The sequence below is a fragment of the Urocitellus parryii genome, chromosome 3, assembly GCF_045843805.1.
Source record: "Urocitellus parryii isolate mUroPar1 chromosome 3, mUroPar1.hap1, whole genome shotgun sequence".
Lineage (NCBI taxonomy): Eukaryota > Metazoa > Chordata > Mammalia > Rodentia > Sciuridae > Urocitellus > Urocitellus parryii.
In genome coordinates, this window is record NC_135533.1 from 40,371,968 (window position 1) to 40,516,146 (window position 144,179).

General features: G+C 36.1%; 1 protein-coding gene across 1 annotated transcript; it reads left to right on the top strand.

The window, feature by feature from the left end:
* Positions 1 to 13,560: 13,560 nt before the first annotated feature.
* On the top strand, positions 13,561 to 98,355 carry Mdfic (MyoD family inhibitor domain containing). Its single transcript, XM_026408895.2, has 5 exons — positions 13,561 to 13,672; positions 13,956 to 14,151; positions 32,387 to 32,506; positions 67,323 to 67,589; positions 94,582 to 98,355. The coding sequence occupies exons 2-5, from the start codon at positions 14,058 to 14,060 to the stop codon at positions 94,827 to 94,829; spliced, it is 729 nt and encodes a 242-aa protein (XP_026264680.2). The 5' UTR covers positions 13,561 to 13,672; positions 13,956 to 14,057; the 3' UTR covers positions 94,830 to 98,355.
* The last annotated feature ends 45,824 nt before the right edge of the window (positions 98,356 to 144,179 follow it).

A 144,179-nucleotide genomic window follows, 5' to 3' on the forward strand; every position in this document is an offset into this window, starting at 1 on the left:
GGGGTGGGGTGGGGGACCTGAATTCAGGGGCACTCAACCACGGAGCCACATCCCAGCCCTATTTTGTATTTTACTTAGAGACAGGATCTCACTGAGTTGCTAAGTTCCTCCATAAATTGCTGAGGCTGGCTTTGAACTCAAGCTCCTTCTGCCTCAGCCTCCCGAACTGCTGGGATTATAAGCATTTACCACCATGCATGGCTACATTTATTTATTTTTACATTAAAATCTTTCTAAATTTTAAATCCACTTGAAATTGTTGATGCCAATGATTTAAAATAAGTGTAAATTTATTATATTCTAGATAATTTGTTATATCAGAATTATTTTATTAAATAAATTATTTTCTTGTTAAATTAAAATACATATGTCATATGTGTCTATCCGGCTATATTAATACTATGAATAATATTAAATACTAAATAACAACATTTTTAATATTTTTATTAAATAATGAACTTGGTCCATTATTCAGCTTTTCTTTGCTGTGACCAAAATACCTGACAAGAATAATTTTAAGGAAAAAAAAATTATTTAGGGCTCGTAGTTTCTGAGGTTCAATCATGGTTAACAACTCCATTTCTCTGGGCCTGAGATGAGGCAGAACATCATGGTGGAAGGATGTGGTAGAGGAAAACTGCTCAGCTGGAAAGAGGGAGACAGGGACAGATATAGTCTAAGACAACACTCCGAGTGACCTCCTTCCTCTAGTCATGCTCCACCTGCCTACAGTTATTACCCGACAGTCTATTCAACTATCCATGGATTGATCCATTGATGTGGTCAGAGCATTAGCAATTGCCTAAAAGTCCTACCTCTGAACTTTGTTATACTGGGAACCATGTTTCCAACAATGAGTTTTCTGGGGGACATTTCAGATCCTAACCAAAACAGCTGTCTTTAGTATTAGCTATAGTAATATTTGCTCTTGATTTTTATTTAAAAGCCTATTGCATTACAGTTCAGTTTTATAGGTAATGACTGTCATTTTTTATCAAATGTTTTCTTGGCATTATTTGAGATAACAATGTAACATTTCTTTTTAAATTATTTGACATATTTCATTAAGTTGATAGATTTCTAACTAGGAATCAACTTTGCTTTGTTATAATAAATCCCATTTTATTATGGATTATTATTCTTTGCAACATGATAGATTCTATTTGGTAGTACTTTATTTTAAACTTTAATGAAGAATCATAAGTAAGATTTATCTGTAATGTTGTATGTTTATGATGCTTATCAGGTTTAGGAGTTAATGCTCTTTTAGCTCTTATAAAATGAACAGGAGCCTGTTTCATTCTTTATTTTAACCTATAATAGTATATTTGGTATTTAACTGTTCTTTGAAGGTTTGATGAATTCAGTGATGAACCCACCAGTCCTAGTGCCTTTTTTTGGTGCTAGATCTCGAATACCTTTGAAGTTTCTTCGAAGGTAACAGATATGATCAGTTTTCCATTCTAGTGCTAATTTTGGTAGTTTATATTTTGCTGTAAAATTTATGCATTTCCTCCAAATTTCAAAGCTAGAGAAAATTTATGCATTGAATTGTTTATCCTAGTGTCTTATAACTCTTTTAATATCTCCTATAAAGCTCATTTTGACCTCTTTCTAACTCTTATTCCTTAATCAAAACATAAAATATATAGAATTTATTTATTTTTGCCAAAAAATGGAATACTAATTTTAAAATATTAATATATTAATAACTGGAGAAATATAACATCATTGTTGATTAAAAGACTTGATATTGTTGAGATGGCAATTTTCTTATTGACATAAGATTGAATACAATCCATTTCAAAATTCCTGCAAGTCATCTTTAAGAATTAGACAAGGTTAATCTAAAATTTATATTTAAAAAAAGCAGAAGATTTAAAATAGCCAAATCAATGTTTAAGAAAAAAACACAGTGGAGGACTTGTACTATATGATTTTAAAACTTAAAACTAGAGTTACAATGTGGTATCCTTGTAATGTCAGGAAAAGAAATTGATGGAACAAGATAGAGAGTCCAGAAATAGATCCACAGATTTATGGTTATTTGAATTTTGACAATACTGACAAATTAATTGAATGTGGAAAGGAAAGTTTTTTCCATAAGTTATGTTGGAACAAGTAGATGTCCATTTGACAAAAGTGAGTTGAGACTCCTTCCTATCTCAGTGCATGCACAGAAGTAACCATCTGAGACAGATCAGAAACCTAAAATTTAGAAAGATAAAACTTCTCAAAGAAAACACAGGCTATCTTTATAACCCCAAGTTACGCAAAGATTTCTTGGAGAAGGTACAAAAAGCACAAACCATAACATTTACAAAAAGATAAACTGGACATTATCAAAACTGAATGTTTCAGCTCTTTGGAAAAACTTCATTAAAAATATGAATAGACACACCACTGTTTGGGAAAAAATAGTTGCTACACAAATATCTATTAAGGGCTTGAGTGATTATGTGTATGGGTGTATAATATTTTACACATAATGTAATCATCCATACTAATGACAATAAAAATTCAAGCAAATCAATATAAAAATCAGCAAAGTACACAGAATGGTCAAAAAAAAAACACTTGAAAAAATGCACAACCTCATCACTTACCAAAGAAATTCAAATTAATAGCATAATAATTTATGGCTTTTACCTACTCCAATTGCTAAGACAAAAATTGCTGACAAAATGATATGCTACCAAGGAGGACAAGCAAGTGTAATGCTCCCACATTTCTAATGGGATTGTAAAATGCTATCACTTTGAAAAACTCCATAGCAGTTTTTCATTTAGTTATCCATACCCATACCCCACAATCCAGGTCCTAGATATACCCCCCAATCCAGGTCCTAGGAAAATAGAACATATAATACATAGATGTGTACTCAAATGTATAGCATAGATTTATTTATTACAGATTAAAAACTTCAAATAACCTAATGACCATCAGCAGGTAAATGGATAAACAAATGGTGGTATATCCCCTTAAATGCAATAATAATTAGTAACAAAAAAGAAACTACTAATACATGCAACATCATGAAATTATATAACATTTGTAATGTTAAACTAAACAGAAAAATATGTAGAGTTTTTAAGTGCATTCATAGACATTCTATATTAAGGCAAACTAATGTGTTTTGATTAGTTGAAATTAGTTGGGGAGAGGCAAATAGGAGCAATATAGAAAAAGGCAGGAAGAAACTTCATGGGACGAAGGAAATTTTTGATAGCATAATTTGGGTGATAGTTGTAAAGATATATACAATTGTATGCTTTTTTCATTTTGTTACTTTTTTCATCATATCAATTTAAAATATCAGATTATTTGATGCTTTATGGAGAAAAAGGAATAAACTTATTTACTCATAAATATGTTGACAAAATTCAGATTAAGAGACAAGGCACATATTTACTCTTAGGTTGAAAGACAACTTCTGTGTTTATTTGGGTTAAGAAGTAAAATAATTAAGATCTTCTGCTTCTGAAACATCATCACAAGTGCTGGGCATGAAGCAAGGACCAAGGCTTGATTCTCAATGCTTCAGAAGGGCATTCTGTTGTCCTCTGTTCATTTAGAAAGAGAAAAGTATGTGGCTAAGTGATTGCATTAATCATTGATTATTGCACTAAAATTACCCCAAAACTGAATGGATTAAAACAACACTCACTCATTATCCCCAAATTTCTGTAAATCTAGAATCTAGGCAAGATGTTCCTATATTTTGTCTCTCTCACAGGCTGAAATTATGGTGTCAGGTGAGCTGTTAGTCCCATTCAAAAGCTCAGCTTAAAAAGGATCTGCTTCCAGGCTCCTGTGTGTAGGCTTTGGCAGGAAAGGAGAAGACAAGGGAGTGAATGAGAGAAGAGAGACAACAAGATGAAAGTGTTGGGCTTTTGTAACCTAGCCAAAGAAGAGATTTTCCTTTACTTTTTGTTTTTATTCATTAGAAGCCAATTACTAAGTTGAAGAGAAAGGACTGACTAGACAGGAGGTGAGGATCACTGTTGTGGTTTGGATATGAGGTATCCCTCCAAATCTCCTGTGTTAAGGCAGGAATGTTCAGAGGTAGTGATTGCATAGTGAAAGAGGAAACATAATCACTCCATCCTAGTATCAATGACTGAGTGGTAACTGTAGAAAGGTGGGGAGTGCCTGGAGGAGGTGGGTCACTGGGGGCTTACCCTGGAACAGTACATTTTTCCTGTCACTCTCTCTCTCTCCTTCCTGACCCTGCCTTGAAAGGAGCAGCTTCCCTCTGCCATGCCCATGCCCTTCTCCCATGATGGACTGCTTTCACCTTGGGCCCAGAGCAATGGAGTTGGCCTATCTATGGATTGAGACCTTTGAATCGGTGAGCCCCCAATAAATTTTTCCTCTTCTAAGTTATTCCTTTTGGGTATTTACCCCAAATATGTTTTTTTGTCACTGCACCAAAAAAAAAAAAAAAAAAAAAAAGCTGACCAAAATGATCACTGAAGTTCTTCTTAGAATTCTACCTGCATACAAACACTTCCAGGTTAGAAGATACTAAGTGTGAGGCACTATTTTAAGATAAATTATATTTTCCTGGCTTCAACATGTATAAAATGTTTTTACCTTCAAATAAAGTTGAAAAGTTTACATGGTGCTATAGAGGAATGTAACAAAGAAAAACAACCTCAGAATTTTATTTGTAGTATATAATATAAACTTTGACTGATAGTAGAATGAAATGATCTTCCTTAGTTATAAATTATTAAATTTGCATTGCAAAGTATAAAGCTGGGTATTGAGTATATCATCTACATAAAGTTTTTTTTAAATTTTTTTTCTTAGTTTTCCAAATTACTTTTGGAAATGTAAATTTGTGCATTATGTATTTTAATAGTTTATAAAAATAGCCATAAATAAGTTGATATGTCAATGAAAGAATTCATCATGAATCACTAAACATAACCACTTAACTTTAGAGTTTATTTTTCAAATAAGTTTAAAAAACTTATCCTATATACTACTATTATTAAGCAGTTTTTAAAATCTTGGGGGAAAAGTTTTAAAGTATTTCTAATATGAGAATAAACTATATTTGCTTTATTCAATATTTTGAAATTATTATTGGGTTTATAGAGAACACACTAAACTGTGTGCATATAGATTATTAGTCAAACTCATTTAGTCAAACTCATTCATAATTCTGGAAGCAAGATTTTCATAAGCAGAGGATATCACTTTTTGAGAAATCTCTGTGCACCACAAGAATGATATATTAAACTCATGAAAGATCAAAAAATGAATTTCCTCTATTTTATCCCTTTGGAAATATAAAATGTTTATTTGTCTGTTATCCTGAATCCATCAGGAGGATCTATGGGAGAATCCACTCCATGCCTCTCCTGGTTTCCGATGGTTGCCAGATTCCTTGGCTTAAGGCCATTTAATTCCAGTCTCTGTATCTATCTTTACAGCAACTTCTCTTACTTCTCTATATGTCTGTTATATGGCACTTGCCTCTGAAATAAGGGCTACCTGGATCATACAGGTCGACCTCTACAACTCCGAATATTCAACATAATTACCACTGGAAAGCCTTTAACCAAATAAAGTAACATTGACAGGTTCTGGGGATTAGGAAATGCACATACTCTTTAAGAGGACACCATCAGCTTAGTCTGTATAAGCTTGGGTAAGGAAAATTTCTTGCCTTGGTAGGGATTGGCTATTGTATTGGAAGTGTTCTGGTGTTGCTGATCTTAAAGAAAGACAAAGTTGGTAGTCACCTCTGTGTGATTTTAGGAATCTGTGTAAGATACCTACCCCTACCCCCCCCCCAATATAACCTCACAATATGTTTAATTCTTCTATAATTTTGCTGCATTGACTGGTAATTTATCAATACAAATTCAAGAAAGTTATGGTTATTTAATGTGGCAATAAGTAGGCCTTTTCATGTCTTCTTGTGGGCTTGGATATATTTGGGGGGCAACAGGTATATAAGGGCAGAATTATTGCTTCTAGAAGACTATGAGTTATTCATATCTTTGTGTTTAAAATGTGAAGTCAAATTTGTTTCTTTCAAAACGTGGCACAAATTTTCACAAAGTCTAAAATTAGAAGCTGGGGTCGAAAGTGAAGAGGATGTGAGATTCCAAAGGCTTAGGGGACACAGAGTAGGAGAGAGGAGAACAACAGGAGGTGAGAGAAAATTTAAGACACCTTTGCCTTTTCCCCAGAGTTGATTAAAGATCTCCTGACTGGGTGAACAATATGGTTTAGTTACAATCCTACATTTTTCACCTAGTATCTGTTTCTTAATACAAAATTTGGAGAAATATAGGCGGTGGTTAAAATATCAGTTAAAATCTTCTAATGTACCTGAGAATCTAAATGAATTTAGATTCATAAAAACAAAAGAATCCTCATCCTCTCTGTCATTTAAAGATTTTATTAAGATCACCATGCTAAGATTATTTCCAGTTGCGGTTTCAGCAGATCAGACATCACTTTCAAAGGCTTCTTGTAGTTACTACTTTCCCGCAATCCTTATTCTTATGACATACTTAGGATTGCTTTCTATATCTGAAGCAAAAAGTCTGCTTATTGTCTGCCATATCTGTTATTTCCATTTTCATTTCTGTCTTTAGCCAGGCTGTCCTTATCTGACATGTGCCACTGAACCCTCTCACATCTCCTTTAAAACACAAGCAGGAAAATGCAGTGACAGCAGGGAGCCACCCTGAAGGCTAGTGCTCCAGGCCAGAGAAGTCAGCCTGCTGAAAGGGACACTAAGGAGTGGGAGGACCAGTGAAGCTAATTCAGCAACAGGAGATTTGGTGCATGATCTTTTTTTTAGTCACACACACACACACACACACACACACACACACACACACAATAGAAAATCTTTGAACCCCTTAAATATAATATCAGGTGTGTCCTTGCTCCACCATTACTTAGAAATGATGGATTCATTTACATGTATGCTAGAGATAACTGGAGCAAGGAGCCCGCATGTCAAGAATCTTAGGCTCTCAGTACCGGCTCTGTAATTAATTCACTAAGGAAACTTGGCCCAGTCATTTAACTTTTCGGGGCTTTGTCATTTCTGTACCTTTGTAGGTGTTCTCTTTTCTATCTGGAATTCCCTGACATCTTTGACAGGCCAACTTTTACTCATCACTCACACTCAACTTGGTTATCATTTTTCTGGAACATCCACTGACTCCCCCACCCACGGCTGAGCAGTTAGGTGTCACTTCCTTTGTGCTCCCATAGGACCATCACAATAGAGTGTTCTTAGACTCTGTTGCCTTCCCCTGCCCCCTGCCTTGCAGACTAGGAGCTCCAGAAAACTAAAACAGCGTTTCCTCTATTTTTGAAACTTTAGCACCTGCCATGTGGTTTGCTATACAGGACACACTTATTCACACTTATTCAAATGCACTTTGTTTCTCTGTATTTCTTTATATGTCTAAAGAAGGAGATGGGTAAGATTGGAAATATTCAAACTTTTCAAACTTAAAAAGTAGAAGAACCAGAACCAGGATTTTTTTTTTATTTGTTGTCGTTGTTTTGGTTGAAAACCTAAGATAAAAAGAAGATAGTACTGTATTTAAAGGTGGGATTCCAGAAAACTGTACATTTGACATCCCCTCATAGAATAAAGTTCTAGAAAGTGGAACAACCAATTAAAAACTAGTCCAAAAATCAGGATTCCTGATTTCCCTCCCAGCTACACAATTCTTATTCTATGAAATTTATTTTTTTAAATAGCAGCATTTTTTCTTTTTTTTTAATTTGAAAACTGTTGATGGAATTTTTTCTAAAATGTAAAAATATTGACCTGGTTCCCTGAAAAACAGAATATAACACATAACTAGCTCTTTCCTTAACGACTCAAGCCCTCATTAGGAACGCTGACTATTTCACTGAGCTAAATCCACAAAGGCGTTGTTATAACATGTTTATTTTCCTGTATCTTCCTTGTCTGTCAGCTGTCATTTCTCTGGCTGTCATTTTTACTGACCTAATAGCTCCCTCAGCTAATTTCTTCTCCCCAAAGCTCTGCGCCCTAAATTTTCTTCTTCTAATATACTGTAATCTAAAACAATGAAAATAAAATTTGTTTAGTGATGTGTATTCACAAAAGGACAAATAGGATTAGAGAAAGTCTCTGTGGCTTTTGTGTTGGAACTTTGTGAAGATCATGAAAGTTACTGGAGATATTTAGACAATTGTGATTATTTTCTGGTTTCTAGGTCCTTGATTTGGGAATTGCTACAGTCATGCTTCTATATAAATGAGGAAGTATATTCTCTAGAAAAACCACTCTTGCTATAATCTGAGAATTGCTGTATGAATATACCTTAAATAGTTTAAAACATTTAAATCATTTATTTTTAACAAATCAATTGATAAAATATTGGTGTATAAGCCCCAAATCCATGTTTCTATATACTCAAGTACTCTTATACTAGTATGTCATACATCCTAGAATACATACTCAGAAATGAACTTCAAAATGACAGAATAAAAACAAATATAAATGCTCATTCTATTCTAAAATTTTCTGCCTCTGGGCATAGTGACACATGCTTGTAATCCCAGCTACTCAGGAGGCTGAGGCAGGAGGATCATAAATTTGAGACCAACTGGGACAACTTAGAAAGATCCTTTCTGTAAATGAAATTAACAAAAGGGCTAGGGATGGAGTTCAGCAGTAGAATACTTTCGAAGCATGTATGAAGCCCTGGATTTAATCCCCAGCATCAGAATAAACAAACAAACAAACAAATAAATAAAAATAAAGAAAAATTTAAATTTGGTCCACATCTCCCCTCCCTCCACCGAGGACTACACAATTATATACCCTACTTGTGGACTTCTGGTTTAGATATCTGTGTAAATAAGTTAACTTTGACTGTAGCTCTGCAGATAAGTCTCTGTTCAAGTAAAAACCAATTTAGCCACTTTTCAAGACATCAAATCAAATTTCTGTACCACCAGAACCTAATGTGTAGCCTGGCATGTAGTAAGTGCACAGTAAGTGTTCAATGGGTATTAATGCATGAATGATAAAAGACTAAGTGGTCCATAAGGATGCTTTACAAATGGTTTGATTAGTTCTTTATTTTATTGCCTTGCTCATGTCAGACCTCTTTCACTGTGTGTCCATCTATTGTTATCATTAATGTGTACATCACTAGTCAGGACTGATTATAAGGCACACTGGGATTTCAAAGGCAGGGGTTTGTTTGATCCAAAACTGGGGCATTTAGCTCCATGGGAAGACTGGTCTCCATGGAAGGTTTATACCCATCCAGGGTAATATAGTATGAGACATGGCAAATCTGGCTTACTGAACACCCTCTGGGGCATCTGGGATAATAGGCAGGCATGAGCAGTAGTCATACCTAAGTAACCGTGTTTCTCCAAGGCAGGTATATAACAGTATCGTGATACTGGGAAGGGTATGGAGAAAGGTAGGAGCCAGTAAGGTCATTATTGGAATTTAGGGGCAGAGCTGTGCCTTAGGTCCTTTGCTTTTTACTCTGCACATTTGCCTTGGGCACTCATAGCATTCAAGCTAGTAAATTACCACCAATACACCTGTATTCCAGACACATATCCTGCTGCAGACTGGACAGTTCCAACGAGTTGTCTTGCAGTACTGCATCATTTGCAGGACTCCCCCCAGATCTACTTCTCTCGAATGGTTCCATCTCTGTAGGTGATGCCACCACTGTCCACCTAAATGTGGAAGCCTGGAAGAGCCCTGATTCCTCTACCTCTTCATCTCTCACCCTTGACTATTTGGTTCAGTTCCCACTGCCAGACTCACTCTTAGTGTCCTTATTGAATGTCCTAGTTCCAATCTCAGAGCATCCAAATAATTTAAAACATTTGAGCAGCTTTTATGACATTATCCACTATTACATGTATAATACATTCCCTTGTATTGGTTGAATGTTTGTGTTCTCTGTGTTCCCTGTCTTATGTTGAATTCTAATCATCAAAATGACAGAACTAGAAAATGGGGGTTTGAAGAAGTGATTAGGTCCTCCTATAGCTGAGAACACAGAGAGGAAAAGCAAGTTCTCTTGTATTTCTTATATGGACACTAATCTTATGACCTAATTACCTCCAGAAGTCCCCACCAATACATCATGCTGGGATTAAAGTTTCAACATACAAATTTTAGGTGAACATAAATGTTCACTAAGTGACATCCAGTGAACAAACCAGATGTGGGCACTATAGTTCTCATTAGGAACCAAGTTAAGTGATCAGTTAGAATGAGCAAATGAAGCAAGGGATGGGGACAGAGACAGTCTGGGGAACTCTCAGGTGTCCAAGAGTAACACTTGGTATAACAGATACCAAGTTCACGAATACCTAGATTTTCCCCAGAAAGACCTGAGTTTACCTAGAGAAGCAGGATAGCCTTGAAATTAGACAAACTTGAACTTTTCTTCTAGCACTGCAATTCTAGCAATTTGCTTATAGGGTTGATGGAAGAATTAATTAATACAGTTTGTGTAAAGTACATGGCAAGTATTATGGTTTGGATATGAGGCATCCTTGAAAAGCTCATATGTGAGAAAATTCAAGAAAGTTTGGAGGAGAAATGATTGAGTTATAGCCTTAGCCTAAACATTGAGTTGGTTCTTGATGGGATTAACTAAAGTGATAGAGTGTGGTTGGAGGAGGTGGGAATTGGGATCTGGCTTTGGATATATATTTGTATCTGGAGAGTGGAGTTTCTCTCTCTGATTCTTGATCACCATAATGTGAACTGCTTCCCTCTGCCACACACTCCACCATGATATTCAGCCTCATTTCAAGCCCTAGGGAATGGAGCTAGCCAGATGAAACTGTGAGCCCTCAAATAAACTCCTTTTCTATTACTGTTGTTCTGGTCAGATCCTATAGACACAGCAGTAAAAAAAGCTGACTAAAACAGCCAGAATACCTGGTATTTTGATATGGACCTTGTGATAGAGTCATTATGCCATACTTATCCTTACCCATCAAAATGCTCCTGCTGTGTTTTTGTGATAATAGGTAATATTTTGAATATTATTTTTGTTTTTAATTAATATATAATTGTACATATTGTATACAGCATAATATTGCAGTTTGTGTATACAGTGTATATAATCAGATTGCATTTCCATCACTTCAATCATTTATCATTACATTGTGTTGGAAACATTCAAAATCCTCTACACTAGCTCTTTTAAATATATAATTCTTGTTGTCAACCGTAGTTACTCACTGTGATAGAATATTAGAAGTTATTTTTCCTTTCCAGCTGTTCCTCTGTATCTCTCAACCATTCTCTCTTCATCCCTTCTTCCATCTACCCTTTCCAGCATCTGGTAAGCACTGTTGTACTCTCTTCTTTAAAAACAGTAGTTGAGATGTATGTGTGTGTGAGTGTGTGTGTGAGTGTGTGTTTATTTATTTATTTGCTCTTGTGGTACTGAGGATAATATTCAGGATCTTGCACATGCTAGGCAAGTGCTTTGCCCTGGAGCTACATCCTCAGCCCAACAATTAATATTTTTTAAAAGTATTTCCCACATAATCTGACATTCTTCCAAATCCTATGAAATTACCATATTTGAGCAAGTTAGTAAATCTCTCTATGAGAGTTTCTCTTATTATTTTATGAGACAACCAAAACATAGAGAGATTTACTAAACTTGCTCAAAGTCACACAAGAGCAAGATATAGCATTCGACCATCTTGGTGATTCTACAACACAGCTACTCATTTGTTCCTAAAATTTTTATTTTTATTTTGTTTCTTCCCCACTGATTAAATTTAGTTGAAGGAGTATTTGCTGAACTACCCAGCACATGGGCAGCATTAAGCATAATATGAAATTAAATCAACCAAATATTCACCACTGACTATGACTTTCTAGAACCCACTTCTGATATCCCTCAACTGTAGCATGTTTGTGAGACAATCAAGAAAGTCGGGCAAGGAGATATAAAAGAATAAAACAGAATTTTTTGGAGCAGCTGCTTTGTAGCCAATTCCTTTGAGTACAGAGTGTGTTGCAGTAGACAGAGAGTCTTCCCATACATTTCTCAATACTAACACAGCCTTCGTCCAAATTGATCTGCTTCCAACAGATTCCAAATAGTCCAGGCCTTTACAAGTTTTTAGGAGAGTAAAGGTACTTTATGACACCATATCTGAAACCTCCAAATTAAAAAAAAAAATAAAAGAGGGAGGGGATTGTAAATTATAGATCATTTACCAAAATGTCTTTTGGAGAACATAGTCCTAAAGAATCTTCAAAGGCCAGTGTTTTCAGGACAATTGAAAATAAATTTAAGTGTACTGACTCTTTAAAGATAAGGGATGGCTCTTTTCAATCAATTGGAATAAAATCTACTTTTTGAAGAAATAAAATTCCTGGGATACTTCTATTCATGGTACTTATAGAAAGAAGGTGAATCCAATGTACATTTTCTTCAATTTTGATAACATTACTGATTCCTCTCTAGTCTTAGGGTCAAAAAAGAATTGAGTTCTTTTGGTGGAGGTTTTGTCAACTAAATTTTGCATTTCTCTCATGACGACATAAAGAGCAAAAGTTATCTGAATATATTATTCAAATACTTTATTTCTACAAATTAACCTTACACCTGTTATTATTGGCTCATCAGGTTGAGCTACATTCGGAAAGTTGATCAGGTTTTTACTCCCAACCACAAGTTTTATCTCACCACAGACAGTCAGTGGTCCAGAGAGGAATGCATTCTGCAACAGGTCAGACTGGGGATCTGTGCCAGCTTGTCCTCAAGGGTGTCTACCTTGCTTGCCTAGATGTCTGCACTGGACTCATACAACCGCAACCGGTTTTACCTGATCCTGGATCCTGTTTGACCGAAATGAATAAATGAAAAATAAGGCTGAGATTAAACGCTCAGCTGGAGCCAAGCTTTCAAATTCACGTGTTCCCTGTCCCACCAGGAAAGTTAGATATGTGGGTTCCCCCCACCCTGCCGTTTTCCCTAGTCCATTTTAAAGGTTTCAACTTCCCGTGGGGGCACTCCTTTAGATTGTGGTCTGGGGTCAGGATTGGAACAAAGAGTTGGATGACATTCCTGGTAGGGTAGAGGGGACGACTGGTCAGCCAGAAAACTGCTCATTCCCTCCTTTTTTTTTTTCCCCAGCCCGGGTGGGCGCAGCGCTGGAGTGAGGAGCACGCGCCAGCCCTGTCCGGCTTTGGCCTCCTGACCCAGACAGCTCCCAGCGCGAGGGAGCGCGCGGCAGAGCCCAGGGCCCGCTGCCAAGAGTTCGAGTCCTCCCCGATCCGGATGTGATGAAAAGGAGCAACAGAGGGAGAAGTGTTGGAGAGGAGTGTAGGAGTGGTGGAAGGCGGGAAAGAGAGACAGAGGGGGGCAAAAGTCCTCGTCGGAGAGGAGCTGGCCAGAGTGAGCTGGCTGGAAAGAGGGGGCGGAGTGCGCGGAGTCAGAGCCGCCGCCGCTGCCGCAGTTGCCGCCACTGCGACGTCTGGGCTGAGCCCTAGGGAGGCGGGAGGGACGCGCAGGGGCGGCCGCCGCCGTCGTCAGGCCACCAGGGCGAGATGCGGCCGCTGCCAGAGCCTCGCTAACTTTCCGGGGCGGAAGAGGAGGCGGAGGAAGGGGCTTTGAGCGACTAGGGGGATGCAGAGGTAGGTGGCCGAGGTAGGTGGTGGCCCCCGGCCGGGACCAGGAGGGGTCTGACCTCCTCCTCCAGCTTCTCCTCAGCCGGATCTCTCTTCCTACAGCCCCCTCCCAACACCCCCGGGCTCGGCCGCTGTCAACTGTACTCTGAGCAGTTTTCCTCGCAGGTTTCCTATCAAAACTTCCCCGGGGAGGAGTTTGAGGGAGGGAAGCGGAGGGGGAGGGAATGTCCCGCAGGCGGAGTGTGCTCTTCTCTAAAAAACATTTTTTTTTTTTTTCTTTTTCCGCCAGAAGCAGTCGGTTCCCTGCACTCGACACCTAGCAGGCCTTCCTCCGTGCGCCCCGCGGGGCGGCGAGCTAGGCGGCGGCGCGGCGGGCTTGGTGCAGCGGCCCATGTCCAGCGCGGGCGAAGCCCTGGCTCCCGGGCCCGCGGGGCCGCAGCGCGCGGCCGAGGCGGGCGGCGGCCGGCTGGGCTCCCCCGCCCAGGGTGAGTGCGCGCTCGCAACTTGTGAGCTTCTTTTTCATTGTTGCGTTTTCAAGTGGGGTCCCCGGTGTACTGATAGGGAGGGTGGTTTGGTGCTCTGAGGACCCATTCCCATCTCATAGTTGTGAACTTTTGCACAGTTCACGTTACTCAAGCGAGTTCGCCCAGGATTCTTGCCCTAGATCAACAACCGGATAGGAGGGCGGGATGGGCTGGTCCCTCCACTCCCCCTTCCTTTGGTTGCGGAGAAACAGGATGACAGGATGGCTTCTTCCTTAAGCATGTGCATTGCTGGGCCTAAGACTCAGAGGTGTGGGCTGGGAAGCACTTCTCTAGGTGTGCCCAGTCCTGGTGTCCTCAGATTCAGGATGGCCTCCAGCTCCCGAACATGTGTGCGCTCTCCTTTTCATCTGTTCCTTGTGGGTACTCTGCCATCCGGTTGATAATCCAGGTTTCTGTGACCAATTACTTTGGAATGACTCCTGCGTATGTTTTCAATAATTGTTTTGCTTTGAAATAAACAAGTATTTTAAAAGAAACGTTTTCCAAGAATGAATTAGATCCTTTGTGTTCTTCCAAAGAGAAAATACTACTGTTTCTTGGGAACTTCCATAACAAGCTTTTAACAAAGTTAGACAACATCTTTCTTCTCTTGGAGGTAGTATCCTTAATGTTTTCATTGGGTCTTACATTTTTCATACATTTTTCTCTAAGGACCATTTTAATGTAAAGGATTCTGAGACTGATAAACACTAAATAATTTTCCAGGACTCTAAAATATACCAAACAGTCTTGACTTTAAGCATATCTGATAGCAACCCCCTACCCCCATAATAATGTAATGAGTTTCTTGGTTTTTTGTTTTTTCTTTATTTAAACTACCAAAAAATGGAAAAGAAGAAGTTAATGTTCAAGCCACAGTAGATAAAAGCAGGAAACATCCATGGTTAAATCAAAATGTTCTGGCATCCAGGGCTGTTAAATTGAATTACATTTATCATTTGCTTTGAAAGAGTGACTCGTTTTTTTCTAAACAGAAAAAATAAAAATGATTAGCTGCAGAAAAGCAGAGAACTTGAATGATAAACATATGTTTTCCCAGAAGCAACCCATGTTCTACACATTGTATTGTCAACACAATCATTTTCCTGTCATTAGGCATGCCCTCAGTAGTCATATCTACTCATTGATGGGCTGTTTATGCTCCCACTTGAGCTGTTAATCACTATTGTTAAACAATGCTTATGTCAAAAATCAACATCAAACACCCAAGGAAAACAATTTGATTTGGAAATAGTTAATATGTGTGATATTCAACTTTATTAGTATGCATTTTTAAAATCAGCTGGAAGAATCTGCAATAGTACTTAATGCACCTGTGTTATGCAAAGCTGCCTGGTGTCATGTGATCTGACTTTAAGAAGCAGGGCATCTAAAAGGGCCTGAAGTAGAACCTTTGCTGTATGTAACACACAGGCTCTCAGACTGGAAACTAGTAATGTATATATCAGAAAATTACCTTAGCTTCAAGAGGAACATTGTCATACACTGCTTTTTTTTTCTTTTAATTCATTTAATTATGAAAACTTTAAAAAATAGAGATCTATTTAATTATAGATGTAAGGTTGATTTTTTTAAAAGAAAATCTTCAGTATCTACTAAACTATTGTATTTTGAACAGGTAGGTTTCTGTAAGGTGTATTTAAAAAACTTTATTTTGGAGTGAGTAGGTCAGTGAGAAAAATGTTTTAAGAAAGTTAACAGAAAATGCCATTTAATGAAGAAGGAAGTGAACTAAGTCTTCCCATGAAAAATTAAGCAAATTTGCAAGTATGAACTTAAACATAGATGGTTTTTACATATCTAGTATCTTTGCAAAGAGATATCCATACTGTATCCCAAGGCATAGGACCTTAAAATTGGAAGTAATTTAGAGATCCACAAGTCTGTACTCCCCAACAAATAAAGCATTCCATTCTATATCCTTTCAGGTGGTGCTGAGAATCCTACAGTATAGTTCCTTCTACTTTTTAGATTTAGGAATTAGAAAAGGTGTCCTTATTGAGAGCACAGTTCTGCTTCTTAAAATGTTCTGCATTTTTGTTGTGATTCTGAGCGATTTGCTATTGCTTTGAAAGCATTAGAGAGCATGGAAATCTCTCCTGTGTATTTCAAAGATTGTTATAGAGCAAGGGCATGAGCTCACATGCTCCAGGCTGTAAGAAGGAACCAGGACAGGTGTCAGACAATAAGAAGCAATGGGATTTCAGAGAACTGGAGAGCTCATGGGCCAGGCGGCCACACTCTTTACCTTTAACCAATCATTGCCATGTGAGTTAATAACTTCTGATATTTCAGGAGATACTGGAAGTTGGATTTTTATGTGTTATTTCTCCATTTCTAAAACTTGCAAGTTTTAGAAATCACTAAGTCTATTTTTTTGTGCAGTTCAAACAAAACAACTACACCTGCAGGGTATGTGACCTGTCAGGAGTGATTTGTTACCTATATTACTGAAATTAGAAAGTAAACAGGTAAACAGGACATTTAAAATGATTTTCCTATTTTTGATTAAGTTTTCTTTTGGTTTGTTTGTTTTATTTTGTTTTGTACAAGGAGTTGAACCCAGACATGCGTAACCACTGAACCACATACCCAGCCCTTTTATATTTTGAGACAAGTTCTCACTGAGTTGCTTAGGGCTTCTCTAAGAATCTGAGGCTGGTTTTGAACTTGTGATCCTCATGTCTCAGCCTGCAGAGCTGCTGGGATTATAGGTGTTTGCCTTATGACTAACTTTTAAAATATTGGGCTGTCTTCTTATGTGAAGATTCAGTACAAATTCCTTGAGAGGTGAAGAACAATTTGGACCACATTGCATTCTGAGACAGAATGAGTCTTACATATGGTTCCTCCAATTGTCATTTTTGTTTTCTTTTTTGAGAAGCACTTTAAAAGTCATTGTGTTATCAAACAACATTGAAAGTCTAAGCTTTTGAGCTTTGGTGTAGTAGTTACTAGAATTTGTATAATTGAAAGAGACTTGTAATTAATTGCTTCATTCATGCATTTGTGACTTATAAACTAGAGGGATCTTGAGAAATAATTTAGTAGAAGGTGTTCATTTTTTAGGTGAGGGAAAGGGCATCCAAAGTATTTAAGTGACTTGACCAAGGTTCCATACACAGAAGTAAGAGATCAGGTAGAAGCACACACTGTAAAATATATGTCATTGTGATGAATGTGGTTGAAGTAGAGAATCAATACAACTTTTTCATCTGGGGTAGATGCATCACAGTTAATAGGCTTTGGATATTGTGAATCACTTGAGCCTGTTTCTGTCCCCACCCCCACCACATTGCATTTGCCAAGATGTAGACTGTTGGACTCTTGAGTGCTGGAATATACTTTAATGTGATAATGTGTGATTTAATGCACTCTTCTCTCTTGGGAGAGTCCTCTGAGACTATTAGGCGGACTTTTCATAGCAGGATGCAAAATGCCAGTGAAGTTAATTAAAAATAATCTAAAATAGAAGCTAGGGAGAGAATCTTCAAGTTGAAATTACATAAGAAGAGCTTTGACTTAGAAGCTTAGCTGAGTTGTCAGGAGTTTATAGTGGCTAATCAGATTTCCTTTTTGGGAAGCCTGTTTATTTCAATTTATATAAAATATGCTTATGCACATCAGTATTCTTCTACTTTTGTCATATTGTTTTATCCTTCTAAGGATGACATTTCCCAAAATGTGTTATCTTTGGACAGTTTCTATCCCTGGTCCTCAGCTGGGGATGATTTTGCCCTCCAGGAGACATTTGCCTCTCTCTGGAGACACCTCTGGTGGTCCTGATGCAGTGGAGTGTGTGTTCCTAGTAAGAAGGGACCAGTAATGCTGCTCAGCATCCTTCAGTGCACAGGTTAGGACAACCCCACACCCAAGAATGATCTGGCTCCAAATGTCATCAGTGAACAGTGTTCAGCTGGAGAAATCCTAACCCTAACCCTCTCTCCCTCTCTTTCTCTGTTTACTGACATCTTTTACTTTACACTGGCCTTACAAAATCAGATTCTCAGGGTGTGGGACCAAAGAATCTGCATTTAAACAAGCTCCAGGAGTTCTCTAATTAATTCTAGCTGAGAATTGTTAATTTGGAGGCACTTGTAAAAAGACATGTTGTATTGATGGATTTTATGAACAGGATAATCCTTTTATGTTAATTTTTGGAGGGGAAAGTCTTCAAAAAGCTCTAAAATAATTTCCTTTCAGCTTCCAAAATTTAAATCATATCACTCCAAGTGAACTCTCTGCTGATTCTCTTCAAATTTTTATCACATATACCAGTTCATACACAAAGTACTTCAGAGAATTCATCCTGTAAAAGCTGATTTGTTTTCAAAACAATATGTATTAAAATAAAATATATTTTGAACATGGTAAGAGAAGTACAAAGTAAAAGTTAAAAAGTATGAGATAGTAAGTAAATGGGATTTTAATACTTTCTTTCACGACTTCAGTAGATATTCTTGTCCCGATATCCTACACTTTGGAGATCCCAGCTTGTGATGGTCCTGAATGAGTTGTGTTCATTTGCAATTTAGACTTTTGGAACCTGGATTATGCTTTCTCATAGAAACAGTGATAAATTATATTTAGCTCCATAATAAATCTCAAAAGATTGCTGGAATTATATTTTATTAAATTTTTATGTCTATAATGGTAAATCCCAGAGAAATTAGTATTGCAACTCTGACAGCCACGTATAAATAACCAAGAACAAAATTAAAGTGAATAGAAGCTGGTTTAAAACACTTTTTTTGAATATGAATGATTATGAAAGGATGGGCTTAATTAGAAAAATAGAAGGTGACTTGTCTGGATTTGGAAGAGGATTCAGGAGCATTTTCAAGCACCTTACAACTTTTTTGTTTGTAAAGGAACTAATGTTCATTTTATAACTTTAGTTCTAGAAGTGCAAGGCTTATCAGAATGGCAAATTCATTTTCTATTCCTGAAGAAAAAGAATCACATGAAGAAGAGAAGAATGTAACTTGGGAAAAACTAATAAGAGGAAGGAGGGAGGTGGGAAGGGAGATAGGAAGGAAGGAATTAAATTTAAGAGAACATTTGGAGAGGTTGAGCTGTTTGAGGTGATGACTGTGCAGAAATGTTCTAAGGGATAACATGGTGAGACCTGAGCTTGTGGCTGGCGTGTGTAGAAACAGGTACTATAATAGAGGCACAAAGAATGTGTGAGGATAGAACTTTGGAGAGAGAAAGCACCATTAGAGGGGGATTTGGAAAAGCCTCAAGAAGAAGTTTTAATTCTAACTAGGCTGATTGTAGGACTCAGTGTTGTGGAGATGGATGGTAGAAAGCAAGACATGAAATGTTGGGTACTGCACCAAGAACATTTTATGGTCCATATGGAGGAACAGAGAATGAGTGCAAAGATAGGGGAAAGTCAGTTTCAGGAATCTTGGTTCCCTGCTGAGGAAATGGTATTTTTTATGTATAAAGGAACATTTTTCTTGTTGGCAGTGGTGAGCCATTGAAGGTTCTTGAGAAGGGGGAAGTATCAGACCTGATAACGTGGTTTTAGGAAAATAAACCTGGTGACACTTGGAAAAGGGAGCAAGGGTAGAAATGGCAATCTTCGAGAAGTCCATTACAGTGGGCTGCCAAAAAAGTAGCAGACCTAGGGCAGCCTCAGTCAAAGAGGAACCGAGGAAATAGATTTAGGAACAACAACAGAAGCAGAATAGAGCTCTAGCTAGTGTCAAGAGCCTTCTTGGGCATCAATTTTTACTTGATCATCTTTGAATCTCCTGAGATTCACATTGCTCACATTTTGATGAACTGAATTGATATGATTGGGTAAAATATTTAATATGGGAGATGGGGGAAAGCTAGAAACTTAAGGTAATACATAGGTTTGCTTTGTAGCCTGAGTAGAAACATCAGGAGCTGTTGAGTACTTTTTTTTTTTTTTTTTTTGGTATTGGGGATTGAATCCAGGGGTGCTCAATCACTGACCCATATCTCCAACCCTTTTTTTTTTTTTTTTTTTTGTATTTTATTTAGAGACAGGGTCTTTCTGAGTTGCTTAGGTCCTCACTAAGTTTCTGAGGCTGGCTTTGAACTTTCAGTCCTTTTCCCTCAGCCTCCCAAGCTTCTGGGATTATAGGTATGCACCACTGCACCCCACTTGAGTCTTTTGACTAGGCTGATTCCAGGGAACTCATCCTTAATCATGAGGGCCAATAGGCAGCTGGAAATGAGAATTTGTAACTAGGACAGTGGTGGGGGTTAGTCTCCGAGGCCAAGAATTTACCATCAGGTTGCTGATGAGTGGGCACAAGAGTGAGGGAAAGGACTGAAGACTGATGTTTAGAAATGGCTGTGCTCTAGGGAGGAATAGTGAAAATAACAACAACAACCAAACTACAAAAAGAGTTCCTAATGATTCCTCACAGAAGTGTTGGACATTTGGTGGTTATGGAATATAATAAAAGTTGTTGTCATTAAAGAGAAACAGATGTAAGGAAGGCTTCTGTTGAGTGGATGGAGTGAACACTCCCTCCACATGAATGGGAGGAAAGCCAGGGGATCTAGAAGTAGACCAAAGGTGGCAGGGAGAGGGATGGAAGGATGGTACTGTGGGTTTTTGTAACTGAAAGAGTAAAATTCTTGAAGGAATTCTTTACCAGTCTTTGGAAAGAGAGCAATTTATCCTTTTGAGATGGTGCTGGGAGAGAGTGATTGGTGATAATCTAGAAGAAATCTGATCTAAAAAAGAGAAGGAGACTACCGAAGGCCTCTATCTTCTCAGTGAAGTAGATGGTAACATTTGCTGAAAGCAAGGGAGGTTAGGATGAGTGGAGAGATTGGAGATAGGTGGAGAAGATTTGGAAGAGTGAAGAATTTAAGAGGGAGTCAATTGGGGGCAAACAAGGCTGCTTAGTAACACTCGGGGGCTTACCTAAGAATGAATGGCATGAATTCCAGTGGATATGGGTTATCATGGTTGATTGCCTTTCTCAGAAACAGCACATGGGAGCTTGGGAACAGAAGCAGAGAGAATGGATTTTGAAATTAGCACAGGGTTGGATGATGGCAGGGTGGAAACAATGTGAGGACAAGGGACAAATATCATACATGTGTGGGAAGACTCTGTACTAACTGACCTTGTTTTCCAGGCGGGGTAGAGGAGCCAGAGTGCCCAGGGATGCAAATGGCAAGCTAAGATTTATGGTCAGGGGAGATTATGCTTGTTTTGTCAGTCTATGGACAAAAATTTAATATATATGATCCAGTGACCTTTACAGGGCTGCTAGGGAAGGCATGGAATTTTTGGGTGTGTAAGGGCTTTTCCTGTTACTTTGAACCCTATTTCCTGGTTCTTGTTGAGGTAATTTCATGGAAAGAAAGCCAAATAACAGAATGCAGTTATTTTACTAGTATTATATTTTTATAGTCATAAAAGATTGGGTGAAAATAAGGAAACATAAATTGACCCAATCTAATGTTATGCCATTTGCAAATGGAAGATTACTTAGAACAATAACAAACAACAGAGGAAAATTCAATCAAATTGTTTTTCTGAGATAATGTAAGTATTCCCCTGTGATAAAGGCAGAAGATAAATCAACTGATTTCTGTTTCTACTTCTAAAAGATTTTATTCAGTTTTTATTAAGAGCACACTGATTCTGGACTGTCTAGATTCTAGATTTTGGATAGTGTAATGTTGGTGATTCATTGGAGCAAATCGAAGATGGTGTAGCCTTTTTCTCTCAGTGCTGTATATGAGTCAGTGTTTCAGATGTCTCTCTCTCTTCTCCCTCTCTGTCTTGCCAGTAACACTTTCCTGAAGTTACTTAAACTCTTAATAACTTCTTTTCTCATTAGCATGCATGTCCTGAATGAGGAAAGCTTTTGAACCTTAAGTTTTTGAAACTGAGTTATGAGTTCCATTGTGTAGGCTCATTCTGATCACTTTGGGTTCCCTGAGTAGGAACTATGAAAAGAGTGTAACATGAATTCAGTTTTGTTTGTGGTTTCTACTCCCAGTCTACTTCTGTTTTCAGATTCACACCCACATGATCTGAAGTAAGATGATTCATATACATGTGCCTTTCTGCCTGTTTTTTTAAAGGAGTCCAAGGAATAAAGTCTGAAATTGATGTTTATGGTAACACAAATGTTTTCCAGTTAAGACATTTGAAAGGGAAAACCCTGTCTATAAATATATTTTGTGTTTACTATGTACATCTACTATGTCCAGGGTCCTGTGAAGATTAAGAATGTATAATGCATTGTTGTGCACTGAAGGAATTTGTAAACAAGTTGAGAGAGGATTAAATATGAATGTCTAGCAAATTAAATTGCAATCCCTTATTTAAATATCAATTCAAGATTACAACAAGAACATATGACAAATTAGTTGATGTCCAGTTGCCAACAAACTGCTGATATCATTCTGGAGCTAATACACTTAGAGGTTGGGAGAGAATCTCAGAATGTGAAGGAGTCAGTTTTTGCTGGGCTTGAGCATCTAGTGAACTCAGCTGAAAAATACTCAGACTGTAGTTTTTTTTTTTTTTTTTTTTTTTTTTAATTGTGCAGAGTTGAGCACTAAAAATAACGCAACATGTGGTTGAGTACGTGACAGGCACTCAAGGCTAAGTGGCAGAGTATGAAGGAACCAGCCCCCTCTCTTTCCTATCTTTTCTCAAATGCACACCCCTGCTCTTTTTTCATGATGGATGCCCTTCTGATCTCTGGGGTCTCTATGAACATAGACCTACTTTGTTCTTATTTCTTTCATCACCCAAGCAACATGCAGGATTTTGGAAGGGCTTTACTGTTTGTCTTTGAAATAGAAGGTGAAATTATCAAGCACAGGAGTTTACAATATAAAATATGTACTATGTGAAAATAACCATCAATGTGCAAATGAGTGTAATTCTTGATCTAAGGAGCAATATATTCAGTCTTTCTGATGTGAAAGTAATTCTGATTGGAGAGGAAAGAAATTGAGACATTGGCAGGGACATGGGGATAAAAGTACAGATTTGGGAGAAATTTGGAAGGTGTATGTAGTAGGATCTAGTACTTGATTAATGTTGCAACAGGAATTAAGGGGGAAATACAGTTAATGCTGATTCTGTAACTATCATGAACTGAGATGCAAGCCATAGTCGGAGGAACAGGCAGGGAGAAAAGCATAGTGACAAATTGTGGGGAGTGTTGAATTTCAGTGGCTAAAGTTGGTACCTCCACATAGGATATATCTATCCAGGATAGTGGATCTACACGTTCTCATGCTGGAGGAACTGAAATGTGGAGTTAATGAGATTGCAAAGACCCTATCACAAAAAGATAGCTTTCTAGTGGGCTTAAAGGAGAATCCAGAGAATGCTAGCAGAGTCAAAGCCAGGGAGGACAAGGTCAAAAAGATTAAGGCTGGGCTTCTGAATGAAATGAGAAGCTTCTGGATTGGGCATCTATGAGAATTAAGAAGGGACTTAAAACCAAATCCATATCTATCATTCTCAAGTCTAAGAAATCAATTTTAATACAATACTAGTTTACTCATTATTATCTTATTTATGCCTTTACCTCTTGGAAACCATCCTCTCCGACCTCTCTTATTTATTTACTTCAAGTTCAATCTCCATAGCTTTGAAATTCCTTTACGGATTAAAGCAGCCCCTTTGATTTGCTTTTGATTTTCACTGGCCATCATTCTTGTAATAAAACCAAATAAGGATGGTTTCTGTGCTTAACCAGAAAGCCAGAGAGAGAAAGTGTTCCTGATCAGATAACTCTTTGAGAGTTAACAGAAATGCTTTTTAAACAGCAGCACTTATAAGAATGACTCCATGAAAGACTAAAGATGGGTGTTTCCTCATGTTTAAAAGGGGAAGATGGTAGAATGAGGCACATAGACTGCTAATTAAGGGAGCTGCATAGACTTGTTTTCTGGAATTCAGCCACCAGTTATACAAACTCTATTGTGATAACTTTCTAGAAAAGATCAGGAAGACTCTCCTGCCTTTAAGAGTGAATAAAATGTAAAACATCTGAAAAACCATTCAACTGAGGTTGTTTAACTCAAGAAGGTAGAAGAACACAGCGCTGTCGCATGAAGTGAGGGTGAGCCCTTGCTTTTTTGATTTGTTTACTTTGTTTGGTTTTTTCCAAAGGCAAAATATGATGAATCAGTGAAAAGGACAGGGAAGTGGATTTTAGCCAAATGTGAGGAAGGTCTCTGAATAATTAAAGTGGAGTAAGCTATTTCTTCTGAGGCTATTTCCCTACCCCTAACGTGAGTCTGCTGCTCTTTGGGCTGCTGGGTGCTAAATTCATGTCATCAGGTTATTCCAGGGACCACGGAGAGCATAACTCCAGATTCCAGAAGCCTATGAATGTTTGGCTCTAGCATGAGCATACTTATTGGCTGAGTAAACATAATTGAACCTGGATTTAAGGAGGTAGGAGTTTCTGTGTCTGTGGGTCAGTCATCCTGAAAAGATATTCTTAGCATCAGGGACTTAGTTTCAACTTAAAAAGTACTAGGGATTAAGATGACTGAGATAATGTGTTCTGGTCCCCTGAATCATGTTATCTAACTTCCCTTCCATTTTTTTCTTTCTTTCTTTCTTTCTTTTTTTTTTTTAAGTGGAAGTTGCAGAATTTCTACTCCTCCCCTCACTTATATAGAGCCCTGATTTATTCTGATATATTTTCAACAATTGTAACATTTTGTACCTATTCTTGTACATTTATATTCTATTGTATGTTCTGATTATTTTGTAATTGTTTTATACTTTCCTTGTGTATATGCTTTCCTCTTCCTCAAATCCATAAACTGATAAAGTCAATGTCTCTTCCCCTCCACATTCTTTTGAATCACACCCTAAGCTTCTAAATTGATAAGAAGCCCTTTGAAGGAATACATTTTAAGTCTTGCTCAGAACTCTAACCACTTTTCAAAATACTGGTAGCAATGAATTTATTAAATTAAGTTGATTGAAGCATTTAACCATTCAACAAACATTTATAATATATCTGTAATTGCATAATAACTTTTTTGTGTTTACAAAATTATGGAATGTTCTGGCCACGCTCAATCATTTGTTAAAAATGCTTTAGTCATTGAGATTTTAATCCATTTTAGAACATTAGACAAAATAGGTTAGTTTTGCTTTGTTCCTTAAAGGTCATGGGACTCAAGGGTTTTTTTTTTTTTTTTTTTTGGATCAGTAAAGAAGTGAAATTCCAAAGCCTAAGGGTCTTCCTGAAAACTGCCTTATCTTTGGTTTTTTAAAGGTTACATTTGGGAAGCGTTTTAGAATTTCCACATTTTTGAGCCTCTGGGAAAATCCAAACTCAGTTTTTTACTTTTCTGAGAGATTGTAGTCTCAGATTACTTGAGATTCCATAAACTAGAATGCACATAGATTGTAATAATGCTGGTGTTTGGATGGAAGAGTAAAAATAAAATTGTTCAAAGCAAATTTGTTTATAGAGAAAGTATAGAGTTTTGAACAGTAGCAATATATGTATTTTGCAGATTATAAATGATCTGTCATAGATTATTATCAAATATTTAATTGAAGAGTATGAGACCCAACAAGCAGAAATCCCCAAATTTATGCAGAAATAGAGTTACTTCTATTCCTTTCTGTAAAATAGATTTATACTGATTAAGTTTTATGAGGCTTTATAATGATTTCTGCCAACTACCCTCATTTATATACTCTTTTACTAAGTAAGCAAATAAAATATGGATAACAAGTAGAAAATGTATTTGATGATTGGTTTGTGAGCTTATACACACCTTTGCCTAGTTCAGTAGAATATTTGAGGTGGCTTATGTGAGTACATTTAAAGAAAAGATTAAAACAGAATAATGGAAAATGTGGGTATCCTAGGAGATCTAAGCTTGGGAAAAAAAATCAGAAGGTAGAGATATAGATTCAATTTTGTTTATAAATTTGAGTTAAAAAGAAAGCAATATTTTTATATCTAGACTTACATTGTCTACCAGGAAAATAAAATAGCACACATTCTCAGAGAAAACAGAACATTTTCTTGTTCAGTCTGAAAAGAGATCATTTGCAATGGTTTTTCATATAGAGATTACTAAATGGATACTTCCCTCAACAGCCTCCCTGTGATTTGTTTTTAGCAGGTTTTTAAAATATGCTGTATGTCATAATACTTAATGTAATAATAGTAGCCACTGTGAATGAGTCCTTGCTCATTCTGCTTTCTAGGGTTAGGGTCATTTCTACATCGACCTTACGAGGTAAATACTGTTGTAATTCCCATTTTAAAATGAAAGATTAACTTGCCCAGAATTCATATCCTTAGTGGTGGCCCAAGCACCTTGATTTCAGACCCTGTGCAGAGAAGGACTTAGGGGTAGCATTTCTGCCTCAGAGACTCTAATGAGAACTTATTTTATTCATCTGGAAGAATTCACATATTTGAGCTTTTAAATTGCAATATTGTCCCTATTTCTTGGAAAACTATGTCATGTTCAGAACTTACCTGTTTTAAAGTTCAATCAAACACTTACATGTAATAACTTTGACAAGTGCATTTTATCCTGAAGCAACCATTCCTAGGTTCTTCCATTACTTTTATTTGTTAAAAGCGTTCAGCTATTGAGATAATGTATTTGCTTTACTATAAATTGATAGAAAAAATATCCATCTTCAATAGTTGAGCAGTTGTCGTATAGAAAAGGTTAAATTTACCATTTGTACCTACAAAAGACAGAACTAGTACCAGTTATAGATTAGCCAAAGGCAGATTTATGTGCAAAATAAAGAATAACTTACTCATGCACTGAACTGACCAAGAATAGAATGTGTTCCTTTGTGAGGTGCCATTCCTTAAAATGTTGGAGAAGGGCTGAGTGTTGTATTCAGGTTTTCTCTGCTGGGTGGGATACGAAATTTACTGAGCTACAGATCCTTTCCATCTCAGTATTTTATCATCTTATTTCCAACCAGATATCTGACTGGGACTTACTCTGTTTTCTCATCAATAAAATTGAGCTAATGCTTTTATCCTCATTACATCATTAATGGTTCTGAAGATCAAATAAATCTATATATTCAAGTCCTTGGAAAACTTCTAAGACAGTATTGTAATTGTAAAAATTATTTCTTTTCTTTCAATGAAAGAATTTATGTGACAACTACATACCAACTGTGTGGCTCTTCTGTGGTATATAAACACACATACACATATGTATGTTATATTACATAAATTATTTTTTATTATACATATTACAAACTATATATATTTATATTACATAAATTATTATCCAGTTTATTTAAGGCTCTTAAAGATTTTTCTTTCTTGTTAATCACCATTCAATTACTTGATTCCCCAATTATTTAAGTGATACTACCAAAGTTTTAAATTTGGATAATGCCAGCTAGGTAAAATATTAGAGAACTTTAAATTAAGTGAAAATTCTGTTTACTTGAATCTTTTCATTCTTCCTCAGCAAGAGTAATCAAGATTGGAGAGGACTGATACTTACCATTTGTATTCTTTAGAAAAATAGCAAAAAGTAGCTATTGATTTTGTAAGATAGAGAGTAATTTCTGACTAGGATATATCGTATTTAAATTGATCATTTAGAACCTTTATATTTTTCTTTTTTTTTTTTTTTTTTTTTGCCTAATTCATGATTGTCACTTTCTTTGAGAATTAACTCAAATCCGATGCCTTACAAAGGCTTTGCTATGATTTGCTCTCCTCCATTCTAAACACACTTCAGTGTGCAGAGGAGATTTGGGCTCTATTGTTCAGCCTTGTGCAGAGTCTGACTTATAGAATTTGAGGGTCAGAAAGGCCTCTGCAACCATGCTGCTCAACCTTCATTTCCCAATGAAGAGGATGAAGGCAGCAAGGCCCAGTCAGTGTCTGCACAGCTGGTGGGCCTTTGAGCCAGAATTATGACCCTGGGAAGTTTCCATTAGCTTTTGTTTTGTAGCTGCTTGATTGTTTCATGTGTGAGTGTTTGGTCTCCCAAGCTGGAAGATGAGTTGTCAGGACCCAGCTTTTTTCCTCATCCAAACATCTTTCCCCATTTCTGTTTCCAGACTAGGCACACTGGAATGTCCACGTGTGAGGCTTTTGGAGGCAGGTTCCAGTGCTGCGTGACAACCTTTGCTCAGTACCATTTTTAAAGTGTCTTCAATTTTTATCTTAATATGTAAAACATACTTCTTTTCATCCCATCTATTAGCGGAACTGATTAGTATTATAAATAATTCAGGTTTTGTATTCTCATGGTTGTCCTGACATGGAGACAGAACTAAATAGCTCTATATTAATTAGATGATTAGATAAAATTTCATTTTCTGATTACTTGGAATCCTGTGACAAGGTGATGAGTAGCAAGATATGTATCTGAGTATTTAGTATGCTCTTCTAAGTTTTTTTTTTTCCCCTAAATAGTTGTATAGTGTAAGAGAAGAGCTTGCTTAGAACAGTGTCCTTCAAACCTGGCCATATGCCATGACAACATTACCCTTCCAGCAGCCTACCACCTGAACTGGGACCTGGGAGATTGGGGGAGACTGGGGCCTGTGCATCTTCGTGTGCTTAAAGAGTGCTACAGGTGGTTCTGGCTCAGAGCCAAAGTAAAGAACCCTTGGTTAGAAGAAGAGCATTGTTGAGATGATGAAGGTTGCTTTTAAAGAGAAAATTGCTATATTGGGTTGGAGTACCTGTCAGATGCATACAGAAAAAGCTACAAATGGTACAAAAGGTACATGGCTGAAATCGCCTTCCTGCCCACAGAGTAGTTGAATTGCAACTACAGATCTCCAGAATGGAATTGATTCGACTAAGACTGTGCCCTCTGTTTCTGGATTCAGAAACGACACAGCAAACCTACATTGTTACAAGAAATCTGTTGTTAGAAACTAACATTTTATCATCATAATGAATAATGGCTTACCCACCCAGTTAAAAATTATACTAAAGTTGGTTCTGTGTTTGAATATCATGGTTCATCTTATACCTGTTCACCAATTAAATCCTGTTCTCTAGTGCATTTCTTCAATGACTTATGTAAATACCCACCACATAGGGGCTGCCATATGGGTATTACATGAAAATGAATAAAATATTTTAAAATATTGATAAATAATATGCATACATGAGAAACTCATAGAACAGCCAAGTGCTCACAATGGTTCAGTTTATACAAATAGAGAATTGGCAAAGGTCAATTTAAGCATTTTACTGGGAACCCTTTCTGAGCTTTGCTTTGGGCTGGGTGCTGTGGATCACAGCAAAAAACAGAGACTAATTTTTGTGCCAAGACATTTAGTTTTCAAAGGAGGCAATGTTGGATAGACAGATCATTATGATGTAATAGTAGTTGCATATAATTTATTACTCTTGAATATCATGAGAAAGAGAATGATAGCTTTTCTTTTCCTTTTTGAAGCGTGTCCTTTCCTCGAAAAGACACTGGGGATCATCTAATTCTAGAATTACTCAGATAAGGAAACTTAAAAAAAAAGTGTGATAAAAATAAATATTTAGAATGGGAAGAATTTTGTTTCCCCTGTAGTAGGAGGTTTCATAATTGTAAATTCATGTATATATGGACCACATGACATTTTCATTTATTCAGTGGCAAGTCGAGAGGGTCTGTGTTCAGCACTCGAATATTGGACACGATTCAAATATGAGTCAAGTGTGTCTAGAGGCTCTATTCATACCTATTTTCTTTTAGTCAGCAATGCTTCATAATGCCTTGGTTTCATGAATTAATTTTAATGGAATTAAACTTGAACAGCTCAAAATTATATAATTAATTTCATTCAGCTTCAATTAAAGTTACTAATTGAATCAAGCCTACTAGCATGACACCTGGCGGCAGTCGGCTACATGACAGTAGCAGGGAGCATATGAGACTCTGCTGACGAGCTAGTTCATGTGTGCTACTGAGTTTGTATAAAAATCTCTTTTATTGATAATCTCAGAAAGGCCTTGAGTTGACTGTAGCAGTGGAAGATTTCTGGTGTTGTTTAAAAGAGTAAAGATTTTAATTGAAACTAACACATCTCATGAAGATTACATTTTCCCTATGATAATGCTAAGTAAATGTTACGTAAATCTAGAACATATTGGTTTAGCATGCTTTTAATTTATATGAATATGGTTTCACTTTCTAAAAATACTTAGTATTGAAGACCCTATTTTTTTTTTTTTTTTACAGAGATCTCAGACTCTGGATTTAGTCCTAAGTTCATGTCCATCTATTTTCATGTGTTGAAATGTGTTTCATGGCAGAACTTTTCAATTGTTGTGAAATCCCCGTGGTACATGAGAAATTTTTGCATGTGCAGAATTTTTTTCCTTCCACTGGAAATGTTAACACGGTTGACTAACAACTTCTGTTTGAATCTCTTTCCTTTCTTTGCTTCCATGGCTTGACATCATCCTGTTTCTCTAACTTCTTCCTAACTGCACAGTCTGTTCTTGGTACTCTTCTAATAGAGTCACTCTTTTGGTGAGGTTAATTTGAAAAGGTTAATTTGAAAGGCTTCAGCAATCTAGTTTAGGAAGATGATTGCTTTTAAACTATGCCTTTTGTTGTTCTTTTGTTTTTCTGGCTTGCAAATTCAAATACCCAGTGATGAATTCATCTGCTAGATTGTAACCTCCTTGCAGGTCGGGGCTAGGTCTCATAATTCATTGTATTCCCTTCACCTAACACAATGCCTAAATATCTGCTATGTATTGCATATATGTGCATGTGCACGCACACACACACACACACACTTATAAATGAATAAATCATTTCTAATCTCCAGGTTTCCCCAATCAAATCCATACTAAGAATCTGAGCATATCAAACTCCATCTTTGGTATCTATGCAAACTTCCAGTTACTTTCTCATATATATCCTTATTTCCATCTTGTCATTCTATTAATTACATGCTCCCTAACTTCTCTATGAACTTTGCTAAGTTTCCCTTACTCTTTTCTCCCTCTGATGTATCCATTCTCCAGGGATTCTTAAGGACACAGTGCACTGGAATCATCCGAGTGAAGTCCATTCTCCTTTAATTGAAAAAGAATTATTGGTCGTGGGGCCCACAGATCTGCTTGAAAAAATAAAAGCTTTCTAAGTTAATTAAAGTGCAGCTGGTATTGAGAACCACTGGTGTGCACAGATTTGTTCATCTTTCTAATATGTGGCTTTGTTAGAAATTTAACTGGTTACTTAGGCTTTATTTATCTTGTTTTTGAATTAAATACAGATATCTCATCTTGGCCTTTAAATATCTATGTTTCTAATCAAAACTTTGTAGTCTTACCTCCTAACACGTTCCCGAAAGCACCTCATAGTCCACAGAGACAAAATCTTTCTCCAAGTGTCTGCTTTTAGAGTTTGCCTATGCTGTTCTTCCACCTTTATCCCATCTGGACTTTATGAAACCCTTCTAATTTTTTAAAGACCATCCAACATGCACCCTTTTCTATAACATCTTTATTGATCTCTGAATTCAGATGAGTTTTTTTTTTTCTTTTGAAATTCTTTGAGTTATCTGAACCTTTTCACATTTTACCTTGTGTTATAGGTTGCAGTTTCTTTTGACATAAGTTCCTCACAAGACTTTACATTTCCTTACATATTGGCTTTTCCTTGAGAGTTTCTGAACTGCATATGAACCTCCCATCCCCAATACCCTTCTTCTCTGAGGATGCCTTATACATGACTTTTCCCCCTACGTTTTCTACAGGAGGAACGGTGTGCCTCTGTACTCCTCAGTCACTTCTCATTCAACTGTAGGCTAACTTTCATCTCCACCATTTATTGGAGTCTCTTCTCCTTTGATGCTTTCCCCACTGCATCTTACCTGTGTGGACTCACTTTCATCTTTGATCTAACTTCCACATTTTTCTATCATGGCAGGTCACTTGCTATGTTAAAATGATTTGTTTTTTATAAATTTAATAGATTATTCTTTGCTATAACATCTCTATTATCTGTGAACAGATAGTAGGTGCTCAATAAATGTTAGTGAATCAGTAACATGCAGTAGCCAATAGAGGTCTATATCTTTTACTTTTTTAAAATTATGACAGACTTGGAGACATTAATAAAAATCTGTAAACTAAGAAATTAGAGAAAAACATGTAATGTTCAATGATAACAAATGTATATTCTTTTTTTTATTCAGAAAAATGTAATAAAGACAATATTGAAAAAGATGTAACTCAAGCTACCAATGGCTTCACACATGGAGAGACGCGAGACCAGACCATTTGGGGGACTCCTTCAGGTGGTGAACTTATCAGAAGTAAGTATTCTATGGAGAAAGTTTGAGTTTGGGATATGTCTATGATAATATGGTCTCCGTTAAATGTCCCGTATAATTCTGCTATGAATCTGTACGTCAGCAAGCAGAGTTTATCAGTTAGTATTTTAAATTGCAGAGCTAAAAAAGAGATATAAATAATGCTGTCGTTTTCCATTTTTTCTTTAGAAAGGAAGAATTGACTTGTAAATACTGGATTCAGAGGTTTAGTGAAAACTTTATTCCTTCTGGAGTAATTTCCACACACTGAAAATCAGACAACCCTAAGTAAATGTGGACTGTGAGACTAAAAAAAGAAAGATGGCGTTGAAGGACAAGTCGTATCTTGATAATGCCATGACAGTCCCTATTTCTGGCCAAATGATTCAAATTTTTTTGTTTTTGTTTTTGTTTTTTTGGTACTGGGGATTGAACTCAAGGGCACTTGACCACTGAGCCCCATCCCCAGCCCTATTTTGTATTTTATTTAGAGACAGGGTCGCATTGGTATAATTTTGTTGTACTCTGGGAATGCCCTGAAATGCCATCGCTTTTTGGGTGCTGTTTAGAATGCTGATTCTGTAAGAAGTTCTGTGTCCCATCTTTGGAGCTTATGTTCTGGTCACTGAGTTCTCCCAGGTGGGATGCAGATGAAGTTGCCATGAAATGAGTGATTCTATGTAGCTGACACGTAGGTGTAAAGATCAACACTGTGCCACACTTGGAAGTGCATAGGAGTAAATCTTTTGAAATTCTTATTCATTTCTCTGTCTCAGTTTTTCAAGGTGTACAGGAGAATTCATTTCAGGGAATCAAGTACTGTTTTATTTTATGTAAATTATCTGTTTATCCAACTTCATAATATAGAGATTCTCGTGCTGCCCTTTGCCTTTACTTTGAAACTTGGGACATTTCTTTCTTCTCTAGAATGGTTAATGCCTGGCCATGACTGGCAAACAGAATAAAGCAGAAACAACAAATAAGCAAACAAACAAAAAACCCAGGGAGACCAACTTTACAGAAAACAAACAGTAACACTAAAAATGTCAAAGAAGGGAATTTCCACTTTTCGAACAAAAGCTCTAAAAATGAGTGTATTGGAGTTTAATTTTAGAACCGTTTTGGTTTTTATACACTTTTGTTTGGAGGAGAGAGTAGGAAGGAAGGAAATGAGACTCAGAAATCAGTGAAGAACATGATTTATATAGCTTTTTGCAAAGAATCAAATAAACATTATTTCAAACAAACATTTATTCCCAAACATACTTTGTTCCCCTTTTATCTAAATATTAACTGTACTGTTGTGAAACCTTACTTTTTGGGAGGTATTGCCATATATTATTTGTGATTTTCTAGTAACCAGAGTTGGAATTAGAAGAGGTATGAGAGACAATTTTAACTCCACTTGTTGGGAAACATGATTTTTTTTTTAATCTCTCTTTCTTTCTCTCTTTTTTTGATAGTAACAGATGACAGAATTTTAAGTTTGTGTTTCATTTAATTGATTTGTTTCCCTTAATCTCCTTTCTTAGGAAAGGCCCACAATAGGAAAATGTGACTAAGATCTCTTAGGACAAAAATAAAATACAAATAGTGTTGCATAAGGATATGGAGAATTGTGTTAATGTGTTAAATTTGTTTGTGCTTTTTGGTGAAGCTCATTTTAGTCACAGAATTCAAACCATTAAAGAGAATGGATTTGGGGCTAGGATGAAACTTGGTGGTAGAATGCTTGCCTGGGATGCAGGAGGCCCTGGGTTGGATCCCCAGCACTGCAAAAACAAACAAACAAATGAGAAGAGAATGGATTTGAAATGCATTACTCTGTTGTCTATACTGATTTAAGTGGACACTGATCAAAAATACTGCAGGAAATAGTTTATTGAGATAATGATGCAATTAGTGCCTTGGGATACTGGAGCATTTGGGAACAAATATTTAGTTTCCCACTAATATGCACTGAAAGAATGTAGAGATAGGGAGATTTATCACCCCCTCTGAGAGGGCTGCTGGGAAAACTGACAGATGAATGGATATACAAAAGATAATGACCAAAGACAGTAATGCCACTTCAGCTGGAAACATGAGCTGGCAAGCATTTCCAAATATTTGTGGGTGACATCTGACTCTGAATTTGGATTACAGATTTCAAAAACTCTCATTTCTGTTATTTCCCCAGTTACACTTTTTCTAGAAAAAGGCTATTTTGCTGCATCTACAGGAAAAAAAAAAGATATCTGGATTTGCAGAGTGGAATATTTTATATCATCTTTAAACCTTACTCTATTCTGGACAGCATTTCAAAGTTTAGTATTATGATAGTGCTTGCTATTCCAACTCCATGACACTGAAGTCTAAGTAGCTGCCTGACTTTCCCTCTATGGCCTTCCCCACAGAGTCCCTGGCCATCTCTGTCTAACTTAATGTCTGCCTTCATTTACCTTGAGGTTAGGGGAGATGTGTGTTTTCTTCTTGCTTCAGCTTCTAGCACATTTTTGAGGCCCAGTAAATCTTTTGTAATAACAATAGGCCCTGGAAAAGGAGACTCTGGCTCAGAGCTCCATGGGGGAGGAGGAGAACATCTGTGGTGAGTTAGGACAGGCTGGCTCCTGTTCCAGGAGTCCTGTGTGGCTCCCTGAGCACCATGGAGGAGGCGGACAGCTGGCTCTCACGGAATTGATGTTAGTGTTCCCACTGTAGTGAGAGGTTGGTTAGATGGAGGGATCATCAGAAAAATGAGGTCGGCTGGGGTGTGGGAACATTTTCAAATGCACAAGCTACTCTTTTTGCCAAGCTTCCATGGGACAGCTCAGCTGCTAAGCAAGAAGCAAAGGAGAGTCACTGTTGAATATGACTGCTTTTTCTTTATCTCTTCTGAAGAGTGGTTACCAAGGCTTGGCAGCTTACATCTCTGTTGGCCTGGATGCCTGCTGCCTTCTTGGTTGGACATTTAAGGTGTAATTTATAGGGGAATGTTCACTGTCAGTGTGCTGAGGCTGTTTTTACTTTGCTGAGAATAACTGAGCTCTGGAAAGTCAAGGGAGTGGCTACTTTGGAAATTGCATTCTAATTAAAGGGTGTATTCTCAGGCTTCATAAAGGAGATCCAAGCTGAGAATAATTTCCAAATTATTCTGTGAACTTTAACCTTGACCTCTGTAGACCACCTGCTAGCAGCTCATGGTTGGCTCACATTCCACACAAAAGTTTGCACTTTGACTTCCCTGGTCCTTCTAGAAAATATTGCAAGTGGCAGACCTGGGGTACAGTGGTCTTTTAGGGTTTGGAATTCAAGTTGGTTGCCCCTAAGTTGCTAACTTATTAGAGACAATCCTTTCTGGAAGTAATAAATAAAAGAGAAGAAATCCATATGGAATCAAACGTTTCGAATAAATAGGCCACACACAATATGGTGAGGGAATGTGCCTTGTGATTCTCTTTCTTATGAAATTCAAATTAAAACAGGACAATTCCAGCCACTTAAGTTTGTTAAATTAAAAAAAAATCAAATTAGTTAAGAATTAAAAACACAATGGAGGTTTTTGGGAGGAAATTGTATAATTGAAAAATTTCTTTTATGATTTTTCATTCTTTTACAGTTTGAAAGGCTTTCATATTGTGAGAAAATATTTTGGTATGTAATTTAATTTTTGGAATGGAGCTTAAATTTTGAAGTTTAAAAAAACTTCTTTGTATGAGAGAACTAGCTAAGGTTTTGGCATTTCCTTTCAGATTAGTATATTAGTATATATGATACTTTATATCATATGAAGTTATATCCTGTTTTAACAAACACTCTTCCTCTGCCTTGGTAAAATAAACGTTTCAATGAAGTGACACCTCTAATTAATATTAATTTTTCTCTTTAACCCAGAATATGCATAAACTGATAACAGGCAATAGACAACTTTTTATGTCTAATTAGACTAGAAAAGGAACTGAAGTAACATTTTGATCTCAGTCTTTAGGGGTAGGAAGGACTATGTGTGTGCAGGCATGTGTACCCGCACACATCTGTGCACCCGCACTCACCTGTGCACCCTCACACACCTGTGCACATACTCCAGCATATGTAATATTTTGCTTTAATTTAGGTCAAATTCTACATCCTAATTATTTCCTATAAAGAGCTTACACTTTTCTTTGTTCCTCTTTATAAAGTGCCTCAGGTCTCTATCTCAGATTTTTTCTAGGTCTTTCTGAAAATTCTTATTACTTAACTTTATCCTTGGACATTGCTTTTACATAAATGTCTCCTAATTCTAAATGTCATTACTTAACTCCAGAAATTTTCCTTAGCTTCTCTTCTGAAATAAATTTTCCATTAAACTTATTTTGTTCAGCTAATTCTCTCCTTTGTGATTTTACAGAATTCCCATGATCTGAAGTAAAGTTAGAATGCTCTACTTAAATGGTAATCCCCATTCTGTTTAACCCATTTATTCATTTTGAAGAGTTTTTAGCTCTCATAATAGTAAGCACTTAATTGGCAGTGGAATGCCAGCCGTTCCCTGGTTCACACGTGCCCACTCTCATGGAGCTGCCGTATCCTGTTTTTTCACTCATCCTGCCACTTGAAACCCTCCTCTTGGCATCCTCTGAATTTCCTCTCCACATCAACAGACTCTGCTATTAGGAACTCCATTATCTCTTTTCCCAGCCTTTGCCAACTCACCGCTGATCACCCTTTACTGAATACTTGGGGGAAGGCGCCCTTTATGTAAAACTCGGAGAAGAAAGCAGATACTCAGGTGTATGATTATATACTTAGAGCATTTCTTGCTTAGATGTTGCAGAAAAAACAGTGAGAGAGGTTCAGCTTTAAATTTCTCTCACGGCTTTCTTGTTTGAATGCACATTTCAACAAGCATTTTCTTTAAAATTTACTTTATATAAAAAGGACCATAGGCGGAGTGCATGGGCGCATGCTTGTAATCCCAGCGCCTTGGGAGGCTGAGGCAGGAGGATTGTGAGTTTAAAGCCAGCTGCTGCAATTTAGCAAGGCCTTGTTCAAAATAAAAAGTGAAAAGAGCTGAGGAAGTGGCTCAGTGGTTAAGCATCCTTGGGCTCAATTTCTCCCCCCATCTCAAAAAAAAAAAAAAAAGCCATAAACAAGCTCACAGGTAAGTACTGCCCAACAAAGACTGGTAGATGTGAGTTTCTCAGGAAATCTGGGATATTTTTCTTCTAAGTTTTCATGCTCATTGCTTTTGGGGACAGTTGCAGGAATAAAGCATTCTGACTTTTGCCTTGCTAGTGTCTTTTCCTCCTCTATTTGGCTTTCAGATAAAATCCTTCTTTTCAAGATGCTGACCATATGCTATAGTTCATATACTTTGATTATTGCTCTAAAAGAAGAATATTTAACTGTCAATTATTCCAAAATCAAAATAATGGCTTGATTTCAGTTTGGTGGGTAATCAGTGGTCATTGTTAATGGACTACTGTATTTGTCTCTTGGTCAATGGCACACATTAGGCTGTGTTCAGGAGCAGATATGAAGTTTCCTGATGGGATTCTTCCTCAGGATGCATCAATCCGTGTTCACCTGTGTTCTGCCCAAGAACCTGGGAGAACCACTCTCCATCTTTTATTTTGAGCATCCTAAGGTCAGGGGTTGGGTGGCTAATGGAAACCAATTTTCAATTTTAGATCACTTTTGTGGTTGGGTAATTTACCCAACTTCCATGAGCTCTAATTTCTAATTTTTATTGATTTTTAAATTTTATCATTTATTTATATACCAAGGATTGAACCCAGTGACGCTTAATCACATCCCACCATCCTTTTTTTATATTTTATTGTGAGATAGTGTCTTGCTAATTTGTTTAGGACCTCATTAAGTTGGTCAGGTTGGCTTTGAACTCAGGACTCTCCGGCCTCATCCTCCCAAAGTGATGGGATTATTAGGTATGCGCCACCATGCCTGGCCTAGTTTTTCATTTTTAAAATAGAGATGTTAGCACTAATTACCCTATGGTGTCATTTTGAGGATTTTATAAGAAAATGTGTATGGCATGCTTAAGTCACACATAGCTAAATCAGTAAATACTCAATGAGTTTGTTGGTTTGCATTAATATTATCCTTCAGCTCAGGAATCAATGTTAAGACTTCATTTTTCTTAGTCATCATGGTTTCATTAGACTGCATGCCCAGAAGGGCAGGCATATGTAGATGGTTTTGCTGAGATCCTTAGTATTTATGTCCACATAAATTGAGCCCACATGTGTTGGGCTCAAGATGGTTATGAATTTCAATGGGTTGTGAAGTGACAAGAAGTAGATAAACCATTTTTTTTCAGAAAGTGAAAAGAGAGATTACTTAGAACTTATAGAAATTGATGTTTCTACATATACCTCTTTGTCTCTCCTACTTTTTTCTAGATTGTTATAACACCTGGATAAGTGATTAGAATTGTTTTTCATGAAGATTGAGAGTACGTTTAAAGTGCTTTGTATATCATATGCAATATATTTGTTGTTATTGTTGTTATTATTATTACTATTAATATTATTCTATTACTTGACTCTTATCACATACCATTACATTTGATCTTTAATCTGTATCCTGCTTTTTTTTTTTCCTTACATGATTTTCAATTTCTTCCTGATATTACTAAACTCCCTTAATCTTCACTGGGAGAGAATAGATGTTGCTGATGCCCAGGTGGTAGATGAGGAGGATTCATTGAGGGCCCTTAACTTTTTTTCTCATTTGCCAGTTCTTCAAGTTTCAGAGAGGAGCAGAATCCTGGGAACTAGCTTAGAAATTATTTAAAAAATGCTAACCACTGAAGAAATAAATAATATTCAGTGATCAAGACCACAGATGCTGTGGTCTAGATAATTTTAGTTCTCAGACCTCAGACTTCCTGGATCTGAACACTCTGTGAGCTTATACATAAATTATTTTTGTATGTTTTTATATTGAATTTCTGAGATGAGAATCAAAACAAAATTTTGAAAAACTGACTGAAATGTCAATTTCATTGAGATTGAATGCTTATAATTTACTGATACTGTTGGTGAAACATTGTTAAATAATACAGCTGAGTTCTCTGCATTCAAAGTTTGCATTCTTGTTGGAGAGACAGGAATTTATCTTGAAATTAGAATGTGTGTCATGAGGGCTCCAGGGGAAGGGCAGGTTGTGTGCTCCCAGGGGAGAAGCACAAATTTTCACATAGAGAGGGGGTAAGAGAGAACTTTCTAGAGGAAATGATATCTATGATGACCTGAAGGAGGTCAGCCACTGAAGCAGGTTGTGGGAGAAGATGAGGTCAGAGTGTTCCAAAACCTTGCAGATCTAGAGGTAGGAGAGGACATTGCCAGGCTAAGGAAAGCTGAAGTTTTGCTTAAGTTGGTTTATAACATGTGAGATGAGGTGTGGAGAGAGATGAGAGGACAAGAATTTGTTAAATGGTTAAATGAAGATGGAGGATATTGAAGGAGTAAGGACCTACTTGGGTTTATGTTTTAATTTGGGTATATTTTAGGAGGATTACTTTTGCAGTTTGGAAAATACTGTGGCAGACTGTTTTGTTGTGTTAATCTAGCTGAGAAGGGAAGGTGGTTTGGACTGGGGTGATGGCAGGTAAGACTGAAAGAAGGTGGGTTTATCTTTTTATGGAGTGGAATCATAAGACAGGTAGGTGGGAGAATGACAGGGGCTGGGAATGCAGCCAGGGATTTTAGTTTGGACAAATGACAGACTTGATGAAAGGATAATGGGGCATAAGATTTAGGGACTTTGTTCAAAGAAGGCTTTAAATGATAGGCTATAGATAGAAGGGAAAGAAGTAAAGACAAATAATACAAAGGGGTTAATAGTCCTTGAAGGTTTTTAGTGTTTAAGAAAAAAAAAAAAACTGGAATAGATGTTGGAACTGAATAGGAAATGTGGAAAGAGAAGGTGAAATATGATAATGGAAAATATGAATTTTAGATTTCTGAGGTGGAATAATCTGTGGTGGGGTCAAGGCCTGAAGTGTGGTCATGAGTTTGGGTGACTGAATTAGTTACTCCCAAACCAACAGTGCTGTGTTTGGAAGAGACTTTGGAGATTTTTGTACAAGTTGTCCTATTAAACAGGTGGGAAAGCAGAGATCCAGGTGTTTGTTCTAATCAACATTCCAGTAAGTGGCAAAACAGGGGTTTTATCTATTTTGGACATTTCTCCTGAGTCCCTCTTTGAACCTAAATGTTTTAGGTTGTTGCAGCCAGTTGATTTCTCAGGTTCTTTACAGTTTTTTTTTTCCTAAAGTCTGTTTTTAATTTGATATTTTCATACCTGAAGTCCCTGAAATTGAGAGAAAAATAATACAAGTTATTAGGAGCTGATGGTCTTCAATATAGTAGAACTCTAAGTGATCTTTTTCATCCAGTAAATATATAAACATAGGATTGGAAAAGATACACCAGTGTGTGTGTGTGTGTGTGTGTGTGTGTGTGTGTGTGTGTGTGTCTCAACTACATGTGTGTGTTTAGTTTTTGCTTACTGCTAGAGTTACATCCATCTCTTTCCAGTGGCTTCCTTCAGGGAGTTATATGAAATTGAATGTGGACATGTGGGTTAAGAGGATTTCCACTTAATAGTCTATGTATTCTCTTCTTCATTGCTGATTTCATTCTCAATGAATTATTTTATTATATTAACAGCAATAACATTTTAAAAAGAAAATTATCCCCTATAGCTAAATATTAGGGTGAAGGTCCCACCTTCCAAAGCTGCTTTAGAACCCCATCACCTGTAGGACATGCATCAATTTACAGGTAGGCCAGGAGATTTGGCTTCCTTCAGGTTCTTCAAAAGGAAGGACCAGCTGTAATATTTGGGAGGTGGAGAGCAGTGCAAAAAGAGAACATAGGATCTCTTATTAAAAAATTATTGTGAATTTCAGTAGAACAGTGGCAGGGTATTAAACCCAATGTTGGGCCCTCCTAAGTCCTGGACTTTTCTGAGACTATACAGGTCACAAGTCAATGAAGATGGGTCTGGCTGGAGGCCTTAAAAAAGTGACAAACATGAAATTATACCGTATACTAATTTTGTATTTTTTCACAGCAAGTTCCTGAAATTCAGGTTGAAGGAATTTTTCTGGGCTTGCACAAATCAGTTGATCTGTTAGTCATAAGCATGAGAAATTATATGGCTGTAAGGAGCAACTGCCTTGAGCAAGCTGTGTAAGGAGTGGTCTCAGCCTTTCAGCCACAGCCTGGAGAAGGGCTGCTTCCAGCTTTATCCATGACTCAGTGTAGAGGGTGAGGGGTGTATCAGAATAATGGGGATTGGTGGAAGTCCCTCTCTATCCCTCTCAGGGATAGCTAGGAGTCCATACTGCAATTTGTCCCATGTTTCTTTTAGCTAGTTCTCTATCAAAAGCTGGATTCTTCCCAGGTTCCTTGGGTTCTACAACAAGATACACAAAAGCCAAGGGAAAGCTCTTTTAAAACACTCAGATGATGGTGTCAGAGGGTGAAATTACATTAAGTGAAACATGGAGAGAGTGGGTGGGGAAATTTGTTCTGCTTTGGAACATTATGTAATTAAATACATTTTCCATGGTTCTTAAGAACTTGTGAGAACTTGGATTGAAAACATTTAAGAAAAGAAAAAAAGATTCCCACCATCTCAAATTGTCATGAATAATTGATTCATGCCAGTGTGATCATAAGACCATACATCTTATATCTGTGGCTGCCCATCATAACTTGTCTTCATGAAAAAGATATGAATGTATCATTTATGTGGAGGCCTGTCTTTGTAGATTATTTTCACAGCATTCCTTCAGAATTACAAAGGTGCTGTCATGAGCACAAAGGTGAGTGACAGCAAACACACCCAACTAATTGTGTGATTAGGAGCAATTATCTTTTTTCTACCATTCCTTGTGAGGTAGGCTCTTGTATTTGCTCTTATGTCCTCCCATAACCAGCTAATTTTTAAAAGTCTTATCAGACAAATAATTCTGTAAACAAATATTTACTGTAAGAATTATCAAATTAAACTCATATTCTTACATATTTAGGTTTTGAATATTTCAGCAAAATTAAGGTGCCTGATTTTTGGTTTGGCTCTGCATTTTTTAAAGAAACAGAACAAAGTCTCTCTCTCTGTTTTACTTAAATGTATAGAATTTACCTTTCAATTCTTAAATAATAAAATCAATTTCTTTTTTAATTACCATTTTTAAAATTTATTCTAATTAGTTATTCAAGTAGAATGCACTTTGACACATCATACATAAATGAAGTATAAATTCTCATTTTTCTGATTGTACATGATGTAGAATCACAACCATCATGCAGTTATATATGCACATAGAGTATTAATGTCCAATTCATTCTACTACCCTACAAAATCCACTTTAAGTCACCAAATTTCAAGGATGATGCCCTACTGAAATAAAAATGTATAATCATAAACATCTCCTTTTAAAAAGGGTTTGAATAATACTGACTTTTGCTGTGAAGTCCGAATTGGGCTAACTCAAGCAGATTGAACAATTTAAGGCTCTAAAACCTTTATATTTCTATGTATTTAATTTGAGTCTTGTTGTCTAACTGGTCCTTGAACAGTTCAAGTAAAGGATTTCCATGTTACGCACTGAAATTCAAGTGGCAGAAGCTTAGTATATCATTAAGTGCCAGATAACTATGGCTATCCATATCTTCTGCTCTGTGTCTGGCTCAGCCTGTGTGATCCTCAACTATTATCTTATTTGACCTTCTAGGCCATTATTTTCTCGTATTTGAAAGATCTAGAGCTGCTTCTAATTTCTTTGAAATAATGTCAGCTTTTGACTTCTTTAACTTGATAAACCTTATCTATTTCTCTTTAGCATACTTACAAATATGAACATACATGGACTTCATTATCACCAAAATCTGGTCCATCTAACATTTTGAAATCAGAAATTCATTATTTCCCCATTTCTCCCTACTCTTTACCTTAAAATTAATTATGCTTACCTGCGATTTCTTTTCTTCTGTAGTATCTCATCTCCTCTTTTACTTTACCTGATTGTTTCTTGGGCAGCTGGAACTTGCAAATGATCTCTTATTATCCCCTTCAATTCCATGACCCTGTGGCATGTTTGCCAGCCTTATGCTGACACAATCAGTATTCTTACATCAGGTTTTAAGGATTGTGGATCATAGAAGATGTGTGTAATGTCATGGAATGTCTCATATTGAATGCATGTACCATAATTTCAATTCATGTGTATTTGATTGTCAATTTCTAGTTGATTTCCATTTTTGATCTGTTCTTGCTGTTTGATTTTCTATATTTTCTGTTCTGTCATGACTCAGATAATATCCTAGTTCAGCACTGGCACATTTTAGGTTTTAGCTAAACACCAGCTCTTATATTCAAACCAGCTCTTATATTTCTGGTCTACTGAGTGATGCCTTAACCCAATCTTGGTTTGTGTCCTGAAAGGGTTAAATAATTCCTACTAACAAGTTCTTTTGGTATTGATTAATTACTTTTCTCAATTAGTCTAGTAGCCTCTTCTCAGTCCATATTCTTACTATAGAATTTCATGGGACATGCTTCCTGAGTGAGATTGTCCCAGTCTTCCCCCCGACTTTCTCTCTGTTTGTCACACTGGCTTCCTTTTCTTCACTCTGATGCCTTTGGGTTCCTTTCTGCCTCGGGGCTTTTGCACACCAGGTCTTCCTTCTGGCATAATTGTCAGTTCTGAAGCCTTTGGAGACCTCCCCATCTAAAATGGGCTTTCCTATTCAACCCAGCACCCTTTCCTTTTTAGCCACTGCCACATTTGTAATTTATTTGTGCAATTACATGTCTAATGTCTGCTGGCTCTAAGTTGCATCCCCAGCAATTAGTATAATTCCAGGAACACAATAAACTTTCAGTGAATGACTGGATGATAGAGGCTAGGAAAAAAAACAAATTTTGCTTTTTATCCCACTACTTCCTTTCATGACCTTTTGCCATAGCGAAAATATGTCACCAGCTTTTCTCTCTACATGCCTAGTGTTTTCCTTCTCCCTGCATTACCTCCCCATATCTCCACCAGCAAGCAATTCTAATGCGATTGCCCTCTCATCAGGACAGTTTATCTGCATCTCCCCTAAAGGACTCCTTGATTTCAAAATTGCAGTCCATTTGTGCATGACCCCTTTTCCATTTTTGGATTGAAGACTCATTAAGGGCAGAGTTGGCCTCTCAGTCAGTTTTGTAGCCATCATAGTGTTTAGCCAGGGCCTTGCACAGAGTTTGTTTCCAGTACTTCTGTGTTAATTGTCAAATAAATGAAAGTCTTTACCTTTGGAGGACATTTAGCTTCTCTGTAGGAGACTGACAGCTTTGAATTAGTTAAACTGTAGTAATTTGTCTTAAAATGTAGATTGACTCTCTTAAAGAGTGAATTTTCTCAGTCTACGGTTCTTGCATATTAAAGGATGTTTTTTATTTGTAATATTAATGTTATTACCACAGCTTTGCACAGTTAATGACTTTCGTTCATTTTGGTGATCTAATTTGGCCTATCAGCAACTTTTGCAGGGAGGGAGGGTAAATATTATTATCTAGAGAGAAGACTGATGTCAGAAAAGTCAAGCAGTTTGCCCAGAGCTCTGCGGCTAACATTTTGATTTCTGTTATACAACTTAAACTTTAAAGTCATTCTTAACGGGATGTGGATCAGAGGGAAGTCTAGGGTGTTGTCATCTTTAGGGTCCACTAGAGATTGCATTAAAATTACTGGGGAAGAGATACAGCTCTTCCTGATTATAAACTTATCCCATGCCTCAAATTCTAGTCTACTTCCCTCATTGAAAATTATTGCTCTGTTTTACCACTGATGTGACTAAATCCCGCCTTTGCAATGGGTCAGGAAAAGATGTTGAAAAAACTGAAATATACTCCTTCAGAATTTCATCTCTGATAAAATGGTGATAAATTCAAGTCAATCCTGGGTTTCATGTAAACTTGACATCTTAGAAAAAGGGCTTCCTTGGTTTCCAGAACTATCTATTTATTGCCTCTAGAACTTGATCACATTTCATGAGATAGAGAATTTAACACATGCCATTTTTTTGTGGCATGAAGATAGGTGTTTTTCATCTACAGCAAGAAGAAATTGTGATGACCAGAACTGAAGATACAGGGTGGGGCAGGAACATGAATTTATAATCATATCCCTTTGCAGAAAACCATTGGTTCCCCACTCTTCACATTAGCTCAAAAATCCTACTGATATCCAGGACCCACCCCAGACCAATTAATTCAGGGTCACTTGGGAATAGAGCTTAGGCATCCATAAGCTCCCAAGTTAATTCCAGTGTAGGTACAGCACAAGCGCAGACTGGGAACCATTAAGGTTTTCTGTTGAATACACTACCCTAGAACAGACAATTTGTAGAATAATCTGAATGTTGGTTACCTCATTTAAACATTCAAAGGCCCTTTTTTGTTTTTTTTTTTTTGAAAGTAGTTTTGTGTAGATATGCTAGACACCCCGTAGGAACTGCTAGGTGTGGCTGCCTGTCTGGGAGAGCCCACACAGTGGCCTCTTGTTTTAGTCTTTAGCCCTTTGACGAAGCTGTTTTCTCAAGAGATGTTAACATTGTTCAGATGTGTTTCTTACTTTTACTTTCACTATGCAGCACTTTAATCTAATTTTTATGATATTGGAAAGGAACAATTTAATTTGCACGTGTTTCCTGTTAAATGGCACAATGAAAGGATTCAGAATCTTTTAGATGTAGTCATAAGGAATTATTTGATTATCTTAGGATTCTTGATGTATTAAACTAAAATCAAAGTTTATCTTATATATGAGTACAGTTTTTAAGGATGAAAACTATTCTATCTATTTTTCTGAAGAATTACACATACCTGCTTCTTTCATCTTCCTTTGATACTCTGTATTGAATTACAGTGAGCTTTCTCTTTCAGTTAAAAATTTCTGGAATAAGCGTCCTTTTAATCAAGTGTGTGTAGGTATACTGGAAAGAATATCTCCCTAACTATTATAGCTGGAATTTATTCTTGGAGTAAAGCAAAGTCTCTTATAATAGAGATACAGTTTACCTAAGAGTCATATTAATAAGTAAAAAAAAAGATCAGCTTTTTGAATAATATATGAATTCATATGGTATCAGTGGTATCTAGGCATTTGGGACAATACATAATTAGTTTCAATTCCCTTTGAGAGGGAGATGTGGATGTTAAAATAAATTGCTGATGAAGCATATACTTTGGAGAACAGTGTGTTTCAAAACTTTGTGCAATATCAGCTATTTCTTTTAATGGTATGGAAATATAGCATAAGACTGAGAAGATTTATTAGGGGTAGTTTTAAACCATTCTTATTATATGAAAGTTCATAGTTTGCTTATTTAGGATAGTTACTAAAACAATGATAATGGCAAATATTTATAGTCCTGTTGGGAAAACATTACTTCTGTACAACTTCTGGAACCATTGTTTGTAGCCAATAAACTAACAATAATCATTTCCTTGTATGTGAATAATCTGTATCACAATATTTAAGCATTAAGTAGGGCTTGGTCATTTAATTATTAAGAATTACTCTTTTATAAAAGTGAACAATGGACCTACTGCAGAAAAATTGGCACTTGCAGTATAAGAAAACTTAAATGGTGAAATAAATATACTTAGGGAGAGAAGAGGAATAGAACTTATAAAAAGCTGATTTTATTAAGAAAGGGTGAAGAAATGGCCTCTATGGAAGGAACTGTTTTGCTGCCAGGAATAAATATTCTAAACTAAATTGTTTTTTTCAATGTAGACTCTGGTCATTTTTACCTGGAGGAAGTTCCTTCAAAGGTTTTGATTTGACCTTGACCTTAGAAATAAGTTAGGCTATTATATACACATTATAAAGAGAAAAGACCATGTGCAAGCACAGTTTATTGTCTCCTTTTTTTTTTTTTTTTTTTTTTGAGACACACCAACTAAATTTGTACCTTCTCATCTATAGTACAACTCTACAGAGTCTGAACTATGAAATTGGTATGGGCTTTCATCATTGTCTTAAATATGCTCAAAGCTCTTTTTTTTTTTCTTGAGAAATGGAGCCTATCACTTAGATGAGGATCAGCATCATTTCAGGTTTGCTTATTTTGACAAACCTTCGGTTTATGATCAGTGCCTCAACCTCATCCAGCCTAAAGAAAATGAGGGGTTTGTTGTGACACTGCCTGGGAAGAAGTCTTCAATTTAGTTTGTTTTTCTGATGACATCTATGGTGTTGAAGTAGAAATATTTAAACACTACAGTTTGTTGAGTAAGTACCTAATGTGTAAAAAGCATCTCTGTGTGGGAGCATGTTCATTTTCTGTGGTTAATTTTTTTTTAAACTAAAAACAAATAAACAAGTCCAACCACTACTTCTTGGGCCTAAAAAACAAATTGAATAACTAAGCTCTCAGAGTCAGAATCTGCAGCTTTGGCCTGACTGAGGACAGCAATTACAGCCTGGTCAGTAATAATGACAGATTTTAGTGTCTGCTTTAGTGTGCGAAACACTAAATTATAGTAAATTGAAAAATGGGCAGTTTATTGTCCTAGAAAAGCATTTCTCAGGGGACAAAGATGATTTAAAATCATTTGGAGATGGTTTTATTCTCCCTACTCTTGATTGAAGGTACAGTAAAATTTCATCTCTTTGCATAGTAATACAAAAATGATAATATTTGTGAGTAGTTTGTTTGCAAGAGAGGCTCATTACCATGTGCTTCTCCATCCTAAACATATCTTTATCATAATTTTTTAGTACACAACATTAAACTCAATCTTTTGGAAAATGTTACAAATAAGTTTCTCTATCCAGAGGACTTAATCTTATAAGTCTTTTCAAGTGCTGCTTAAGAGTTTCCAGCTACCCTGTCCTGGGGCATCCACTCCAATGTATCTTGAGAACTAACTTCTAGAATCTCACTTACTGCCCATGAGTATGTATGAAGACTTTAGAAGAACTGGAGGTATCACTAATGACAGATACAAACACAGCATGGGATTTTTTTAAAAGAGGGAAGGTATGCATTCTGTAATCCAATGAGCTTGACTCCCATATTCTAAACAGACAAAATAGTACTAATCACAGAACATCATATGGAGGAAAAGTGAAAATGAAATAATGGTCTGACTTGTCAGCCAGCTCTATTTTTGATAGGAGTGTCATTTGGTAAAGGGGTGGCAGCACATAGCATCAGTATATGGAGAGAAACTGTGTGTACTTGAAAAGATGAGGTATGGGGTCATATGAAGATGGATTCTAATCCTGGATAAAACTCATTTGTTATGGGATATTGGGGAAACCATTTTGACTTTCAGCTTCAGTTTCTGCATCTTTGAAATATACTCAGAAATAATCCCTACCCTCACTGCCTCTTGCAGTTGGAGAAGGGACAAACATGAAAAGCTAAATGGAAATATTTTGTTAAGCTTGTAAGTCTAGATGGGCATTAATTATACATAATGACAAGAACAGCCAGTATCTGGGTTAAAGGAAGATGTATAGGGGCATTTCAAGCTATGCCATAGCAAGAATAGAACCTCCTTCGTACTGTGTTTTCAGGCCCATCCAGAGATGCTAAGCAGAGAACCAGGGGAGAAAAGTGGATCATGATCTCTGGATTCTCTCACTAATCATCCAGGAGTTGGGGGAAGAGACCAGAAGGCATACTATGGCCTCTTTATATGATCTTTTAAAATACTATAAAACGTATATTGACCAGGTTATCACAAGTGTGAGGAAATGAGCCTCTGCATTCAATGGAGGCTTCTTTACCCTAAGACTAATTTTTAGTTTTAAATATCATAAAATTTCTCAATCAAGTAGAAAAATAAACAAAAGGATATTGCAAACACCAATGTACCAGCCACTCAGATTTAATAAGGATTAATCGAAGGCTTAACCTTTCACCAAAAGGTTTTTACTTTTTTTGCTTGCTTTTTTGAAGAAATGATACATGTTATGTTCAACATGATAAGTTAAACATACTTCTTTCTTTGGGGAAATTCCACTTAAATGATGGTATATTACTGATCACTTAAAGACAGGCGTACATTTAAGGAGAGAGAGAATAGACTAGGATGCATTGGTGGATCAGATATGTCAAGAACTTTCTGAAAAATAGTAAGTAAAGAGAGAAATAATAACTGAGTTGTTAGCACTGAGAAGTCAGCACCTAAATATCAATTTGACCCCTGAAGACTTAATATTTGGAGGTAGCAGGATTCTTGTGAACTGGGATGAAGTTTGTGCCTTTTCAAGGCTGATTCATAGTGGGGTAGGGAGGAGGAGCATGGGGGGAATAGACGAACTCTTGATAGGGCAGAGGAGTGGGAGGGAAAGGTAGGGGGCAGGGGGTTAGCAAGGATGGTGGAATGTGATAGACATCATTATCCAAAGTACACATATGAAGACATGAATTGGTGTCAACATACTTTATATACAGCCAGAGATATAAAAAATTGTGCTGTATATGTAATAAGAATTGTAATGCAAAAAAAAAAAATATGCCTTTTCTGAGATGAAGAGTTTCCAGGATTGAGACCATTGGATTCTTCTCTGCATCACCCCCTCCTATCTCAGAGCATTAGGCAAAGCAGCACAAGGGAGAGGCTCATACAGAACACAAGTGCTCAGTGAAATCAGCTACCTGAATGATGAGATGCTCTCCCTTTTCCTCCATGAAAAGGGAAGAGTCCTGACTTCCTTCCCTTCTAAGCATGAATGGTCAAGAAACAGCATAAACCAGATAGAGAAAATGTTTATTTTTATATTCTCTCTTGTTCAAAAGTCTTCCAAATGGAAAAAAAAATTGGCAGATATTTAATCATCCCTCCTGCTGGTCGCCATCACCACTAGTACAACCTTTAGCTCCTATCACCCAACTGAGAGCAAAGAGGATATGGTACTTGTTCAGTGAGTAACTGTTGGTGGTACATAGTTAGAAAAGTGCTCAATCATTACTGCAAGTTATTCTTGTTCACTGAGACTATTTCTATTTAAGATGACATTCCTTTCCCCTTTCTTTTTTTTTAAAGAAAAAAAATTAATAACATGTTGATAGATATTATTTAGATGACTTAGACTCTAAATTGCAAAGCCTTACTGACGGGGTCCTAACATGCATTCCTTCCAAAGTGCTTTCTAGATAATCTGTCCTATGCATACTATTCACCTACATGTTAACCATAGACATACACTTGTAACATTAAAGATAGGAAAGATGCCTTAAAGATCAGAGTGTTCAAGGTGTGTTTCTCAATCAGCTGACAAACTGAGGCTAAATGAGGTAAGGAATTTGTCTGAGACTACCCAGGTATACCCAGAACCAGAGGTGTAATTCTTGAAAATGATCTTTGATTATCAATGAGAATATATAGTAACCACTTCCAATTTGTAAACCACAATGTGGGATTTGAAAGGCTATATAAATAGAAAATAATTACTAGAAATTAATAGGAATTTTTAAGACCCCAGGTAGATAAACTTATTCAATTCACTGTCAGATTGCTCATTCATTCTCCCCTGAGTGTTTGACTTTATGATAAAAATCACTCTTGGTCAGCATCCTAACCATCTATGGTTCCGGTGTTAGAATTATGATTCTCCAGTGGAGTGCTCAAGGTAAGAGATAAGAGAATCCCTGGAGAAGAAGTGTATTTTTTCAAATCACACAAGATATTAACAAATACGTTGCTGAAATAAACTCTGTGGAGTTGGAAAAAGGTAGAAAATTACTTCTAGAGATTTATATGTTTTAACTGAGTAAAGTAACCTGACTTAGGAAATAAGAATAAAATATGAAGATGCATACAAATCAGAGTAATCATCTCATTTCTAAAATTTGAGCAGATTCCCAAGAGCAGAAGCATGATTCCCTTATAACTTTTCTCCACCACTAAAGAACCTCAGATCATTCATGCTCCTCTTTCTAGCCTAAGAACAATTTTTTAACTGAATTTCATTGTAAATGTTTATCCATTTCAGAGAAATGGATATATTTCTCTTTCTTGGAAAGTACTTAAAGTATAAGATTTCTATAAATGTTTCCTAATATTCCAAATTATAGTTGTGTTTTATATTTATATACAGCTGATGGTCACTTTATGTCATTTCATAAGAATGCTTTTATTGGGAGTGCCTTGAATCAAATCAAAGTTAAGTATTTAAGCTGACTTCTGGTCAGTTACACTGAGATTGGTCTTGTAAATGAATAATTTATTGTGGAAATGGCTTATATGGTAAAGGAGCACAATATCTGGAAGAATGTTGCCAGGAAGGTTTATGGAAACACATTCTATGATTTTTTCTAGTATATTTTTTAATGTTTAAAATCTGAAGTAGGCAATAAATATCCAATCTCAAGGACAGTATGTGATTTCCTTAGCAACACTGGCTCCATTCAGGCGTGCAAAGGTGCCGAGGCCTGTTGTGCTTCAGGGCGCTGCCTGTGCTCTTATTCTGCTTGAAACCTTACTTCTTTGCTTTATGAGGTCCCTTCCCCTTCTGGTCTCTGTTGGAATGCCACTCGCAGCTCCTCAAACTAAAATATATTTCCTTGTTATTCTCTCTACCAGTAGCACTTTTCTTTTGTAGCAGTTACCATAATTTTAAGCTGTAAATTTTGTTCATTATTTATTTACATATTCAATGCATTTTTCTTCACCTCTTTTTAACTTTGTCTGATATATAGTAGATATACAATTAAGTATTATTTCATAGCATAAAGAAAACACAATTCTGCTTATAATGGGCATTTCCACTCTGTGTTTATCTTTTTAAATTTTTTTGTTGATTGTTTTTAGTTAGGTATAACATTAAGATATATTTTGATATAGTCAAAAAAACATGCAATAGAATTTGCCTTATTGAGTCCCCAGCACTTCCCTCACCCCCTCCTACTTCCTCATACTCCTCTCTTTCTCTCTACTGACCTTTCTGAAATTTATTTATAGTTTTTTTTAAGTTAGTGTAATGCGGATATACTTGATGTTGGGATTCATCGTCCTATACTCATGTATGTACATATAGAAATTCAGTCAGATTCATTCTATTGTTTTTTCCTTTTCCAATACTTTCTTCCTTCCCTCAATCCCCTTTATCTACTCTGTTGATCTTTCCTGTATTTTGAAGAAATTCCCTCTCCTTTTTTTTTTTCTCCCCATTTTCTTTTTCTTTGTGGCTAAAACTTCTTTGTGGTTTCAGTTTTGTTATTGACTCAGTTATTATTTATTCTGTCTTGTCTACTCTTGAAATACACAGTGATTTGCTAATATTGATGAAAATTAATATGAAGTTCCTGGTGATGAATAAATTTGATACTTTGTTTTTCTAATTCATTTGAATTAGAAATCATAGTAAGGCTTACAAGATACAAAACACATATGGGATGGTTGTGCAGCTTTGAAGGATGCAAATTGTAGGAGAAATTGGATATAGCTAGCATGGGGAATAAGAGAAAACGATGGAATGTGAGATGGGTTTGGTGAAGTTGTGATTTTATCCTAGAGCTTAAATAAGTAGTAAAGCTTTCATCTAAGACATTAATATAAAGAGATAGTCTACTTTTGTTTTATTTTTTTAGAAAAACTATTTTGTATAGTGATGGGTAAGATGGGCTGGAGGAGAATATCTAGAGACGGAAAGCTCTGTTTAGGAGCTGTGGTAACCCTGGTAAGATATAACAAAAATTTAAACCAGTGCTGGCCAGGGAGATGGGGGAGGGAGAAGGGATAGGGAGCACAGTCGGCATTGGGGAGGCACACAGCAGAAGGGCTTACTGAGTCAGTAGGTGACAGGTGGTTTGGGATGAGCAGAGAAGAACAAAATTTGTAATCTGAGGTCGTCTTTCAGATGTGTTCTCTTTCTCACACACATTGTCTTTTCTTGATCTCTCATTCTGTTGTATCTTCTCCTATTTTATTGTTCCCCTCCCACCAGTTTATCCTTTCTTTTTCACATTTAGTTTTGCTTTTATTTTTCCCTTAGAGTACTTTCACTAAAACATATTCCATGCTAACAAGAAGAACATACCTCTGTACAAGGTTGCTTCATATAATATTTTTTTTTCTCTAAGCATTCTCTGAAAGGATGCTCTACTTAAAGAGAATGTTTAAGATCAAAGTCTGTAGATTTATCTAAAGTTACTTTTGTGTTTTACACCTTCACCAGATGTTACTGAGTCACTGAAAATAAGGGATGATAAAATTCCAGAATTTTATAAATGAAAACGATCTTTTGAACAAAGTTAGAAAATAAATTCAGTTTCAGTGGTGGGATATATTATTTATTGGTTGCAACAAAATTAGTTCTTCAAAATGTCAAAGATAATGTTAGTGTTCTGTATGTCAAAGTAAATTCCCCAAACTGAGAGGTGATTTTTGAGTGCTACTGGTCTTGGCTGTGCTGAAATATAATGTGTCATTGTCTCTGGTTTGATTGGGAGGGTTCACCGGCATTGTGCTCATTTTGATGGGAAAAAAACAAACTGAGTGATGCCATTTTAGCATAGTTATTTTCCGTATCTTTGGAACCTCGACTTTAGTGATATTAAACTGTGAAATTAGTAATACTGGAACTCTCCTGTCTTATTATTTGAGATGATAAATGTCCCTAAACTCTATGAGAACAGGTCTTTCATTGTGCGTTTGTCCCCTATAATAGCCCTTATCCCTGGAAGAGTGCCTGGCACCATAATATTTAAGGATGAATATTTTAAAGTTGCTTATTATAGCCAGTTTTCACCTTGACATAATAAGTGATTTTTGAATGACAAAATTAGAAAAATAAAATCTGTATAAATGTTCTCAACAATGTGAATCTTTAAACATGTTCAATTAGTTTGTTACTTTGTGTATTAGACAATTGCTAATGCTAATGTTTTGAGTATCCAGGGATTAAACATTCTCTCAATATATTGATAAAGATGTGAATCTAAAAGTAAGATTCAGGCCCCCCTAATCAGCCACCCCCCCAATTGAAAGCAGCCCTATAAAGGACGTAAGACTTTAATCTCAGGAGATGAGATGAAAATAATAAGGAAATAGTTATATTTTTATTTCTTCATTTACATATTGAATTTTTTATTACATTTATGCAAGAATCTGCTAAAGACAATTTAGAATTCATAAACCTGAATCTGCTTCTGCAAGTTTGAGAAACTTCATTGCACTGTTTTTTCTGGATGTTGTTGTTAGGCTCTGTGGAACAAACAGCTTGTTCCTCACCTCTTTATGAAGGAAACTTGCCAGGATCTTCTGCAGGGGATGGGCAGGATTAGGACTTTGCTGATCTTTTGAGTCAGTTCTTAGAACTTTACTTTCAGTCCTAAATTTTCAAATTGTATCAGAGAAAACATTATCTATAATGAGACTGTTGTTGGAAGTAAAGCCCAAAGCTTTCCTTGTCTCGGACCATGTTTTAAGCAATTCTATTGAGGCTCTCCTAGTAGCCCCTACTCACCAATGAACTTCAAGAGTTTCAAGCTCTATTAAAGATTTTGGAGAGTTCATAATAATGGAATTTGCTTTTCTCCTGATTTATTTTGTGGAAGCCACCAGAAATAAAGTGTACTTCTTAATTGTTCAGTTAAAAATGTATAGCTTACTTTACCAAATTCCAATTCTCCTAACTAGAACTTCATTTGCATTTCTACTGCCCTAATCTCAAAGACACACCATTTTTGCTTGTACATTAAGTTGAATTAGCTTTTATTATAGGAGGAGAAAAATCACTTTTAGGTATATAATTTGGCTCTGACTTTTCTTACATACTGTTTCAAAAAGGTTACTTAGCTATTTTTTTGATGCATTTCTCTACACATCCCACAATATCAGTAACTGAATCTTTAATTCCCTTGTTATAACAGAAAGAATTTCTTGAATTCTTGCTACAGTTCCACCATCCTCATATTATGCTTTTACAGCAATTCCCTAGACTCATGGAGGTGAAGGATGAAGTTTATAATGGTACTGAATACCAAACTGTTGCTTGATTTATTCAGGAAGGTTGTTATATGCTGGGATCAAGTGACAGCTTAAAAGCTAGTATAATTCATCATCATCAGTTAATTTTCACTGGGTGTCCACTGGGTGCTAAACATCATACAAGGCTCTTTGTCAGCATGTATGTGCCTGATAAGGTTGATGGAATTCTAAGGATATGGAATCTTGTCCTTAAGGAACTCTGTGCTGTGAATTAGGCAAGTCAGCAAATGCATGGTGTTGTCAAGCTCTGTGTACAAAATGTCTGTAACTAAAAACTCTTTATTTTTGCTAACGTTTCTTGTCAGTAAATTAAGACAGCATTCTCATTAATATCTATATTGCCACCAGGAGGAAGGAATGTTGGATAGACCAAGCATAGGTGATAAATCTGGTCCTGTCCTTGACTTACCAGCACATGTTTATTCCTGTGTAGACAAGTGGATGTTTTTCTCCATACATGAGAGTTCACATTGTTTTTACCTAATGAGATCCAGTTACCTCTCTCACAAACATAGATGTACTTTGTATTTCCCCAGTGAGAGACAAATCAAAGCCATATCCAGATGATGCGTATAGAGACAGTGTCATGTTGTTCCACAGACTCTATGTGATGTATTATTTCTCCTCTGAAATGACTCAGAAATTTACCCTAGATCATATCTGGATGTCACTCCTCATGTTCCTGCAACATATGTCTTAAAGCATATCTGTATAATAGTGTAATAAGAGAACCACAGTGTAAACCTAAAGTAAGTGCTAATTTAGGGAATGTACAATATTCTGCTGGTTAGGGATGGTGTGGAAGATGGTGTGATCAGGGTCTAGCCTATACTCTCATTGTTGAATTTCTTCCCTTATTTTGGCCCGAGTTCTGTGGCCAGCAGATTTGTTGTCTGCAGGATTTTCTGCTAAGAAGCTTTCCCTTGTTTGGTGTCCTTCATGACCACCTTTGAGAAAAGGAAGAGTCCCTTGAAAGAGCCTCTACAGTTCTCCTCTAGTAGGTAACAAGGACTTAGGCTTAGGCATTATCTCAGGGTAGAATAATCACATGTCTTTAATATAATTTCTTTAATGTTTTTGTTGCTTGTTTATCAATTGCTTTTTTTTTTTTTTTTTTGAGGTGTCAGTGGAAGAGACTTCATTTTCTAATAACTGTCACCAAAGGAGTCCCTAATGATCTTTGACTCCCATACCTTGCCTTGCCACTTTGGAACTCTGGATTCTCCCAACTCCCTTAGTCCCCATTGAATGTTTTCCTGTTATCTTGTTATCTGCTCTGTTTCTGTGGGTGGTGAGGCTTTTCCCTGGTGTTATTCCTTCACTGGGCTTTGTGTCTTCTGAGTGATCTGCAAGGGATTAGGGAGGGATTTAAGACAGCCTGAAGTTCTAGGATCCCACAGTTTTTTCTCCTCCCTAACATCCCTATTCCATTTTACAGCACTTCCATTAGCACACCTAAATTGAGACAGTAGCAAATAATTTGCTGGTATTTAGCTAACATACATGATTATCTGAATTTTAGCCATCTCAGATTGTGAGCTGCCAGGACTGTTGCTGGAGGTTGTACATCTGTGAATTGCACAGAGGCATTTTGGGTCTGCCCACCAGAGTTTGCACTCTGGGTTGGGTGGCTTTTTGAAATTTGTCTATGTAGAAGGATGTGCTGTTTTTGATTTACACTGTAACAAACTTATTTGCATGTCATTAGCAATTGCTGTGTTGCTTACAGGTGAAACATCTTTTAATAAAGTTGGCTGATTTTGCTAATTTCCTTTCACCTTGGACAATTAAGAGTTTTTTGTTTTATTGTTATGATTACCAAAGGTTGTAAGAAGTCCAGTATACCAGTCCATGAGCCATTTTCTGCGAAGTACCCTTACATTCTATCTTCAACATACACATGATCTGCATCCTAAGAACCAATGGCAGCTACTACTTTAGTTTGGAATTGACTATTGATTATTCAGCCAGGATAGAGGGATCTCTTTCTGCCCCCATTCTTGCCTTTTCTTAGCTGACTTCACATTTCAACAATATACTCTTAATGTAGGTTTTGATGTTGGTTCAGAGTTCTTAGTTTCAAATTTTTGGCTTGTATCCTTGCCTTGTCTGGGGGTCTACACAGCATAAAGAAGATAAAGAGACCCAAATGTGGGCTGGGTCTAGGACCTATATCACAAGGCAATTCTGCATGGTCCAAATATCAACATTGACATCTATGTGCTACATGCTTCCTGTTGGCAGGTCTTCTTACGTTTGTTGTGGTCCTTGCATGCCATGATCAGCATGGAAATCCTCCAGGTAAATCCTGAAGTTTTATATATGTGAAGTTTTTGGTTTATACTTTATCATTCCCACCAATTTCAACTATTATCTGCTCGGATTTTACTGAAAGGTATATCTCTTGATGTTTGTAGATGCTGAATTTGGTTAAAAAAAAAGTATTTCTGAATTGTTATTTAAGATGAAAATATTTAATACATCCTATCCCATTGTGATAGACTTCCAGGGACTTTTTAAAAATTATTATTTAAAAATAAATACAAAGAGTTTTTAAAAAATCTTTACGGTGAAACATCAACAAAATTGAAGAAATGTTTTTCAGATAGTCTGGAGACCAAATGAAGTAGTAGCTATCTGTTCTATACTTATGGCCTTGCTCTTACTTTTAGAATTCAGATTAAAACTTCTGTTTATTGAGACACATTCAAACAATAGTAGGGCTTTTCAAACTTCTGCTTGTCCATGAATCGATTCTTTAAGAAATCAAAGAGATATCTTTTTAAAATACTTTTTTTTTTAACAATCACAGAGGTATTTGTCCTGAATATTCCCATTATGACCTATTAGAAAACTTAGCAGTGAGTCTTATAACCAAATGAAGGCATTATTCTCTGTAAAGCTTATGTCTTATAAAAATTCTGTATGTGAAATGGATTTTAGAAAGATCATACACTTCATGCCAATTTTTTATTGAATTAATATGTTTTCTATGATACAGAAACACTAGGCTATTTCTTCTGAAAAAATACTTATAAACACATCTGAATTTATTTATTTGGTTATATTCATTATACAATTATAAGTAATTACAGGCAGAGATCATTTTTATCAGTTGACTCAAATGATGGAAATACCTTCTGAGTCAGAGAGCAATGAGATAACAGAACCTAATACTGTCTTACCATGAGATTATATGAGAAAACAGTATGATATGTTTTGAGATTCTCTCTCTCTCTCTCTCTCTCTCTCTCTCTCTCTCTCTCTTTCTTAGCACACATACAAACACGTGCGCCCGCACACACACACACATATATATCCTGTAGATGACTATCCATATGAAACCTGCTACTTAACCTGAATATATTCTTTTCACAAATCCATGAGTGATGGACTCATATTATCCAGATAAGTTAGCCAGAAACCATGATATATCATAAGGCCAAATCTGTCATTCATTTGAAGATAAAAGCAAGCATTAGGGATAAAACTATGCTAAGAGCCAATATAGTAGAGGTTTTTGATCTTCATTGATATAGGGTCTGTGGCATTTTTAGTAATACCTACACATTTTAAAGGAAATGCCAATGTATTCTTTAAAAAATGTTATTTTTAAATTTCTCTTCTATCAAGTTGTGGTTTTTTCAGAAAAATGCAAAATAACGTTACATATTTATTTGAAACATCTTTATTTGCAAAGAGGTTTGAGGTTGGTTTGTAGGAAAATGAAGAATTAGAAACACAGTAAGACAGACTTAAAAAATAAAGCCAAATAGTAAACCAGAAAGAAATGGGAAGAAATTATGTAGGGAAGGGAAAAAACAAGGGTCTGAGATTGGAAAGTCAGGCCTCTCCAAAGACCCACCAGGATGTATCACTCTCTCTCACTTTGTAAGTAAAGGTCAGAATGCCCCTAAGGAGTGAAGTTACTCTCTTAAGACCAGAGAACTAGAAAATTCTGACTCTGGAAGTCAAACTCTAGTTTGTCATGTTTGAAGTCTATACATGTCTCATGATCTGTTTTTACCAGGATCTTATTTTAGGGAACCTCTAGCAGTCATGAACATTAGCCCTTCCATAAAAGAGACCAACTTATCTCAGGTATCCTGGGACTGATCTGGTTTTAAAACTGATTTCCTTGTTCCAAGACATCTCTTAGTCCTGTGCAAACTGGAATGGCTGATCATCCTTCCTTATGAAAATGTGATGGGATTTGATGTAATTGTCTTCAAATGGCAAACTAAGACTGAGATGGCTACTTTTCCTATAGAACTACGTGATCGCATTACTGTATCTTAGCAATAGTCCCATGTTGTATTGTAAACATTGCTTTTTAAGATTAGTCACAGGGCATGTGTTTAACAGGGTCTTTCTAGAGCTACTGATAGATTATTTCTATTGCTAGCAGACCTTCACTTAAAGATTTCTTCATTGTGAAAAACTGGTGTGTTTGGAGTCCTTTGAGCTATGGACCATTTATATATATTACACAGATATTCATTGTACATACTGTTAACAGGCCTTGGTAGAAGCTGCTAATGTTTTATAAGGCATCTCAGTGTTCATGGTCACTTCAGTAGGATGAGAGTTAACTTCTTATGTAACTATGGGAGATGAGCATTCTGGATCAGTGGGAGGCTCTGTTCCCTGCTGCTATACAGATTCCTTCTGTTTGGTCTCTTCAACCTCCCTTAAGAAATTTGCCTTAGCTGTGGTCAAAGCTGGCTTGCTGCCAAGTACAAAAAAGAAAGCCATGGAGAAGGCACACCCAAACCTTAAGGCCCAGGCCCAGAAGTGGCAGAAATAAATTTCTCATTCCTTCAGAGGGAACACGGGTACATGAAGCTAACGTCAAGACTGGAAAATAGGATTAGCCATCTGCACTGGACAGTGGGGGAAATGGATTTTGGTAAAAGCTTGCCAGTCTCCTCCTGCAGGCATAATTTAAATACGCTTAAGAATTTTCTAATTTTTTTTTTTTTTTTTTTATGAAATGTAGAAAAATGATTGCCTCTCCAAACAACTTCTAACATTCTCTCTTTTTGTCTGAGATAGTAGTACCTCCCATTGCCACTTGGTGATTTCTTTGATAATAATGTAAACTGAATTCATGTTAAGGATGATGTAAGATGTGATAAAATCTTGAAGAATTTCCTACATTCTATGAGGATTTGATTCTCAGGAATTGATTGGGATCCTCAAATTGATCACTCTTGCAAAAAAGCTCAGAATTCTAGAATATATTTTGCTATGTTAAATATATCCATTAAATAAAAAGAAGATGGAAAATGGGATATATGACAAGAGTGCAAAAGCTTAAGAGTTAAGTGAAAAATTTCAGAAGACCCTGGGAGGGGAACAAAGGAGACATTGTAGTAAATGCCAGGTGCCTGCAGACTGTGTTAGGTAATAGCCTAGAAGTTCACCCTGGGCATCCAAATGATGAAAAAGTGGGGCATTAGCACATTTATATTAGTTGATTTTAGCCTAAATTTACTTTATGGAGCAATATAAAGCTAATGTAGTTTTATCATAAGAGTCCTATTGGAGTAATGTTTTATCTTTTTAAAGCTGTTGTATATACATGCATATTTTAATGTATATAAAATTTAATATGCCACATTGTATATGTGAGATGCTATTTTTACATATACATACATATATATGTTTTTATATAATGTCTACCTTTCTTCTGAGTGTGGGGAGTATATGTGCATAGGATGTATATATGTATGTGTGCTTGTCCCATAGCAATCATATAATAACACAGTACTGGGCACCCAGTAAAAACTCAGTAACTATCCCTGGGAAAAGTAATTTAGACTTACTCCAAATCATCTCCCCCTTCATTTTCTATAGTGTCCATTCTCTTGATGACAATTTTAAATCCTAGGCATTTAGTTTTATTTTTCCTATGTGTACATCAACCACTTAAGCTTACAAAATGGCATGAGAATCCTTTTGTAATTTTATTAAATCTGACTTTTATAAAGAGACTAGTGACTGAAGATGATTTTCCCAGGTTAATAGATTATATGCCAAAGCAAAATGTTGCTTTGTGTTGCTATACCAGTGGCTGTAGTTTCAAGTATAGTTATTACTAGTTAGAATATCACCTGTATTTAAAAAAAAATATCAAAAGAAGCTCATGCTATTGACTCATTTACTCTCATATTTATTCTTCTTATTGAAAATCACCAGACCTAATTCTATTGGTCTCCTTCCTGATTGAAAACATTTGAATCTAGAAAGCACAGCATTTCTTAAGACATTTGTAACTATTCATCATGGATATTAAAATTACAATCATACTGCATTGTGTGAGCAATGATTTTTTTTTTTAAACTCTTTACACATATGGGAAGCGGGTGACCAATGCTCTCCAGGTTTGAAGATGCTGAATGTTCTTATAACTGGTATTTGAAATTTTGATGTGTATTGCATTCGTTACTGAATATCAAGAATACATTTTTCGCTCGTATAGAGTAAATTTGAAATGGGGTCTTTTGTAGAAGCACCCGTCCTGTTTAGAGTGATATAACAGATGCTGAATGTTCACATATCAAACAAAATGCTGGCTTTCTGTAGAAAAGAGGTGTCAAAAAGTTTCTTTGTACCTTTAACGCATGTGATTATGTAGTACAAAATGCAGAGTTTGTAAAATTTCTTGAATATACAGGCAAAAAAAATGAATAATTCAAAACAACTCATAAGTTCTACATTCTATTGTCCCTTTATAACGCAGGCAGAAGATAGCAAGGCGCTCCCAATAGAGCTGAATTTGCACAAGTTACACCTCTGAAAATGCCAGATGGTCTATGGTCTACTTTTGAGAGCTGTCACATATGTAAAGATTTGAAAAAAGAAAGACAGCTGAATGAGAGCAGTGGATCATTAAAGGGAGAGCGAGGGTCCCTAGGCATCACTTGTGTTTTAAGAAGCATTGTGTCATTCCCATATTAACGTGCTTTTTCTCTTTCTTTCTTTTTTTTTTTAAAGCCATACACAACTTCTATACAAATAAGGAAAAGAAATCTGTTTCAAACCAAATAGTTGTGGTTTAATCGCTCAGATGGTTTTGTTCTTTATTTGAAAATGAAAGCATGTTTCCTACATGGTTGTAATTGTAATTTTACTGTTACCTTGAAATCATACCATGCAAAATGATCAACCAAGTTAATTTAATGTCTGTTGAGACAACTAATGTAACTAGGATTTATCCAGTTTCCATTTCACTTACTGCACACATCTGGCAAAATTATTCAACTAAAAAAATGTTTTAATGTTAAAAAAATGGAATAAGGAGGTAATTTTGGGTACCTTATCATAAGATAAACCACACTAAAAGCAATTAGGTGACAGTGAAACAGAAATTTTGTACTATCATTTATGTGCCAACAGAAATAAAGGTTGTTTTCAAGATTGAAATGTAGGTAAATAATTAAGGATATGTTACCTATCACTTCAGCCATACTCAGTAATTTGCAAGGAGTCTATTTTGATAGTAGAAAAAGGACAAATTTGTCAATTTTAAAATTTGGTGGCAAGACACAGTTGCCTTTTACCACTTTTATTTTTATTTATGGAGAATGTTTAATTCTTACACTAATAATTCTGCATTATCTTGGATTATGGAATATGATTGTACAGTTTTGATTGATGAGGACTCTCCCCAGCATAGACCAACGACATTTCAACTTAACCAAATTCTCAGATTACTTAAAATTATTCTTCTGAGGGAAAAAAAAAATGGCCTGAAACATTTCATATATTTGGGGAGATTACTGGAAAGTGCTCTAAAAAGAACACCAAATGAGGTTTAAATGTCTTCTTTGGCATCCTTTTAAATACATATGCATAACTAGCTTTAGGTTCAATAGCAGTCATTAGGATGTCATTCCGGTTGATACAAGAAGTTACAGCAGTAGCAAATTAATCTCTAAATCAAACAATTGCACATCCGTAAGAAACACAGCTCCTATTTTAGAAGGCTTGATTGCAGATTTTGGTCATGAGAAGGATCATGCAGCGGCTTAACAGAGAAGCAAGCTTTTCTTCTGTTTCTTTTCATTCCATTTTAGGAGAAAAGTATTTTGGTATCTTTTATGACCACTACTTTGAGTATTCTCAAATATTTACTTTTTTACACAATTATTCCCCTTGTTTATCACAATAGAACTGAAAAACTATCAGAGAATTTCATATATTAGTTTTATAAATCAGGTATTAAGGTTAATAGGCTTGGTATGAAAGAAAGCGTGCTTTTTCTGGCTAAACAACAATGATGTTTTTTTCTGGAAGTATATTGCACATTTGTGAGTAGAGTATTTTGATGTGTTAAAACGCTTTTCTTCAGGGTAGGATGAAGACTTAGGATATGTGAATAAGTACTGAAGGGAAAAATGGTGTGCCAAAGACTCGCTCAAGTACATACTTCTTTTGTGTGTCAAAAAATATGTACCAAGTCTTAGCTAATCGAGACAATAATCAGACAGCTTTGCATGTGATACTTTTTCTAACTTGAGTAGTTCTTTGTTGTCACATGTGATTTACATTTCATAATTGTTCATTATCATAAGCAGTCTAATTCAAAAAGCAGCTTTGGATTTTAGAATACCCAGAAATTGTGGAATAATAAATGTTGACATTGAATATTTTTGTTCTTACTGATTTTTGTTGTTGTTGTTGTTGTTGAAAAGCTATGATTTATGACTTTGCTTAAGATCTACTCAATCAAATTAAAGGTTGATTTTTTTTCCATATTTTTAATTGGTGCCTTACAATTATATGTAATGGTGGGATTTGCTGCTACATATTTGTATATGCACACAACATAATAACTGTTGATCAATATCTTTCCTCTTTCCCTTCTCTCCTCCCTCCCCTAGTCCCTTTCCTCTAGTTTGCTGATCTTTCTGCTACTTATTTATAGTTTTTTTTAAATTAGTGTCTTGTAATGTAAAGATTTCCTGTGGTATATTCATATATGTACATAGGAAAGTTAGATCAGATTCATTCCACTGTCTTCCTCCATTCCATCCTTCCTTCCTTCCTTTAATTCCCCTTTGTCTACTCCACTGATCTTTCCTCTATTCTCTTTTTTTTATATCCCACCATGTTATTTTGGGTTAGTTTCTACGTATCAGAGAAAATATTTGGATTTGACTTTTTGGGACTGGCTTATTTCACTTAGCGTGATAGACTCGTCTTCTACCCATTTACCTACAAATGCCAGAATGCTATTCTTTGTGGCTGAGTAATACTCCATTGTGTATATATACCACATTTTATTTATTTATTCATCTGTTGAAAAGCACCTAGGACACCTCCACAGGTTAGCTACTGTGAATTGCACTGCTATAAACATTGATGTCACTGCATCATTGTAGTATGCTGATTTTAAATCTTTTGAATATAGATACCAAAGAATAGGAGAGCTAGTTCAAATTGTGGTTCCATTTCTAGTTTTCTGAGGAATATACATACTGCTTTCTGGAGTGGTTGCACCCACCAGCAATGTATGAGTGTATCTTTTCCCCCACATCCTCGCCAACATTTATTGCTACTTGTATTCTTGATAATCACCATTCTGACTGGAGCCAGATGAAATCTCAGTGTAGTTTTAATTTGCATTTGTTTAATTGCTAGAGATGTTGAATATTCTGTCATATATTTGTTGATCATTTGTATTTTCTTTGAGAAGTGTCTATTTAGTTCCTTTGCCCATTTATTGATTGGGTTACTTGTTTGGGGGGTGTTAAGGTTTTTGAGTTCTTTTTATATCCTGGATATTAACGCCCTATGTGAGGAGCAGGTGGCAAAGACATTTTCTCATTCTGTAGGCTCTCTCTTCAGAGCTCTTGATTGTTTCCTTTGCTATGAAGAACTTTCTAATTCAATGCTATGTCACTTATTTATTTTTTATTTTACTTCTTGCACTTTAGGAGTCTTGTTAAGGAAGTCATTTCCTGAGCCAACATGTTGGTGTATTGGGCCTACATTTTCTTCTAGCAGTTGTACCCATCTTTTAGGAAGTGAACACCAGAGCCTGCACCCCACTGCCAAGGCCAAAAAACTCTGCCTCTCCAATGACTGGAGGTCTCCACTTCCCTCGTGTGGCTGACACCTTGCATTGGTCACTTTCTGAATGCAAGCATGGCAGAATCTAGCTCGTATATCTGCCTGTAGCTGCTGAGGTGTCATGGGATGTGATACAGGAATTTACCAAAATCTATATGTTCAGTAATGCTGGTAGCACAAACAGATATTCACCATATTTGTTGTATTATTCATTATTCAAAGAAGTAAATTCACTTGTCCTTCTTAGTGTCATGCTATTAAAATGGTCTCTGATATTGTCACTATAAATGTTCTGCTTTTCATATGTTAGTATTTACTGTATCTGGAATTTTTGTGTATGAGGCACCATGCACATGAATGTGCATCTACCTGCATGTTTGGAGTTGACTGTTCCATTGGTTTATCTGTCTGTGCCTGGTCAAACCCCACACCATGATTTCATACCAAGATGTCATATCTAATAATTAAATTCCACCATCCTCTTTGTCTTCCTTAAAATGTACTTGGTGGTTCTTGACTCCTCTTCCTTATTTTTTGGATCAGCTTTTCCATTTCCATAAACAAACTTGTTGGGAATGTTAGTAGGAATTGCATTAACTAAATAAACTGGAAAGAATTAACATATCAATAGAATTAACATACTTATACTCACTCCTTTTATTTGGGTCTATTTTATGCTTTTCAGTAATGTTTTGTCATTTTTTTACCATAAAAATCTCTGCCCATTTTTTCTTAGTATAATTATAGACATTTAACAGGCTTACTTTTTTTTTGCAGGGTGGGGGGGAAGGATCTTTTTTTCTTTTCTTTTTTCTATTGCCAGGGTAAAGAGTAAATTTTCTTGTGTATTTCGTGATTGGCTACTGTTGGCTTATTGAAACATTGTTGATTTTTATATGGTTGATCCTACATACTGCATAAATCTTGCTAAATTCTTAATTTTTTTGAAAGTATAGTTTTTAAAGAATATTCCCGAACATTTGAGTCTGTGCACATCTCCACAATATTGTTTCTTCCTTTCCAGAATGCAAACCTATTTTTCCCCCCTTATTGATTGCTTATGTAGGGACTTCAGTGCCCTGTTGCCTAGGAGGGGTGAGTGGGCATTCTTAGCTGGGTGCTGACCTGAATGGGAGTATTTCTAACTGCCAATGTTATTTCACTTTAAAGGATTTCTCTTGTTTCCCTTACTTTTCATAAACTGTTTATTTTAAAATCAAATTAATGAATAAATATAGAAAAGATTTTCTTCTCAAGGTTTTAGAATTAAAAAAAAATGAAGAATATATTCCTCTCTTTATTGTTCAGGTTTGCATGCCTGAATTCATTGTTCCATTCATTTCAAAAGATAATTGAATAGTTTATCATTATTAAGAGTATCTGGATAATACCAATGTGTCTACAGTGCCCAAAGAGGGATCTGCACTTAGAAAAGATTCAACTTTTGCTGAATGAATCCTGAATTACTTTTTCATAGTTCTGACTTCTTAAATGTCTTCTAGAAATACCAACAACAATATGGTTTTTCTGCTTGACTTTTTATATCCTTGTATAAAGTGCTCCCACTTTTCCTTTTATTGAACTTTCTTTATTCTCCTTCTTTTTTTCCTCTCTCTCTTTGGTTTTTAGTTTTAGTATCATGAGTAAAACCTCAAATCTTGATGAGTGCATGCATGTTTGTGATTGTAAAATAGTAATTTCTTTTCTGATATAGATATACTTTTCCTGTGTTTTAATTTAGCCCAACCTCAACGCTTGCCCCAGCTGCAGACTTCAGCACAGGAACCTAGAGAGGAGGAAATAGTCAATATGAAGAACGGAGGCCACACGAGTCTGAGCAACGGAAATGGAATTCACCATGCATCTGCAGATAATCGAAAACTCTCAGCTCCTGTTTCCCAAAAAGTGCATAGAAAAATTCAGTCCAGCTTGTCTGTAAACAATGATATCAGTAAGAAGAGTAAAGTAAATGCTGTCTTTTCCCAAAAGACAGGTTCTTCACCTGAAGGTAAGTGTGAGAAAGATGCATACTGCATTTGACCCCATGTAAATCATATTCACTGGTACTGATTTGATCAAGCAATCATGATTGAAAATTCTTGTCTATTCCTCAAACAACAAATTTGGTAAGATGCTACTTTAGTTCTTCAAAGGAAAGTACAGGATATAAGGAAGAATGGAAAGCTGAAACCCTGCTTTTAGACTATCATCTTCTAGAGCGAGTAGTCAATACTTTAACTGCTATCTTTTTTTAATGCCACATTTAAAAATATGAATATAACATTTTGGTGGCATATATAAGTGTGTGTGAGTATCTTTTTCCGTTCTTGATGCAATATGTTATTCTGTACTGTACAGATAAGATTACCTGCCTGTATTTTTGTCTTGCAAATCGGTTCTTAAATATGCAAAGCTGAAATGAGAAAAAGTTTGGGTAATTTCTTGCCCTTCTCAGGGAGAAGACCAGCTGATCTATGTCCCTTGCTGACTGTCTTCAGTCTCCCTGCTGCTATCACCCTGCTTACACCCCTCCCTCTCCTGACCCTGCCCCATTCAACCTCACTGTGCTCCTCCCTTAGTTCCTCCCTTTTACATACTTGGGCTGTGCTCTTTGATGTCTGATGTAGATACACTTTTGTTGGTCTGCAGAGCTAGTTATTACTTCTCTGGCTTTACCTCATCCTGCCATGTTAAATACTATGTTCCTGAGAGAGTTTTTCTTTACTATAGAACAAATTCATATGAAGACGATTAACCTGCACACACTTTTTATATGGATCATTGCATCATATCAAAGAAAGTTCTCCATATTAAGATACCAAATTTCTCCCAGGTTATCCATGGTCTTGTGCTTTTCTTCCTTTCTCCTGTTAGTGGTTCTTGGGAATCTAAAACCTTGAATCTGTCATATATATTTGGCATACATGTATATGTGTGTATGTGTCTGAGCACATGTGCATTGCACCTTTTTGTGTGTTCATGCTTATTCCCTATACCTTTTTATTTTAATTGTCATGAAATTCAAAATAAAGAGAATTCTATGAGATTACTCTGTGAAGTTGGCCATGCCTTTTCATGGAGATAAATTGAGTTGTAAATAGAAAATTGCATTGAGAGTTACCTGTAATAAGTGGGAGAAAAGGATATTACATTTTGGCTACAGGTGTCTTAAACTCAACTGAGGCAAAGTGTTAGATTGATCAAATGATATGATAATAAATGGTCTGCATAGTTCCAGGTCAGTGACACTACTTTCCAAACTAATTAGATTGAAAGGGACATGATTGACATTTTAAAATGAGTTTGACATGTAAGCCGCATGGTCATCTCTGAAGTATAGGTAGGCTGTTAACTAAACTGGCTCTCCAAGGAGTTGGAAAGGCGATGCAATTTTCTTTAGAGGATCTTCACTTCTCAGTGATTGGGTGAAATAATTGAATGCAATTGAAATCTACTTGTTTTATACATTTGAATTTACTTATTATCTCCCTAGCCTCTTATTTTCCATTTGATATTTACTTATTTTACTATTAAAGAATGATAACATTTGCATATCAGTCCAACTTGAAATGGGTTATGGAATTTTTCATTATTGCTTGCTTTTAATATCATGTCTGAATTTATTTCTAATGTAAGAATGAAGCTTCATAAGTGACACACGAAGGAGGATGAAAATCAACATTATAGAAACAAAATACAGTTCTACTCTTCCTCTCCCTCTCCCTCTTTTGTCCCATACCCTCCATCTTGCCCTCTTCTCCTTTTCCCTGACCCTCACTCTTACTTATGACTGGCCACAAAGATCTGGTTAAGGAGAGTCCTTTGTGATCTGCTCTTATCACAAAAGAACATTCCAGATTGAGTTGGGGCATAAGGAGTATGAAAAAAGAAATGAAGGTGTCTAAATGTATTGTATAAAGTCCAAACGAGGTCTTTACTGTTAGGGTATAGAATTTAGTCAGTTGTAAGTTTATTTTGTGATTACCTGAATCTCAACTAAAATTCTATTGGCCTGTTTTATATTTTCTCAAAGTTAAATATCTTCATGATTTTTGCCATTTTTAAGGTTATGCTTTAAATTTTTGTTATTTTTTTTTTAATTTCAATTTTGAAGTTAAATTTGTTCTCTGTCAATGTACTATAATAACAAATTAATCAAATAAATAAATAATTCACTGAGCTGATAGATGACATATTAAGAGGAAACACATCACTAAGTAGCTAGGGGGACTTGGTTCTTCAGGGCCTGCTTTTTCTACAAAACAAAGTGTTTTGATTAGATAATTTTTTTTTAGAGAGAGAGAGAGAGAGAGAGAGAGAGAGAGAGAGAGAATTTTTTAATATTTATTTTTTAGTTTTCGGTGGACACAACATCTTTATTGTATTTTTATGTGGTGCTGAGGATCGAACCCAGCGCCCGGCGCATACCGCGTGAGCCACATCCCCAGCCCTGATTAGATAATTTTTAAAATTAAGTTTGGCTTGGGGATTTTGTGATTTTTTTTTTTTTTTTTTTTTACAGCAAAAGTGCTTTGCTGTCAGGACAGGTCTCTTGCTCTACGGAATATTCAGTCCCTGGATGAGAAGCCATCTAAGACATGCAGTGCAGATTGGAGCAATGGCAGAGACAGTTTTGATGAACTGGAATGGTACCTGACTTCAGGAGGCCTGTGGGTCTGAATAGGATGTTGTGAACAGGCTTGATTTGTTGCATGAGTAAAAATGAAAATGTTGAATTGGGTCTCTGAGTCCTTTTAAAATGTAATGACAATGGGAAGATTTAATGGCTAGATATTTCACAGTTTTGTGTTTTCCTGTTTCACTTTTTCCTTAAGTCTTCATCATCTGTTCCTGCTGTTTTGAAGCAAGTGAGCAAATAAATTGCAAAATAATATTAACTGAGAATGTATCAAACGTGGCCCACCAATGAGGTCTACTTTGACAATATATTTTATTTATGGTCACATGGTACTTATGAATTTTGTGTTGCATATAAAAAATATTGACCATTTGAGGGCCATCTTTCTTGTTCAGAGGATGGAATACACTTATTTAATTCTTTCAAAGTGATTCATTAAGAACAGAGTGGCCTCCCTGACTAAGTGTGGAAAGCCCTATTAGGGTGTGGGCCTATTGTTTGTATACAAGGAAGGATTGAACAGCCACATAATTGAGTGTGTAAGCTGTTGAGATATTTTAGTATGTCTTTGTGGGTTACCTAAGGCCTGGGCACCAACATGCTTGCCCTTGGTTAGACTCTGGAAGCTGTGTTGGTCCGTGTAGTTAGAAAATGGCATCTATGTACCAGAAATGGTTCCACCTGCCTTGATCATATGGAATCACTTAATCCTCCCAATAGCACTGCCATTCTGTGAACTGCATGCAAGTATCAAAGTTTAAGTGAGGAAATTGAGGCACAGAGGGCTTCATGGAAGCCACTGAAGTCAACTCGTACAAGGTAAAACTGTGATTTAAAAGCAGACATTCTGTCTCCATAGCCCATGCTCCTAAACATTATGATATTTGGTTTACTAACGTTGTCTGAGAAAAGGTAAAGTACTAGCCATGGCAAGGTCATATCAGATGTTAATGGTGATATAGCTGTGGACCAGGAAGGGAGCCACTGTGTATATATGTTTGCCTTCTTTTTTTTTGTGTGAGTGATACTGGGGATTGAACCCAGGGCCTTATGCATTTGAGGAAAGCACTTTACCACTGAGGTATATCCCCAGCCCCTGTGTCTGCCTTCTTGAAGCTCTTCTTCTGAATATTTGAAAAGCAACTCTCACACCTGCATTCTCTATTGTTTTTCTTCCTTTCTAGACTGTGTATTCCTGAAAATGTTGAATTGGGTCTCTGAGTCCGTTTCTTTTCTTTTTTTTTTTAATTTCAAAGTGGCACCAAGTATAATAGCTTCACAGAGTTTCCCATGAGTTAACAAGTAATATAATACTGTATTCCAAACCACTTTATCCTGTTCTTCCTTGAAACCAGAACTGGAAAATGAAATATGTGCTCATATTCACTGAATTTTTTTTAAAGTTTCTTTTTTGCACTAGAGGAAAAAAAATACTCATGTGGGAAAATACTGCACATTTTACTAAAAGGTTATTAAATTAGTAGATTTCTACTTGTTTTGTATAATTAAATATTTTCATACATACTTAAATTTTCTGATTGCATCACCCAGGTGGAAAGTTTTAAGACTAAATGTGTAAGATTCTTGACCTTTGAAATAATTATAGTATAATTTAGTATCATATAATATTCAAATTGCCAAGGGTTTTCATTAGACTCTAAGACATTTTTCTTATCATAGAAATGGTAAATCCTAATATGTTTTAGGCGTGCCATTTATAGCTATATAGTTTTGTAAAAATTAGCTTTCAACAAAAATATTTTTCAAAGAGATTTTGTACTTTTCAGGAATCCCTGATAGTTTATTCTCCACACTTGGTAGTCTAGATTTAGTATTTAAAGATAAATATGTATCTAATTTTAACATATTGCTGACCATAAATTCTGAACTGGACAGTGAAGTGCTCCCTATATGTAGCAGTGATTAGGGTCATCTCATTTTTAGTCATATAGAGGCTGTGGTCTAGTCCCTAAAACACAGACTCTAGAACCAATCTGCTTAGATTCACATATTGACTTTACAGACCAGTGATGTGTCCCTGGAAGGCTACTTAATTCAACTCTCTGTGCCTCAGTGTCTTAACTGTAACATGGGAATATCTTCCCTACCTCCCTCATAGTGTTGTTATGAAGAAGACTTGGATTGAGGCTGTGCAGTGCTTGGAACACATGCTCACCCAGCTGAAGTATTCATGAAGTCTTGGCTGCTGTTATGATCATCATTATTAAGAAGCAGAGAGGGGTCAGAAATGTGAGCTTCCTGGAAAAGGCAGTGCCCAGATGGGGACCAGTAAAACAAGGAGGGCTTATGATAGGGAGTGGAGGGTAGAGAGAAGTGTTCAAGGGTAAAAGAACTTGAAGAATTAATGTTTTGTTTTGGAAAACCATTAAAATAGTTTGCTATTGCTGAGAAATTGAATTAGGAGAGATGAAACTTGGAAAGGAAGGTCAGTCCATAAGCAGCCAGGGAAGCCCTGTTGTTTTGAAGCGACAGCCAAGGCCTGCACGATTTCTCTGAAGGACATCATTTTATATCCTCACACACTGGTTTGAGAAATTATGTTGTCTTTTTCTCTTCATAATAGAACAATTCCAGTTATATAGAATAACTAGAATAATAATTCTAGTTATAATAGAGCAATTCCATATAGAACAATTGCAGTTATATAGAACCCCAGGTGCCTTCTTCCTTGTAGCAAAAAACTGTGGTTTATTAACACCTGCACTCTGATGGCCTTGACAGTCTTCTTATACTTTAGTAACAAACTGTTACCATAAGTAAAATGAGGACTTGGATTTAGACTTGCTGAACTTGGAGAGCTATCAAGCTCTTCTGGAGGCATATGGACCTATGGGTAGACTGAAGCCCAGTCCTTGTTCTACTGGATCTTTCTGCTGACTTTTCTCTACACTGTTCTTAGTTTTTCACCTCTATGACCTTTCTTCAATTTCATCTCCTATTTAGGCCCCTCCTCCTCCCCTCTCAGTGCATGTCTCCTTGCGTTCAGGCAGTTTTCCACAGTGAACCAGAGGTAGGGCCAGTAGGAGGGGTGCAGCCATGATCCTGTAGACACTGTCATTCACCAGTCAGGTTATCTCTTTATTCTTTTTATTCAGACAACTACACATTCTTGAGTCATAAAACTAGGGGAAACAAAGTTAGAAAGGTATAAAATTGAGTGGTCCTTAGTTTCAGCAGAATCTTATATTCATTTTTTGTCTCATTAAAAAAAAAGAAGCCTCAGTTTTGCGTATGATTGCAGAAATACTAGTATTTTAGTGGAAGTAGAGTAGGACTCCATGATATGATCAGAGTATTATCATCAGGGCTTTCAGAAGCAAATTTTCAGTGACTTTGGCAAGATATAGCAATCCATTCCTCCAAATAGTTCATTTGTCTGGATGATATTTTGTTCTGTTCTGTTTTCTCAGGCACAGTGTCTTCCATTCCATGAGAATAATGGTGTGGGAGAAAAGCTGAGAATTATACTTTCCAATGCAATATTTGCCAGTCCTGTGGAAAATAAGATTTTAACAAATTTCACTGTTCAGCCAACATACTAAATGGAATGGCAAAATTCAACAAGTTTGTGTGTGTGTGTGTGTGTGTGTGTGTATAGAAGTACACATAAGCAAAGTAGACAATGTCAAAGTATAAATCATTCTGCACATGTAAGTCTTCGCTTTTTGTTTGCTTGAAATATTTAATCAGCTTTCCTAAAAAAATTAAAGCAATTATCAGGAGTATTTACAAATCACAAGTGTTTCTATAGAGCCAAAAGTAAACATTTAAATACACTTCCTTTAGTGTTTAGGAAAATAGTTTAATGATGTAATTTGGACTTTCATACTCATCCATTTGATGAAGAGCAAAAAAAGATTGACAAGATTCTGAAATGTATATAATTTAATGTTGAAACATAAAGATACTCAAAGTATGCCTCAATTCTCAGAGGTCTTTTCTTATAACAGCCAAGGGCTTTGCAGACCATCTTAAGAGATGGAAGCTGTTCAGCTGTGTATGAACTCCACCTGCTGCACTTTTGATTTTTGATTTTTTAGGCAAGCTGTCATAGACTTGCTCTAACGGTTTGAATTAACATTCACTCACGGGATGGGTGGGGAGGAAATTAAACAATGGCGATACAGATAGATTGGCCAGGAAGCTTTAGGGTGTGGGGTGCTTCAGTGAAGAGACCGTTTTAATAAGCTAAATGGAAAGAATTTAGTAAATCTGTGACCCTATTTTTTAATGCAGTGGTGATGGAAACTGTAGCTTTTTTTTTTTTTTTTTTTTAATCAAACAGCACTATGTAGGTATAGCAGCAAGTTGACTTTCAGTCCCCAAAGTGTTGCTACCTACTGGCAGTAGTGGACCTGAAAATTGAAAATTGAATGAGGGGTCTGGCCCAGCATGAATTCTAGACAAAACTGGAAGAGCAGTCAGATATGCATATTGAGTAAGACTGTCATTAATATTCCAGTTAAATTAGGTGGGAAAGTGACTGGAAATTAAGAAATCAGGAGGAACAGCTGAAGGAAATTGGTAGCCGATCATGAGTTGCTTTAGAATCATTCAATTTGAAATGATCAACACAGTCTAAGAAGAGTGCTCCAAAATACATTTGGAAATATACTATTAGATCTTGGGAGAAGTTTCAGAACCAAGCATACTTATTGATATTTGTTCTCAAAGAGGAAGTATTTTAAATGATACATCTTAAGATTTCTCAAGTAGATATTTAAGAGAAAAGGTCAAGTGGCTGAGATCTGAGTGACTCAGGGGTCACTGGAGGGCAGCCAGTTTGGTGGGATAGGAGAATGGGCCCCACATGCAGGCTTGGAAGGCAATCCCATATAAAGTTCAGTCTTTTCTCAGGAGGTAAGGTCAGATAGAAAGTAAATCTAAGTAAGACCACACCGACAGGGTAGCCTTGGGAAGAGGTCAGGGTGCAAAGAGAGGAGGAAGATTATTTGGCTGAGAGGAAACAGTAAGAAAGGTAAAAAGAGAAGCAAATCTGAGCATGGTGTCAGGGAGGCTTGGGAAAAAGGTTTTAAGGAAAGGAAGGGGACAGTGCTAAAGTGCACAAGATATTGTTGACAGGTTCAGTAAGATTAGCTCTGAAATAATTCTGTTGTATTTAACATCATGGCCATCAGTTAGTGTACTTATTAAGAACCATTTTCTTGGAGAAGCCAGAATGACGTGGGTTATTGAATGTCAGGAAACATGTTGATGACAACACTTCAAGAAATGCCAAATACCAGGGAAGAAGTGAGGGAGCTTGTGTTAGGTTGATTTTTTTTTAAACGTTGCTGTTGTTCTTGTTGTTTGTTTATAGTATTTTGTTTCAAGATGGGAAAGATTTGAGCTTGTTTACAGTTGGATGGAAAAGATCCAGGAGAGAGAAAAAGGTTGAGAGAAATAATGAGACCTTTTTGACAAACCAGTTTACAGGTCCTTTAGAGTTTAGACCTCAAGTTCTGTACACTGAACTATGGTGAATGTGCAGAGCTGAGCCACAAGAGAAGCATTTGCTGAGTTGTTGACCTCGGTGGCTCTGCTCTGCTCTGTATGGATTGTTATGGTTGATTAATCTTAGAAGACTTCTGAGTAATTTCTATGGAATGACTTGGTATGAGGAAATGTAACCTTTGGGGATTAAAGAGCTGCTCTCAAGTCCCTACTCCCATCTCATTCCAGGAGCATTAATTGCCTTTGAATGGAAGGCATTGACAGGGCCTTATGATTCTCAAGTTCCTCATTTCTGAGTTTTGTGTTTTGGACCACAAATCAATAGAGGTTGATAGCTTCTTATACTTTTTACATTCATAAAGTCCTCAGTTGAATTCACTCAGAGCTTTTGTATATAATGTAGTATCAGATATAGAACATTAATAGGTAAACACATAGGATTATGAAAGTATAAAAACAATGAGTAAGGAACCTATTTTAGCCAGCTTTTTCTTGCTGTGATCAAAATGTATGATAAGAGCAACTTAGAGGAAGAAAGATTTATTTTGGCTCACAATTTCAGAGGTCTCAGTCCGACTGACCAACTTTGTTCCCTGGGCCTGAGGTGAGGCAGAACTTCATGGAAGGGCATGGCTGACGAGAACCGCTGAATTCGTGATGGGCAGGAAGAAGAGAGAGGGATAGTGTGCAAGAAGCCAGAAACAAGATGTAGTCCCCAAGGGCATACCCCTCTTTCCTCAAGCCATGTCCCATTTACCTACAGTTATCACCCACAGTTCATTCAGCTATCATTGTATTAATCCTATAAATGAATTAATGCATTGATAAGATCAGAGCCCCAGTCATTACGTAAAAGCTTCATCTCTGGGCCTCCTTGCACTGGGGATTACACAGTTTCCCAAGTTTTTAAGAAAGGAAAGAAAATGTTGTTAGTGCCTGTTTTATTTTTAGAAGTAACTAAAAAGATTGGGTGCTTTCAGATCCAAGGAATCAAATGTTTAAAGACGTGGTCAGTTAACATGGTGCCTAATGAACCTCTACAAGGTTTTTGATTTTGAGATAAGAAGGCTAGTGCAGGTTTTGAGTAGATGGCTGGCATACTCTGGCTCACCAGTTTTAAACATCCTCTTGTCATTTGTCCAGAGAGAAGACCAAGGAAGGGCAACCTACTCTACGAGTAAAGTAATAAATCAGGAGGGAGGTGACAAGACTGGGTCAGGGTGGCAGCGGTGAAGGTGAGGAGATGCTGCCTCAATTATTGAAGGTGGAACAGGATTTGCTAAAGAAGTGAATTTTATTCTAAGAGAAACAGAGGAATAAAGAATGATTCTCATTTTTTATTTATTTATTTATTTTTTTGGCCTGAGAAAGAATTGAGTTGCCATTAACTAAGATGTTAGACTATGGGTAAAACAGGTTTTGGTTCTAGGGGGAAGATCAGGTTTGGTTTTGAACAGGTTGGATTTGAGCTGCCTTTATCTATACAGGTGGTGATGTGGGATAGGTGGCTAGGGAGGCTGGAGTTCACAGGAGAGGTCTGCAGTCTGACCTATCTTGTGAATCATCAGGGTACAGAATATATAGGGGCTGGGATCACTTGGGGCTAGGGTTTTCAACCCTGGCTTCTGGGTGCTGGGGATAATTGTTGTAGGGAAAAGGGAGTAGAGAGTAAAATTGTGGTCTTGGTCTTCAGAGATTATGATTTTGATTGTATTGGAATGGAGACTCTCCAAGGAATCACACCTTTAGACAATTCCCCGTATAATTCTAATGTGAGTACACAGTTAAGAACTATTGCCAAGGAACTCAATAAAATATAGAAGGATTCCAAGAACTGAGCCTTGTGACACTTAATTATGTGGAAGTCAGCAAAAGGAGAGGAGTCATGAAAATAGGTAGTGATCAAAAAGGAGTAGAAAGTGGCAACTTGGAAACCAAACAAAGAAAGTTTTAAAGTGGAGAGAGAGATCATGGGTCAAGTACAAGTGAGAAGTTCCAGGAGATGAACGAGAAGTGGTTACTGAAGTCAACATGTGGAGGTCACTGGTGACTTTCATATTTTTGCTCTATGATGGGGACAGAATCTGATCCAATTGAAGATGGTAAGTCGAGGTTACTCCATTCAATGTGTTCTTGAAGGGGAATAATAGAGGGGCTAGGAAGTAAAGAGGAATGGGATTTAAATTTAGAAATTGGATTTACTGATTGAGTGTTGTTGGTAATGAACTAATAAAGGGGAGATGTTGAGGATGCAGAATGACGACATTGAGTAGGTAAGAGGGGAGGGTGTTTGTTACAAAGCACTGTGCGTGTGCCTGTGTGTGTGTGTGTATGTGCCTGTGTGTGTGAGAGAGAGAAATCAGTGGGGGCATTATCCCTCTCAGTTTATGTTACTACAAGAAAAGGGTCATGTTTTGAGAACATTATCTCCTACTTTAGTTCAGCACAGATGAGGCGCTTCCTATTTATTTAATTGAAAAGAAAATCTTTCAAATGACTGGCAGGCTTTGGCATAGTAGATTTAAATTTTAGAGACCCTCTCCCCAAGCAAATATTATACATCATTTGGAATGATGTTGAACATGATAAAAGTTTCCATTCATTGTAGAAGTATTTCAGAAAGGTATTTCTTAGTTACAACAATGGCACTAAACACAATTCAAAGGAAAAGATACAGATGTGTAGGACGTTTTGAATTTTCCAACAAAAACTGGCTGATGACTCATAAGTGTCTTATAACTTATAAACTTTTCTCTATTGAATTAGAAAAACAGTGTCAGCGTATTGCTCATTGAATACAAATTTTGCCTTCAGATATTTGAGGTAACCATCTATATTAAAACTCTCTCAAATGCTCAGGATCAAAACGACTTTGTATTTTTTTTTTTTAGCTAAAATTTTGTCACTATAGCTAATGCATTTTACCTTTTAAAAACGAGTTGCATTTTTGAGGTTAGAAGGGTTAAGCATATTTAAATCATCTGTTGAAGTAAAGAAATAGACTGATGTGTAACTCATACCTTCATTTATGTCTGAAGACCATGTGGTCTGCCTATTGGTACTCTATAGGAAAAAAAAAAAAAAAAGATTGTAACTTGTGAACTTCTTCATGTTCCTTTTTTTTAAACTGAAAATTCTCTTTATGATATTATATTTATTATATTCTGTATTTTAAAATTATTATTGTCTTTTGCATCTTCATAAGTTTCCTATTTTTCCCATCAGAGTTTTAATACTACATTCTTTAAATTCCTTTTTTCTGTGCATCTCCACCCCCCCCCCATACCTCTCTCTCTATATATAAAAGACCTGGTACTCTCTTGGCTAAATAGACAATAAAATGTTAAAAAATTGAGAATTTAATATTGGGCAATAATTAAGTTTGAACATGGAATTTTTAAAAAAGATGATTTTGAAGGAAGAGAAGTAAACATGTCATTGTGTGCAGAATGTTTTGGTTTATGGTTAGAGGAGCATCTATCTATAGAGGCCTGGTCTGCCATGCCACAGTTTGGGTTGTTAGTCCAGAATGTACCTTCTGTATCTCTGTCTGTATTTACCCACTTCTCTTCGTCATCTCACCTTCCTTTCTGTTTGTTTTCTTTTTCTTACTTTTGCTCTCCTCTTTCTCTTTACCTGTTTCAATTGAATTTTTTCATGATTTTATTTAGTTATTTATTACAATTTGTAGGAATCCAAAAGGCAGTGATTCATGACATTTTCCATTATAATGTGCGAATACTTGTTTCAGATAGTTTCATTCTTAGCTTGTGTATTTCTGAGTATGGGTACAAAGCCTGAAAGAATAGTTCTCAAAATCCCTATCTAAGATTCAAGGCTTTTCAACAATAATTTTTTTTCTCTATTGAATTAGATTCTTAGGCCTTTTGAATTGATTTCTTTCCTTTCAAAAATACATGGTTACTTAGCTTTTTCTAGTTTTTTTTTTTAATTACATTCCCAAATGATCCTACCTGACTCCCAAAGCTAATCGAAGTAACAGAAATCTTGAAATACTAGAAATACAAGGCTATCTTTCAAATGTTTTCATTTTTTAAAATACTTACAGTGTTAAACCATTATAGTTTTGAGAACATCTTATAATTAAGCTATATAATCCTCAACTGGTACAGTGTGAAATAGGATAAAGGGGAACTCACAGTAGCAAGGTGAATTGACGTGTGTATGTGTGTGTGTGTGTGTGTGTGTGTGTGTGTGTGTGTGTTTGTATTCTATATATAAGATTTAAGTCAAGCATGGTAGGAAGCAATTTGAAAGGTTCACTATGACCTTCTAGCTCAAGGGTGGTGGTGGTGGTAGTAGACGTCTATGGGTGTGTGTCAGGGGGGGAACCTACTTAATTTCACCAAAAATTAAACCTTAAATGAAATTTAGTACTTCCATCTATTATACCTGCATAGAGTAAACCATTGTAACATTAGTAGTACCTGTGACTTTGTCTCTAATATTTTCATATCATATTACAGTTATAGAAAACATGAAATATTGTTTGTGTTAATCATTAAATTTGTATTAGTTATCAGATTACTGTTAGCTCTTTCTATTAGACTATTTAAAAAGAATCGTGTATTTATTGAATCTGAACTCTTTTTTTAATATTTTATTTTAGTTGTAGATGGACACAATATCTTTGTTTTATTTTTTTTTTTTTAATGTGGTACTGAGGATCAAACCCAGTGCCTCACACATGCAAGGCAAGCACTCAGCCACTGAGCCACAACCTCAGCCCTGAATCGGAACTCTTAAAACTATTTTTGATATGATTGGTTACCTTAAGTATCCTGTGTATTTTATTTTACATATTTAAAAACATTTGTGTCAACAGCACACCAAAAAGTCCAAAAGTACCTGCTCTTGTCCCTTTGCATCCTTTATAGTGAAAATAATTCCTTTTATAACATACTTATTTGAAAAATTTACATTTCTGTGTAGTTTTAACAATGCAGAGAACACAGATTATTTGTTGGCTAGCCCTTTTTTGTTCACTCTACATTGAAATGATAATAAAGGGAATATCTGAATTTTCACTTTTAAAAAATCCACTAACTAGAAGATTCCTAAGTAATTTTCAATTTTAGATTTACATTTTAATGCAGTACTTTTACCAATGTATAGTTAGCCATGCTAGGATATACAGAAGAATAGAAAAAAAATGACTTGGTGGGTTTTGTATGACACAATTTGGGTTATCTTTATATAACTCTCCATAAATAAGCGCAAGAAAACAGAGCAAACTCTTCAAATCAACAACCTGCTGATACATTTTTTTTCCCAAGGCTCTTGGGCAGATCTTCTGATGGGATTTGAATTGATATGCAACATAGTGTGGCCTGGGGCTCCCTTCCAACTACAGGGCTCTGGTAATTTGTACTGGCTTCCCTTCTTTTTGTAAACTTGACCGAAGGGAAAATGGAAGGTGGTAGGCATCCTCTCAAGTGGATGTAGGAGGCAATTAAAAGAATAAAATAGAATAATTATAAAACAGTTTGCTCAGGGAAATTAATCCTCCTCCCCATTTTGAAGGAAGAAAAATATTCATACACGTAAATAGTAGTTGTGCTTTAGAAGATTGAGAAATCCCGAGTTTAGGGGGAATGTGAAGATAATTGAAAGAAAAGAGCAAAATGGATTAATATACTAGTTTTCCAAAGACATATTAAATCTGCCTAAAGTTCTTCTGTGACTTCTCTTGGGAAATCAAATGGGAGGAACTAGACCTCTTGGGGAATAATATCCCCATAGCATAACATAATTTAAAGTTGACACTAGAAGTTGAAGTTTATTTTTTTCCTAATAATTATGCTCAGTGAAGGATGCAGAAATTGCATTTTGGAATGACAGAAGAGTAGTTATTTTAGAAAGAACACTTCAATAACTATGGTAGATATCTCCTAGAAAATGTGTTTTATGGAGTGACAGGAAACGTCAAAGTAAAGGCGGAAGTCATCTCTTTACCTCAGGCCGTACAAATGAATCTCATCAAGTCAACAGATATTTATTAAGGTTTTGGCATATATCCTGGCCTGTGTGCTAGTCTATGGAGAAACCTTATCTATTTTTTAATATGTATTTATTTGTACATATTAATTATACAGAATAGTGGATTTCATTGTGGCATGGTAACATACGCATGTAGTATAATTTGGCCAATATTACTCCCAATACCTGCCTTTACCTCCCCTTCTCCCTCTCCCTGCAACTCTTCTTCTACATAATGGCTTCCCTTCTACTTTCATGACACCCTCTTTTACCCTTCCCCTTTCCCTCTAGCTTCCATAAATAAGAAGGAAGTGGCTTTCCGTGTCTGGCTTATTTCACATAACATGATCCTTTACAGTTCTACCCATTTTCCTGAAAATTACATAAATTATTCTTCTTTACAACTGAATAAAATTCCATTGTGTATATATACCACGTTTTCTTTATCCATTCATTTTTTTGATGGGCATCTAGGCTGATTCTACAACTAGGCTATTGTGAATTGCGCTGCTATAAACATGGTCAGGTATGTATACTGTGTTATACTCACCTAGGAGTGGTATAACTGGATTTTTTCTTTTTTTTTTTTTTTTGGTTTTATCTTTTAATCATGTACCTTTTACTTTTTTTATGTTGCTTTTAAAAAATACAAGTATGAGCCTAGTGGCTCTTGAACTCCAATTGAGCATGAAAACAAAGATATCTATATCTATGTCTAACACTCTATCTAAAACTGGCCTCCCATAGATACTTTTTTCTTATCCAGATTTGGATCTCTTGGTGAAATTCCTGACTTGCTTGTGACCCTTGCATTTTAGTACACCTGCTTTCAGAACCAGAAATTTAAAATGGTTTTCAATCTATGTCTCTATCAGAAAGTGACAGACACTACTTGACCAACATAAAAATTGCTGTCACTATACCTGTGTGTTCTTGGGTCTCAAAGGGAGTCTCTGAATCCCTCAGCAGAGCTTCACTGTGTCCCTATGTCACCCAACATGTTGTTCTGAGCATGTGCTCTGAGGTGGAAACTCTTCTAGGTTCCAGAGTCAAGCAGTGAACTCAAAAGATGATCAGACATAGCCTGCTTGCTCCCATTTTCCACAATCACTATCACATTTTGTTTGTTTTCCTGTTGAAGAAACTCTCTGCAGCCTCCCTTGTTCTCCAGGGGCAGAAAAGACCCTTAGCTTTTCCTCAGGGTCTCTGACCCTGGGCCCCACCACCTAAAAGCCAACCCAGACCCTGGCCTGATTTTACCTCCATTTCAAACATGGATAGCCCCTATCCCCTTACTCCATTGAGAGCCCTTTCCATAATGTTCAGACTGTCTTCCAAGGAATGGTAAACACATGCACATCTTTCCTATCTGAAAACCTGTGCGTGTTGAGCGTGCAAAAGTGTTTGTGTTTGTGTGTGTGTGTGTATGTGTGTCCCTGTCTGGATTCTGCACCTCTTTGAAGTTTTCCTCAGGTTTCTCCCTTCCCTTGACAGACAGAGTTCTTGAAAGGATGTCTGCATGGGTGGTCTCTACCTCCTTGCCTTCTGGTTACTTTTTGTCTCCCAGCTCTTCCCTTCTATTTCTGCTACATCACTGAAATTTCTCTAGGCAAAGTGTTTGTTTGTTTGTTTGTTTGTTTTGCTTGCATGGAACCCCCTTTTCCAGTTTTTCCTCCTTTGCCAGCTCTTTCTTCTGACTTTTCCTCATATGCTGTTGTTCCCTTTCATCTCCTTTTTCCTGCACCTGGTCCCTGGGTAACTGAATAATGACAATAATGACTATGAATGCACCAACCTGCTCTCACTTCCCATCTCAGAACGACCGATCTACCTCCCACACTCCAGGACAGTCCTCAGCCACTTCTTAAACATCTCCATTTGAGTATCTCCAGACTTAACATACCTCACAGTCAACACCAATATATATGGCACAATTTTAAACCAGACTGTTTTTTTACGCCTAGATTTTTTTTCCTAGCTAATGGTTCCAGAAGCCAGGAGTTACACTTGACTCTTCTCTTCCCTTCCGTGCCTCAACCAAGTCTTGTCAACTCAGGTTAACTCTATCCCTATAGTTCCTTAAAATCACCTGCCTGACCCCACTGACCCTGTAAGATCGTCTTCTCATTTCTAATATGGAACAATTGGAGGTGTTTTGTTTTCTACAGTTTCAACAATATTGAGCCACATGCATCTCTCAAACAGTCATATTCTTGTTTCTATGCCTTTCTACTAGTTAGAACAACCTTTCTTTTTCTTTTTCTCTCTCTTTTTTTTTTTAATTTGTCTCACCTAACATGTGCTGAACATTCTTCAAGACAGCGCAGGGATTACACTTTCTCCCTCTGCTCTGTACTTTCTACTTCTACCCCTTAAAGCTCCATTTTATAAGTCTGAATTGAACATGGAATATTCCATTCATTTGCTCCTTTGTTTCCTTATCTGTAAAATAAGGTTAATAGTAGCAGCTATCTTATAAAATTGTTATGAGAGTTGAATGACCAAATACTTATAGCCACTTGTATTGTGCCTGTAAAAATAGCAAGCACTATGTAAACGTTTGGCAATGAATAAAATAAAACATGGAGATAATTTATCTTGGTGATGAGAAACAGCCTTTGGAATCTCATAGACCTGTATTTAAATCCTGGATCTTCCTTTTAGTATCTTGAACCTTGAGCCAGTTACACAAACTTTTTGAATCTCATTTTCCTAGTCTAGAAAATGATCAAAATGCATCTTATGAGGTTCTCTATGAAGAAGAGATGATGCCTGGGAGGTATCGGCTCAGTTCTGGTCATTCCTATTCCACTAGCATCTTGGGTTTATCAGAGTCCCAGCAGTTAACACACTACATCGTAACTATGATTTTATTTAGTAGCATATTGTGTTCTTTGATTTTTATCTGTGCAGCTAAGGCTGAGTAGGCAAATGCTTACTAAAGTTTTCTTGAATAAACATTTAACCACCAAGGCCTTGTCTCTTGATTCCTGTGCTGCTCAAGAATGAACATTGCATTTATTCATTCACTTTTTTCCTCATTTCCTATTACCTCACCATTTTCAAAAAGTCTTCTGTGGCTAATACGTGTGATTCTAATCTCTCCTAGGGACCCGAGTGCACCATTCATACTTTGACCATTGCCCATTACTTACACAGAGCCTGCTTTCTGGGCCCACATTCAGTATCTGCAGCAAGACTCTCTGGGCTGTGGCCTGATGGTTCCTGCACAGTATGACCATCTGCTCCTGGGGCTTAGCCAGTTTACAGTCAAGTTGCATTCAGCATTAAGCATTAATTAACTTTCCGTGTGCTTTGAATAGTGCATTGAGCTCAATAATGACTTTCCTCAAGGCCAAGACTGTGAGCTAGACTTAAAAATCTACTGGCTATAAATAATAGTAGATTATATCTTTCTGGAATTTTGGTACTTGAAAAGAACATAGAGACCATTTTCCCCTCCATTGTACGCAAACCAATACTCAATGAAATGACTTGTTCAAGATTACTCAGCCAATTAATGTGACAGAGCCAAGACTAGAAAACAGGTTTTAATTTCCCAGTATCACAGTCCTCATAACTAGGGTAACAACTGGCTGTCAGTGCCACTGATGAGATGGAAAGAGGATCATTAATTGAAACACCTTTGTTTTTGTGCCCCTAAATGTGCTATTTTTCCTGATGCCAAATAGCTGCATTTAAACCCAACACAGACAGAGATAAGAACTGTGGGCACTTGTAGTATTTCTTTTGTACTTTGGCATTTGCCTGCCTACATAGTCCTGGTAAGTCATTACATGTCATTACATGTGACTCAGAAGACTCTCAGCTGGGTGTAGCCTGGATGAGGGCAGAAGATGGGAAGCAGCTCAGTAAGAGGGTTTTAATTTTTATCATTTCTACAATTTAAACTAATACGCAGGCTTGCAAAATTTTATTGTATGAGAAAACCAGGTTTATCTGCTTTGATCATTTTTAGATTACTTGCAAGCATGCTTACACATTTTTTTTGATTGTACACTAAATTAAGGTGGAAATATTTATACCTTAAAATTTCAATGTCATGCCATCCCATTCATTTAAGGCTTGTGTTAGTGCCTTAAAAAAATCAAATGGTAACATGGATGGCAGGGAGAAGAGTGGAAAGTGTAACAATGCCATCTTTGATTCGCAAATTAATTCCATAAATAATAGGATTTGCCTCCTGCGCTCTGATTTGAAAGGTGCTTTGGTGTCTCATTTCGCTGTAACATTTTACTCTGCTTGTTCCTCTTCATCTTGCCTGGTGAGTGGGGGAGACTGCTGTGCTTCTTTGGTTGGTGCCTGTCTCTTCTGTCAGGGCTAGGGAGCACATCCTGAGCTGTCTTTAGGTGAGGCTCCTCCTGTGGTGGACCTCCTGCCACGATGCTGCCCCTGCCTCCTTTGGGGACTGCAGGAACAGTCATGCTGGGGATCTTTCAGCTCTTTGGATTTCAAAGGTGCCTTTGGACTCTTGCTGAGCCAGATTGGTCAAGTGCCTGGAGAATTGCTGCACAGGATTCCATTCCTGTGAAACTGTCACCCAAAGGGCTGTCAGCCCCCTCTTGGTGTGTTTGTTTACTCCCTCTGCCATGAAGACCTTGGGTCACAGATGACCCTGCCAACCGCCTAGGTTTCTGTAATAAGCTGATATCAGTGACTAGAAGCATCAGAGGAGGCCAGGGTGTGGCCTGCCCCTCTTCTCCTCTTCATTGTAAAGTCTTACAGAATCACTCAGTGGACGTGTTAGGGTTTTAAAAAAGAATACCTTATTTTCATAATATAATTTGCACAGTGTTTAAACCAAGGACAAATAAAAGGTGAAATAAACAACTGGGAAAATAAAATTAGGAAAAATATCAAGCACTTGGTGAAGATTTTTTTTTTAGTCATTTTTTTTTTCAAATACACATTTTCATTAAAAGTAAAAGATCTTACTTTCATATATTTTGCCCTAGTCATGAAGGATATTGTTACCAACTTGAGGAGACTGTTGGACACTGACTCTTTCTAGGAAAAAGCTTTTAAGACCTAAAGTAAATTTTATTATCCAAAATTTATATTCAACCTTGTTCCTAATTATACTTAGAGATATTTCAACGGGCCAACTTAAAATAGCACTGAATAGGTTCAAGTACAGTATGGTCTTATTCTGTTTTTGCTTTCTAGCTTCTGAAGAAAATAAATGGATAATAATTGAAATATGGAAAAATAGATTGGTATTTTTAAGTCTTCTGCTGTGGCCAAACACAAGATTACTAAATTTTTCCTGGCAGATTTCTGCTTCACTCTTTTGCTAATTCTGTCTTTTACAGTTGCTTATTGCTTCTTTTTCTTGTCTTGTGTTCAATCTATAAATGGAGCTTTTTATAAGCCAGCAGTTACAGTAGAATGACCCTGTGTTTGTGGTCATCAGGTGAACGGACCCAGGTAGGAGGAGAGGTACGTTCTTCCCAGAATAGTACTTTGCCGTGCTCATCATTGCCATCACAGTGACTATCTTTAGTAAGAACTTACCTGATAAATCCTTTATTCAGCACTTGTTTTGCATTATCTGTTTTTATTTTTTATTATAACCCTAAGAGAGCAGTAATGTTCTCCTTGGCTATCAAATTTGTGATATTATAAGGTTGCATAATTCAGTAAACAAATGCAAGTATTATTTACATCCTCAATACTATTTATCCTTTCTTTTGCTCCTCTTTGCCCATGTACTTTATCCGGAAAACATTTTAAATGAGCACCTTTGATAACTACATTGTTGGTGGGCATGGTGGCGCAGGAGGCTGAGGCAGGAGGATCGCAAGTTCAATCCAACTTCAGCAAATTAGCAAGGCCCTAAACAACATAGTAAGACCCTGTCTCTCAATTTAAAAAGGCTGAGACATGTGTCCCAGTGCTTGCGTGCCACTGGGTTCAATCCCTGCTACAAACCAACCAACAAAACTGTTTCTCCTCTTTGGGTTTCTGCCTTAAGATTTCAGGGAAACGAAACCTCTTCTGATATATGTGTTATCATCCTAGACTTTGTAAAATGCACTTCTTTAGACAAGACTCCTTGAACCCGTGCTACAGTTAAATCACAACCAAGTACTGGACCAAATCTCTCTGAGACTTTGTCAACCACAGATAGGTAACAGGACAAATGGGGAAGAGAAACAAAAAATCTGGGCTGTTCATTTGCTGTAATTTAAAATGCAAACGCGTCTCCCATAGGATGGGGATGGATTCAGGATTTGGACTTGTAGTAGGAAAGTTATTGAGAAATCCCTTCCCAGGGTGCGGCAGGATGGGACTGTTTTTTTTCCAAGGTTCTTTTGAATTCGTTGAGAGGAAAGATAGTCGTAAAGATTATTGTTCAGCATGCCAAAGTATGCTCTTCTTTGTGCTGCAGTGGAAAATATAGCTCTTCCCTAGCTTTCTTTTTACCTCCTGACCTACCTCAGTTTTCTCCCCACTAGGAAAATGTTCTGGTGACGGCTCATGGCCTCTGGAGACAGTTGTGTAGGAGGCACACTTCAGGCTAGTTTATTCAGGCAAGAGGTCAGTCCAGAGCCGTGGGCCAAAAATGCTGCGTGTCCCCTGTCTTGGAGACATGGAGCTACTTGAGACTAAGCTACCGTGAAGCATTAGTAAGTATTCCCGCCCCCACACACTTGAGGAGCAAGACTCCCTAGAGATGTCTGTGTCTCCTCCCTCACAGCTGGATTTTCACAGAGACTAGACTCTCAGCCATCTTGGCTGTGATTGTGAGTAGCCAAACCCACTTGCAGCCTGCCTTTTGATCCTGTAATGAGGAACAACAGTAACAGTAAAGCAGTATCTGGGAACAGGAATGCCCCCACCCAGGTGTGCCCCTGCACAATTGGTGGTGTCTTATCACCCCTGGGCAGATGTGCCTCTGAGCAGCTGAAGAGTGAGGAACAGCCCTGGGTGCTCTGTACCTCTGATGGTAAAGATACATAGTCAGGCCTGATCTCAAAGCCCTTGATCACTCATCACATGTAGCTCTTCTCAAGTTCTAATCCATATTGTTTTTTTGGCATATTTTTTGGTCTGTTGAATGTTAAGGAGCCTCTATTTCTCAGTATATGGCTTTGGTAGTGGAAACTAGATTTAGAAAGTGTTTTCAAGCATTTTAAGTCATAGGAAAGTTTATTAGAGATTAGTCAAGATAAGAAACACACAAATCTGCATTCGCTTGAAAATGGGTTGTGGGTTGTTCTCAGAATTCACTGCCCTGTCCTTTCCTGTATTCCACTTCAACTGTTTGGTATCTTTGTTCCAAGAAACCCAGAGCACCTGTCATACCACATCTTCAAAGAAAGAAACTATAAAGAAATTTAAAAGACTTGTTTACATCAGAGCTGAGTTTATTGTATGAATAATTTCTTTTTTTTCTTCTCTTTGCACATTTTTTATTGGTGCCTTGTACCTAATGATGGGATTTGTTGTTACATATGCACACAATATAACAATATAATTTGACCAAAATCATATATGGGAGTAATTTCTTGATGGTTCTTAATCAGGACTCTTTTTGCTTTTGCAAAATTTCCTGCTATATTTTTGGCTCCATACTGAGTGGTAAATAAATTTTGGACAATTTCACTGTAAACTGTTCTCATAAGAACGTGCCTTCAGTCTCATTTTAAAGAGAACAGAGCTCCTTAGATCAGTCACAGCTTTTCTCAGCAGTCATCTAAGATGCTGTGTAAGTCAGTTTCGGTTGTCACCTGAGTGGCATTGAGAGCGATCAGCTCTGCCGATATGCCAGCTGCGTGGGCTTAACAGTGACACCTTTTCATGGGGCTCTAAGGTTCTATTTGGGGTTGTGTCTGCAATATTCATAACAGTTCCTTTTTTTGTTTTGTTTTGTTTGCTTTATAAGTCAAATGTTGTGCTAAAGATTTCCTTTTACGCTTTCTTTCTAGCTGCTTAGTTGCTGGTGTGTTCCTTTATTTTTCCTAAATTTACAGTAGCTGTCAGTCTTGTGCTGAGTTCTCCTCTCAATTGTGCAATTCTTGCTTGGCCCAGTTTAGGGCAGGCATCCTTCCCAGAACCCAGTTGGCTTCTCAAAGGTTAAACACTTTTGGCAAAAATAGCAAGTCATGACCGAAGAAAATCATAAAAACTGAAAGCCTCAAGAACAGAGGGAAAAAGAATTGTTTCTTACAGTGAACCACGATGGATACAGTGGACCCATCTTTTAAAAGTTTGTTTCTCTACTCAAATATTCCTGAGTATGATCATTTTTATAATTTCTCTTTGCTTCAAATAAAACCACCATTTTAATGCTTTTTATGATCCTTGATGCCTCTTGGCTGTAGTGAGGGTAGAAACTGTAACAGCTATTTCTTAGTTATTTTAGCCTGATCATTACCCTGAGTCACAATCTAAGCACATTTATGGAACTCAGCTTTGAAAAGAAAAAAGAAAACAACAACAACAACAACAACAAAACTTTCTTAACAAATAATAAAAATCAAGACTGTGTATATAGTGTAATTGATTGGATAGAATTTAGGAATTCATTTTTTGTTTCTTAATTCTCCACTTATAGAGAAAAATGAATGTGTGACAATACATCTTGTCTATTATCTCTACAATCTTTAAAATGCATTTTGGTTTGTGGCTTCTTGAAATGCTTGTTAATAGATTTGGCTTTTCCAAGTACCCCTTTGTTTTTCTAGCACATCACTAAAGATCTATGTTTTGAGATGATATCTGATTTTTGTAAATTTTAATATTTACGTAAAGAGCTTAATCTTTCAAGGTCTCGCCTATCATATGTTTCACTGCTAGAGTTCCTATGTAATGCCTGCAACTGCTTATTTTTTCATATAATCACTGGTCTTGATTTCTATGTTTTGGAGTTCCATATTTGTTTCTTTTAGTTGGGACATCATCTCTCTCTAGTCTGCCTAACCTCTTCTATCTATTTCAAGAATGTGACTGGCAGCTTATCAGTTCTCCAGCTCAGCAATGACTTTGCTCCGACTTGTTGAAGGTTAACATATACTACCAATTCTTTATTAAAGCTAAAATTCACAACAATCTTTAGAAAGGAAAAGGAACATGAATTAAGGCTAAAAATGTGTAGATGATAAAGAAAAAAAATCAGTAGGAAGTTTGGGATTCATAACTGATCTTTCTCCAAGAATATTACCCAAGGTTAGGAATGACCACCAACCCAGGATGAAATGCCTAGTTGCTGATCCCGGCTCTGCTACTTACTGCCTGTGTTGCCTTTATAAAATCTCCCATCTTTTCTGTAGGTCAGTCTCTGCATTGATAAAGAAGAGATAATATTGCTTGGTGTGGTGGCAATGCCTGTACTCCAAGGGGGCACTGGAGACTGAGGCAGGAGGTAGTCAAGTTCAAAGCCAGTCTCAACAACTTCTCAAGGTGCCGCAGTCCGGCTGCAGCAAAATAACCGGGGGGTGACCGAGCAACTTGTGTACATTGATACAGCTGGAGTGGGAGCCGTTTATTGTAGGACAGGAGGGGTATATATACATTCCACACAGCTTATCTTAATTAACATAAACTAGATACAGCAGTCAACCAATAAGAAATCTCCACAGTTAATGGCTCACTGGCGCCACCTCACAAACCACTCCCCCTGGAAAAATGCCAGGCGCCATCCTGACTTGTTTACAGACTCTAACAGCAAGGCACTCAGTAACTTAACAAGATCTTGTCTCAAAATAAAATAACACTCATTTCAAAGAACAGGAAACTTGAGTGGCCAGAAACAGACATGGAAAGATGTTGCATAGTCAATGCATTAATAAACAAAGAAATGCAATGTGAAACTACCATGAGATGCCATTTCATACTCAACAAATTGGCATATATTAAAGTGTGATGGTTTCAAGGACTGTGGAGTAATAAGCAATCTGAGACTTGGTGAGAGTAAATTCTGGAGCAATCACTTTGGGAACAAATTTGATATTACCCAATAAGATTAAACATGCAATACTTTGAACCAATAATTCTGCTAGTTATTTAGCAAATGTATGATTTGATACTTGCATAATTTGTTTTAAAAAGCAATGTTTGAAACCGCAAGAACATGGAAAACAGTCACAATATTTATAATAATAAAACAGACAAATCAATTGATGAATATTAATTCAATAAGGTTCTGTACACCTAGAAAATGAATGATCCACAGCTACATGAATCAGCATGGGTCAGTCCCAACCAGATGACATTGAGCAAACTTTGCTACTTCAAGGAATTTATACAATTTGATTTCTATTTTGATACATTGTATAGAAATGTATATTATAACCCTTTATCTATTTTGATAGATTGTGTAGAAATGTATATTATAACCCTTTATTTCTAAGGTCGAGTGGGACATTCTTTCCCCTTTAAATGGATAGATCCTTTACATATAGTTCTCTGTATGGTGTGTTTTATGATTACTGTATGGACTCTACATGCTCAATAACTATTACTAGTGTTTTAAGAATATGCAGTTGAAGGTTTTTCAATGTCAAGTGGATGTTTATAGATTTCCTCTCTCAGTCTTGTAATTTAAGCCTACTACAGTGAAATAGAAAGTTAATGTCTCAAGGAAATATTGTTGGAATCAGTTCATAGGAGTATTTGTGTGAAGACACATTGAATAGAACTGGCATGCTGCTCAACACTATTTTCTTAATAATTATAAAGTAGTTCTTTATAACATTTCAAATATTTTACAAACCATGATGGAAAATATAATCCTGGAAAAGCTCAACTGAACAGAGAAAGAGCTAACAGATATTGACATGAAATATTTATAGAAAGAATGTAGTCAGAGGGAAACCACCAACCTTTACTAGAAACCTAGAACTTTGCAAATCAATGAACTTTAGCATCATGTTAGTAGATTTTAGGGTTCTTCTGAAATGAATGGATACTGACAGAAACCAGCACTGGGGAAAGATGGAGAGACCCAGAGACTCTCACGACTCTGCAATCTTTGTAACTGCATGGACCATCATATAGGAGAGTGGGCAGGGCACCAAGAAGAATGAAAGGAAAGATCAGTGTGTTCTTTTAGCATTTAATTTCACAAGCACCTCTGGAGTTTCCCTTCATTATTGTCTCTTGATACTCCCCTTTTTGCCATTTAACATATAGAGTAGGACTACTTTTCCATTTTTTTCCCCTTCCACCCTCTGAATTCCCAACAGAGGCAGAGGCTGCACAGAAACTGAGGATGTTCAAGAAGTGGGGTACCTATGATGGATGGCTAGGAACAGGCCTATGGAGGTGGAAACTGCCACAGGTGCTTCAATAATGGCTTTCCTTACCTAAAACACATATAGCAGTGATGCTGAAGGGATTCCACCATCTCCATACAGAAGCTGGGGACATTACAGAGAGAGCAGCATGCTTCCCAATTATGGCAGAGCTACTAAAGCAACAAGGTGGTTGTTGACTTTGTTTCTTTCCTTTATTCTTTGGTTTTCACACAATTTTCTGAAACTCCATCAAAGCCACACAATTTTAATGCCAGTTTCAGAAACACAAAGGGCTTGTGAGAGTGTGATGAAGGTAGGGTGGTTGTATTTTGTTGCTGTTGTAGGACATGGGGTCCCCATATTTAGAGTCACATTGTCCAAAATATAAAAGCAAATAACAAAATATCCACAAAATACACTGGAAATAATCCTGGAAAAAATTCACAAATGTTTCTGATATTGGACAAATGTCTTAACCATTGGTCTTAACTGATTTTATTATCTGTGTTAAAATGCCTCCAGAAATAGAAATTTCCTTCACTTACTCCTCCCAGTTGCTCCAAAACATTTAAGAAAGAAATTTTAGAATATGCTATGGTAAACTTATTGGACTGAGTTTTGTTTGATTTCTCACTTTCATCAGTTTATGAAATTTGGTAAACATTATTGTTCAGAGAGGCATCAGAAAATACTAGATTCGTAAAGTATTTTGCCACCCAGTGAGGTGGGAAAGAAAAGTTACTATGTCATTAATCACACTTATGCATCCCTTTGATAGAAATAGGCAGAACTATTTCAGTAACAATGATTGGACCCAACTAGAGACTCTCAATATTTTTTTTCAAATTCATTTGTAATTTAAAAAAAAAATCTGAAGTTGTGTCTTGAGCCTGTTGGAAAGTAAAACATGTTAATCTAGGCTAATGGATTCTGATTTAATGATTAAATTATTATTTAATAACACAACCAATATTTTTTTTCCCTTTTTTTTTTTGGTACTAGGGATTTAATTCAGGGGTGCTTCACCACCTACTGAGCCACATTCCCAGATCCCTCCTCCTCTGTTTTAAATTTTGGGACAGGGTCTCGATAAGTTGCTTAGGGCCTTACTAAGTTTCTGAGGCTGGTCTCAAACTTGCAAACCTCCTGCCTCAGCCTCCCAAATTTCTGGAATTATGGGCATGTGCCACTATGAATAGCTTCTCTTCTAATTTTGAAGCATGTACGTGGAGCAGTTGAAGGAAACTTCTACTTAGTGTCTTGGCACTGTTTCAGTCCAGTATAGAGAAGTGGTAGGTAGGACCAAGGGCCATTGCACTATGTGCCATGGTGATAACACAAGTGACACACACATACGCACAACTCCAAGGTTTTTGTTATTGCTGTTTTTTTTTTTTTTTTTTTTTTTTTTTTTTTTACTAATTAGAATCTACATCTAAAGACCTCTCATCTGGAATTTAGGATGTAGCCCCTGTATGAGCTTCCAGATCACAAGAAATGTCAAGGGCCACATGTCATTTGGGACTATAACTTTGATGGATTCTTATTCAGTCTATTCATGACATGTCTATTTTGTGTTCCTTCTTTTTCTCCATTATGTGGTCTCCTCATGACTGGAAATGAAGATTGCTGTGTCCACTGTATCCTGGCATGCTTGTTCTGTGAATTCCTGACCCTCTGCAACATTGTCCTGGGACAAGCTTCTTGTGGCATCTGCACCTCGGAAGCCTGCTGCTGCTGCTGTGGCGATGAAATGGGGGAGGACTGTAACTGCCCTTGCGACATGGATTGTGGCATCATGGACGCCTGTTGTGAATCCTCGGACTGTTTGGAAATCTGTATGGAATGCTGTGGAATTTGTTTTCCTTCATAAATATTTATCTTTTGTTTGTGTTAAAACTGGAGAACTTTTTTAAACTTTTCTTTGGAAGGGGGAAGGAAAACACATGGTAAGATTCTCATAAAACAGCTCAGTACTTACACTGTTAACTCCATATTTTAAATATTCTCTGAAAGGCCTTTTCTCTCACCAAATCCACACGGTTTAATGTGTGAAATTTTAACTACTTTAACTAGTTTTTGAAAATTCTTAATGTTTCAATAACAGAGGGACAGTTTGAGAAACACACACACACACACACACACACACACACATTAAATGTCTCCTTGTTTTTGTCAATTTTTCTGTTTTTTCCCAATCCTTCTAGGGATAATACTTTTACAGTGCCTATTTAAACTGGACCGCTTATTTTTAATGTTTATCCTTTAGAGGTTAAAAGTAAGTATCTTTACTTTATAGTAAACTTTGGGAGAGACACCTGCACAATACCTGGGACCTAGCGGTGACTTACATGCTCAGCTGCCCCGGCCCCACTTGTTCCTTAGATGTCCAGCGCTGGCTGTGGCTGCTGTCCTCTGGTCCTCACAGGGTGGATGTTATTCCACTCTTGTCCACAGCAGTGTGCAGTATAGCAAAGGAAAAAGACCTGTAAGAAATGAGCCATACCATAAGGTGTACTGGAGAGGGGATTGTGAGAGAGAACCTGCAAAAGACCATAGGAATAAACAGAAAAGAACTACCCAAAGATTGAGCAAGGCTTTAAAGAGGATGTGGAGTTTGAGGATGCCTCTGTCGATGAGTGATTCTTCTGGTACTTGAATGAGTTATTTTGATTGAGGACAAAGTTTTAGGTGGACAGTCTGAACTGTGTGTGTCCTTAATCAGTTAAAAGAAAACAAAATGCTGTTAGCACTTTCTACTTAGTTGTAGGGATATAGCTTTTTTTAAACTATAAAATTTAAATGAACTGAAAGTATGCATTTTCTTACCCATAATTTAAATGTTATGATAAAATTCTGATAAAAACAATACCTTATTAAAATAGCAGTATTTTACAAAAAAGAAACCCTTGAACTAATTTCATTTAAGTTAGAAGATTTTTTTAATACTAAAATCTCAACCTGTGACATTGATTTATTCAAAGGTTTTCTTTTGAGAGCCTTATGTCTTTTGGTTGGGGGAGGGTGGTGGGTTCTCTTTCCATTTATTTCTTAACCAGTTTTATAGTTCACAGTTCATTTTAGATGCCAAACCATTCTTTCCAATGTGAGAGGAACCTGAACACACACTACTGTGACCAAATTTCAGGATTTATGGAAGGTTATAAGGATCTCTATGTGTAAAGAAACAAAGACCCATTGTGCAATTATTGACCAGGAGGAGTCTGAGCAGCTCAGATGAGAGGGAGAGTGAATTTTCATACTATGTGCTTTCCTACGAGCTTGATCTGCCCAAAATTTGTAGTTGAGTTTAATTCAATATCATTCCTTGTGGATATTTTGGAAAGTGTACTTTGGGATTAACAGTTACCGTCAGTACTTCTGACTGAGCATCATATTGATAGTAACCACAAGAGGATATTTTTAGGAAGCTTTCAGCAAACCTAGGACTTTTATAAGAGAGTTTTTAACCTGAAGCTCAGAAATGTCACCTATGGTTTTCCTTTGAGATGAAACCTAATTTCTAATTATGTTATTATTAAAGGGCTTAAAAATGCATTAGCAAAAACTCTTCTTTTTAGTGCCATTTACACACACATGCAAACACAAACCCTTTACATTTGGGGGGTTTAAATATAATTCTTGAATAGCTATCTTCTTCTTCCTCTTCTAAAGAGTGTCTCACATCTGTTACATCAAATATAATCAGAATCGGAATATTTACGTATACCCAAATTAACTTAGGCTTATATATTAGGATGTAAGAATAGCATCTGTTTGTAAATATATAAAGCCTCTTAATGATCTGGAATTGTTTGAACATTTGATTTTTATGCAGCAAAATTTTTCAAACAAGTGGTTTGAATCTGCTACTTAACTATGTCCTGCTACTATTTGTGATGGAATATTAGCAAATTTCAAATAATGTTTCTCTGTAACAGAGAACATGAATGGATACCAGAATTTTATTTTCCTAACTATGTGTGTAGTACTTTTCCTCAGTTCTCTATGCCAAGCAGTCATTCCATAAATTATCTTATACAATTAAAATTTTTTAAAAAACATAAAAAAGAATAGCAGGAAAATGTGAAAATAGTTTCAATATATTTTAGAATTTCCGTATGTAAGATGTTTTGTTTAATTGTATGACTATCATGACTAAGTCCTATATTTTATAGTTATAGATTGGTTTCTTTTTAAGTGTGAAAACTTAATCTTTTTAAACTGGACCTGTACTATCCTGAATATGATATTTTAAAATTAAAAAAAATGACTTCTTTATTGTTCTATAGAATACTTTCATATCTAATTAATGTATTAATTGGTTTATATTTGAATGAATTCAATTATAATTTAAGCCTGAAGCTTCTCTTTATCTTGTTACATCCCTTTCAGAAGATTGCCTCATCTCCTTATGTAAATCATTAATGATTCATGCCCATAAATGAGCCATGGAAGATAGAGAACATTTTATATTGCAAGTCATAGTTAGATATATAATATCAAAATAGTGGTCTTTTCAAAATTCACATCAAAAACAAAATTTGTACTTTTTTAGTAGATTAATATCATTTATTTACTTTGGGAATTATATCTCAACCTATAAAATTAAGGATTTTTTAATAGATGCTGAGATTGAAAAGCAAACTAAAGATACTCAATAGATTTATAGAATTGCATATAAGATTTATGAATTTCACATAAAAATATAACACCAAAAGTATTTTCATTTAAGATTTTTTGGTGGCACAATTTTTTAAAATGTTTTAGAGTTAGTATTTAACTAAGACAAGATAGTATAACCATTTAGGAGAAGGATTTTTATTTAGCACAGTAATACATTTTATTTTTGTGTTCTTATAGCATATCAGCTTTATCCATCTTCCTTACCTGAGAAGTTAGTGTTTTCTGAGCAGTTCAAGGAGTAACTAAGGCAACCTTATGTAATAACTTTCTATTCTTCATCCATATAAACACTATCACTGCCCTAGATTATGTTATAAACATTAAATGTCACTGCGTAACATAACTGTGATTCAAGTCCAGTGACTCTGTATTTTGCCTTCTTGAATGCAAGTTAAATGCTTAGGTTTACCCATCTCCCTAATGAATAGTTCATTAATTGATAGGATTATTTTTCAAATTATTTAAAACCTCTACGGTCCATCCATTCACTTGTGATTTGTAGGTTATATAGTTACTGCATAATGCATCTAATCTGAGAGGCAAAATAAAATTTCAACCAATACTGTAATGCCCATTTTTCTCTTCCATTTACACCAATGCAGTAGAACATACCATTGTGTTTTAAACACTGGTTCATCTTTCCATAGGGTTTATTGCACAATTACTGTTTGTGTTTTCCATCAAGCCTTGGGTGTTTCAAGGAAGGTCTTTCATCAGTCTTCTCTGTGTGTCCCTATAAGCAATAAATTTACAGTGTTTTCTCTGCTTGGTTCACTAGTAGGCCCCTCAAGGAAGTCACATAACCCTCGGGAAATTTCAGTCCAAGATAGAACTTTGCAAACTCCCCTCACCACCACCTGCCAGCCAGAAACTGTTTAGCTCCAACAGTGAACTACTGCTGTTCCCTTAGTTAAGATTACATTCAGAAGTTTTGTTTAAGATGGATTGGGTCCTGGAGAGGGCATAACTTTGTGATGTAGCCCTGATTTGGCCCCGGGGAGGGGGGGGTGAGGGGGCAGTTTGCAAAAACTGTCATTGGTAACTAAATCCACCATATATTTTTTCCATTGCAAAATTCCCAAAGAACACTGACTGCTGTCTTTACTTTAAAAGACTGTGATTCAAAATGTGATCAGATTTTAAGAAAGGTAATAGGCAATCAGGAGGTGAAAAGTATTATAAGCAAAGCTATGGCTAAGCCCCACCAGGAAAGTAGTCTCCATTCACGCTGAAATCTGCACCACCCTATTTTCCATCCAGCTGGGACAGAGCATGACATTTTCCACTAGGGCCATGAGTATAGCTCTGAAGCAGCCAGATGTCAATATAAGTACTTTCCTGCCTTCACATTGAACTGTGACTAGTAGTTCTGGTTCTATTGTTTGTTTGTCCGTTATTTATACCTTAGATCCTTCACCTCATCCCTCTTAGGGCTTGCTAAAAAAGAGTCATTAATTTAGTTGTGAGGTGACTGTGAAGAAATCACTTTAGGAAACTGTCTTTTGACACATTGCCAACATGGGGTATAGATATATGTGTTAAAGACAAAGAATAGCTCTGCAATTAGGTGCTCACTTGCAGGCAGGTCTTTTTGTGAGGTTTAGTTGAAAACGTAATTATTAAGAAAGTGGTGCAAAGCAAATTCAAACAAATTCCAAGTCTAGCTTGAAAAACTGAAAAGGTTCTTAAGTTCTGTCTGATGCATAAAGGGGTAGAAGCAAAGGAATTACATTCCAAAGCCAAGAAAGAGGGTGTACAAAAGCAGCTGATCCACTTGACATAGTTCATAGCCTTTTGCAAAGGAATAAAAGCCTGTTGAGCAGGGAACCAAAAGATCTCATTATAGGATGAAGCCAAGCCATATTAAAGCTTGTGCACTAGTAACTATGTCTAAAAACAGCCTGCTGTTTTATATTGAACCAATACATTTCTTAACTTGGTAGGTTGCAGCGTAAAGATGTACAGAGCCTGTCTGCTGGATGCTATGCCAATTACAGATGTGGCAGAGTGGTGTCAAACACCTACAAACAGTTAGTATCGCAAGCAATCTTAGAGTGAAACAAAAGAAGTTTTGAAATGTCACCTCAAAACCTAGAGAGCACAGTTCATCATGTGTCTGACTCTTAAAGTTTTAAAATTGCCTTTATTATATAATTTAATTTGGACATTGTATGATCCCTTAATCAGAATGCACCTTTCTTTTAAGAACATGAATAGTGCCTGAGAGATAAGGAGAGTATCTTTTAAAAGTAACACCTTCAGATGACAAGGTATCTCTGATCAGCTCTGCAGAAACTGTTTTATTGGTGCTAGAGTGCAGGAAGAGTGAAATATTAAAGAATACATATTAGACTTTGTTAGATCATCAGAAAGAATAATTGGACATATTTACACAATTACATTTTAGTAAACTATTATGCCCGCTTAACTATAATACATATTCTGATAAAAGTACATTAAATTGCAATCCAAAAGCAATTTAGCCTCTGAGGACATTATTTTTTATCTAATTATTCACAAATTAATGAATAAAATTAAATTCCAATCACTGAAGAAAATGAAGAAATGGTGAGAATCAGAACTACAGATTAGTTAAAGCAAAGATATGCAATGCATAACAGAATTAAAGCATTTCTTTTATTCAAACTCGGTGCTTAAAAAAGAACAAATCCATCATCTTGAAATTTGACTTGTAGCTTGACATTAAAAATAATATGAGTAGAATTTTCAGTGGGGTAAGCACAAAACTAGTTCAAGTTGTGTCACTCTCAATTACTGTACTCAGGTGGTGTACCCATTAAAATTCCCACTTGTGGGTTCCGCTCACTATGCAAATGGGGTCATTACCTGGAGAATTTAATTGGTTATGACACTGGGAGTAGGACTTTTCCTTTCAAAATAAACCTACTTACACACATTTTCACTAGAAATTTGATTGTTATATATACTTTGGTTTGTTTTGCTCTATAAATATTTACTAAAATTAGCCTGCCTTACTTATTTACCTCCTACGAATAATTCAAAATAGATCCAAATGACTTTGGTTTGGTTTTATTTGTCTGTAATACTAGTTGGAATGAATATTTAAAAAAAAAAAACATTGCTCATCACAACATTATTAAAAATGTTTGTACCTTTTAAACCTCCCATTGCATGTTGATATGTATCCATAAAGGTTTTTATCATTTAATTATAACATCTCTCTCATAATAATTCTAAATACTTAATTTGAGATTGTCTTCTTTTTCCCCCAGATTGTCACTTCAAAAAACATGTAGTTAAAGAGTTAACATGCCCTAATAGGTGGATTAATATACATAAGCACACATACCTCGCCCGCACATGCACACACACACATACCCACACTCACTATTGCTGAGGTGCCATCTCTAACACTTGCAAGGCCTTTATACATACTAATAGCACAGAGTGGGGATAGTAAGTGGTTTGTTACTGTTAGTAAACAACACACTGGTATAAAAGTTCATGGCTTTGTATACCTACCACATAATTTCAATGATTGTGGAAATTTCAACAGGAGAAATCTAGCTACTTAGAAAGAATATTGATAAAGGCCTGAATTTTCAATGAATCCTGAAATTACAGTGTGGTTTAGTTGATACAATAATAAAATGAGCATCCAGGAATTTAGTTCCTAGACACTGTTTCTAATCGCAGTTCCCTTAGTGAACTTGAAGTAGGAACAGGGTTGCTATATAAGTATTAATGGGATAATCTCAGGAAAGTACTAACAGTTCCTTCCAAGAGGGAGGATATATAGTCTAGATTTTTATTATACCAGGTTGTATAAAAGCCTAGATTTCATCACTAGTTTACTAGATCTAAAGAGAATATTTTTCCTTTAATATAAGAATATTCTAAAATCAGAGAAAAAATATTCCAAGGATATAGAAGAGGAAATGCTACAAATTCATAGCGGGACCATTGGGCAGGATTTTTAACATCTGTAACTATGGGAAATTTCCCATAGAATATCAAATATGGATCCTAGTCTCTGACATTCATTTTTCTATGATATTTCTAATTGTGCCCGGAGGATAAGAAGGAGTTGGCGCATCCAATAAATATAATCATTTACATGCACAGAGCTCCCTTTGAAGTTAATAGGACCTATGGAAAGGGGAGTTATGCACCACGAAAATGAAGTTCAACGTGAAGCTAGTTCTTTCTTTTTAACATGCAGTGGTGTTGCCTACGCATTTGGATTTTCTTACTGCTTATCTTTCCTTTGTATGTGATGTTTAAGTTGAAGTTGACAGAAATGCTCCATGTGTAGAGGAAAGATAGTCAAAAAGAGAGGATGCGATGATTGGCAAGCACATACCCAGGGACCAGCTTTATAAGATAGCATCCAAAAGTGATAGGGCCTGACATTTGTAGAGCTTGTTTAACTTTTCAAAAGGGATCCATATCCATTTTCTCATTTGATCTTCACAAACACTATGACTCTTCGAGGATAGACTTTTCACTTCCATTCTACAGATGAAAAAACTGGGACAAATTACTTAAGTATACTTACTAAAGCAACATTGTTAGTTACCGATAGAACTAGGAAACCCAATTTCTATTCCTGGATCTTCTCCTTCAGGTACATCCATTTCTTATGAAATATTATATATTACTTAATATAATAAATTGGTATAATCCAACTGTTCTACTTGAAGCAGGGACAGGGACATGGGAATATGAAATTTTGCCTACCCCATTTCTTGTCTTGTTCTTTTCTTACTTAAAATGGGTGTCCTGGCTTGGATTCTTAGGAAAAATTGAAAATTGCAGCTACTTTTGCTACTTATCTTTCATGATATACATTGATCCCAAACTCAGTTATCCCACAATATGTTATTATTTATCACTAATGTCCTTTAATTCTTTGTAAGACAAAATGTAACTCATTTACCTCTTGTCCCTTTAGATCTGTTTCCTGCCTCTGTTGCCTTTCCTGTGCTTTCTTTCTGATTTTCAGTGGGCTTCACTTAATGGTAGGCATCAGAGGGAACTCAGAAGGTGGGAGAAAAAAGAGGTCAAGGTAAAATTTCCACCCTGCTCTGTGATCCCCTGACTGCTGTGTAGTGGTTTACCAGATGCCCTGTGCCTCTGAATATGGGGTTCCTATGTGGTAGTTCTTCTCCCACAGCTGCTGCCCTCTCCCCTGCCTATTTGGGCCTGGACAAGTAATGGTTTCCCACCGTTGCTAGTTCCTGACACTTCAAACTCCCTTGTTGGTTTCCTTACAACTGATTGTTCTTTTGCAAACAGTCTCTTTTATTAAACTCCCTTCAATTAAGCCCTCTGAGTGAGCCATCTGTTTCCTGCCAGTATTCTGACTAATGAGGTAGTAAGGAAGAGTTAGTTTCTGTGTGTGCAAATGCACAGGTTGTCTGAATCCAATCTTGTTATTGTGTATTTCTAAGATTTATCAAAACAATGTAAATACTTCAGGTCTCCTAGATGTTTGTGTCGCTTTAACATGGGCAGTTAGTGTCAAATAAAATACATCAAGAACTGCGCTGGACACTCCAGAAATTTCCTCCATGATTTTGTTTCAGTGACCACCCACCTCCCTTGAAATCATTTGACACCATAACAAGCTGTGGTGGGAGAGAAAAATTAAGAGGGTGTCATTGCCATGAAAGATCCAGAGATTATGACTGAGTTTACATAGAAAGATGTAAGATCCTCAGAGGCGATGATGTTTTCCTTTGTTCCCTACAACTTGAAATGACTCAATATCTCCATCAACACAAACAGACCCACAGCAGAAATCCTAGCCTGGAAATTAATCTCTACAGAAATGTCCTATTATGGATACTGTATAATGGTACCCAGTGGTAATGAAACAAATTAATAATGACATCTGTATGCCTTTAGTGACAAACACATCTAAGGTAAAGCAGGTCATTATCAAGCCATAGGCATTAAATCAACCCCAACGTAGTCAACCCATAACAGCTTAATAGATGTCTCAAATATTCATCCAGTTAGCCAAGGAGTATCTATTGGTCACCTTTTTTTTGTATACACATCTTTATTTTATTTATTCATTCTTATGTGGTGCTGAGGATCAAACCCAGTGCCTCACCTGTGATAGGCAAGTGATCTACCACTGAGCCACAATCCCAGCCCCTCTATTGGTCACGTTTGTGTCCAGACCCTGTGGTATGAGTAAACATGAAATGGTGTTTGTCAGCAAAGTCTCAGTTTCAAGAGACAGAATGCACATTAATTTTATAAAATTAGAGTTAGAATAGAGAAAGGTATAACTCTTATGAGTAATAAGTTTCCCTTGGAGAGTCAACTAGATTTATTCATTAAGCCAGTTACAAAATTACTCATTTAACTGATCAATTAGCAACCAAGAGATGGTTAGTGATTTGTTGATTTAGTTTAAAAAGGGTAAGCCAGAGGGTGTCTATAACCCTGTAATTTTTTCCCTCTCTTCTTTATTAAGCTTTCCTCAACCTGTGTGGTCCCTAGTACTACATATCCCATTATTGATCCATCTGCATATATTCATTAATGCATTCATTTAAAGATCAATGAACATGTACTTGAACATGTCTTACCTGCAGGCACTCTGCATATTTTTTGTGCATGTTCCCCTGATCCTTGCCTTCCTTTTACTTTTCCCTGCTCACACTGCCCTTATCCACCCTGGTTCATATGCAGTACTAGCAGTACTCCCTGGGAGTATTTTACAGTTGAATTTTACTTCGGATCACCTATTTTACTGGTTCTCCCACTGGAACTAGATTGGTTGCTAATTGATCAGTTAAATGAGTAATTTTGTAACTGGCTTAATGAATAAATCTAGTTTCAGTTCTAAGTCTTAGGTACTATTTGACTCAAACTCTTCCGTTGGCCTCCAGCAACTCTGAAATTAGTAAGTAAAATTCCTAAAGTTACATTCTTGCCAACCTTTGTCATTTTGCACAACCTGATTCAAATCTTCAACTGGGCATGCTCCAATTTTTGCATTAGCCCAGGAGGGTGTTTACTAGCCCTGAGAGGTTGTATAATTTGATTTTAGTTCTGAGCATCACACATTGTTTCCTTAATCCTAATAATGTAACCCAAATCTCTTTTAACTCTTTTCATAATAAGTTGCAAAAGGGTCATGGAATAATATTTTGTTTTTTAAAATAATTACATTCAAATGTAAATATTTAAATTCACATTGACGATGCCAATGAAATTTTAAGCAGGCCTTTAAAGAATATTACTTAGAATAATAAGAGAGCCACCAGGGCAAAAGCCCAGCCACTTGGGTTCTTTGTGTCCCTAATGGGAGAAACTGACTTGAAGGCAATTGGAATGCTGATCCCTGGGCAGAAATTCCATTTACATCTGGCAATTGGATCATCATATAGAAGCTGAAGGCTTTTATTTGTTCTTGCAAATATTTATTTTGAAATAATTATTGAAAGTATGAAAGGGAAAGCAATGGGAATCCACACCATAATGTGAAAGTTTAAATCTGCCTGATTCCTAAGAACCTATGTCTCTGGATTCCATGAGTGTTTGGTTTTGGTATATCATAGAGTAGAAGTCACATGCTGTGGTTTTCCATTTATTAGGAAGTCAAGAAGTTACCATTCATTTGGATTACATTGTCTTTCAAACAAAACTTTTTTTTTTTTTTTTAAGTTTTAGACCTAGAATATTATACATTGTACCAAAATATACAGATGAAGATACTTAGGCAGAAGTTATCACAAACATGATTTAAAAAAAAATATTTCAGTGCTTACTGTTGATATTTCAATCATTTCTTCTTTAAAGAAACATTTACCTAGGACAAATGGCTTTTTTTCACGGGGGAAGACAGTTAATAATTGATAAAAGAAAATATTTCACTTTTAGGCTTTCTTAAATATCAACAGGCAGATAATTTTGAAAAGTACCAAAATGACTGAATATCTTTGTAGCAAAAAAAAAGGGTTATATATTTTTTCTATATTCATTAAAATTTTCTATTGTTGGCAAACTGGCTTCAGAAAGTTTTCTTAAATAAAAAAAAAATAAGGTGGGGAAACCCATTATTACATTCCAGGTGTGCATTAATAAAGTATCAGACTTGTAAGTTTTACAACTAGAAAGTAGCACTGTAGTTATCATGTATTACAGTACACAAAATTTGATTGTTACAGAGTAGACATCTGCCAGAAACATTTCAGTTTAGCATGATGAATTTACCTTAGCCCTGTCAAGAATCACATTACAATGCCAAAGTATTGCTTTGAATATATGTTGAAAAACAGAAATAAATTTGTTGAGGTAGGGTTTCAAATCCCCTCAGGATCATGTCATTACTGGTATTGTGGCTAGGCACATGTGAGCTCAAGTTACTCTGTAGGGGATTTACCAATAGCAAATGTCATTCATTTAATCAGGACAGCTAAAGAAAAGATATTGTTGACTGTGGGTGATACAAGGAGTTTATCAGCATCACAGCAAGGATTCTAGCACACTCAATTTACATAAAAGTATAAGGATATTTAAAACATAATCCCTTTCCAAGCCACTTAAATATATTCACATGAGAAGTTACTTATCTGCAGCCCTTTTGCTGCTAATGGTAAACTTCTCTGAAAGATTTAGCCTAACTCTTTGTGGTATTTGCCTCAAAATGCTGAATTACAGCCTTTGTTCAAATAGTAAAATTTATGCTTTCCTTGTGTTTGAGGTACAAAGTTATGATAATATAGATAGCAGGAGATGCAAACAACAGGCAGATTGTTGCACATTCACTCAGAAACCACTGACACGTTCATTTCCAGTGTCTTTGGGAGCCTAGCTAGTACAGAGTCGCCTCCATCGTATGCATTGGAAATGCCAGGAAATTTAACTGTAATTTCTTGAAAGGCCTGTGAGTTCTATCAAGAATTTGCTGCACACTTTGGAAAGATTTTACGGTGTAGACATGACCACATGATAGGCTTCTTATATCCATAGCAACTTTTAAAGTCTAAGATGCGGAATAAAGACTACTGCCTTAATAATACCAAAGGGGCACATCCACACAGGCAAGATTGTGAGCAGGGTTCACAGTTTAACTACCATAAAAATTAGCTGCCGCTTTCATTTGAGAAATATGGCAGATAAAAGCAGTTTCAATATTCCACCATTGCATTAATGTAGATGTAGCACAGATATATTAAATTTTTTCCCTCTCAACACCTTGCTCTAAGAAAGTAGTAAAAGTATTATGTTTGCATGAGACTGATTTGACATGTAGTCTGAGAAATATATGAAATGTTGTATTTTTAAAGGACTTGGCTTATGAAAAGTTATATTTGAGAGAGTGTGGAATCAATTCTCAGGAATAGTTTATGGTCCAGGAACTCCTACAAGGTAATGGAAGAAAGTGGTGTGTGTCTGTGTATATTCATATAGTATATGTATATACTAACAAAAGAAATATTAATATCATATATTGAACTTCATCAAGGAATAAGAGTAAAAATTCTACAACCACTTTCTAAGAGATTTGCAACATGGCAACATTATTATTCACTTGATCTAAAAATTAAATTCACGTCAGTTTCCAATTTGCATTTTGTATCTTCCAGTTACTCGTAACTCAGCTGGAGATTCTGGTAAACTAAGATGCATGTGTGTGTATGTGTGTGTGTGTGTGTGTGTGTATGTGTGTATAGGTTGTGTTTTTGCAAGTATGCTTGATTATAACTACCTATAACTGATGTTGAAGAAGTTTGCTGACATTTCTGTAGCAAACTCTGATTATATTGACATGAGAATTCTAGTTGTCTCTTCCTAAGAGAAGAGTTCCATGGAAAAATAACTCAAACAGAAAACATTGACAGGTAAATAACAGATAAATATAATTGTGCTGCATAAGCAAACAATAGTAGAGACAATTGGCAGCGTACAGGAAAAAGAAGTATTCATACAGCATAAAATTATGGCACAACAGAATATCATATCAATGCAGAAAAGCCCAAAAAGGAAAAAAGAAACACTACACTCAGGACTACACTATTGGGGAAATATTCTTTTTATTGGAACTATGGGAATCCTTTGTCATATGAATTCAGAAAGCTAGGACATCATAACAAGCCTAGTACCTCTCCAAAATACCTTCTACATTAAAATGAAAAAGGATTTCAAATCTTTTCTATTTGCCTACTATAGTTTGGCAAAAGGAATTAACAGTAAAAATCAAAACTATTTCCTCTGAAGTTACTTGTGTGATGAAGCTTGTTGAATTTTTTATTTGTGAAAATTTCAGAGACTTTTTGGCAGCCTAATTCCACTAGTCATGGGGCTCCACCTCTGGCTTTTCAATCAGGTAAAATATGAGAAACTCAGAAACTGATGTTCAAGGTTCTTCCTGAGATACAAAACCAGAGCACCAATCTTCTCCAAAGGGAAATGGCAGTTTATAAAACACTTCTAAAATATAGAATAACATTTAAATCACAGAACATTATTATGTACATGTTGCCTTTATTTTCACAATAAGTTTTAGAGAACAAATTGAAATATTGAATCAAATTTATCGTGAGAATGCAGTGGTTTGGAGAAACAGCAGCAGTCCTTTGGAAATTCACCACTAATCAACATGGAACACTATTTTCTTTTTATTTATTTATTTATTTATTTATTTATTTATTTATTTATTTATTTTAGTCCTAGCAACATCCGTGAACTTGAACATATATCCATGTCATCTGTATTACCCTTCTCTTTGCATTCTATGAATATTTTTCTTCTTCTGACTCTGGCTTTGCTGTTAGATTTGAGTTCAATTTTTTATTCATCACTCTTAACTTTTCCTGAATTACCTGTTTATAAATATGATTTCCTCTATCCATCACCTTCTCTTCCCTATGCCTTTGTTCAACATCTGCTTCCTTTTTGATATCCTCAGGACCAATGAATTCAGCTTGGCCACAAACGTTATAATTGGCCAGTGTTTTCTAGGCACTGGGAAAACAAAATTAGAATTACCTCCCGCATTCATGGAGCACACATAGGGAGATAAAAACTGAATCACTACACGACATTGTGAGACCACTTGAGAAAAGGGGAAATGGAATAGGATTGCAGAAGAGCAAGTCTTTGGAAGAACAAGAATTATAATGGAAATATCATTTGAGAAGATTCTTGAAAGATGATTTAAGGAGGACAAGAGAAAGGAGAGAGGGCCATTCAGGCAGAAGGATAGCATCCACAAATCCACACAGTGGTCACAAGTATGGTAGTTCCTAAGACCACGGAGTGTTCCATGTGGCTGATAAACATCTGCTCAGAGGGAGGATGAAATGTGGAAGAAGGGACTGAAAATATAAACTGTGGAAGTTTAATTTTTGTTTTTGTTGGTTTTCTGATATTATACCAAGTATTCCTCATACAGTAATTTAAAGGAGGAAGTGACAGTTTCAGATTTGTATTTCAGAGGGATCATTTAGGCAAATAGAGTAAAATATATCAGAAATGAGGAAGATAGAAGGCAGAAAGTCAGACCAGAGATGGCTGTTACAGTAGAGTAGGAAGTGACAGTCTAGACCCCAAGGCTACCAAGGATGTGGCAGTGGGGCTTGAGAAGGGGAGGGGGGTATGCAACATTTAGGAGATGAAGTAATGATCAATAGGACATAGTAATAGGATATGAGCAGGAGAAAGGAAAGAGTCAAGGATGACACCAAAGTTTTTTTATCTTGAAGAATTCTCTCATGATAATGTCGTTAATTAAGATAAGGAACATTAGATAAATGGAATGTGCTAAGAATGCAGGCCCCTTTCAATGTGGAAGTTAAATTATTCAGACAATGTGACATGCAGGATGGGATCTCAAAAAAAAAAAAAAGTTAGGATTAGAAAAGAAAATCTGAGAGTTGCTTCAACTTGGAAAAACTTATGTGGAGATTAGGTGAAAGAAGTCCTGTGAGCAGGACTGAGGGAGATTGGCAAGGAGGGAAAGCTCTTCCAAGAGAGCATCTTCGAAGTTGTCCGTCTGGGCAGTAGGTCTCAATTCTATCAGTACCTGCTGAGTAGGGTGCATAACACTTCACAGAAATGTACACCTTGGAAGAGAAGAGGCAAGGTCATTTTTAATTCATACTTCATTGGCCAAAATTACTCAAAGGGTGTTATTGTCACAAACAGTCAAACTGTACTTCATCTGGCCAACCAAGTTCTCATAGTAATTTGAGCTAGAATCCCTGGTGCAAAATCTATTAAGGTATTACTTGATGCTAGATCTGATCAGCATGAAATAGGCAGAAGCCCTCCGGTGAACAAAGAGTTGGTACTTTGAAGATGTGAATCAGCACCAGATGTGTTTGCTCTAAGAGGCAACCACAAACAGGGACTTGTTGAAAGTCCCTAGACTCGATGAGATCACTGAAGTGAACTTGTAGACCAGCACCTTTGAACATGGCCAGATTTCAATGTAAATCCATAGAAAGTATGGAATAAGTTTGTATTTATTTCTTTGTTTGCTTTCTTGATCCAGAAAAGTTTAAGAAACACAATTTTGGGGGAAGAATAGGAGTATAAGAAAAGAAGTTGGGGGAAAATAACATCTAAGAGTCAGAAAGGAGAAGATAGGGAGAGAAGTAAGGGCTTTGGAATCATAAAAGGTATCTAAGGACTCCTTAACTCATTTGTGTGATTTGAACAAGTTATTTCATTCTCTGAGCCTCATTATATTCATCTGTAAAATAAAACAGTGATAACAACACATGTCACAGTGGGGTTGTGAGTATAAAACAGGAACTGTGTGCAAAATATCTAGGATAAAGTACATGCTTGTTAAGGGAAGAGTTGTCAGAAAGGAAGAAAGATGTCCAGGTAGAAATAGAAAAAGGGAATAAAAGAAAATAAACACATAAAAAAAGATCGTACTAATCAGGCAAACAGTAAAGACATGTTGAACAGAGTTCGTCCAGTTTTTAATGACTTGTTCAAGAATAATCAACATGTATTGGTTGGGTAGCAAAGGTCAGGAGAGTAATGCAGGAAGAAGTAAAGTGCCAGATTGCCAAAGCAGACTCATAGAATCAGATGTCACACTCGGCAGAAAGCTTTGCTGAGGAAACCCTCATTCAAGAAGCACCAAGGAAGTGGAGAGGCCTCTGGGACATCCATCCGGGTCTCCAGGTCTTTTCTTCTGCATTATGCATGTTAGGTCTGCCCGCAAACCATATATGAGGCCTCCAAATAATGACTTGCAACGTTGCCTTACCAAGTTGGGGGTATTTAAGTGATGAAACATGTCCATTTTTAACCCAGGAGAGTTTTATCATTCATGATACATTTTCCAAGCATCCATTTCTCATAAATCCATAGATTCTGGATTTACTTACAAGCAACATTCTTTTACTTGGGGAAATACTGCTAAGATAATTCTGCAGTTAAGGTTTCTTTCTCAGACCATGAAAGTCCAGTTGACGAAGCAGACAAAGAGATTAGACTAATTTGCTTCTCCTTTTTTTCTTTCACTCAGGTGTGCTTCCCACCAGCAAAGAGACTGAATGGACCATGAACCAATTGATTACTCCCTTTTTTTTTTCCTCAATAGCCTATTAACTACCCCCATATGCCCCTAATCCAAATGTCCAATCACCTTTCTCTTTAGATTGATAAGTAATCATCTATATTGATAAGTAATCATCTTCAAATCAATTATTGCTTTATAGACTTCCAGAGCCTTATTTACAAACTCATTTGTGTACTCTGGGTCAAAAATGGGTTTATATTATATATATTCATACATACATATGAATGTGTACAAACATTATATGTATAATCATATGTATGTATTCATGTATACACATATTATTTTGAGATTTCTTTTCCTTAATAGTGTATGTCTTAAAGATATTTCTGCATAATTTCATGGAGATTCACCTCAGTCTTTTAACAATGTTAACAGTTGTAAAGGGTATGAGAACTTACTCACCTGCAAATTCAAATTAACCTACCACGATTTCATGGATGCTGGCAGAAGACCCAAGACTCTTGTGTTAGAGAGAAAGAACTTAATTACTAACAGCAATAGCAATATCAGAAGTATAAGCATTTGTACCAGTTCCCTGAGCCCCAGTTCCCATAGGGCAACACAGAGACAGACAATGCCTGCCAATGCAGATGTTGTTAGCCAAGTTTAGGGAGTCTGAAACTTTTCTATTGGCAGTAATCAAGCATGATATACCTCTGCCATGAAGAAGATATTACTTTCATCTTAGTGGAGGAGCAAACATGACCTATGCTCTTGAGGGCAATGCTAGACTCGGGAGGATTGCAAGTTTGAAACTAGCCTCAGCAATTTTTGAGGCCCTAAGAAACTTAGTGAGACCCTGTCTCAAAATAAAAAATAAAAAGGCTGGGCATGTGGCTCATTGGTCAAGTGCCCCTGGGTTCAATCCCCAGTACCAGAAAAATAAAGAAATAAGGTTAGCTTGGATAGGTTCCCTACGTCATATGGAATCTTTAAACAAATTTTCTGCTATCCTGACTTGCATCTGGGATCTGCGTCTTAAGACAGTGAGCCCACAGTCTCACTTTCATTTACAATTTGGCATATGAGTGCCAGCATCTTCCACAGAGTCATATAGCTTGTTTTGACATCAGATCTCACTCTCCTTTTCCTCTCTCTCTTTCATATTTTGTTTTCCACATTGCTATGTGTTGAAATCAGAGGTGGAGCACAAGGAATGGACTTATAATGCTACCTCCCCCAGAAGTAAACATAAAATAATAAAAGCAAATTTAACAGAGCTGTTAAAACTCATGGGAAGAAATTCTTTCACAAAGAAGTACAATTACACCTAAAGTTTAGAATTATTTTTGAGCTGGTTTAGATCAATGGAGTTCTTCATTTCTATTTGGAAGTAATATTGCTTTTATGAAACTATACACTGTATTTCCAATCTCAGAACTTTCTTTCATGCCCTAACATTTTGATGACTTTAAAATTCTTACATACTTGCCATATAGCAAATAGTATTGCCAGGTCTACTGAGTCACAATTAGGCAGAATCCAGACACAATTCCTAGACAGTGGAAGCAGGAGGACAGAAATCAATAAGGTTAGTTTTAATTGTATCAGCCTGTTAATATTAAAAATTAAATACATTTTTTCAGGCTAATCATACTATCTGTATATCTCAATTTCAATAATTCTAAAATACAAAATAGCATTTAGATGCAATTCAAAATTCAATGAATTTTTTTTTTTATCATTGAGAATTCTGGAAACCTATAAAGAAAATCATTTGTCTTTTAAGAAATACAGTCACTCAAATACCATATATAGACTTTAATTTTCTATTTTTATTTATAAATGATGTAAAGCATGATTTTAAAAAAAAGGTTTCAAAGTTTGAATAAATTGTTAAGCACAATTAGTGAAGGACAATGCAATCAGACTGTGAAGGACTTTCTTTTCTAATATTGTGTACTTTTTACATAGATTGTCACTTATCAGGTAATATGAACTAGAATAAAGAATATGTGTGAGTGTGTGTGTGTGTGTGTGTGTGTCTGTGTATTTAAAAATGGAAGACCAACATACTCAGATACAAAAAAAATTATATAAAAAATTTAAAAATACCTTTAGCTAAATCTTTATCTTGAAATAAGTCCCAGAATCTCTTTCCAGACTGTTTTTGTGTTTTACACATGCATAAAAACAATGTCCTTCTGATGATAAGATTTATTGAGAGTGTTTATAACTGAGGTTATTGACAGACATTTTTATAAGATATAAATTTTATAAGGTATAAAATTCAAACTGTTATTTCATATTAGTAATATTTAAATTAATGATGGTAACCCTTAAATATAGATCAATTTAGGTATTTAGTCCATTTTTTCCTGAATCTCTCTAGAATCTCATAGTATATAGAAATTTTAAAGCAAACTTTTCAATTTCTGAACACCAGTAAAAAAGCAAGAAACAATTTTGAGTATGTACATAGACTTTGCAACTGTTTTGTTTTGTTAAGAAAATACATTTTTTTAAAAAAACTGTTTTTATTTTAATATTTATTTTATTTTAATATTAATGATATTAATTTAAACTCTAGTTTAAATTAAAATCATTAAATGACTTTTTAATGCACATGGTAAAATTAATCAAAGATAATGTTAAAAAAAGACATGATGTTGAAACAAAGTCTCAACTTTTCAGATTATGTTCTAGGAGGAAGAGACAAAAAATGAGGGGACATGTGTTACCTGGTGATATTAAAGGGGGAAGAAAATAAAGCTGAGAAAATGGAATAAGGACTGCCAGAGTAAAATGTTTGATGATTATTTATTGTGGTTGATGAAGGCCTTGCTATTAGGAGGAACCTGAAGAAAGTGAGGGAATATATCATTCTGCTCTCTGGAGGAGAGTGTTCCTGGCAGAGGGAAAAGCAAGTGCAAAGGCCCTGAGACAGACACATGCTTTGATGTAGTAGAAAAGCAGTCCAGAGCCCTGCATTGCTAGAGTAAAGTGAATGAAGGCAGTGCTACCAGGAAATGACATTAGAACATTTATGTCCAGCCAGTTTATGTAGGTATTTTAAGCAGTTTTGCTTTAACTTTGGGTGACATAGATAACAACTGGATTTTTAGCAGAGTAGCAACATGAGTAAAAATGTCTGCTTCTTAGCACAGAGCAGGACATTGGACCACAACTGCACAAGTACCTATTGTCTTCTGCACTGGCCCAAGCTTGTGTTGAAAGAAAGTGCCAGTTTCATTTATGAATATCTTTTCTGAAGCAGCATATTGGCCTTGATCCTTAGGCACAAAACTTTCCATTATACAGATGCAGAAGAACATTTCTGCATGCTGCAATTGATTGGTTGTCTCCAAAAGAAACACATGTGTGGTTGAATCGTGAGTTGAACAAGCTACTTTTTTTCATGGTGCATTGTTTTTACTTAAAACAATTGCTAATAGACAAACTATGGTTATACAGACTTGGTTACTTGACAGACATTATCTTGAGAATGGCTTATGTAAGTTTGCCACTTCAAGGAAAACAACTGTCAGTATTTATTGAAAATAATAAATATTGAGCTTTCAAGTGAAAATTAGAATCTTTGAAAACTTGTAGCCACTACTCAAAATCCTCTTTGAAAAAAATGGCAATGATAGCAATGAATGCAATTTAGAGAATATTGTATAATGAAATGTGTCAACATTTGGAAGATCTGTATTACTCTGAGAACCAAGTTTCCCAAAAGACCAGCCAATGATGTTATAAAACCATGTAAAGGTAAAAGAGCACTTAGAAGTGTTATCATTTGAATCTGCAATGATGTCCAAAGGCTCATGTGTCAAAGACGTATTTCCTAATGCACCAGTGTTCAGACTGGGGCGTTTGAGAGGGTGATTGGATCATGATGGCTCTAATCTTATCAGTGGATTAATCTGTTGGGGGATTCATAATTCAAGGAAATTATTGGGAGGTGGTAGAAACTGTAGGATGTAGGGCTCCAGTTGGAGAGTAGGTTACTGGTACATGCCCTGCAAGGGCATTTCTTGTCCGAGGTCCATCCACCCACCTTTTCAAGGCTACCATAAGGTAAACAGATTTCCTTTGCCACACTGTCCCACCATGATATTTGGTGTCACCTCAGGCCTGTAGCAATATAGCCAGTTAATTTTGGATTGAAATCTCTGAACCCATTAGCCAAATTAAATCCTCTGTCCTTTAAATTGTTTTTCTCATGTATTTTATCACCATGATGAAAAACTGACTAACACAATAGGTCAGTGCATTTTAATGCAACAGTATACAACAAATTATAGACATGGTTTCAGATTCCTAGTTGGAATTAATAATTAAGGAAAAATGTATAATTTTTCGTTGTGTTTGGGGCATCAAAGAATATTCATAATTACTTGAAAAGACTGTTTTAATACTATTTTTCTTTTGATATATTCATGTGGAGCTTATTTTCTTCTGTATTTCAAATACAACAACATAATGCAAGAAACTGAAGACAAAAAAGATGTTAGATTGACGAAGCCAGATATGAAAGAATTTGCAAAAAATATAAAATAATGAAACTTTTCTTATTAAACATTTTTGTTTAGGAAAACATTATTTTTCACCAAACATACTATTGGTGTTAATATAATGAGTTTATTATATTTATTTTTGAATGAGTAAATAAGAACAGTTTTAAAAATTTTTGGCTTTGACTTCTTATAGAGGAATTGTATAGACAGATATAACCAATAACAACAAAAGCTTTTTTTTTCAGAGCATTAAGCAAACCGGAAATTCTCATTTGAGAATTGGTGCTCCAAAGGAAAATAAATGTCTCTGATCATGCCATTGCATTTTATATAATTAAGGACTTTATAGGTGTCAAAGCAATGGAAGAAATCATTAAGAAGAAAGAGTAATTCATGTAAATTCGTAAAGTATTAAATGACTACAACTCAAAAACACAAAAAAGCAAAGTGATTAACTGAGAAAATTGCTACAACAAATATCAAGAGTTAAGGCATATCTTTCATATTAGAGTAACATTGCTTTTTTTATAAATCATCAGTCTCCAATTTTATAAGTTTCTCCTATTTCTTTTGCTTTCTCTTTTCTTCTGAGGGAAATACACTAGCACTTAAGTTTTAGTTGGTGAGATTGGGATTCTTTTAAGTGTGCTTTTTGTTATTTATATAATCTGTACTTTCCAAATTTCTATACTTTATGCCAGGAAAAAAAATTGCTACAAATGTTAAAAGGTCAAATATTTTTAAAGCTATTTTTTAAATTAATGATTAATTTAGATTGATATCTTTCCTATGTAAATCCAAAACGCAATCACCCAGAGCCTTTATAATTATTTAAATAAATCAGTTTAGGTAACTTAATTGCATGGTTATCTTATGGATATTAATAATTATAGATATTTGGATGTTTACCCCAAGCATTTAGAACACTTTCAACAATGAGTATATTACATATAACCTTCAAAACCACAGAATACCATTTTGTTAGTGTACGTATATGTGTCTGTGGTTACTAGAAGGACTGATTTTAAAAATAAGTATTATTTGACATGAGAAAAATAAAAACCGTTGTTTCAAATAAATTTGTGTTAATGAATATTGATGTAAGTTATTCTTTCTTTCCCAGTCTCCTATTATTAGCATAAATCAAAAATTATTAATTTCTGATTGCACATGATTTGAGGAATTGACCCAATAGTTTGAATCATAGAAGGATAAATTCTTTTTGTGTGTTTTTTTATTATATTCATTTTTATTTCAGTGAAAGACGATACACAAGAAGGAAAAATTTAATTCAATTTAAAAATTCTGTCTTATTTACATGGCAACATTGCTATAAATTTTAACAATTAAAAAATTAAGAGCTAAGTTTAAGGTGAAAAAGGAAGCAGCTTATTTTCTATTTCTTCTGCAGTGAATTCCACAAACATATTTTGCTCTACAAACTGTCAAATCTGCCAGCAGAACATGTGTCAGATTAAAATATATGTATGATTTTCATTTCTTTCAGTTTTCCTAGGAAAACAAATTTTACCAAATTCAACCTCTCTTCCCTGAAAAGCTGTGGATGTTTGAAAGATATTCTTTGGGAGAGACTGAAGTGAATGACTGGCACTATCTTGTACCTCTAGTACTCTGATACTCTGAGAAATTAAATAGTACAATTCTGAATTTCTCTTATGGGGAAATTTCAGCCCTGAAGTCTAACCAAGAATTGTGCTTCTAGCGATTGTGCCCATGAAATCTCTTTGTGAGAGTTGTCTTCAGAAAAAAAAAATATATAGAATATATACAGAATATTCTAAGTGAATACATTTGCAATTCATAATACTTGTTTTTCTTTGTCAATTACCCAATGACTAATGTTTTCATATTTCAATTTTTACTGGGTAGCAAGATTCCATTTTTTATCACAGCTGTCTGCAGTGATGAGCCAGAAGAAATTCCTTTCTATTAGAATGTCTTCTCTTCATGCTGAAATCCGGCCCCATTTTCTTCCCTTTACTTCCTCTTGTTCTTCCATTTCTCACCTGCTTTTTGACTTCTTTCCCCATGGTTTGCCCCAGCATTCATCTCTTCATCTGAGGAGGCTGCCTCAAAATAGACCACCATTAGGTCAGGAGTCACAAAGCTTCCTTTAAGTGAGTTTGATTTTCAGCCTTCTCACCTAAGCCCATTGAACGGATGTCCGTATTTGTTGTTGAGCAAGTAGAGAACATTGTAGAAAAGAATTATTTAGGAGTAGTTCAACACTCAATGATTATTCTCCTAAAAGTAAAAATCTAGAGGCCATTGAAGGGAAGATGTTCTTTCTCCTTTTTTCCTACTGGCTTGTTTGATCAACTCGTCTTCCCTTGTAGAGGTATGGAGAGGTCTCATTTTCATGTTTATTTTTTTTTTTCCAAATGAAATAAAACTTTCTGTATGCCTTCATTCAACTTTGCTCCTACATACATTTTTTATTTTAATCAAAAGCTTCCTTGGAGTGAGTGAAGGCCACCTACAGAGCTAGTTTATGTCTTTAAAAGCTTTGTTTATCACCCAGAGTATAGTCTATCAGAGAGGAATCATTTTGGTTCAAGGACATATTATTGTCTTGATTGGGCTGAAACATCAAAGGAAAGAATTAAAGCCTTCTGATGAAAACTTTCCACCTGACACACAGGTGGCTGAAAGTATGTGCTATCCTTTCTTGGGTCCTTTTGTCACCTTTCTTAGCTTTCTTGTTTTGAAACATGATAATAGTAGTATTTGAGTTTTCTGGGGATTTTTGTTCTATATTGCATGCTGTGAAAGGATTTTTCTAGGTTCTGCTTCTGGGCTCCCTCTGATCTTGTGATGTTAAACACGCTGCTGTCTTCCCTCGGCATTACTCTCATCATTTTCTTCTCCACTTGTTCCACTTCTGTCCTGTGTATGTGGGAGGGGGCTGTATAGAAGATGTGAGAGGAAATTTAGTAGAATGGCAGAGTAGGGGGATGTCAGGGAATCACACTGCTGAAAAAAAGACCTCTGCAACTTCTAAAGAAAAAAGGATAGGCTGTACTGGTCTTTGCATTTTTTTTTCAACATAACCACAAAAGTTAACTTTTTTCCAATGAAGCCTTTAAAAAAGAAATATTGTCACTTATCTTTGAATTTTGATACCATCTAGTCCATAGAATTGTGTCCCAAATTCATGAAAATTCATGGTTTGTTTTCTAAACAGTAGAGAAGGATTTATGTAACTCGAATCCCATATTTTCTAGTAAGACCAGTGTCATTCTGACCTTGAAGAACTGTGCGGATTGTAATGAAAATAAATACTTCAATAAAGCATGACATCATATCTTGATTCATTTTGCATTGTGTGTGTTCAAGGAAACACTAGAACTTCCTTCTGATAGTTTTAATACCTTGGGAAATATGTTGACTTATGCTTTCTGATTTGCCCCAGGGTCATGTTTGGAAATTCCACTCAGTATTAGAACCAGACTTAGTCAGTCAACAACAACAGAGAAAAAGAATGGTGGGTTTTTCTGTACTAGATATTACTTTTAAAATATTCTCCTCATGACTGTCATTTTGGTGAGAAAAATATAGTGAGAGGAACACCAAGGAAAGTAAAATATTGACAATTATATTAAAGAACAATCAAATATGGATAAAATATCTTATATATAGTATCATTCTGTTGTCATTTTCTGACACTACAGCACTACAACTTAAACTTTCTTTGATAGTTTTTCCTGGAATGACTGGCTGAGGTTCTATAATTAAAACAATCTGCATGTGCCCACATAAATTTGATTGCTCTAGACATAAGGACTACATTCAATACTAACATGATAAGCTTTGATGGTAAATAATCAGACCATAGGAGGCCATCTACTTCATACTTCATAATTATCAGAAATATTTTATATTCATTAAAGAACTTAGCACAGTTTCTGATGCATATGTCTAGGACACAAAGATACAGACATGATTTTTGTCCAATAAATAAAATTAAGCAATGTACTAAACAAATTCAGTACTGACAACTTTCCTTTTCAGGTATTTTGATTCTAAGAGAAACAAGGCTTAAAAATAAGCACTTAAGACAACTGGAAAAAAAAAACAAAACAATGAGCCAACCATGAACTGACACAATAAACTGCCCTCCCAGCTCTCTAGTGAAACATGAGTGCTTTTATGTGCAATAAGGGGGGTGTTTCTAAAAACTCAACTTCTGACACCTCCTGTCTTCATTCAGTAATGTACACAAAGTGATTTATTTTAATATTTAAAAACATCGGAGGGCAATTTGCAATTGTTTATTAATATGTTCCAATGTTAGTGTTTGTCTCTCCAGGTCATAGCATATAATTGGCTGAACCGAGGCCCCTCCTTCGTTTTATTCCTTTATTTATATTCTTTCATGCAGATACTCCATTCTCGTTCCCCACCCAGTCATCTTGGCATATCTTCTGTTAAATGTGTCGTATTGAATTTTTTTGCATGTCGTTTTTCCATGTAGTGAATGATGCTGTATATTGGAAACTTGATCTGATTAGATCAAGTTTTTCGTAACTAGTCGTGTTTCTTTGTGCATATCTAATCCGAAGCTCCTGCATGCAGTTCCTAGTAACATGGTTACTAGGAACAAATTACTGGTTATATTATAGTGAGGAATTTGCTTAAACTAAGGTTCAATTTCTTTATCAATGAAAGAGTGGATGATATGCTTACTTCAAAAGTTGTTTAAAAATGAAATTAACAAAGACATGACACATGACAGGTGCCTGGTAACTAAGAAGTTCTCAATGGTCAGGTGAAATTTGACAGCAATTTGAAAGGTAGAGGCAGGAAGATTGCAAGTTTGAGGCCAACCTGGGCAATTTGGCCAGACCCTGTCTCAAAATAAATACATACATAAATAAATAAATAAATAATAATAATAATGATAATAATGAAAAAGGCTAGGAATGTAGCTCAGGGATGTAGTATCTTTGGGTTCAATTCTTAGTACTATAAATTTAAAAAAATGAATAAATGAATAAATAAAAAAGCTCTCAAGGAATAGGAACACTTTCTATGTATCAAGTAGTTTATTATGGCTTGGCATAATAAGATAAATGATGGTGAGGAGAATGTGATTGCAGTACATAAGATGAAATTGGAAAAGTAGAGCAAGTTTTTCTAGAACATGGCAAGGAATTTATACTTTAAATTTAATGCTGGAGTTACCATCAGAATCACCTGAGATTTAGAATACACATACCTGGCTGTACTTGCAGAGATCTGGCCTACCCATGTGACTTAAAACAATAGTTCATGCAAAAGAATTGACGATTTGTTTTTATTATGTGTCATATTGAGTTCTACCCTTGACATTATTAGTAGGGAAGGATCTTCATTCCTAGATCTGAATTTTAACATCTAAAGCTTTAGAAACAAGAAAGTCCAGAAAACACTTTGTTTAAAATAAATAAATGAGCTTCTGAATTTGGGGTTGACACTTGGTCAACCAAGTGTCAACTAGTCTTCTGAGCTTAGGTCAAGATAATTTCTGTTGTCTTATACCTCTGTCCATCTGTAAAGAAGAAGAAAAGTGATCATATATCTAACCTTTTTAATCTCTGAGAGAAAAACCACTATCAGGTCAGCAAGTCCTTGGCTTTATAAACCAGCAAATGAAACAAAACTCTGGAATCAACATTTTTAACAAGATTTTTAGATGATCCTCAGGCTTGTGAGAGAACTTCTTGTTAATAGGAGGCTATCAAATAAAGTATGCTTTAAAAATGTAATGTCCAAGATTTAGCCACAAGTGGCTATTAAATGAAAATCAAATAGATACAAGTTTGATCTCTCTGTTGCTCTAGACACATTTTTATGTTCCCAACCGTCATGTGTCTAGTCGTACCTTTGTTAATTGCAGATACAAAATCTTCCCACCGTTGTAAAAAGCACCATTGAGAACCATGTTTTAGCAAGAGCATGCTGGCTGCAAGCATGAAGGTCACAAGGCATGAGAAAAAGACTATAGAGTCCAGTGAGAAGGCATTAGAAGTCAAAGAAGAGGGTCAGGCAGCAGGTAATGACCACCATTGTTAAGTGCTGCTGAGCAGCTATATATCGTGAAGATTAAAAGGAGACCACCTGTTTGGCTCATTGGTCAAAGAGCTTATTGGTCACCTGTTAGAAGAGGTTTCATGCAGTGCTGAAGGCCACAGAAACAACTGGGAGAAAGCAGAAGGAGCCAAAAAGGGGAAAATGGAGTTTACAGTGCTTGGTTGTTAATGGATGAGAGAAATGGATGGAAGAGAATGCAGAGTGGTTTTTTATTGTTGTTTGTTTGTTTGTTTGTTTGTCTGTTTTATTGTAGGGGACTTAACCCCATTTATAATCTGGGGAATAGGGTCAGTAAAGAGGGAAAGAAAATTACAAGAGAGAGTTTAAGAGGGACAAAAGTAATGGCTGTAAGAATTTAGTGGCCAGGAAATTAAAAAAAAATGTTTTTTATGTGCAAATAATTTTCTTTGAGCAACGATTTGATTTTAAAAACACAACAAAGAGATAGCACTCTAAAATATTAGAAGAATAATTCAAAAAATGTTTTTAAGCGCACACTATATTCTTAGCAAGTCTCAAAGAACAATGAAGAAGATAGCAACCCAGGACTTAGTGTTACTAGCATAAGCCACATTTCATTAGCAGCATCAGATATTAGCTTCCAAAACGAAGTGGTGAGCAGTTGGTTGAATTTCATGTTACAGACTGTGTTGTACAACTTTAGATGAGGAAGAGATATCATAATTCAAGGAAGGAGTTTTTGTTAACACTGTATGCCTTGAAGGATGGCTGGTATTTGTAAAGGGAAACTGGTAAAAGAACAACAGGAGGGCAAGATCAGAGGTGCAAATGTATCAGTGACAGATTGAAATGACTTGGAAAATATTGGCCTTGAAAATCATGGAAAGGAGTTTAAACTGAACTAACAGCAAAAATAAAGACATTAAATAACATTTATTCCTTTCTTTTTAATTACCATTAAATTCATTACATTAAATATGGAAGATACAAAAGAATATTTTTTTGAGAGAGAGAGAGAATTTTTTAATATTTATTTTTAAGTTTTTTGGTGGACCCAACATCTTTATTTTATATGGTGCTGAGGATCAAACCCAGCGCCCCGCGCATGCCAGGCAAGCGCGTTATTGGTTGAGCCACATCCCCAGCCCAAGAGTATTTTTTTTTTAAAAAGTACTTATTATCCAACCACAGGGACTGACCATTGATATTTTGTTACTTCAAATAATTTTATATGTACAAAAAGTATCTATAGATTATAAAATTTTAAATTATGCTGTGGTAACCAAAAATTGACCCCTAAAGATGTCTATGTCTAATCACTAGAACCTATGAATATGTTGGGCTATATATGGCTATGGTACATGGCACAGAGAAACTAAGGATGCAGGTGTACCTCTTGCTAGTCAGCAGATTGGGAAATAAGGTGACTATCCTGGATTATTTAGATTATTTTTTGTTATTGTTATAACTTGGAGCACCCTGGATTATTTGGGTTTACTCAACATCACCACAGGGCCCTTTAAATTTGAAAGAGAGAAGTCACTATGACAATAATGAAATGTCATAGAAACTAAATAAGCCATCATGGCTTTTGAAGAGGAAGGAGGGTATGAACAAAAGAACATGGGCAGTCCCAAGGAACCTGAAAAGGCATAAAACCATATTCTTCTTTAGAGCTTCCAAAAAAAAAAAAAAAAGAAAGAAAGAAAAAGAAAAATGTAGTCTCACCAACCCCTTGATTTTAACCAGTGAGACTCATTTCAGGCTCCTGAGTTCCAGAACAATTGGATAATAAATTAATATCGTTATAAGTGGCTGTATATGATATTTTGTTACAGCAGCAATAGGAATCTAACATATACATTATTTGTAATTTTATGTTTTATGAATATTATCTTAAACAAGCATTTCCCTATGGCTTTAAATATCCTTCAGAAAGTATGTATTTAGTGGTTCTATAATAATCAATCACCGGTTACATTACATTTTTTAATAAAAGACCTATTTTTGAGTATTTGGGTAATTTCCCAATCTTTATTTTGTTACTATTTCTTTGAAAAACGTTTTGTAAACTCTACATTCACCCTTCCTGAAGACAACAAATAAAGCTTAAATTATATTGCCAAAGAGACGTCTTCAAGACTTATTAAAAGTTTTATCAGATTGTTTTGCAAAAAGACAATTCATTGCATCTTCAATCAATACTTCACTGACAATGAATGTCATCACAGATGATTTTTCCAACAAGGAGCGTTATTTGAAAACAATTGTACATTCTTCCAGGTTTGATTATCCTTTGAGTCACTATATTTTAATAAACAATGTTAATTTTCATATAATCAAAACTATGGACTTTTTTTTCTTTTTTTAAACAGTGTAAATAATATTTGCATACTTAATAATCCATTTTCTTTAGATAGTAGTTAATGCACTATGGGTCTTTGAAATGTTTTACATGTCAATAAAATAGTGTTTATGGGTCTTAGGTGAGTTGGGAGAGGATGTGGGGGTGGAAATTCTTGGTAAACTATTCCAGTAATATAAGGATGAGAGGTACTTTGTTTAGTTGGTGGGGGCAAGAGAGAGAGGACATAATTTGTGTAAGAGATGTTTTGAAGGAATCATTAAAACCTTTCAAAGATTGCCAATATATATGGGATAAAGAGCTATGCATCAGAGAGGCTTCTGGTTTCAAGCCAGAGAGTGGTTGACAGACTTCTGGACTCATGACTGAGACAATTAAATTGGGTGCTGACAGGATAAATTTTGGAAATACCGATTTGGCGAAATAACCCATGACCAAGTGGAAACTGGCAGGTATTTAGAGGCAAGAAATGTCAGCTTAAGCTAGAGGAAGGGAACAGCAAGATGACTTTAGTGTCAGAGGGTAAAGAAAATACCTGAATTTAAGAAATGGATGGACTTTTTGAAGGAGATATTTTAATAGAAAAGAGCAAAATTTCCAGGCTTGGCTGTTCATTTTCTCATCCAAAACCCACCATATTATCTTTGCACCTGGATATGACTCAACCTGGGGAAGCAAATCTAGATAACATACCACAAAACCCATTTCCCTTTGTTAAATAGTGAAATCAGAACACTTCTTCATCAGAGTCATGCTGCCCTCTTCTATAGTGCTACAGCCTCCTAATAGGGCTGGTGTTCTGCACTTTCAGTCTATTGTCTACACAGACAGTCTACTTGTCTGTGCCAATAATGTCACTCCATTGCCTGACACCTCAGTAAAAGCCACAGGCCTCTCCAAGATGGCTTCCAGTTCCAACTCACGCCCACTCCAGTCTCTGACCTCACGGAGGCTTACAATTCCTCTCATCAATCCTGCATTCACACTATACCCTTTGTCATTCCTCAACAAGCCCTTCACTTTTATTTCAGGACCTTTGCCCTAGTTGTTCCCTCTGCCTAGACTGTACCTACCCATTATCCCTGGGCCAATGCCAATTTGAGTCCTTGTTCACATATCACTTTCATCCTCTAAGTAAAATGAAATCCTTGGACCCTTCTATTTCTCTTTTTTTTATCCACTGCATAGTCCTTTCTAACATACTATCTAGTTTACTATGTTAATAGTGTTTTTCTTTCTCCAACATGTAGGCTCCACCAAGGCAAATAGTACGGGCTCAATAAATAGTTGTGGAATTATTTATTTCCTGAACATTGAGTGACTTCAGTTCTTTCTACTAGTCCTATTAAACAACTTTGTCATTTTTACCAGACCTTGGTATCATGCCCTTAGGAATTCTATTTTTTTTTTTGTCTTAAATACATCCTTTGAGGGCAGTTGTTTTGATGCTACCATTTTGTCATTTTCATTTGCTTGCTTGCCTAAAATGACATATGTCTGGGAAATGGTGCTCACCAGTTCCTCCTACTCATCTTGTGGATGCTCAATGAATGTGCTTATTTTGTCTGGTTCACTTCATAATTCCTTGAGAAATTTGGCAGGCCCTTTTCCAGAGGTGTGAAGGCATTCACTAGGAGTTGCTGATGGTGTGACTATTTTTCTCTGGGACTACAACGTTTGAGGGGATTAGAATAAAAGACTGAATTATTCCTATACCTGGCAGTCTTTATTGCTGCACTTCATCAACTCAATCCTTGTGAATCATCAATTTATTTTACTTGTATGCCTACGCAGGCAGGTTGAGAAAGGGATCTGCCAAAATGCCACAAAATAAAGTGTCTTCTCCTCTGCATACCTCACAGTTGAGTAAAGTCAACTTCTCTTATAAATTCTCTAAAATATTCATATCAAAGTCCTGGACTACCAAATTTTAAAATGGTAACAAAATCACTCATATCAATACATATTTTTAAAAACAGTATAGAAAGGCCTTGCATTAGCACCTCAAAGCTTCAGGGACTTACGGGGGGCAATCAGTGAGTAAGGTAAAGCCCAAGGACAATTCTAGGACTCCTCCTCTTTTTTTCGCCAGGAGTGGGGCCATCATCTTCTCATTTTGCTAGAAATTTAGCGTGCTAGTTTTCTTTGATATCTTGTTACACCCATCCTCTTGAAAGTATTATATTCTGTAATATTTAATGTTGAGCTCTGGAGCTAGAAAGAAAATCAGAAACTACCAATGTATTTCAGACATTGTCTGTGAGGTTATAACAAAATACTATATATATTGGGTCAAAATTTATTTCTATCAGTTCTAGAGACTGGGAAGTCTGGTAGATTGTCTGATGAGGCCTGTTTCCTGATTTCATAATATGACACCTTATTGCTGTGTCCCCACATGATGGAAATGACAAAGGAGCTCACTGTGGCCTATTTTATGAATCCCATTCACAAGGGAAAAGGCCCCACAACCTAATAATGTGTGGTATCCTAACATTGGAAGTTAGGATTTTAGCACAAATTTTTTGAGGACACAACATTCAGAGCATGATATACACCGTGAGGAATACAGTCGGACATTAGACTCCCTGTTCAGCACCCTTTCTAAACTCTATCATCACGGAAACCTATAGTAAAGGGGAAATATCTGGTTCAGACCATTGCTGTGAGGTGGATAAAGTATAATTTTCTACAGTTTGCAGATAAGGCCACTGAGACCTTGAGAATTTATGAAATCCCCAATATTATAGTTGAATTATTGCTAGAATTCATGCTGCTCAATTCTTCAAGCCTTCCAATTTATAATTACATAAACAAAACTACTTAACATTAAGCATAATTGCAACCCATCTCAATTAATCTTCTACTCAAAAGAATTGTTATTTTATTTATAAATATTTAGAGAAATTTTGGCACTGGTAATAGTGTAAGGTCTGGATTTCATATTTTGGAACAATATCTATTCTTCAAAGTATAGGCACTGTAATTTTTGGTTGTTCATGAAATATTTATTAATGCTAATGCCAATAAAAATAATGCCATGGTGATTATACTCTTCAGTCATTAATGCCCTGAAAGAAGTAATTTGCAAATTGGTACACTGTCATTCAAAGTGTTAATTTACCACATGTGGGTAACAAATTATTCCTGGAATCAGGCTAGGCACACTTGTCAAGGCCCTGGTGTTTTTCTCTCTGTATCATTCACATCCAATCAGTTCCCAAATCTTGTGGAGCTATTTCTGCAAGCATCTCATACATCCTTCTTATGCTTCCAGTGATATTACCATTACTACCACCTGCTTTAAGGTCTTTCTTATCTCTTATTTAGGAAACTGGACAAGTAACTTGTCTTTGTATTATCAAATGACCTCTCTGCAAAAACCATACTGCGGCCAAGGAAGCCTTCTCAAAACATGGTTTTGCTTCTTAATTTGCTCTTCAATGAATTTTAAATTGTGGACCTTCTCTTGCACAACTGTATGTGCACGCATAAATACACAACAGTTCCCAATTTTAGTGTACTTTGGAGTTTGCCAGAGAACTCTAAGCATAAGGATTCTGAATAATTGATGAAGAGTATGGCCTGGGTATTGGGATTTTGTAAACCTCCCTGGGTGATTCTAATGTGCACTTAGGGCTGAGAATCACTTTTTTAACTTATTAAAAGAAACAAATTGTTGTAGATGGGGAAATAACAACTCCTAAGAGTAAGGACGTTAGTATTCACTTCTGTTTTTTGCCACTGAACAAAAGCACTGTCTCCAGTACATCAAATGAGACCACTAAAGCTCATTTCCTCATCTGTTAATGCAACATGAAGGAATTGGACCAGGTTCATTTTTTAAACTAATGTTAACACAGCCTTTTCTGTGTACTTGGCTCTGTATTTAAAGTTGAAAATTGAGTCTATGTTCTAACCAACTTTCAGAGCACAAAAACATCGCATGAAGTAAAAAGATAACTAAAAATTACTGTGAAAACCATGAAGGAAATAATTAATATTGCACTAAAAAATTTGGGGTGGTATACGCACTATAATAAGAATAACACAGTTGTCCTGTCTTTTCTGTGGTTTCTCTTTCCTCCATTTCAGTTATCCCCAGTCACCTGCAGCACTGTGTCATCACAAATCTCAGGACAGAGAGGGTTGAAAGAACACATTCTCATAGAGGGGAGAGAGAGAGAGAGACAGAGAGAGAGAGAGAGAGAGAGAGAGAGAGCGAGTGCGAGTGAGCAAGAGACCACATGATTTCTATTATAGTACCTTGTTATAATTGTTCTTTTTTTTATCCTTCTTGTAAATTTCTTACTATGTCTAATTTATAAATTAAACTTTGTCATAGGTATATATGTCTATGCAAAGGCATAGTAACTATAAAATTGAGTGCTAACAGCTGTCTCAGGCCCCTGCTAGGGGTATTGGACTGTAGACCCTATCAATAAGGGGGAACTATTGTAAGTGTAAGTCATGATTCTTGCTTTCTAGATGATATGGTTTCCATTTTGTAAAAATCACCAAATTGGGCCATGCCAGTAGAGGGTAACCTTAGATTCCTGAAGGGCTTGTTATTTGGTGTGTATTTGGTGTGTTATTTGGTGTGAAAATTCTTGTTTGGTAGCATTAAGTAAAGGATTTGGCTTCATTGATTTTCTGCTTTACACATATACTTCCTAATGAAGTAGTCAAATTCAAGTCATTCTTCTGGACTCTTTCGAGAGCAACTAGAATGAGTGAACTCAAAATTATCAATTGTTAATACCGTACAATGAGGTTCTCATGATGTATCTAAACCTCCCTGATTGGAGATGGCTGAAAACAGAGTCCATTGTTTCTAGAGCAGAATCTCTGTTTGAGTCCACATAGAATTCTCAGCCTTATAAATTGCCCAGATATTGGTAATCCTCACTTGGATGTCCACAATTTTAGTACAGAGACCCAATTTCCCTCCCCTCCCCCTCAGGCCATATTTAGTTTATTGTGGTGGAATTCTAAGGACCTGCTTAGGTCTGTGGAGGCAATACTGGGGACAATTCCTAGTAGTAGGGTGCTTTGTACTTTATATCCTATTCTTGGAGCAGACAATTTGGATCCTTTTTCAAAAGTCCAAATGAAATAAGATGAGGGTTTGAATGAAGATTCTAAGCTAAGCAGGACTGGAACTATGACTATCAACAAGAGAAATCCCATAAGTCAAGGAGCAAAGTTATTGAGGTCAAAAGTGGAAATGAGTCTAAGGACTAGACAGTGAAAATCTTTTCTTGCTATGCAAAGTGGTCCAATTTTATGGAGTTGTTTTATTCACCTTAAGTACAAACAATTTTTGTCAATAATATAATATATAGTGCTATTTTTAATATTTGATTCCTCTAGTGCATTTAAAAAATTCTCTGCAATTACTTTCTTCTGTCCTTCTCTATCTGTTCAATCATTATAGTGATGATAAAACAACAGTTATAATTTATGGAAAACTGGTCACCTATCTGGCAATGTGCCAATATCTTAACTTGTTGGCCACTGATTTGCCTCTCTCTAATCTGAAGGCTAAGATTGAACTGTGAAATTTCTTTGGCTGGGCATAGTGGCACACGCCTGTAATCCCAGCAGCTGGGGAAGCTGAGGCAGGAGTATTATGAGTTGAAACCAGCCTCAGCAGCTTAGCGGGCCCTAAGCAACTTAGCGAGACTCTATCTCTAAATAAAATATTAAAAAAAAAAAGGGGGGTGAGGGAGCTCTGGGAATGAGGCTCAGTGGGAAATTGCTCTTGGTTTAATATCTAGTACCAAAATAAATAAATAAATAAATAAATAAATAAAGATGTTTATTTGAAGTCAGATGCTTTTGGGCTTTTAGCAGAGAAAATATCTAGAGAGTGTGCTACAGAAACTCCAAGGCTTTCTTTCTGGATGTTTGTGGAAGAGTCATGGTCTCTATGCTCGCAGGATTTTTGCTGAAGAATTCATGTCCATGATTATGTTGCATGCTTCTTTAGGATTGCTCAGTTGTCATACATTATGGGCAAGAAAACGGCAAGGTTAGCCTGAATGGTTCTGCTACTCTGAAGCCAGGGTGCATTGGTGTTGAGGGGATAAAGTATCAGAGCTCTGAGATCATGGATGGATAAGAAAAACCAGGAGAGGACAGGAATTCGGAGTAGTGGTTCTTCGAATCCCATAGCCTGTGCAGTGATCTGTCTTGGACCAGGAAGTCATGTCCCTGGGAATCTGGTCCCTCAGGAATCACTATACTCTCAACACTTCTGCTCATTGCTTTTTGGCGTCACCTTCTCTAGCTATTGAGGATTAAGAAAATCTGAACCCTTGGGGGATCGGTCACCAAACCATTGTTATCTCTGATGCATTCCTTTGATTCCAGAGGGGTTGCCCAATTCACAGATGCTCTAACACTTTTTTTTTTTTTTTTTTTTTTTTGCTTTTTTTGATTGGCATATGAATGTCCTTTCAAGACCCAGGATTCAGTGATTTAAATATCTGGGTATCATATATTATAACTGCACAGGGGCCCAAATCATCTGTCAAAAATACATAACACGTGGGAGCAGCCTTTCCTAGAAAAGGAAAACAACATGGCAGCCCTTACTCTGAGCAGATGTGGTTGAAAGAACTTTAGACACATGAACTCAATCGGTCTTCTTTGTGAGTTTATGAAGTAGCTATTATTATTCATTCCCATTGTACAAGTGCAGAAACTGAGGCATCGAGAGGTAAAAACTACCCGAGGTCCCAGAGCCCCTTAGAGCAGTGGGAAGTCTTGAACTCTGAAATCTGGTTCTGCCAGTTCTGCTCCTAACCACTATACAGACAGACAGTTGGATCTAATTTTTAAATTTTACCTCATGTTTGTTTATGTAGAGTGTTTGCATAAGGTGGATGAGGCTAGGTCTTCCACATCTGCCACTTAGACACAAGATTAATGAGCTGCAGCAGTGTCAGGTCAGCTATCATGCTGTTTTGTAAATTAACCTCCATGCTCCAGTCAGACCGCACAGGGGAAGTGAAAGGTTTTTCATCTTGAGTCTTCCTCATTTACTCCCAGGCAAGGCCAGCTGTGTCCTGGTGGCTTACTTCTTGACTATGGGAAGTGATACTGCTCCGCAATTACTTCATTTTACTCAGAAGAATGAAATGTGGTTATACAAGCTTTGGGGGTACAAAAGTACAACAAGACACAGGGATGTCTGACAACATAACGTAGAGAAAACTCTCAAGATATTCAGTAGAATTATGTCAGAGTTATTCAGAAAGCATGTGCCATTTAGGACTTTTATGTTGTTATTTCCATGAAAACAACATGTTGTCCTCAGCCAAAAGGGCATCCTTGTTGTTAGTTAAATTAAAAGCCTGAGGAAAAGCATTAAGAATTGCTTCATTTTATTTTTTCTTTTACCTAAGGAGAAGCTGGGGAGTTCCGTTCAGCACATATAAGTCTCATCCCAAACACAGAGGCATATACAGTGGCATAGAATTCTAGTTGACGAATTGAACGCTAAATAATTTAATATATGCCTACATAAATAATTTGCATTAGACTCATTATGGCCCTATTTCAATGAAGAGATTCTATGTCTATTACACCTGCTTAGTCTCACTTTGAAACCTACCTTGTGTTATGCCAAAAGGAACTTCAGTTGGTGATTCTAAACACCTTTAGATTATTAAGTTAAACACCACAGAAATTCATGTTTTTGAGAAAAATAAGTTTTTAAAGTGAATCTAAGCACTTAGTCCATGAAAAAAATCCTGCAATAACAAAGACAATCATTAAGACAAGCTTATGAAGAAATGCGGAAATCTTGGGGGATGTATGAGACATAAGACATAATTGAAACTGCAGGTAAAAGAGAGGCTGTAGATATGAATGGGGAAAGTTAATTTTCCTATACATATTTTGAGTTCCTGTATTCAGTAATGCCTAAAGTGAGATCTAACTACATTTTCAGTAAGTCGATTTGAGCTCAGTTTTCTGTTACTTGAAACAAAAGCATTTTAATTACTAGCATATAACTAATTTAGGAATAAGATGGAGTGATAACACCACAGACATGCAAGAGATTTTTAAAATTAAATTCCTAAAATTATATAAAGATAAATCTCAGTAAAATTGTTGTTTTTCTCAAAAAATATGATTTGACAAAATAAATTCAAAAGGAGTAAAATTTAATTGCCAATAATCATGAAAAAAATAAAAGTATAAGAAACAATATAGTGAAAAGAGTAAGGTATTTATGTTAGAAATTAAAATGAGAAAGAATAGACATAATCACCTTAGCAATGAAAAGCGATAGGGCAAAATATTAAGGGGTCTTTTGACATCATTTTCCTTAATATAGTTTTTCAATTAAGCTTAACACATTGAAATTCAAGTCTATATTATTTTTTTCTTTTAAAATGTCTTAACTGTAATTTTCCTCCATAATTTCAGAATCATTTTGAAATATTTTCAAAGGTAACTTAAAAAAATTTAGAGTTGTATTAAATTTATAGACTTGGCTAGAACCAACATCTTTATACTCTGTTTATACAGGGAAATTTATTTAAGTCTTATTAATAGAGTTCTGTAGGTTATCCATACTTCTTCCCTCTAAATTGCTCCTATTCTTCAGAACTTAATCTTGGAATTTAATTAAAAATTTTTTAGGACCTTGAAAAAAGTGATTCTGGATTTCATTAGAAAAATAAATAGGCAGATTTTGCCAAGAATGAATTTGAAAAACAACAAAATATAGAAGAACTTTAATATATACTAATATTAAAATGTAAAACAAGAACAACTAAATATTATTTTACCAATGCAAAAATACCACCCAACCCCAAGAAAAAAATTCAGTAACAGTGTTTTGGATTAATTCCCTGATAGGAATTAATTGAGTGGTAACTGAAGGCAGGTATGGTGTGGCTGCAGGAAGTGGGTCTTTGGGGGCATTCCTTTAGAGTATATATTCTGTATCTGGCAAGTGGAGTTTCTCTCTCTGTTTCTTGGTGGCCATGTTCTTATCTGCTTTCCCCAACCACACTCTTCTGCCACTATGGTCTGCTTTACCTGAAGCCCTGAAAAATGGAGCCTGTCATCTATAAACTGAGGCCTCTGAAACCATGAACCTCAAAGTAAAATTTTCCTCCTCTGAAATTTTTCATCAGGTCTTTTGGTAAAAGTAGTGAAAAAGCTGACTGTGTAAACAGAGAGACTTAATATTTGATAGTATGCATGTATGCTGATCATTCATCTATTGGCTCAGTATCCTCTCTCTGCCTTTCCACTCTTCTGCACGTTTTCTATTAGCTGTCTTCCAATGGAGACATGAGCAGGAGGAGATTGGAAGGTAGTTTGAATAAAGATGGCAGGAGCCACCTCCAGCACATTCATTATCTCCCCCATCTCGGCTCCACAGCCCCTCTCTTTCAGGGCTCCAGCTTCTCTGGGCAGCCCTACTATCTATGGTCTCAGCTCTCATGGGTAACCCTTCCTTTGGTTCTCATTCCAGCCTGATGGATCTGGTTTTTGAATTCTAAAACACCTTCTTCTGTTACCTCTTCTCTTTGTTTTTGCTTTATAAATGGAGATAATAAGAGTGTCTAATGAGATTATCGTGTGAATTGTACCATTTTTGAACTTACAGTCTTTAGCCGAGTATGATCTCAGAAATTATTCATTAAATGCTATTATTATGTTAAGCCATATTAAAAACAAACACCATCTTCTGAAATTCAAAATTATCATATAGAAATCTGACAAGCTTGGGACAAAGTACACATAACGAAGGATTAATGTTTATTTTGAAGATATTCCTGCCAAATAATATAAAAAACAAACACTATGATAGAAAATGGATAAAAGCATAAATAAAAACATTCAAAATGAATATAAGCAGCTTTTCATAAGGCAATATCAGTAATAAATAAAAATAATATAAATTTAAACTACAAAATTTGTTATTTGAAACAAAATTATATATATGGTACATAATAAAAAAGAACAATGCTCTTTGATTGTTGGTTGAAATATGTAGATAAAAGTTGTCTTGGGGCTGGGGATGTGGCTCAAGTGGTAGCTCGCTTGTCTGGCATGCGTGCAGCCCGGGTTCGATCTTCAGCACCACATACAAAGATGTTTTGTCCGCCGAAAACTAAAAAAAAATAAATATTAAGAATTCTCTCTCTCTCTCTCTCTCTCTGTCTCTCTGTCTCTCTCTCTCTCTCTCTCTCTCTCTTTAAAAAAATTGTCTCATTCAAGGTGTGGATTGTAAATCCAAATTTCTCTAAAAAAATTGAAAAAACTGAATCAAGCCCAGAAAAGAGGTAGATTCCCATGAAAATATCTCCCCCAAATATTTAGAGTTGCAAATAAAGAAAGGAAGATGCATAGGACAGGTTTGCATTATTGATAAATTTATAGCTGGCTAATGCTCAAGGGTAAGAAATTGGTTAAGTAGATCATCTAATATAAAAAAATGAAATTTGTGCATTGTAAGTTGTTGATATAAGTAATAGATATTAAAACGAAAAAAATAGTTATAAAACTTCTGCAATTAAAGTCTGGAAAACCAAACACCAAAATATGAACAGCTATTTTGATGCTTTCTTGATAGCAGAATAGAATTAATAAACATTGAATTTTCATCATTCTGTCTGGCATACTTTTTATATTGAGTATGGACCATTTTTAAACCAAGAAAATATATTAATGCTTACGGTTCAACTTATAGCTTACTAATTTACTTTTCTGAATTTTAAAATAACAGGTATAACTGGAGCATCTCTTTGGGAACAAACTGATAATATGTAAAAGTGTTTCTAACCCCGATGTATTCCTAATTATGTGCATATAGGCAACCAGCATCCAGAGAGGGAGAGTTCTGAAACTAGCATTTTTATTGAGTATTAATACCACCCTAAAAGCAGATCTATCCTTAGAATTGTTTTGGTGGCTGTCACAGGGATGGATAGCTCTAAAAATGAAAATAGGCTCTATTTAGACAGTAACTGCTCCAGGTAAAGTTCTGCTTGACCCACTTTTATTTTTAAAGTATTTTTTTTTTGCCTTATTTCTTTGAAAAATAAAAGAAAGGAAAAAAAAAAAGAAAGCAAAACTCCACATTCCAAGATTTTTGTCTCTGCGTGAATAAACAGGGGATTGTTCCTGTGATCTTAACTAAGAAGAACTCAACATATATTTCTTGGAGAAGCTTGAAAGTTGTCATCACTTTGACTAACCTTTCATCCTGCCTTACCTGTGACGCTTTCCTATTGTGTTTATCCTTTGTTGCTGCTCTGGCTGTTGGGGGATATTAAGGGAGTTCATACAGACAATGCCCTTCTAGCACTCCATTTCTCCACCCAAATCTTCCAGGCTTATTTCTTCCTCATTAATTGTGGTTACGTTCTCATTCATCTTTTCTCCTCTTCCACTCTGTCGCTCTCCTCACTCCTAAATGAGGCACCTTTCAGATCCCATTTGTTGCCTCACATTTTCCTTGGACTTTTAACATCTAGTTAGAAAATAATCAGGTGATGAGAGCTTACAGAAACAGGAAGAAAAACAAAACACAGGAATTACACATTCTCATCTTTCAGGTGTTTTGCTTTGGATTTCAAGAGTTGAATTAAAAAACTATTACACCTAATATTCCGGGAGCTAACTTGAAAGCTCTTTGAGGTCAGGGACTTTATCTCCATCACCCTTGTGATATTCAGGAAATTCCACAGATGTAATACAGTCAGGAGTGGGAACTTTATGTGACTTTTTATGCATGCATGTCTGGCTAAATGAATGTCACAAGGCACCCTCCTGCCCTCATAAGACTTACGTGCTAAGTGCTCTCAGCACCTTCTTTTCCTATATACTGCTCACATGTGCAACTCACTCCTACATTTGGTTTTAGGGGGAGGGAGTACACACATATTTTCTTTTTTTTTTTTTTTTAAGAGAGAGTGAGAGAGGAGAGAGAGAGAGAGAGAGAGAGAGAGAGAGAGAGAGAGAGAGAGAATTTTTAATATTTATTTTTTAGTTCTCGGCGGACACAACATCTTTGTTTGTATGTGGTGCTGAGGATCGAACCCGGGCCGCACGCATGCCAGGCGAGCGCGCTACCGCTTGAGCCACATCCCCAGCCCCACACATATTTTCAATAGCATGAATAATGTGAGCATTTTGTTTCAGAGGGAAAAAAAAAAGATCTGGAGTATTGGGAACTCAGAAAAATAAACACTTGAAATAGTTTGGAGGTTTTTGATAGAATTTACTGGGGGTAAATAGTTAAGCCGAATCATAAAGAGTTAGGTAGAAAAAGAAAAGGATGGGTAGATAAGTGCAAATCCAAATTGTGTAGACATAATAGGTAAGTCCCTGATTTGAGTGGCAGAACCTGCTACCACATGCTCAGAAAGGTCTCACACTCAGGAAGCCAGCCCTGGCAAAGAGGGACATACGTATTGCCTCTATTACCCTCACCAGCATCACAGGATTTGAGAGATGGGGGCCAAGGCAACCTGGATCATACAGCTGCTTCTGAAGGGGCAGCATAGTTTAGTCTGATAGAAAAGTAAGGTTCATGTAGCCAGAACTTCTGATTCTACAAGGCAAGCCTTGGTTAAAGTTGAATTCTAAAAATCTGTAAAACATTTAGCTCAATTAAAATCAAAACCTGGTAGACCCAAACAGCAAGGCTTAGATCCAATTTAGCTAAAGTCATCATCTTGTCCCACTGATCTCAGAGCAACCTTCAGCCAAAAGTTATTGACAAACTTTGCTGAATGGACAATACCGTTTCAGGTTTAATTTAAAGTATTGTTAAGAATTTAGAGATAATAAAGGTCTAGTACAAGCTTTAGAATGTTCTTCCATGTTCCAATTTTACGGTTCTTTGCAATGTTCAGTCTTTACAAAGATGCTTTTCTTTAATCCAAAGGCTCTCAAAAACTCCTGATGCTACATAGAGCCACCTTTAGAATTTTAAAAGCAGAGATATCAGAAAATCATCCCAAACCTGATCAATCAGGATCTACAGGACTGTGAAGCTAAGATCCATATGTACACCTGAGAACTAATTTAATTAGTCTTTGGGATATTTCATGGTGTTTTGCAACAAATATTAGGAAAAGGTATAAATATTTCTATCAAACCTCCATATCATATAGTGATATTGTCTCTATTCTGTAGTTAGAAGTTTTAGGCATACTAAAGAAACAGAACACAAAAATAAGTATCACAAGACTAAGTTTAGCCTTGTTATACTACATTTAGAAATAGAATGAAATGACTAATTGACAGCTAAATATTAACATGCATATGTAATGTGACACATGAATTAAATTTTATCCATTAAAATTATATCCTATATTGGTGATATCAAGTAGGCAATATAGAGTAAGAGTCACCTAAAATATTGATTTCCCCTCCTTTCAATTAACAGGTATAAGCACAGCTGATAAATATTTTATAGACCCTGGCCTAGCTGTAAGTGATTCATGTCTTTTCTCAATAAAAGTTTCTAGACATGCATAAATTACTGTAAAATACATTTAGGTATGAATTTAAATATATACAATTCAGAGAAATGCTGAGAACAATTTTCTTAATAAAGTAATAAATATTTGGCTTGTTAATTTTTAAAAGGCATTGAGGAAGTCATTCTTCAAAAATCCTTTGGAGCATCCTGGGGACAATTATAATACTGTAACAATGAATGCATTTCACATAAATGCATTTTTTTTGTACACTATTACCAAGTTATGGCAACTTTTGAAGAACTACCTTTCTCTAAGTACTTTACAGCTTTGGTAACCATAACAACATAACATTCATCCTTTACTCTTAAAGAGAAAATCTGCTGTATTTTTTTTCTTTACCCTGAAGAAGCTTAAAAGATAGTAGGTGAAATGTCACATTTAATGATACCAAATGCAATGTAGAGAAACAAATGGGGAAAATAAATAAATATCTACAGAATTCTGTTTTTTAAGTAATGTCCCCCTTTTCTACCTCAAGTCCTTCATTATGTTTTGCCAATATTGCATCATATTTGAAAGCTATAAAAGCATTTAGCTTGCTAGTAACTGTCTGATCCTAAATTCAAATAATTGTCATGTCAAATCATACTTAGGAAAGATGTAAAAAATTTAACATATAGATTATGTATAATATGGTAGGGGAGAAGAGAGAGTTTGCTTTTAATAAGACAAGCCTTCAGGAAGTTGAGGCCCAAATTCTTCTCCCTGAAGGGTGAATCTTTTTCCCATAGCTGGATCATCTCACACTGCCTGGGAGGAAGAAACAGAGGTTTAGTGACTACGTAAGAACTTAAAGACCAAAGAATCATTTTTAAAAACCGGTGAAATGAACTAAACCAGACATAAAAAGGAAAATGCTTCATGACATTACTTTCATGTGGAAACAAAAAGAATTGAAAACATAGAAACAGAGAATATAACAGCGGTTATCTGGGGCTTGTGGGTGGCACAGACTGGGAAAATGCAGGCAGTAAGTTGTCACGTTGCAGTTGTGTAGTATGAACTGTATAGAGATCTCTTGTATGGCATGATGCTTTATGTATGCTGGAAATTTGCTAAAGAGATTTTGGGTATTGTCAGTATCAAAAATAAAAAAGAGGAGTAAATAGGTAAGACAATGGGTATGTCAATTATCCTTGACTATAGTAACTATTTTACTATGTCTGTGTATATTAAACCATCATGTTGGACACCTTTGAGATGTACAATTCTTATTAAAATATTCAAAAATTAGCTTATGTATTATGGAAATTGAATGAGAAAAGCTAGAATTAAATAAGAAAAGACTCAAGGAATAACGAAATAAAGAGAAACAATGGCCTAGACTCTTGTTTCTGTTTTGAAATTCTGCTGACACAGTTCCTGTTGAACAAGTGAATGCTGGTGACCATGTGGTCACTGTGTGGCCCTAATCCTGGAGCTTAGGTTTCAATATTCCCACCATTCACATTCAAATTCTCAGCTATATTACCAACCCATTTTTTATGCCAATTCTGCCAAAGTTTTTCATTTATGTTTTATGGGATAATTACTACCACTGAATGGCGAACTACTGTAAGGCACAGCACCATCCAGATTGGTATCTCCTCTCACTCCTGCATACCAGTAAATGCCCCAAGAAGGGGAAAAGACCTAGACCATCATAGATTAGTGGGGGAAACAACTTGGCTTTTTCACTCCTCTTATAGGAGATGCTTAGCACTTGTTCCACCCTGCCTCTTGTTCTAGATTTTTACCACTGCCTCCAGAGGTCCAAACCTCCAGGGTACCTGTGGTTCCTAAGGATCAGCCCCGTATTACATTTTATAACCACTACCATGACTAGGAGCTCTCCACCTAAGTCTTATATTTCTGTCTCCTTACTGTTCTTACTTGAATGTCTAATAGGCATCTCCAACATAATATATCCAGAAGAAAACTCTTGATTTAACTCAGGTAACCTACTCTTTTCATGAAATATTACCCTATCTATTCAGCGACTCCAAGAAAATAAAACAGAAGTTATTTGGACTCTTCTCATCTTCCCACCTTTGACATTGAATTCATCTACAAGTCTTGCAAAATATATCTCAAATCATTCCACCTCTTTCAGGTTCCACTGCCATCGTGCTGGTCCAGGTGGCACTGACTCTTTCAGTCACTGGCAGTAACTTATTAACTTATCTTCCTAAGTTTATTCTTGTTCCTTTCCAATCCACTGTCCATACAGTTATAAGAATAATCATCTTAAGTCTAATCATCTTAAGTCAAATCAGACTATCTCATTTCCTGGCTTTAAAGTTTTCATTGGTTTCTCATTACCTTTAGGATACAATACTAAAGTTCAAGGTCAGCTTCTTCAAGAGAGAAGGCATGGTCCACCTGGCTCTTCCATCACCCAGAGCTTCCTGGACAGAGAAATGCTAAGTCATGGAACTCTGCTGAAAAAGCAGCGTGGATCCTTACTGTAGTAGACAAATTTTGCCCACTCATTTCTATCCATTTTAATAGGTCAGGCATTTGGGTGACTTTATTTATGAAGGACATCAGACAGCCTGGACTCTAGAGATGTTGGGGCCCAGGTGGAGAAGGAGACTGGTTCCTTGTGAAGCTGAATTTGGAGGCAGACCCTGTACTTCGAAGAGCTAGAGAGCGAGGGTTGGGGCAGGTCCTAGATCTCTTGTGCAAATCCAGGTACCAGACTGCACACTCAGGGCCATTTGGGGACCATCTTATTGTTTTAAAAAAAATTGAGGTACTCCGTCTTATCATTTCACTTTCTCAGAGCATTTATTAAAGTTAATTATATTTCATTTTTTAAAAATTATTACAAATTATTGCATGCCTACTATGTGTCAAATATTATTCTAGAGACTTGTTAATTCTATGTTTTTCCTCAAAAAAGATAAGCTCCATGAGTAAAGAATTTGTCCTCTAGTGAAAAGCCGTATCCTCAAAATAAGCATTCCATAAATATTTGTGGAATGAATTATGAATTGCTAATGTATTTTTTAATCCTAAAAGAGACTTTTTATTTCAACTTCTCATAGGTAAAATTAATTTTAAAGCTAAGTTTACATTCTATCCTTGAGCTAGCCCATCCAAATAACAGTTCTGTCCTCTTAATTACAGGAAAACCATAACTTTTATAATCCAAACTGGCTTATTTCTGAGAGTAAAAGGAATGGTATTAAAAATGTGCTGGGACAAAAAGCATACACTGATTTTCAGCAAACTGAGATTGTCCTGTGCAATCCAAATGCATGCTCAGCCCTCAAGTCTATTCTCTAGTTAGAGAGGCTGCACTTGGAATGTCAAAAATGATTTTCAAGAATTCTGTATTTCAATAATCATATTTGGTATATATGCTCTTAAATTTTAAAAGGAATAATAATTTATATTTTGATATTTGCTACCATGATACTGATAAAAACTAATGTATATGTCCATTATGTATTGGGTGGTATCTAAATGATTTATTTTAACTCCTTTCGTCTTTACAATGAGCTAGTAATATGGGCATTATTAGCATTCTCATTGAAGAGATGAGAAAACTAAGGCACAGAAAAGTTAAGTAACTTGCTGTTATGATTTGGATGTAAGATATCCCCCAAAAGCTCATGGGTGAGGCAAGAAACTTCAGAGAAGATTGGATTGTGAGATTCTTAACCCAATCAGTGAATTAATCCTCTGATAGGGATTAACTGAGTGGGAATTGAAGTGGTAGGGTGTGGCTGGAGGAGGTGGGCACTGGGGACACAGCTTTGGGAAATATATATATATATATATATATATATATATATATATATATATATTGTTGTTGTTTTTATTTTTTGCATTTGTAGATGGATAGAATGCCTTTATTTTATTTGTTTATTTTTATGTGGTGCTGAGCTTCAAACCCAGTGCCTCCCGTATGCTAGGCAAGTGCTCTACCACTGAGCCACAGCCACAACCCCAGCCCCTGTGGGATATCTGGCAAGTGGAGACTTCTTTCTGCTTTCTGCTTAACATGTGAGGTGCTTCTCTCTGCCACACTCTTCTTCCATGAGCCTTGAGGAATAGTCTGCTGTCTATGGATTGAGAACTCTGAAACCGTAAGCCTACAAATAAACTATTCCTGCCTATTAGCTGTTCTAGTTGGGTCCTTTAGCTACAGTAGCAAAAAAGCTGACTAAAACACTTGCCCAGGGTACAAAGCTGGTGAATCATAGAGCTAGATTTCAAATCCAGGCAGTCTGTTTCCATTGTACATGCCCTTGTCTACATGGTGTCACATACAGACTGCAACTTATTCTATGTGTCTAAACTCTCTTTCCTACCCAGTGATTGGTATGAGATAGACTTAAGAAATTGACATTTGTATGCTAATGGCAGGGGACTTCAGGTGTGCTCTAAAGCATAGTTTACCTGACAAGAACATTTTTATCCTCGATGAGATTTTTTTTTTTTTTGGACATGTTTTGATGTTGGGAGCATAAGATATGTTGATTTTTCAAAGAGTAGGCTGAAAATGTGAAATTTCAGGTCAATAACAAGTAACAAGTGTTGTGAGATTAAAATAATAAATCTTGAGTGACTTTATTAATTGAAAAAGAATTTGGTGTCAGACAAATGAAATTACTGTCTGATAGATGTTTAGATGTCACAGCTCTGATTCAAATATGAAATATTCATGTTTAAGACTTTAAAATCCTACATATGAGTTGAAACATGTAGGAAGTCAAAAGTCTCACTGTAGATATTGTTATTAAGAAATGATATATTGTTAATAATTTTAAGCAATTTTAGTTATAGAATGAAGATAATGGTATTTTGTACTGTGGTAACAATTATAATGTTATCCACTTGAAATATTACATTTTAAACTTCAATTTTTTTATTTTTAAAAATTATGTTATTGGTTTTTCTTAGTTGTTGTTTTTGTTTTTGTACTGGGCATTGAACCCAATTTTATTTTATTTTTTTGACACAAGGTTCACTAAATTGCTAGTACTGGTCTTGAAGTTGTAATCCTCCTGCTTCAGCCTCTTGAGAGGCATAACATGTAACTCAGTGGTTGGGCATGTGTGGGTTCAACACCAAGTAGAATAAAATAAAAATGCAGCAATCAGCCAAAATTGACATTCAATCAAAATCCATCAGAAGTAATTCTTAGTAAAATTGAATATTGTTGAAGATAGGGCATTTGCATATGTAGAAAGATGGATAAATAGATGATTTCATAACAATAGTGTGCTATCTTTACATTAAAAATATTGATTTTAAATTGGATTGTCTTTATGAAGAATTTTAAAACTGAAATGAAACTGATAGAATTTCTGAACTCTACATAAAATTTTATTTTCACTATTAATATAATTTCCCAAAGATCTGCCTGAAGTTAAGAAAAATATGATGAAAACAATAAGATTATGAAATCAAATTTTAAAGTATGTTTCAACTTTTTCCTCTTCTGGGGTGAATTCTGCTAAAGGATGAGTAATAAGTATCCCGAAGGGTTCCCACATTTTCTTTCTGGCTATATCTTATTTAACAACCAGCAACAGCCTATTTTGAACTATATAGTGTCGATGACTTCTGCATAGGAAGGTGTTTGGGGAGGGTGGTGAGTGAAAATTCCTTTTTCATACAGGGAAGTCGCTTGTCAGGTTAGCTTGATTGCAGTTTCCCAGAGCATCAATTCCCTCTGTATTTTAAAGCCATACTTTTGTACACAAGTTATCCCAGTGCATAATATAAATTTCCTTCGAATTCTACATTTTTGTTTATTTGCTTTTATGTTAGTGGATTCAAAACTCACTTTCAGTTCTTTTATAATTTTTTTCTCAGTTCTGAACCTAAAAAGAATTCATTCGTCTCTTGGGACAGGATTTCATTAAGTAGTTTTGTTTGTTTGTTTTATGTTTCCCAGGAAGTGGCCACTTCTTCTAAAATGAGATGGCTTTGTGTTGGCTTTTATCCTTGGATGGTAATGTAGCTGAGCATTCTTTCCTTTCGCCTCCTTACCTTACTGCTTTGTTGTTATTGCTTCAATGTCTTTGGGTGTTGAACTGTCTTTCTTCTTTCACTCCAGCATCTCCAATCACATATCATTAGTTGGTGGATTTTAAACATGAATTATTTTCTTTCCTTTTTATTTATTTTTTGTTGTTGTTAAGGAAGGAAGGGATCATGAGTTGGATTTTCCCTGAATAATTTTTGGTGTTGCCGTTTTTTCTTCTATAAACTATCTTCCTGTTGCTTTCATATTTGTAACTACTTGGTTTATGCAGGAATCTTGAGTAGCTCTTTCCAACTGAATGTTGGAACACTTGTTCCCTTGTGTTGTTATGTCCTCTGACATTAAATCTGGTTTAGTAAAAGCCTGAGATTAGACTGATACTTCACCTTTTACTATTTATATATTTATACACCTGCATAAACATACATACCCACACAATTCACTTTTTGTTTCCTGACTGAAGAATTCTCCCTTATCCTTCAAAGTTTAAAACTTTATCAAGATTTTTCTCTGTGTAGATTTCAGTAAAAAGTTTTTCTAAGACTATAATACATCTGTTGGATCTGCAATCCAATTTTTTTATTTTGCCTGTGCTTT

What these genes read in the sequence shown, in the direction of transcription:
- Mdfic (XM_026408895.2), top strand. Translation starts at nt 14,058, where the DNA reads ATGTCCAGCGCGGGCGAAGCCCTGGCTCCCGGGCCCGCGGGGCCGCAG. An exon ending in AGGTGGTGAACTTATCAGAA is followed by an intron (nt 32,507 to 67,322) that starts GTAAGTATTCTA and finishes GTTTTAATTTAG; the next exon opens with CCCAACCTCAACGCTTGCCC. An exon ending in GACAGGTTCTTCACCTGAAG is followed by an intron (nt 67,590 to 94,581) that starts GTAAGTGTGAGA and finishes CTGGAAATGAAG; the next exon opens with ATTGCTGTGTCCACTGTATC.